Source organism: Notothenia rossii (genome assembly GCF_949606895.1).
Source record: "Notothenia rossii genome assembly, chromosome: 11".
Taxonomy (NCBI): domain Eukaryota; kingdom Metazoa; phylum Chordata; class Actinopteri; order Perciformes; family Nototheniidae; genus Notothenia; species Notothenia rossii.
This window is the reverse complement of record NC_136910.1, coordinates 31,808,039-31,952,217: the sequence shown is the minus strand read 5'-3', so window position 1 is coordinate 31,952,217 and position 144,179 is coordinate 31,808,039. Positions and strand designations below refer to the sequence as shown.

General features: G+C 42.1%; 4 protein-coding genes and 1 long non-coding RNA gene across 9 annotated transcripts in view; 2 read left to right on the top strand and 3 right to left on the bottom strand.

The window, feature by feature from the left end:
• Window positions 1–4,146: 4,146 nt before the first annotated feature.
• LOC307025770 (serine/threonine-protein phosphatase 6 catalytic subunit-like) lies at window positions 4,147–23,021 on the bottom strand. 2 transcript variants are annotated; one of them, XM_079660632.1, is made up of 8 exons: window positions 22,874–23,021; window positions 22,340–22,562; window positions 11,495–11,590; window positions 11,055–11,120; window positions 7,425–7,566; window positions 7,258–7,337; window positions 4,831–5,040; window positions 4,147–4,738 (listed from the first exon to the last, which is right to left on the bottom strand). In XM_079660632.1, the coding sequence occupies exons 2-8, from the start codon at window positions 22,412–22,414 to the stop codon at window positions 4,490–4,492; spliced, it is 918 nt and encodes a 305-aa protein (XP_079516758.1). In that variant the 5' UTR covers window positions 22,415–22,562; window positions 22,874–23,021; the 3' UTR covers window positions 4,147–4,489. The 2 variants fall into 2 exon arrangements, with proteins under 2 accessions (XP_079516758.1, XP_079516759.1); XM_079660633.1 differs by having other exon boundaries at window positions 22,340–22,552; window positions 22,874–23,004.
• On the top strand, window positions 11,599–17,402 carry LOC307025769 (E3 SUMO-protein ligase ZBED1-like). Its single transcript, XM_079660631.1, has 2 exons — window positions 11,599–15,853; window positions 16,023–17,402. Exons 1-2 carry the CDS (start codon window positions 14,621–14,623, stop codon window positions 16,566–16,568), a joined length of 1,779 nt encoding a protein of 592 aa, XP_079516757.1. The 5' UTR covers window positions 11,599–14,620; the 3' UTR covers window positions 16,569–17,402.
• A 7,653-nt stretch (window positions 23,022–30,674) lies between the features above and the next one.
• On the top strand, window positions 30,675–101,960 carry LOC307024896 (stromelysin-3-like). Of its 3 annotated transcripts, XM_079659361.1 has the most exons (11): window positions 30,675–30,857; window positions 32,097–32,172; window positions 32,860–33,388; window positions 56,041–56,119; window positions 68,521–68,801; window positions 70,512–70,655; window positions 83,144–83,277; window positions 85,624–85,838; window positions 85,941–86,145; window positions 96,307–96,567; window positions 97,131–101,960. In XM_079659361.1, the coding sequence occupies exons 3-11, from the start codon at window positions 33,327–33,329 to the stop codon at window positions 97,256–97,258; spliced, it is 1,509 nt and encodes a 502-aa protein (XP_079515487.1). In that variant the 5' UTR covers window positions 30,675–30,857; window positions 32,097–32,172; window positions 32,860–33,326; the 3' UTR covers window positions 97,259–101,960. The 3 variants fall into 3 exon arrangements, with proteins under 3 accessions (XP_079515487.1, XP_079515489.1, XP_079515488.1); XM_079659363.1 differs by lacking the exons at window positions 96,307–96,567; window positions 97,131–101,960 and having other exon boundaries at window positions 85,941–87,222; XM_079659362.1 differs by lacking the exons at window positions 30,675–30,857; window positions 32,097–32,172 and having other exon boundaries at window positions 32,633–33,388.
• On the bottom strand, window positions 81,221–82,227 carry LOC307024897. The gene is made up of 2 exons (XR_013804023.1): window positions 81,990–82,227; window positions 81,221–81,529 (listed from the first exon to the last, which is right to left on the bottom strand). It is a non-coding gene; the product is annotated as an uncharacterized lncRNA (long non-coding RNA).
• Window positions 101,961–133,844: 31,884 nt separating the features above from the next.
• LOC307025626 (SWI/SNF-related matrix-associated actin-dependent regulator of chromatin subfamily B member 1-like) overlaps window positions 133,845–144,179 on the bottom strand; it is a 17,457-nt gene continuing 7,122 nt past the window's right edge. Inside the window, exons 5-10 of one of the 2 annotated variants that reach the window (XM_079660439.1) lie at window positions 140,668–140,795; window positions 140,388–140,554; window positions 138,396–138,586; window positions 138,116–138,247; window positions 135,871–135,956; window positions 133,845–135,838 (exon numbers count right to left, since the gene is read on the bottom strand). In XM_079660439.1, coding sequence (XP_079516565.1) covers window positions 135,917–135,956; window positions 138,116–138,247; window positions 138,396–138,586; window positions 140,388–140,554; window positions 140,668–140,795 — 658 coding nt within the window. In that variant the 3' untranslated portion in view covers window positions 133,845–135,838; window positions 135,871–135,916. Of the gene's footprint in view, window positions 135,957–138,115; window positions 138,248–138,395; window positions 138,587–140,387; window positions 140,555–140,667; window positions 140,796–144,179 lie in introns of both variants that reach the window. The other variant, XM_079660438.1, reaches the window with a different exon arrangement.

The window sequence follows — 144,179 nt, the reverse complement described above, 5'->3', positions numbered from 1 at the left end:
CATTTCATATACATGTCAATAAAATCTAAATACAGAAAAAGGTTTTACATATGTATTTTTGATCCTCCACGGTCAGCCGATTCGTACTTGTAATTTCTCTCATCTATAGCCAATCAGATGTCTCCTCCAGTCTAAGCCAATCACATGAGCGCGCCCCCACGAGGACGGCTGCAGTCGAATAGTCCATTTAGCGTAAGAACCTTCCTAACGGAGTGAAAATTACCCGGAAGTACGTCAGTGGCAGCCATGATAAGTGCAGTTCGAATTCTCTAGAATGATAGGAAAGGAGGTTTCAAACTTCCTTTATAACCTCCTTTAGCTTAGGAACCACTGGACCTCCCTAACCGAAAGGAGAGGAGAAAATGCTGCCCAACAATGCCTTGCAGCCGCAGCATTTGACGTCACACAACAGTCGGCCGTTCACGGACACAAACGATTATGACGGAGAAATTATATCATGAAAGTTACGGTGCTTATTAAGCATTTTAAAAAGTATGTGGTAAGTTGCCAAAGTGCTTTGTTTTGAACGTTCATCAGTATTATAATCAAAAAGAGAAATATGAACGTTAGTTTTTACTGAAATGATCAAATAAAGTCAACATTTCACTGAGCTGTGTGGGGTTTGTTCAACTTTTAAAAGATGTTTGAATGGTGATATACGTATATATTATATATGTTAAAGACTAACGTTTATAATAAATACATTTGTATTGATTTTAAGATATTTTCATAGTTCATACAATCATACTGGGATCATTTGTATTAATGTGGACCGGAGGGAGAGGGTGACGAGCATAAGTATCACTTTCATTTTTAATTTCAATTCCAATTTTGGTCATGAAGAATATGTTTCTCTGTTGTCCCCGTTCATAAAGCATAACACAACAGCATTAGAGCACGGTGCAGAGTCTCTAGATGAGTTTACAGTAGTCCCTCGTTCTTATTAAACATCCATGTTGTAGTCCGCTGTATAGAAAACTGTAGTTTCCATAGTTTCCCCACAGCAGAAGACGCACAAAATGACGTCCGCTGGCGCATCATAAACACGTCGGATAGTGAAAGTGCAGTCGGATTCTCTAAAGCACCGCAGTCTCTTCTCCTAAATCCTTTTGAATTCTCCTATCCACTATCCCTTAACCCCGAGACGTTTCACTCAGAGGTCAAGGAATAGGAGATAGGGTTAGAATTTAGGAGCTGATTTTTAAACTATCCGAACGCAACCCAGGATTTCTTGCAACACTTCATATACGCATTTTGCGCATTCCGGTCAGCTCGCTAAACAGAGGGCGGAGCTTCAGGTGATCATGTAGAGCTGCGTGTCTCCGTCAGACTCAGCAGCTGATCTGATCTCTCTCTCGCGTCCGGTTATACTTCACTCGCGTGTATGTCCATATCGATCAAATCCAGCTTTCCTGATCGGCCTTTATAGAGAGCACCAATCAAACTATTAAGAGTGAATATCGGCCGATAATGACCGGTGGGGCTCCCCCCGTTGACAGTTCACTGTCTAGAGCCGCATTCACACCGCAGGACTTTCCCTGGTACTTTGGTTCTTTAGTTCCGTTAGTACCAATAATGTCGCGTTCACACCGCCGGGACTACTCAGTGCCGGGAACTCTTTTGGCCATTTTCAGTCCCTGCTAGAGAGGTGGTACGGACCTGGTGATAAAAGAGTGCCAATTTCTATTATATTTCTATTGGCTGGGCGAATTGCAAACCACGCCCCGTTAGACTGAATTTTTTTTGTTAGGCAAAACCACATCCACATGTTAGGCAAAACCACATCCACACCTGAGCGAGTAGTTTTTTTGTACTTTAAAGCAGTTATGACCACACGTACTACAACACCGGAGCGGAACTCCATCATGTCTAAGGTCGGAAAGTAAACAAACGCCTCATGTACAGCGGGTGGGCTTTATACCCCCTCCCTCGTGTAGTTCTTCTTCTCTCGTTTTTTTTTGTACTTGCCGTGAAGTGGTTTTGCGGCCTGCCAGTAAACCCAGAGAAGAAGAAGACGAAGTGACGTCAGCGTAATCTTGCCTCAGGGAAAGTACTGCGGTGTGAATGCGATTGGCACTAGCCCCCTGGTGGATTCAGTGCCATGGTACTTTAGTACCGGCAAAGTCCTGCGATGTGAAAGCGGCTTAGCACTGGCTTCGTAGTGCACTGATCGATTAGGCTAAGCTAACCTGTAGCTGCTCCCTCCACACTCACAACAACTTCATACAGACATAAATAAAGCAGCTGTATTGGCTATACAGGAAACACACATTTAAAACGGTTTTGTCTGCCATTTTTGCGTACACACAAGCATTCATCAATGGTTTGGAAAGTGGCGCTGTACCTTAATAATATAAGGGCTTGTATTTGCGTGCATTTCCTGTTCGGAAAGTGGCAATGTACTGAGAGTGGAGGTGTCCTGAGATTAGCGCCTGCAGGCTCCATGAACCTGTCAGCTCCGGACTGCGCAAAATGCGTACATGAAGCGCTACGTCATGAACGCAAGAAATCTACCCTTGTGGGGGCGCGCTCATGTGATTGGCTTAGAATTGAGAAGACATCTGATTGGCTATAGATAGAAAAATTACAAGTAGCGTCAGGGGAGTCTAAAAAAAAACACACACGAATGCACAGCGATCCGTGCTCAGAAAGCGGTTTGTGTTTGTAGGTTCAGGTGATTTAAACGGAAAACAAATATGTAAAACTTTTTTCTGTATTTTGATTTTATTTACATGTATATGAAACGGAACACATTTGTGTGTGCATTGAAAAACACAGGTGTGGATCCGGAAATACAAGTGTGAATCCTTTTGTGTGCATGTGTGTATTATGAGACTGTTCTGAGCCCATAGGTACTTGCTTTCAAGCAGAACAGGGCAAACAAGGAGTGTTTACGTGTTCGGCGTAATGACGTACCACGGCCTCAACAACTTCTGTAGTCCTATTCAGCCACTTGTTAACAACCATCGTTTTTTCAGACACGTAAACTCTTCAAAAATCACCAGTGGGGTCACTGCTGATGTATGTAACGTCGTAGAAAAAAACGTGATCCGTCTCTTAAATGTGTGTCAACCACAGACCTTATTTCGAGCTATTTTCCAAAATCCTATTGAGAAATTGCATTGCTTTTATCGAAGGAACTGGAAGTGGTAAAAATGCTAACTTACTTCCGGGTTTCAGGACGCGTCACTGTGGCACTCTATTCTCTATCCTTTTTGCTATACAAGTGTATCTCTGAAAGAATTTCTTAATTTCCGTACTTTAGTATTGAATACCTCTTATTTAATATATAAATGACATTGTGTTAACCCTACTGTCCTCTCCCCTGCTTACTGCATTTCTTACTCTACTTTGTAAAGAATAAATATCACTAGACCCCTCTGTATAAGTATAACGATCCTCGATGCTCTTATTTTCTATGACAATAATATTAATTCACTTGTGAAACTTTGTATTTTTCACTGTGCCACCTGCTTTGTTTGAGTTTCTTCAACCTGTGTTCTCTGTATATTTTTCTATTCAACCCTTTCTTTAATTGAGCACACTCGCCAGGATGGTCTTTCTCACCATTATGCTTCACAGCTAAATTGGGTATTTTTCTTTCTGTGGCTGATGCCTTTATTAACACCTGTTTTAATCACAATTGATTATTGTTATGTAAGGATCACAATGACCATGACCTTTCCTCTGATGCATCCAGTTTAAAGCGAGTACTTTTCACAAGGATTAATGAATAATGCTTTATTGAAATTACAAAATGTGAGCGAGTAGAACTCTTCTGCTACAAAAACAAGTACTGAGCTGAATCTTGAAGATAATGTCTGTTAATTCTAAATATTGCTTATAAAAGAAACAACTCATCATACTATCATCAAATAATAGTATTATAACTATAAAGAAAAGAACATCTTAAAGGTCCCATCTCATGGCCATTTCTACTGATCATAATTCCATTGTTAAGGTCTACTAGAATAGATTTACATTGTGCAATTTTCCAAACTCACATTGTATTCTCATACAGCATCTCTGTATAGTATGTGTATTCACTCTCGGTCCTAAACGGCTTGTTGGAGCTCCTTATTCCAGGAATGCTCATCCTAGTCCAGTCTTTAAAAAGGCATGAGATCAAACTGCTACAATGACTAATAAAATATATATCACTTTATTTGAACATGTATTATTGGCATTTATCACCAGTTTAAATGTTTTATTTGCTTCAGTGGTATACATAATAGAAGAATTAAAGCATTCAACATTTTTTATCATTAAAATATCAAGACATTTAAAAAGGTATCATTTTCTCATTGGGTGTAGAGGAGGGTGTTTTTTCTTTTACGACAGAACATCATGAGTGGTGCAGACTGGGAAGAAGCCATGTGTTACTCAAGATGTGGTAGACCTGACGTTACCTCCAAGAACTTCTTAAAATCAGCTACTAAGTTTGAGAGATCTCCAGAGGGGGGAGAGCAGAGAGGGCTGGCTCCAGTCCTTAGAGGAAGTAGGGGGTGGTTGTTCGGGGGGGTATGACGCGCTCCGAGTCAGGCACAGCGCGGAACAGCTTGGGCTCTCGTCTGTTGACGTCCTTGAAGACCATGATGGACGCGATGTTCCCGCAGCGGTAGCAGTAGTTTGGCGCCGACCACACGGTCACCAGCTTCTCGTCAAACATGAACTTGTAGCCTTCATGCACCAGCTGATGTGCACGGCAGATGAGCTTCAGATTGTTGATGTGCACAAACTATAAAAAAACATGAGCATTACTTTCCATCAACTGCTGTTCCAGGAGTTTGCGTTTTCCATTGATTAGTTTGAAATGTTGACGACACATACCTCATTGGTAACCTTGGAGCCAAACAGCCAGCCGGCCCCTCGAGGACTGATGGCCCAGGTGTCCACGTCCTCTGGGTCCGACCACACCAGGTCACAGAAGGCGCCCTTGTGGGGGATCTCCTGGTTGCGTTCAATGGTGCGGATCTGGTCCAGTGTCTTGATGTCAGGTGAAAGACCACCGTGGACACACAGTACCTGCTCATCTATCAACTGGGATAACACATTAAAAGATGTCATTAAGAACATTTGAAAATAGAATCATGTCGATTTAGCCTCTGAAAACCTGAGTCAATACATTGTGTAAATCAGTTCATGCCAAAGTGTATGTATTCAAACAAGGATTTACAGATCTTCTTCTCTACAGAGTAGTGGAGAAGGCGACAAGATACTAAACCAAAATCTAATTTGAGTGACTTTAAAATGCAAATGAAGCCTTTTTAGTTCTCTGTTGGATTGGGTAGCAGCACAGATGTCCTGTCTACACGTCCTTCAGGTTGGACAGACTGTTTTTAGCGTTGTTCTGATGATGTACCCTTTTCCTGCACCATCTCCTCCAGCATACTCTGTCTCCATCTGATACGCTACTTAATGTACCACCAAGAAAAACAAATCACAAGTTTAACACTGTAAAAACTCAATGAAATAAGTTCAACACAAATGTTTTCAGATGTTAGCTTAATTAATACACATTAACTATATATGGTACGTTTCATTCTCTGTGTTGATTTTGATATTATACTTATATTAACCAAAACCAGAAGGGCCACTGGAAGGTAGAAAAATAAACTTTAAAATGACGGAACCACTTGCATGGATTAGGAAATACTAGCAGAGGTGGGAGTAAGTCCTACATGAGCAAGTCTCAAGTCTTGACCTACAAGTATCAAGCAAGTCCCAAGTCACTGTGGTGAGAGTCAAGCAAGTCAAGTCATTGCTCAGGTCAAGCAATTCAAGTCAAGTCATACAAAATTCTGATGAATAAGCCCAGTTTCCACATTTAAAATCAGTTAAAATACAGTGGTTATGAAAATGGATTCAACCCACACTATGATCTTCATTACATACACAGGTAATCATTTGAAATTTAATTTAGACCGATGACAATCATATTAGATCAATATCAACCCTAGAACTGCAGACAATATAGCTAGGACTCAAAAAGTCTGTTCAAAAAGGGAGAATTCCAGGTAAGAAAATCATATATGGCATTTGCCATTACACATATTTAATTTAAATTTCTGTTAAGACTAGAACCGCCAACAGCGTCAGCACCTACATAGATATCATTTTCAAATCATTTAATTTGTTCCTCTTCATAATTTCCTTATAAACGAAGTAGGACGATTTAAAACTCACTTAATTGGGTTAATTTTGAAATTGCTTCAGTTTATCATCATAACAGATCAAAAAGTTCAGATTCATTTTACAATAAACCAAAGAATGATGCACTCCTACAAACAAAAACAACATAATTAAAACATTTAAACAAACTACTAAAAGTAGATGAACTACAATATTCAAAAGTTTACAGTAACTTCTGATAACACGGGAAATAAACGAGGCATCTCTTTTCCTCTCTCTCTCTCCTGACAGCCCGTCAGTATCAGGGTTAGTCAAAATGAATCCCTTGGAGGTTCTAGTGTTCATTTACAGTTTTGTCTTCTCTTTGCAATGCTTAATCGATTTGAAACCATGTCTAACGTAGCTTAAACTTAAACGTTAGCTTTCTAGCTAACACAACACATTCACGCACCTTTCTCTGTGGGTTTTTTTGTAGTGACGAATGAAGTTGGATGTTGTGGTGGTCGTGTCACTGATCTTTATGCTGCAGACCCTGCATACTGCTGTTCTCTTCTTATTACCGTCATCGACAACATAATCCTTGAATCCAAACTTTACAATTTTTGGAGTAAAGCTAGCCGCTGCCATGTTAACTGACAATCCTGCCTTTTAGTGGACTGCCAGGTTTGCGCGCACGTTTTTCGAAAAAACTAAACGTAATATCTCACTACAAAAAGGCAAATATTTAATTTTAAACAGTCAAGTCCTTTCAAGTCATCTGTCTCAAGCTTAAGTCAAGTCTCAAGACATGAATACCAAGTCAAAGTCAAGTCAAGTCTTTTATCAATGTTAGTCAAGCAAGTCTCAAGTCAAAAAACATGCGACTCGAGTCTGACTCGAGTCAAGTCATGTGACTCGAGTCCCCACCTCTGGGAAATAGTAATGACAGATGTAAGCACATGGGATTTACTAAAGCACTAGTGGGGCCCCTAAAGATCTGTTTCATTTCCTCTTAGAGAGAGATGATCTGTGTTTACACATCCTACAAAGACCAATCAAAGAATCAAATGTCATAATGTCCCCCTTAACAGACAAAGGTTGTTCACGTTGTACGTCACCAATGTGAACGAGCCATGAAGAACTTACAGCTGCCACAGTCAGCATGTCAAACACTTTGGTGCAATACCTCCAGGCATTTGCGTTTCCATATTTTGTTTGGCACTCATCTGAAAATAAGCAGAAAATACATGTATGATTATTAAACAGAAAACAATTGAATACATAAACAGTGAGAGTGAAGCATGTGAACCTACCATAAAAGCCGTACACTTGAGTTATTTGTCTGCTTTCGTGGTTTCCACGTAGAAGTGTGATGCGATCCGGCCACTTGGCTTTTAAAGCTAGCAGATGTGTAAATGTCTCCAAGCTATAATATCCTCTGTCTACAAAGTCTCCCTAGAGGAGGAAAAGAAGACACCATCAATGTAGCAAACATAAAGAGCCTCCTTATATTCATTCAAAACACAACTCAGTTTCTCCAAGATGCAGTGCATCTTCATATCTGACACCCTGGGGAAACTTATGGGATCAGCTACTTGACAGGAAAGAACTACAGAGACATTTATTTGGACCTTGCTTTCTTTTAAAAAAAGCCACACTTGATATAGTAATTGCAGGGATGCAAACTCATCAGGTATGAAAAAGGTGACAAGGATCCGAGCCCCCGGCTCCCCCACCCCACAGAATAAGAGGATTTTAGCAGTCAGAACAACTAAAGCAGCAGTGTTAATAATAACAGAAACGCCAAAGAGTCACATCTAATAGAAATATATAAAAGCATTTATTTTAATTTTGTAGCAGTCAGTTTATAATTTTGGCAGCACTGTTGAACATTTTGAAAATGTATTTTCATGCCTCTGTGCAAGGCTTAGTCTTTCTATCTTTATAGCCACATGGTGTTACATTACATTACATTTAGCTGACGCTTTTATCCAAAGCGACTTACAATAAGTGCATTCGACCAGGAAGATACAACCTTTAAGAAAACAGAATCATATAAGTACATCAGGTTTCATAGAGCCAAACATTTCAAGTGCTACTCAACTGGCATTTAGAAAGCCAGCCCTTTATTAGTATATAAGTGCTTTGTTAGTAATTCTATCGCTCGAAGTGGAGTCTAAAGAGATGAGTTTTCAGTTTGCGTCGGAAGATGTGTAAGCTATCTGCTGTCCTGATTTCAATGGGGAGCTCATTCCACCATTTTGGAGCCAGGATAGCAAACCCACGTGTTTTTGCTGACGGGAACTTGGGTCCCTCTCGCAGTGCGGGTGCAGCAAGCTGTTTGGCTGATGCAGAGCGGAGTGCACGTGCTGGGGTGTACGGTTTAACCATGTCCTGGATGTAGGAAGGGCCAGATCCATTCGCAGCATGGTACGCAAGTACCAGTGTCTTGAAGTGGATTCTAGCAGTTACTGGAAGCCAGTGAAGGGAGCGGAGGAGCGGTGTGGTGTGGGAGAATTTGGGAAGGTTGAAGACCAGACGAGCCGCTGCATTCTGGATGAGCTGCAGAGGTCGGATGGCACATGCAGGTAGACCAGCCAGGAGGGAGTTGCAGTAGTCTAGGCGTGAGATGACGAGAGCCTGGACCAGAATCTGCGCTGATGTCTGGGTCAGCTGGGGACGTATCCTCCTGATGTTGTAAAGCGTGTATCTGCAGCAGCGGGTTGTAGCAGCGATGTTTGCAGTGAAGGACAGTTTGTTATCTAGGACCACACCCAGATTCCTTGCAGTCTGAGTCGGGGAAACAACAGAGGTGCCGATGTTGGTTGTTAGGTCAAGAGTGGGACAATCTTTTCCCGGAAGGAAGAGCAGTTCAGTCTTGTCAAGGTTGAGCTTGAGGTGATGAGCAGACATCCACCGAGAGATGTCTGCTAGGCAAGCAGAGATGCATGCGTGAGATGGTGTAAAATAACTAAGTTCATATACTCAACAAGTACTATACTTGGGCACAATCTTTAGATACTTGTACTTTATTTAAGTATTTCAATGTTTTGCTAGTTTGTTCTTCTACTCTACTACAGTTCAGAGGTACATGGTGTACTTCTACTCCCCTACATGTATTTAATACCTTTAGTTACTTTACAGATGTGGATGAATGATGTGAAATATAATAAAAAGTGTTAAAATCAGACTTTAGTTCCACCTGGAGTAAATCCACAAGCTACCTTGCAGTATACAAAGTCATTCAAACTAGCTGCACCTTTACCAGCTTCGAGAACACTTTCATGATCAATCATTATAAAACATATCATATTTTATTCTGAAATGGACCAATCTGCACAATGACTACTTTTACTGTTGTTACTTTCACTATATTTTGATGAGAATACTTTTCTACTTTCACTTGAGGAACATTTTGAATGCAGGACTTTTACTGTAACAGAGTATTCCTACACTCTGCGACTATTACTTTTACTCAAGTACAAGATCTGAGTACCGTAATTTTCGGACTATAAGCCGCGCCTTTTCCCCTATTTTTCGACGCTGCGGCTTGTATAACGGTGCGGCTAATCTATGGATTTTTACAGCTAACGGCCAACAACTTTAACTCTATGGGCTCTATGGCCGGTCCGCGGACCCCCACCTTTAAGCGGCGGGTTCCAGCAGGAAAAGCTGGAGGTCGGAAAAGAGTGAGACAGGTAGCGCGCAAAAGTAAAAGTGGAACCGAGAGTGATATGCCGCTGCTGCGGCTTATATTCAGGTGCGGCTTATAGTCCGAAAATTACGGTACTTCTACTTTTACTCAAATACAAGATCTGAGTACTTCTACTTTTACTCTACAAGATCTGTGTGCTTCTACTTTTACTCAAGTACAAGACCTGAGTACTTCTGCTTTTACTCAAGTACAATATATATACTTATACCACCTCTGTTTATAGCCTATGAAAAAAACTATTAGAAACAGAAGGCTAAAGCTAACGTTAGCAGATAGTGACAATGTATGCTAGCTAGCTAGCTCAACGATTCCTTAAATAATATTGCCACAGAAAAACTTTTCAGTTCAGATCACGCTCTGCTGCTCCGACAGGGAGCTCTGCTCTGAACACCTGAACGGCCCGTTCTAACAGCTGTTCACCAGCGGTCCAGTCTGTGCCACAGTGACTACGGACGCAGAGTTAATATTAACGAACGCACCCGTAGGTAATGTAGCGGCTGAAGCTAGACCATCATCTCGGAGCAGCAGAGCCTTATTATACATCCATGAGCAGAGCCGACATGCAGGAAGACTCGAGCACACAGCTCGCACTTCATTATAATATATAAAAAAAGAACACCATGCGTGTCATGATGGCACATAACAGCTCACGGCCGCAGATTAATCCGGGTCCCAGACCCCCCCATACCCCAAAATAATTTTTATTGCAGATCTACATGAATCACACAAACGACCTATTTTGGATTCAAAACGGCGAATTTCGCCGAAATGTGACAAGTTTGCATCACTGAGTTGGTGAGTATTTGTAGCCAGGGCAGCAGCTCTTGGAACAGTTGGTCTCCCACTTTTGTCCAGACTCAAATATCACAACAACTAATGTTGTACCATAACATTAGGGTGTTAACTTCACCATCATGCAAGGGATTTTTGGAATTTGAAATGTACATTATGTTGAACAGTAATCATGACATATTCTATATACTTTTATTATAAACAATCAGGATACATGACATTAACAATATAAATGGGTGCCTGTGGTTGCTTCCAAAAAGGGTGACAAGCCCCCGGAGAAAAATGTGTACTCTAGATATTGGGCTTTATTAATATTAATGTCATCTTGTGAAAATAAGCAAAACATCAGTCGTAACTTTTCTGCATGGAGGTTAACTGACTTAGTCAGAAATAAGGCATGAATTATTGTGGAATATTTAATACTGCTGTTACTTACCATGAAAATGTAATTTGTGTCGGGAACTTGGCCTCCAGTTCTGAAGAGCTCACAAAGATCATAAAACTAGGAACATTAAAGAGAACTTATTAGCCTTGGTTTAGAAAAGAAAACAGAAATGTGAGAGTCAAAAAATGCTAAAGTATTAGCAATATAATAAAATTCACATTTCAAAGTTTGGGATAAAACCAATTGTCTATCAAAGTAAAGTAGGACACAAGTTAAAAAATGATGCTGTGAAATTGAAAAGACATGTATACCCCTACTTATACATTTAGAATGTTGATGTCACTTATGACATATTTTAATAAATTGCCACTAATATAATACATGTTCTATCTATCAGTGAACTCAGTTTGGATGAACAAACATTTGGTAACAAGCAACGTTAATTTATCATCTTTAAAAAAGGTGTTAAAGCAAGCAAAAGTCCAGCCTACCTGACCATGAATATCTCCACAAACAGTAACTGGAGTCGAGACGGGCTGAACATTTGATTCTTCCAGCAGTAAGTCGCATACATAGTCACATAACCTCTGTGGAAGTGAAACAGGACATTGTTAGCAGTCTGACACACTCCAGCTTCATCACAGCAGCACACTCCAGGCTTACTGCTCAACCTTCTTTATCTCAAATAAGACCCAAGGAGCTCCTGGAAGGATATGCATTTGGCTTTATAGTCTTAAACTGAGATTTGGCACAATCCTTTGCATTGTATTAAAAATATTTTTTCGATCAGTCTATCAAGTATGAGCTCAAAACTTCTCCTAAAGACACAGTGCTACAATGACCATTAACCAATATTCCCAATATAGTTCTTTACAAATTCACTGTATAATGCCTGGTTTTCATATTCACATCAGTGTTATTTTATTTACATTGTAGGTATAGCACAGGGCCGGTCCTTAGCATTGGCGTTCTAGATGTTCGCCCTAGGGCGCCAGATCTGGGCGGCGCTGCGCTGGCAGCTTTGGGAGGGGGAAAAGCATTTTTGACTGTTGGTGCTCATCCTAATTTTCGGCCGTGATGTAACAACATTCATAATTAAGTAAAGGTAACACCCTTTTCATCCCGGTTACACTTTTCATTTGCCCTGTACGATGGGCGCTGTAAGTAGCAGCGACGTGCGGTCAGGGGAGGCAGAGCCTCACCTGTCATACTCCAATGTAACGGAAAAACAACTAAAGAAAAACTAAATAGTAATAATAATAAAATGTCTCCACTGATCTGTGTTGTAAATGTGATTTATGTATGATTCCAATTGCTTTTTAAAGCGATGAGAAGTGAGGCAGGGACGAGCTCTGCCTCTCGTAAGCCCACTGTAACTTGCTGGAGCACGGGCACTAATTTAACGCGGGCACTTATTTGTGAGCGCGCTCAAGCCAGTTACTGTGGGGTGAGGTGAGGCACAGATGAGCTCTGCCTCACCTCAGAATGCGTCACCCCACAGAAACTGGCTGGAGCGCGGGCACTAAGCGCATGCCTGTTACCATCTCACTGTAGGTCACCAATGTAATGTTTGTAGATCCCTTTATTACATGTATCCTCGCCATCCATAGTCTCTAAATAACTTATTTAACGTATATATGATATTTAGGCTTGCTGGTCTCATCATACAACGGCAATGAAAAAAGCACCAGGGGAGGCAGCCATAACCTCTGCCGCACTGAAGGGGGCGCACGTGAGCCCACAGGTTCTTGTTGCTACTGTTATTCTACGCAGAGACGGTAGACACAAACAACAAGCTAGACTTTTCAAATTACAAGAAGATAAGGAGGAATTTTACAAAAAAAGTAATAGAGATTGTTGTCCAGAAGGATAGCATGGACTTCATCTTCAAGTCAAGGTAAGACCACAATTGTAATGAAAATGGGATCTTACTAAGAAAGAACAATCCAATATTTAGATGTTGGGTATCCTTTTGTTGAACGGTCCGTTTAAAATGAATCTAAGCATCAGACTAAAAAAGCTTTTGAAAATAGCCGAATATTTCGATTAAGGTCAAAATATAATATTTGTAAATCTGACTGAAAGAGTCAGTGCCTCACCAGCCATGAACCTCACCGCACGTCACTGGTAAGTAAGGATGGGTACCGAGCCCCGGTATTAAAGGGGACCTGGGGCTGAATTATTAAAGACCGTGGTACCTTTAAGCTCCAACGTTATCGGTCTTTTCATCGGTACTGGAGACATGTAAAAAATATATGTCATGTGTATTATTGCTACACAAGCATTATATTGCAGTTTTAGTTTCGCCAATTCCGTTTCTAATATGCAAAAAGCGTTATTTTTTTGTATTTTTGATCTTTCCAATCCAGACGAGAGATCTCTCTCTCCCGTCTGTGTGCGAGGGGGCGGGGCAGTTTACACACACGCAGCTGCTACATGCAACACACACGGCGGGGATGGCGAAGAGAACGCGTTCCGAGGTGTGGTTAAACTTTACCCGTCTTGATACTCTTAGTGCACTTTTGGCTCTCACACACACACACACACAGTTCAGAGGTTGTGGTGTTTAATATTCATGAGAATATTTGTCATTGTTCAAATGATAATAAACATTAGCATAAAGCATAATTGTCCACTCATATGTTGATAAGAGTATTAAAAACTTGAAATTTAATTCCTCTAAGGTACATTTAGAACAGATCAAAAATGTGCAATTCATTTGCGATTAACTATGGACAATCGTGTGATTAATCGCGATTAAATATTTTAATCGACTGACAGCCCTAATAAAAAGCAATGTTAGTTTTGTTGTTCACAATTTGTTTAGTTAGTTTACCTTATTTTTTCTCTCCAAAAGAACCGATAAAATTACCGTTAAAGGACCGGATCGATAAGCGGTATCGATAAAAGTAGTAGTACCGTTAAAACATTAACGATACCCATCCCTAGCTGTAAGTGATGAAAGTGGGGGATGTTGGCTTATCTGGCGCCCGCAGCTCACAGCCAAAGTGCGAGTGAGCGTGGGAGCGAGGTACCGGTGTCACAGTATAACTAGAGTCATGACAACTGGCGGCATTCTATTATTTTCGTCACATGAATCCGGGGCGTGTACATTGAGGACCCATTGTTGAACAGGAAATAAACATTTTGATCGCCTCGTTTGTCGTTTACATTAATCTTTTGCTATATCTGCCTACATAGGATCACTTTGATGCACATTCAGTACTCTTATGTGAGGTTGTGTGTGTGAAAGGTTGTTATCGTGAAGCTTACAGGGAGGTAGCGAAAATTACAAAGTAGGTGACTGTGTGGATGCCTGTTCAAAACATTGCAAACTTGAATAAATCATTTAAATTATATATTTGTGTCCGACTTTCATTTGTACATCGTTCTTAATGTGATGTATAGTAGCTTTGATAGCTGTCCACACCTTCAGACTAGGGATGGGCATGATTAATCGATGATCGATAATTGATCGTTAAGGATTTTGTCGATTTCGTATTTTTCTTATCGATGATCGGTAATAAAACATCCTACCAGCAGGGGGCGATATAGCGTAAGGAGTCGCGACAGCAGAGAAAACTTCCTGCGAGCTGCTCACTCACAAAGATAACAACATGAAGCGCGCGAAACGAAGTCCGGTGTGGGACCATTTTGAGATAAAAAACGAGTCCGCTCACTGTATACACTGCGACACGGTTTACAAGTACAACACGACAACAACTCCGATGATGTACCACTTAAAGAGCCTTCATCCCAGCGTGTTAAGAGGCACTGAATCCTCCGTTCAGCCCACCATCACCTCAGTTTTAAACCGGAGGAGCTGTGATGCGAAGCGGGCGGAGAAAATCACAGAAAGTATCGCCAAAATGATTGAAGTGGACATCTTCCCCACAAGTGTCGTCGAGGGGAAAGGATTTAGAGATGTGGTTAGTTTACTTGAACCAGCGTATCAGATTCCCTCACGGCGCACTATCACCAGGGTCATAGAAACCCACTACAAGGAGCGAAAACAGGAGCTCCTAAACAAGTTAGCCACAGCAGCTAGTGTTGCTATAACAACAGACTGTTGGACCGCTTTAACAGCGGAGAGCTACATCACTATCACATGCCACTACATTTGCGACAACTGGCAAATGAATTCAGCGGTCCTGCTCACTGAAAGCCTTCCAGGCCGGCATACTGCCGACCTTCTCGCTGAGAAGATGAATGAAGCTGTAGAGCAGTGGGGATTTGAAGCCAGAGTTATCGCCTGCGTCCACGACAACGCGGCCAACATTACGGCTGCCAACAATCCCACCAGAGTCAGCTGGGTGTCTGTTGCTTGCTTTGCACATACTCTCCAATTAGCCATAAATGACGGGTTTGCTCTATACCTGCATCGGGTCATCTCTGCAGCTGGTAAACTCGTTAGCCACTTTAATCACAGCACTGTGGCAACCAATGCGCTTAAGGAGAAGCAGGAGCAAATGGGCCTCGCCACCCACCGGCTTATTCAATCGTGCAAAACACGGTGGAACTCAGTCTGTGAGATGTTTGAGCGACTTGTGGAGCAGCGCTGGGCTGTTGTTGCTGTCCTCTCGGACAGAACCCTGACCAAGCTTCAAGATGCCAGGGTCCTGGAGCTGAAGGATGAGCACTGGCGGCTCATGGAGGACGCACAGCCTGTGTTAGCAGCACTTAAGTGTGTCACAACTGCCATGTCTGCCGAGAAGGACGTCTCCATCTCAAACATTTATCCAGTAAGCTTCAGCCTCATCAACACCCATCTCATGCGGAGAGAAGGAGACGAGACCAGAGTAACCGAATTCAAGACCAAAGTGAAGTCCTCCCTCAGCAACAGAATGAAGGTAAACTAACTAATTAGTTGACATGACACTCATAATAAATAGCCGCTGATGACGAGACTGACATAGGCATAGCTAAATGTCGCTTATGTGCTTTGCTTATTTAGATATGGCATATTTTCAAACGTTTTTTATCGATCATCCGACATTTTTCTATAATTTATTTATACAGGTTTGGTCTGACGAGTTTGTGACATCCGCCCCAATGATTGCATCCATGCTGGATCCCCGTCACAAGCATTTGAGCTTTCTTTCGCCACCACAGAGACTAATTGCTAATGCTAAACTGGTTGAACTGGGAAAGGCAATTGATGCAGGTGAGGCGGCTATCCCACAGACTGGGAGAGAGGAGGCGGTGTTGTCATGCCGAGGAAGTCCCACAACTGTCACTGCCACTACGCACGTTTCTGCGATGGCACTTCTCCTGGGGGAGCAATACTCATCTACCCCACAGGACACTGGCATTGAAACAGAGACTCAGAACTTTCTGAGGGACATACCCCCACCTCTGGAGTGCAGCCCGACTGATTGGTGGAAAGTGAACGGTGGAAAGTTTCCCAGGCTGGCTAAATTAGCTAGACGCTATCTCTGCATCCCCGCCACCTCGGTCCCGTCAGAGTGGGTCTTTTCAGCCGCTGGACTGACCGTCACTCGGCTCCGTTCACGTCTCACCCCTGAGCATGTTAACATGCTAATTTTCCTCAACAAAAACCAGTAGGTTAAGTAAGCTATAGCCTCCTAACCACCGTAGCCTTTAGTCAGACCGAGGCCTATAACGTGTTATTGTTTTGTGTTTACTATTGTTAGTTAAAGTTTTATATCTAAAATAGGCGGAATTGTATTTATTTTGTTTGAGAACACTGGCTCTTATTTTGTTAATATCCCCGACGCCTCCGACATTTGTTTTGTTTATTGTTTGCACATTTAAACACAGAAGTGAGTTTCTGATACTATTGTTAGTTAATGTTTTATGTCTAAAATAGGCGGAATTGTATTTATTTTGTTTGAGAACACTGGCTCTTATTTTGTTAATATCCCCGACGCCTCCGCGACATTTCTTTTGTTTATTGTTTGCACATTTAAACACAGGAGTTTCTCATTATACTATTGTTAGTTAATGTTTTATGTCTAAAAGAGGCGGAATTGTATTTATTTTGTTTTTGTTTGTTTTAAGAACACTGGCTCTTATTTTTTTAATGTCGCGGAGGCGTCGGGGATATTTCTTTTGTTTAACATTTGCACATTTAAATAAACATAAAAGTGAGTTTCTCACTTCTGTTATTCTGTATCGACCTGCATTAATGTTCATGTGTTCTGTTAACGGTTGTTTTATGGTCAGGCTTCTGTGAGGAGAGCAGTTAGGGGCGGGGTGGAGAGCAGAGGGCTTTTTGAGTGCGTGTCTGTGTGGGCGCGTGCGTGTGGGTGAGAAAGGCTGCATGTTAGGGAGAGGAAGAGCAGCACGTTGTTGAGCGGTTTGTTGTTTTTGGTTGTTTTGGCGTGGTCCCGGCCCACAGTGACCCTTCCTGTAACCGCAATAAAGCTGTTAAGATTGTATACGCTTCGCTCGTCATTCCGACCTGTCCGGGTGGACGTTACAATACGTCATACAGTTTTTTTGACGGGTATAAATGTTAACGATTAATCGATAATTGATCGTTAACGTCTCACGATGATCGATTAAAGAGATTTCTTAAAATGCCCATCCCTACTTCAGACAGCCTAAAAGTAAAACACAAGTTGTTTATTCACAGCCCGAACACAGCTCTGATTAAATTGTGATATAAGTTCTGTAGCTATTCTCCAGCGAGAAAGTTTTTTTATGAAATACCTGTATCCCTCTCATCACAACAAGACTCTAAACTGTGCGTTTACACAGGGAAAAAAATTACATACATGAAAATAACCTTGATGCATAGCTTGGAATGAAACAAACAAACTATCTTCCATGGCTATACTGATATGTCACAGTAACGGTAAACCACAGAAAAGTAAGTCCAGCGGGGCACAAGTTGAATCAATATAGTACGGTAGCATTTGTACATCGTTCTTAATGTGATGTATAGTAGCTATGATAGCTGCCCATATCTTCAGAAAGCCTAAAAGTAAAACACAATAATAAAAACGCTTACATGACATGTCCTTTGTTAAACACTAAGCTGTCTTTGGCTCTTTTCTGCTGTAATCAATGTAAATGTCCCCTCTGTGGAACCAATAAAGGTCTTTTATATTTTATATTCTGATTACATTTAACTAGGGGTGTAACGGTTCACAAACATTTCGGTTCGGTAGGTACCTCGGTTTTTAGGTCACGGTTCGGTACGTTTTCGGTACAGCAGAAAATATTATCACAAAACATAATTTTTTTTTTAAAGTTTTTAAATTATTATTAAACTGTGAATAATGTATTCACTCAAATAAATACAAAATATAATAAAAATAAACATTAAGGTGCAGCATTTCGATGAACTGAAATAATCTGTATTTGAACTTTACTGTACTAGTTACTAGTACTCACAAAACATAAACTATTAGTTTTGGGTTTTTAATTATTATTACATTTTGAATATTCACTCAAATAAATACAAAATATAATAAAATAAACATTAAGGTGCAGCATTTAGATGAAATGAAATAATCTGTATTTGAACTGTAGCCTACTGTACTAGTACCTAAGCAGCCAGTTTGACATTAGGACTTGCTTGTCATTGTATTTTCATGTTTTTTTCAAGAAAATGTACTTGTCCACATTGCTTGCCGAAAAGGCAGATCTGCTGGCACTAACAATGTCTCTATGGAGCTATTTCAGAGTCATAAGTTTTGATCATTCAAAAAAATGCAATTTATTTGAAAGTTCAAGTTTTTATCCTGAACTTTGAAAAATACTATGATGTATTCAAAATAAAAATAAGTATTTGAAATCATTTTTCAGGTTGAATATTATTTTTGATTCAGTTCAGCAATTTTTTTTGAATAAAACATTTATTTTCAGATTTCACTTTTATACATATTTTGATATTTGAATCCTTATTTTTTTCAGTTGCAGATTTTTTGTTTTCAGATTCAAAACAATTATTTTTTCAGTTTCAAATCTTGTTTTTTCAGGTTTCACATTGCTTTTCACCTTCAGATCGTTTTTCACTTTCAGACCTTTTTTTTCGCTTTCAGACTTTTGGCCCTGATGTTGCATGGGGGGCGGGGCTTAGCAAAGAGTAGTTTGGCATCCTGAGTGGCAGGCCTCCCTCTGTCATGTTGCCTTCAAGGATGTTAGGTAGCGCGAGAAATATAACTCAATACTTTCTATACACAATACTCCCGTGATTGGTGGTAAACTGATACCAGCATCAAAGTTCCGTTAAGGGAGCTGTTGAGCATCGTAGTTGGCAACAATCAAGGTATAAGAGCAATAAACTGTGCTAGAATGTGAAATTACGTATCCGTAATCAAGCATTGTCTTTCCCCACTTTCACATAGCTCCATGAACGCAGCATAGTATTGGCTTGGTTTTTGCGATCAGAATCAGATTACCTTTATTAGTCCCACAGGGGATACATTTATATTGTTAGAGAAGAGCCAAAGACAGCTTAATGCTACCTAAAGCATGCATGAAAAAAGTATTAAAGATTAAAAAAAGAAATTATATATTTTAAAGTTACACATTTTACATAATACACACCCTGTAACAGTTCTGCGGATTTAGCAGCACAGTTTTTAACAGCATATATATATATATATATTGCAAATATTGCACATAGTTGCTATTTATCAACAAGACGTGTTATAGTCCGAGTTGTTTTGTGCGGGGTCTTGAGGCTGTGCTGGTTGTATAGTCTGACCGCTGCAGGAAGGAAGGACCTGCGGTATCTCTCCGTGAGACAGTGGGGGATGGCGTCAGGTCCACCAGAACAACTTGCTGGCTCGTTGCGGATACGTAATTTCACATTCTAGCACAGTTTATTGCGCTTATACCTTGATTGTTGCCAAATACGAGGCTCAACAGCTCGCTTAACGGAACTTTGACACTGGTATCAGTTTTATTTCGCACCTATCACGGGAGTATCGTGTATAGAAAGTATTGAGTTATATTTCTCACGCTACCTAACATCTATGAAGGCAACATGACAGAGGGAGGCCTGTCACTCAGGATGCCAAACTACTCTTTGCTAAGCACCCCCCCCAAGCAACATCAGGGTCAAAAGTTTGAAAGCGGAAAAAAACGATCTGAAAGCGAAAAAAAACGATCTGAAAGCGAAAAACGATCTGAAGGTGAAAAGCAATGTGAACCCTGAAAAAACAAGATTTTAAACTGAAAAAATAATCGTTTTGAATCTGAAAACGATAAAAATTTATAAAATATCAAAATATGTATAAAAGTGAAATCTGAAAATAAATATTTTGTTAAAAAAAATTGCTGAACTGAATCAAAATAATATTCAACTTTCAAATAAAACTTATGACCCTGAAATAGCTCCATATGTCTCCTGCTGTGGAGAACACCCTCTCTAGGGACAGAGGTAGCAGATACAGCCAGGTAGCGCTTTCCTAACATGGCAACATGAGGATATTTGGCGTTTGTAATAGCTTTGGCTCGGTCTGAACTTTTTGCGAGTGGTGGAGGCTTAAATGCTAGTTGGAGTTGGGTTTGCACTTCAGTCTTTTTTCTTTTGGTACCGGTGATATTCACGTTCGGGTGATGCTTTTTCAAATGAGTGTGCAAGTTTGATGTATTGCCAGCCGCGTAACCAATTTTAGTTGAACAATGAACAAACAGCTTTGGTTCGGTCCACCTGTCTTTGTCCGTCATCCTTGTACGTAACTGCGAAACCAAAATGTTCCCAAACCGGAGACTTCAATGATGCTGGAGGATTTTCGAGCTCAACTTTATCTGCGTTCGCCATTTCGACAGTTCCTCAAATTACTGACTACATTTGAACGCATCCCTGTGACCAGCTCTCATAGTATGCCTCTCGTCCAATGAAATGACTTGCTCGCTCTATGACACGTTGAACCCAATGTGAGCAAATTACTCTGAATGCTGCGACGCAGCACCGGAGATTACTTCCAAAAAGTTGTTCACGTTCTCAATTTTTTACGTTAAAACGTTACATTCGTTCTGTACACACGTGTACCGAACCAAAGGGCCCGTACCGAAATTATTCGGTACAGGTACGTTTACCGTTACACCGCTACATTTAATCCGTTGTGGAAACATTTCTTGACCAAATTGACAAATTAGATAAATATTGCTGTGACACTGATGTCGCATCGGGACATTAACGCTAAACATTCACCGTAAACCCAGAGTGACATATGCACAATTAGAAATATGATTATGATCTGCTCAGTTAATTTAGCTGATTAAATTATATTTAGTTAATATATTCTTTATTCTTCAATTCAAAGTATGTTCAAACAAATGTAAACCAAAAAATTATCCTCATTATTAAGTTAAAAATAAGAGTTACTTTACCATTAAAGCTCAATGTGACATATATGCCACATTTCAGATATGTGACACTAGGGGGGGTTACTTGTCAGAAATGCGTTCTAGGTGGTCTATTTAGTCTAAATGACATTCCCCTTTATTTTCCCAAAAGTAGAAATGGGTCCAGGTTCTTATAGGTTAAATGTATAGGCTTAAAGGCATACCGTATTATATGGATTCAACTTGTGCCCCGTTTATTTGTTATTGGCTATGGTAGGTTATTGGTTATGTTCACATACTTATTTGATTATTAAAATGTAAACTGATCTTTAGAGTTGTAGTCCCCTAGGTCTAGTCTCTAGTAATTGTGTGCTCAAAGTGCACCAGATTGAAGCCTTTTACTTTAAAATGCTCAAACATTTCTTCCCAGGGGGGCATGTCCACCCCCCAATTCAAACTTGTCAATACAACACTGAATACATTTGAAGCCTTTTTGATGTATATTACCTATATCAATACGTTTCGTTTTTTTTAGTGTATGTCTTTTGTAGAGATTTTTTATTTATTCTTTATATATTCTATGGGGGGGGGGCGCCAGCTAAAATCTTGCCTAGGGCATCAAATTGGCTAGAGCCGGCCCTGGTATAGCATATGTTGTTCTTAAAGTTTGCAAGAGAGTTATTGAATTTAAGCAATTGTTTGTATATTGATCTTGTCTGCCGTGGTTCCCATGTTTTGCCCCAACATACACACCAGAATCGCAACATTTAACTTTTAGCCAGTAGCTAGCATAAGGCATTGACAGCTAACAGGTTACAGCTTCCTCTTTCACTTTCCTGATGCCCATTCAAGTTTGTGGCCCAACGATCACCCTTATCGGTGACGCCGGTATAATGTGCATAACATAACAATCCATGCTAACGTTAACCGTTAACTGCCCCCAGTAACACCTAACGTTAGCAGTTACATTAGCCGCTCATGTTCAACTAGCATGTTTTAGTCACCCGTTACTTCCACTGTTATGAAAAAAACCGTAGCCTATTCTAATACAAGTCACATTTACTCACCTTTAAATCGTTTTCCGGGAGGTATTTGCAGTGCCTCGCTATGTCAACGTACTTATCAAGGTCTAAAGGCGCCATTATCAGAACGCTAAAACCAGAAGAACGCTAAAGTAGTTAGCAGCTAGCAAGTTCCTTCTCTTCTTCCTCTTCACCGCTCCTTCATTTTCAACTTAGTGTCTCTGGTGTCAATTCAACACAAGCTCAGATGACCACATCCTGTAAGAAACTTCAAAATAAAACATAATAACATACAAAACAGTCTTTTAATAATAAATAACACCATAATTACATCAATTATGCTATGTTATGTCAATAGTGAATATAATAAGCATACATTTTTGTTTTGGAAACATTTGAAAAAAATGACAGGAAATATTTTAAACCTTTATTTCGAAAATGTCATTACAGTGGCATTATCTCGATTTAACTTGACTCTCCATTTTATGGTGTTTGGTGAACAAAGATACGCGACAGCGCCCCATGCGGATATAAAGGTAACTGACACTTACACAACAACAGCTCCTTTGTTTTTTTTACCTTTTCTATATGGTTTCGTCCTTTGGTACCCTTTCGTATAGCCTTTTTAGAATGAGCACTTGCTCCTGCAATATACTGCACATCCATGAGGCCTGGGGTTGGTTGTGGGCTCCGACCATCCTGCTGGTCTTTATCCTCCACCGCTGGGTGTTGAGGTCCTCCATGTGTGGCAGCACCGTCCATGGAGATGCCTGAGCAGTTTGCACCACCCTCTGTAGAGCTATTATTATTATTATTATTATTATTATTATTATTATTATTATTATTATTATTATTATTATTATTATTATTATTATTATTATTAATGTATTAATACTGAGTTGAATAGTTATATTACAGTCACCAACACTGAATTTGATCAACCTATTTAATTTAATTTGTGCAGTGGGAATAATATTAATGCACATATTGTAGAGGTGTATATCTAAAACCGGAAACTTAGTCAAATATGTTAGACTTGTTCAACTTTGTTTTGTTTCCCCATGGCGATTAATAAAGGTCAATCTTATCTTATCTTATATGCAATGTTTTGAATGACTTACAGCTTAACCTATAATATTATAATATAATGTATATTTTGTATTGGTAACCTAAATCTGTATTTAACGAGTGACTAAATATGTCTTAGGGAAGATGTGGATAGTTATTGTAAATTGTAATCCCTGTAATGATGCTGTATGATGTCCTTTTTGTTGTTCTGTTGTTTTATGTTTTTATGTTTAACCTACTTGAGCAGGTCTTCCTTGAAAAAGAGATCAATGATCTCAAGGGATACACTTGGATAAATAAAGGTTTTAAATTAAATTAAATTATGTAAAAATAAATGTAGTACAACATTTAGCCACAAAATATAGTGGAGTAAAAGTATAAAGCTGCATAATGTGCAAATACTCAAGTTAAGTACAAGTAACGCAATTGTTTTACTCTAGTACAGTACTTGAGTAAATGTACTAAGTGACATCACACCACTGACCATCCACCATCTCAGTTTTCTAAGGCTCAACTTTTACGAATAAGAAAAGACAAAAACAACTCTTATCACTTTGAAATTAATTAAAAACTCAGTATTCATTGCTGGGAAATTCAAGTGCAGTAGTCAAGTTCCTTGTCATGGACCAGAAGCCTTCGGCTGATCTCTGGATTCCCTGTGCTGTGGCTCTGATCTCAGGTTAACCACAGTGTGTGGAACAATTGATTCTCTGTCTACTCTTGTAATAACAAAAAAAGGTGCTCATCTGTCTTTAGAGTTTGTGCAGGGGGTAAAACCAAGCAGCTGTTCACTGTCTGGGAGGAAACACAGGGCAGGTCCTTTGTTTCAGAAAGCTCAGAGAGACAGGACAGGGAACGTCTGTCTGGTGGAGGAAGATAGATTATGGCTTACAGAAACAATTCATCATCCATTGATTCACCCACTGACAGCGGGGGTTTGAAATTCCTCTGACAGATTGAGATGATGAGTGGTGTTGGTGCTTGATCACAGGTTCAGTTGGCATCAAGCTACATCTGAGCTTAAGTGATTTACATGAAGAGAGAAGTACTAGGATCGTGTACCTAATTAACAGTAGAAGTACCAGAGTGTAGGAATACTCTGTAAAAAGAAGAAAAGCAACTTGATTGCAAAGTCCTGCAATCAAGTTGTTACTCAATTAAAAGTAGAAATGTATTAGCATCAAAATATCCTTAAAGTATCAATAGTAAAAGTAGTCATTGTGCAGATCGGTCCATATGTATTCATCATAATAGTGGGGTCAGAGGTTGCGCTAGACTTTTTCGCTGCCCGTCATTTTGACGGACAGGATCGTAACCTTTCCATCAAAATCCAGTATTACCCGTCGGCCTTTAAACAACTTTGACGAGGGGGGGGAAGAGCACGCTCATGAACTCAATGATTTGTACGGCAAAGTTAGGTTTTGGAAACGTCATAGACGGAAAATATTCGGTTAACGCGACCTCTGAGTGGGGTAGAAGTTCATTGTAACAAAACATTTAAATACTCTTAATACTAAGTAAAGAACAAGTCTCTCTACTAAAGTACAGTACTATAGAGGGTGGTGAAAACTGCACAGCACATCACCAGGACGGAGCTGCCATCCATGGAGGATCTTTACTCCCAGCGGCTCAGGAAGAAAGCCCTCAGGATTATCAAAGACCCCCATTACCCCAGCCACAAACTGTTCTGTCTGCTGCCGTCTGGCAGGAGGTACTGTGGTGTTTTAAAACATTTAATATAATTTGTAAGGCTAAAATACTGCTTTGCTGCACCTACAGGAGCAGAGATAAAAGGTGGGTGGCCCCCCTCCCATTCAGGGAATCCCGTCAGCGCCTTCCCAACAATAGAGAGCAGGCCGTCAGCAGGTTCACTTCTCTGCAGAGAGTACTGAAAAGGAAACCACACATGCAGGAACAATACTTTGCGTTCATGGGCAAGCTCACCCAAAATGGACACGCTGAAGTGGCACCACTGCTGAAGAATGCTGGTATCTTCCTACGTTAGGAGTATATCATCCTCGGAAACCCACCCAGATCAGGTTAGTCTTCGATTCGGGCGCTGAACATCGTGGTGTCTATCTCAATGATGTGTTGCTAACCGGCCCGTATTTGAATAACACCTTAATTGGGGTTCTTCTCCATTTTCCGGACATCCAACAAATGTTTTACTGTTTCGAAGTGAGCGAAGAACACCGCAACTATCTTCACTTCTTATGGCACCAAGACAACGTTGTTACTATTAAGGCCATAGAATATCGAATGAAAGTCCATGTTTTTGGTAACAGCCCCTAGCCTGCCGTGGCAATCTACGGAATGAGAAGAGCCATCAAATGGAAAGGCACTTCTACTGTATGTTGATGACGGCTTGGTATTAGGGATGCCAGAAACTAACCATGATCAAAATCGAAAATCGGACAGCCCTGGCGAATAATAATAGATTATTCTACGCCCGCCGATTTTCGATTATGTAGACTGTAACGAATATTCGAATAATCGAATAATCGCTGGCATCCCTACTTGGTATCCATACCTACTGACCTTGAGGCAATCGACTTAATAAGAACGCAAGCTTCTCTAGGGGAATCAAACCTCCGCCTTCACAAGTTCGCCTCAAACAGTCAAACATTTTTGAAGGCTTTTCCTCCTGAGGATTGTGCAACTAACGTAAAGGACTTGGACCTGGTCGGAGAGACTCTGCTCACTCAGCGCAGCTTGGGTCTTCTCTGGGAGATATCCACAGATACCTTCACTTACCTTGTATCCACAGAAACCAAGCCATTCACTCGTCGCGGTGTCCTATCTGTGGTCAACAACATCTTTGATCCTTTGGGTCTGTTGGCACCTGTAACCATCGAAGGAAGGGCTCTCCTAAGAGAACTCAGCTCCCAAACCTTAGATTGGGACACTCCTCTCCCAGAAGGAAAACGACACAAGTGGGTCACTTGGCGAGAATCGCTTCAAGACCCCACTAAGCTCCATGTACCACATACTTACTCCAACATGTCGCTTTTTGCGGCAGAGCACACTGAGCTATGTGTGTTCTCAGACGCTTCGACGAAAGCAATCGGAGCTGTCGCTTACCTGAAGACGGTTCAACAGGACGGACAAACTGAGGTTGGATTCGTCATGGGTAATTCTAGACTTGCACCCCAGTCCAAACCTACCATCCCACGATTGGAACTGTGCACGGCTGTCCTAGCTGTTGAAATGGCAGATCTTATCCAAGACGAGTTAGACGTCAGGCTTGATGCTACATACTTCTATAGTGACAGCAAGGTAATCCTTGGTTACATCCACAATACAACCAAGCAATTCTATGTCTACATTCACAACAGAGTGCAACGCATATGCCAGTCGCCAATACCAGAGCAATGGCGCTACTTCCCGTCAAAGGAAAATCCTTTCGACCATGCGTCGAGGGCCTTATCTGCTTCCTGCCTTGAGCAAACCAACTGGTTCACCGGACCGCCTTTCCTGAGATCGCTACCGGTCGAGAAAGCTCCAACATGTGAAAAATGCAATCTGATAGAACCGGAAGATGACACTGAAATCAGACCAGAGGTACAAACCTACAATACTCACCTGAACGAAGATCTACTTACCCCAGGCCGCTTCCAGCGCTTTTCCAGCCTCCACCCACTCCTAAGAGACGTTGCTTTCCTCATCGACATCGCCAGATCTTGCATACAGACGAACACAAACAGTAAGTGCAAAGGTTGGCACTCGTGTACACATCCTCGTACCCCAGAGGAACTGGACCAAGCAATGCATGTTGTCCTCCAAGCGACACAAAGGTCAGTCTTCGCAAGGGAACTTGCAGCTCTCCAAGTGCAAAAACGAATACCCAAAAACAGCTGTCTCCAACAGCTCAGCCCGATCATTGAAGACAAGTTAATCCGTGTCGAAGGCCGGCTACGACATTGAAGACAAGTTAATCCGTGTCGGAGGCCGGCTACGACACACCAACCTGGATACCAATTAAAGGCATCCCATCATTTTACCTAAAGACAGCCATGTATCACTACTGTTGACATGGCACTATCACAAACAAGTGAAGCACCAGGGTCGCCACATCATGGAGGGAGCCATAAGGGCTGCTGGGTTGTGGGTCTCGGCTGGCAGGAGACTCGTAAACTCAGTACTCTACAACTGCGGACTTACAGGTTAGTCCTCCATTTACATACGTGGGTCTGGATGTCTTTGGCCCTTGGTCAGTTGCGGCAAGGCGGACCCGAGGGCTTTTTTCAGGCTGAAAGTCGAGTTGCATAAATGCACTCAGACGTTTCCTCACTGTAAGAGGACCAGCTACCCAGCTAGCGGGGAACGTTCTCACAACTTTGGCTAACGTTACCTATTGGTTCTAACAAAGTTTTAAAGAAACGTTTTAATCTGATGTTCAAAGAACCTTTTTAGGATGTTTATTTGTTCAAATAATGGTCCTATAAGGTTTAAGGTTAACTAAGACATAACGTTTTAACTGCAACATTCAGAAGATGTTTTGAGGATGTTATTGAGGCCTTTCATGTGATATGTTAACAAAGGTGGAAGGTTTTGCCTGCAACATTCTAAGGACGTGTTTTGGACGTTGTTGGGTAACACATTAAAGATGTTCTATATAAAACGTTCCCTCAATGTTACATGATAACAAATAAAGAACATTCTCCAAGCAAAATTCTGAAAATGTTTTCAGGATGTTATTGAGGCCTGAGATGACAGAAAGTGTTTTATAAAATGTTCCTTTAATGTGATAAGTTAACAAAGGTGGAATGTTTTGCCTCCAACATTCTAAGGATGTGTTTTGGACGTTGTTGGGGTCACACATTAAAGATGTTCTTTTATAGAACATTCCCTCAATGTTACATGATAACCAAAGAAGAACATTTTGGAAGCAACATTTGGATAATGTTTTCAGGAGGTTATTATTTTTTTATAAAATGTTCCTGTGATGCGAAATATTAACAGGGTCATGGTCAACGTCAGATTTATTTGTAGTGCGCTTTAAAAAACAAAGTTTTGCATTTGTTTGAAAAGGTTGTTTAAAAGAAATCTGATGTCACCACATTTTCCTTTTTAGAAAAAAACAAGCACGTAATTCATGATATTGCATGTTTGCGTAGCCATGTCTGAATTCCCAGCTAGACATTGTTGGTTCTAAAAACATTCTGAGAATGTTACCATTCATTGTTCTAGGAATGGTTTCATCGAGAAGCTTTATTTTGGTTCCTAGAATGTACTTCTGAAAGGTAGGATAACGTTCTCTAAAAACATTCTTAAAATGTTTGGTGATAACATTGTTCGAACATTGTGTTTTTGTTGTTTATGCACATACGTATCTCTATTGTCATAAGGATCGAATAACACTTAGAAAACCAAAGACAGACATATAGAAGAACGGACCGACTATCACTGCCCGTCCCTGAAACCCCTGTTAGTGTTTGTATGTGTTTCTTTCTACTGTGTGTCTCTCTCTCTGCCTGCTGGTATGCTCTACACGGCTGGGAGCAATCTCCAATCAACCACACCTGCAACCTGCTCGTCAGCCACACTATGAAAGCCTGCAGCCTGCACTCATTCCCTGCCGGATTGTTGCCGTGAACGGTTTGTTGCGTGCCGCTCTAGCTTTTTACCAGCATATTCTTTGACAACTTTGCCTGCTTTTGCCTCACGCTGATTTTTGTGTCTCTCCGAGGAGGAATCCAAGGCCTTCCACACTCCCAAGACCAGCCAGGCCTCTCTACCCACCCTGGAACAACTGTTTCCTACTGCCGCCATAACCAACCTCCACTCCCAGCTCCCCTTTTCTAATAAACAAATGTTAGTTTCACCAGCTGATTCCGTGTCATCCTTTTACATGTGTTAATAGTCAAATTCCAATAGTTAAGTAAACTATCATAATCATCCTAATGACCACAGTGGTCAGTCCACTTACCCAGGAATTTTGAGTTGAACAATTTTAGGAATATTATGTCTTTATGTTCAAATAATGTAAACATATTGTAGTAAATGGTTACCATAGAACATTTGCATAATTTCTTTAACATAAACCATGTTATCCTTCTCTAAAATAACATTCTGGCAACATAAAAAATCTAACTTGCAGCTGAAAATGTTTTAAGAACAGTAGGGCATAATGTTCTAACAATGTTATCAAAAACATTTTAAGAATGCTTTTAGAGAACGTTATCCTACCTTTCAGAAGAACATTCTGGGAACCAAAATAAAAGCTTCTGCTGAAAACGTTTTAAGAATAGTAGGGCATAATGTTCTAACAATGTTTTCAAAAACATTTTAAGAAGGTTATCACCAAACATTTTAAGAAGGTTTTTAGAGAGCGTTATCCTACCTTTCAGAAGAACATTCTGGGAAGCAAACAAAAACTTCCCGTTGAAAACGTTTTAAGAATAGGAGGGCATAATGTTCTAACAATGTTATCACCAAACATTTTAAGAATGTTTTTAGAGAACGTTATCCTACCTTTCAGAAGAACGTTTTCCTACCTTTCAGAAGAACGTTCTGGGAACCAAACAAAAACTTCCCACTGAAAACCTTCCTAGAACAATGACTGTAACATTCTCAGAATGTTTTTAGAACCAAACATTTCTAGCTGGGTAAGCAGTTGAGGTCCGACTGTGGGACTAACTTCATCGGCGCAAGCAAGGAACGAGGGATGGATACAGGTCAGCTGGACGGAAATATTCAAAGGTATTTATGTGAGCAAGAATGCGTCTGGGAGTTAAACCCTCCTCACGCCTCCCATATGGGGGGCTGTTGGGAAAGGATGATAGGCATATGAATCTTGGATTCTATGTTGCTCCAGCTAAACATTCACCTTACTCATGAAGTGCTCTCTACATTAATGGCGGAAGTGACTGCCATCATGAATGCGCGACCACTTGGTACCAGTATACACTGACCCCGACAACCATGGGCGCGGGAAGGGGGGTGCTGAGGGCGCTGCAGCACCCCCTAGCGGCAGGCAGGGGGTGCGGAGCTCCCCTGTCTGAATTATTATTTGACGGTTATTGCTGCTCCCGCTGTGCATAATCTGTGTAATATGTAGCCAATAAATTCCACATTGTTGGTAAAATAATATTTTGGCCTGCCCCGAATGTTTTTTCTGTAGCCCCGGATAATTCTACCTCAATAATATAATACATTAACCTTGCTTTACGTGAACCTCATCAAGACACTAGAAAGGACGGCAGAACTGTAATTTCCCGTGTTCAGTGAATGCAACAGAGGCAAGACACCACACCAATCAGAGAGTTGCATGGAAATAAAAGGGTGCTTGTGTCATTCAAGCTCGCGGCTCTGTGTGTGTGCGGAAATAGCGCATTTAGTGTGTGTGAGAGAGGGGGAGAGAGAGAGGGACCGGTGCCAGCAGCAGGGACCGTGTTGTTAGCATCTGGTTAGCTAGCTGCACTAACGGACATACGGAGCTGTTTGTTCCACAACAAGCTGGAGGAGAGCTCTCCTCTCAGACTGAGAGGCTCAGGTGAGCTAAAGGACTCTCTGAGTGTTTAAATAGTTAACTTTAGTCTAAGTTATCTCAGTGGGTCTCAAACGGTTTGGTCAAAAATTATTCAAAAGATTATTTCCGCGGCACACCTTCATATGATCATTATAGTTATAAAAAACATAAGAGAATAAAGGAAAAACAGTTATGAAATACTATATGGAAGTAAAACAAGAATACAGTTGGAAAGGGGAGTGATTTGTAAAATATCCATAAAGAAAAAGAACATCTGCTTATAGTTGTGTTTCATCTGGGTGTTGAGAGATGTATCCATAGATCTCTTAATGTTGCTCTCAAAGTGCACCAGATTGATGCTTTTAACTTCAATATTTAAAAAAAATCTTCCCGGGGGAGCATCCCCCCGGACCCCCCTAGAGGAGGTGAGGTCCGCTCCCCACTCGTAAAAAATAGCACTTTACCCCTACCTATATGCCGTGAGCTGATTATCGAGCCTTCATTGTAACAGTCGCGGGTTTACTGTGTGTTTGCGTGTGGGGAGTTTTTTGTGTGCGTGCTCTATAGTGCCCGTAATAGTGTTCACTGGAGTCCAGCACCTCAGCACCCCCACTCAAAATACCTTCCCGCGCCTCTGCCGACAACCCCAACATCCTCTCTCCATTGATGCTTCTCACACAAAAGACCGGTGTTCCACCACCTCTTGGCGACTTCACAGAGAGAGATCTGTACACAAAACAGTGGAGACAAGTCCAAGTTCTGGTAAACCAATTTTGGACCTGTTGGAAACGAGAGTACTTACCTGGTTTGCAACGCAGACAGAAATGGACATCACTTCGCAGAAACCTACCTGTTGGGGATGTGGTCCTGTGCAGAGACAAGCAGGATGTACGCAACTCTTGGCCTATGGCTAGAGTCTCCGCAATGTTCCCTGGAAAAGACGGAAACGTCAGGAAGGTCAAGGTCAAAACAGCCGACCAAGATGCTGTGAAGACATTCCTCAGACCAATTTCCGAAATTGTCTTACTTCTCTCAGAGGACAAGCAAGGCCTGATTGGCTTGTATATTGTATTAAGTGACCTCACTGAGGTCAGACGGGAGTGTGATGTTTTAAAAAATATTTAATATAATTTGGAAGGTTAAAATATTGCTTTGCAGCACCTTCAGGTGACTTGTAACGTTTGTTTATTTGACACTGTTCATACAGCTATTTGAATGTAACACTTCCTTTCAATCTTGCATCACTTCCTGTCATGCTGCCAGAAAATGGTGGAAACTCAAGGAAGCCACATATTAGGACCCATTTTCATCTGCATGAAAAGACCAATCAATCAATGTCGTAAGTGATTACATTTCATTGTTAACATGCTGTAGTTCATATATCAAGGCTTATTTGATGGAAAGATGTTTAAGAAATTAAGAAAAATGTAATGTTATATTTTATACATTTACAATGTAACTAATGGTGTTTGAATAGACAACACAAGACTAAAATCGTTTTGCATTCTGTATTTATTGTTACAGTTTTCACTCCATGTCATGGTCAAGGAGTTACCAGTAAAGTTTCTTAAAAACCCTGTAAAGCCCAAAAATAGAAAAACATTAGAATTTACTTTTTTGACCCTTCAGATGTTGTTGTAGCTCTGGAGCAGAAATGGAAGAGTTTTCAAAATGTTTACGTTTTGGTAAGTTTTTAGCAAAATGTTGTAATATTGCAACGTTGGGCTTAGGTGGGAGCAGAATTCCTGTATTTCTACTCAGATTGTCTGAATAAATATATTGAACAACTAAGGGTTGATTTGCAGGATTGATTGCTTACTTAGCGCTATATCAGTATATAGTATGAATAATAATCACACATCAGTCGTATTTTTTATGAATAGTCATTTATTGAATATGAATATGGTAGTCCAAAAAAATGTTTCTGTCGTCAGAAAAGCACAGACGGATGTCACACTTGGTGCATTGGGTGTTTGTGTACCCTTTACCGTCCTCTCTTGGTCTTCCCTGGAAAATGTGCCACTAGGTCCTTCAGTACATCCAGTGGAGGTTGTGATCTCTTGGAAGGCGCCCCGTTTGGTGGACTCCCATCACCTGAGGATGGTCTCTTCTGAGCAATCAACGGGCTCCTTGATGTCACTGTCGCTGCTGGGCTCCCGTTGCCTGAAGATGGTCGTCCTCTCTTTGGTGTTTTCAGAGGAGTTGTGTTCACCTGATTAGAACAGAATCAATCAAGATACATGTCAAAAATACAATAGGATAAAAAAACATTACAGTGAAATATAAAAAAATATTACCAACGGCAAATAGCAGAAATGCATTCTTACCAGGATGAAAGAGGATGCTAGATCTGCCTGAAACTGTCTCCTGGTCAGGATCTCCTGCTTTTCCATCTTTAGAGCTCTGCAGTCCCGCTTGTAGAGGAGCCAGGCGTTGATCACAGCAAGGATGATGGTGTGCCAGAAGATGTACACGTAACAGCGTCGGGACTTCATGGGGAACTTATATTTGGCCGTAAACGAGTCCAACAAATCCACACCTCCCATGTACTCGTTGTAAGTACCCACAAAGTAAGGCCTCTCAACTTCTACGTAGGTTTTGTTGGCTTTGTCCCAGCGTTGAATGTTCTGCACAGGCTTTGGTCCAGCAAAGGATGAGACAAAGTGTGACCGCTCTGCTGTCATCAATCAATGTTTATTCAATCAATCAATGTTTATTTATATAGCCCAATATCACAAATGTTACATTTGTCTCAGTGGACTTCACAGTTTGTACAGAATATCAGTATGACAATACGACACCCTCTGTCCTTAGACCCTCACATCGTACAAGGAAAAACTTCCGGAGAAAAGCCCACAGTTTAAAGGGAAAAATGGGAGAAACCTCAGGGAGAGCAACAGAGGAGGGATCCCTCTCCCAGGACGGACAGACGTGCAATAGATGCCGTGTGTAAATTGAAAAGATAATACATTTGCAAAATAGGTAGTCCAAATGTTTGGAAATGCATGTGTGTATAATAGGAAGATGAATCCACGAGGATATCCATCCAGAACTTATGATCCAGGACCACAGCCACGACTCAAGATCCAGGACTCGCGATCCATGACACAGGACCGCAGGATCATCCATGACTCTGGATCCTGGCGTATATAGACACCAAAAAGAAAGACATTTGGGGAAGCTGGGTTAATCGGAACATGAGAGTACACAGGTATAGACAGAGAGAAGGAAGAAGTAAGATGTCCCCCGACAAACTAAGCCTATATCAGCAAAACTAGGGGCTGAATCTAATCAGCCCTAACTATAAACTTTATCAAAAAGGAAGGTCTTAAGCGCACTCTTAAAAATGGATAGGGTGTCTGCCGTCCGAACACAAACTGGAAGCTGATTCCACAAAAGTGGAGCTTGATAAGAAAAGGCTCTGGCTCCCATTGTACTTTTAGAGACTCTAGGAACAATCAACAACCCTGCATTCTTGGGACGCAATGCCCTAGTAGGACAGGAGGGTATAATGAGTTCTTTAAGGTAAGATGGCGCCTGCCCATTAAGGGCTTTGTAGGCGAGAAGAAGAATTTTAAATTCTATCCTGTGTTCTATAGGGGGCCAGTGTAAGGCAGCCAGAACAGGAGTAATGTGGTCCCTTTTCCTAACTCTGGTTAGTACACGAGCTGCAGCATTTTGAATCAGCTGAAGCGACTTGACTGACTTCTTGGTACACCCTGATAATAAGGAGTTACAATAATCCAGCCTTGAAGTAACAAATGCATGGACTAGTTTCTCTGCATCGTTTTAAGGCAAGATATGCCTGATTTTTGCAATGTTACGTAGATGGAAGTAGGCGGTCCTTGAAATTGATTTTATGTGGGCGTTAAAGGATAAATCCTGATCAAATATAACACCAAGATTCCTTACAGTCTCACTGGAGGCCAAATTAATGCCATCCATAGTTAGTATATCTTTAGATAATTTGTTTCGTAGATTCTTTGGAAAAGTACAATAACTTCAGTTTTGGTCGTGTTTAACATTTTTTTAAGGTCATCCACGTTTTTAAGTCCTTGAGGCAGTCTTGAATTTTATTTAGATGATTAATATCATCAGGCTTGATTGATAAATATAGTTGAGAATCATCCGCATAACAATGAAAGTTTACAGAATGATTCCTTATAAAAAAATAGGTCCGAGCACTGAGCCCTGTGGCACTCCATGGCTAACTTTGGTTTGCGTGGAAGATTCATCGTTGACACGTAAAAACTGAGAGCGTTCAGATAGATAGGACCTAAACCAGCCTAAAGCAGTTCCCTGTATGCCAACTAAGTACTCTAGTCTTTGCAATAGGATATCATGGTCGATAGTATCAAATGCAGCACTGAGATCGAGCAAAACAAGAATAGAGACAAGTCCCTTGTCTGAGGCTATTAGAATGTCATTTGTGACTTTAACCAGAGCTGTCTCTGTGCTATGTTGTGTTCTAAAGCCAGACTGAAAATCTTCAAATAAATCATATTTTTTTAAGTAATCACACAGCTGTTTTGCGACTGCTTTCTCAAGAATTTTGAGAGGAACGGAAGATTAGAAATAGATCTATAGTTGGCTAAAACCTCTGGATCGAGGTTGTGCTTTTTAAGAAGCGGTTTTATCACTGCTACTTTGAATGATTGTGGAACATAGCCTGATAATAAAGACATATTCATAATATTTAATAAAGAAGTGCTAATTAATGGAAAAACTTATTTTAACAGCATAGTTGGAATCGGGTCCAAGATACACGTTGATGGTTTAGAAGAGAGAATCATTTAATTTAATTGTTCAAGGTTTATGGCGGAAAAGCATTCTAGTTTACTATCTAGTGTAATATTAGAACTTACGTTTCCGGGAGCTGTTGATAACACTATACTGGTCAAAGGCAAGAGGTCATTAATTTTGTTTCTAACAGTAACAATGTTATCGTTAAAGAAGCACATCAAATCATTACTACTGAGTGCTATGGGAATAGAAGGCTCAATCGAGCTGTGGCTCTCTGTCAGCCTGGCTACAGTGCTGAAAAGAAATCTTGCATTATTCTTATTCTCATCTATTAATGAAGAGTAGTAGGCTGCTCTCGCTTTACGCAGTGCTTTCTTATATTCATTGAGAGAAATATGCCAAATTAAACGAGATTCCTCAAGCTTAGTGGAACGCCATATCCTTTCAAGTTGTCTCGACTTTTGCTTTATTTTGCGGGATTCGGCATTATGCCATGGAGCTAATCTATGTTGTTTTATTTTCTTCTTTTTCAAAGGAGCAACAGAGTCTAATTTTATTCGCAGCACATCTGTAGCACTATCAACAACATGATCAATTTGGGGTGGTGTACATTTTGTATAAGTTTCCTCCCTTACATGCAGACATGCTATCGAGTTAAGTATTGGTGGAATCTCTTCCTTAAATTTGGCTATAGCACTAACAGATAGGTTTCTGCTGCAAGAGCTTTTGACTAATGCTTTGTACTCTAGTAACAGTACTTCAAAAGTTACTAAGAAATGGTCGGATAAAGCAGGATTATGCGGTTCGACTAATAGTTGCTCAATTTCAATACCGTAAGTCAGAACAAGGTCGAGAGTGTGATTATAGCAGAGGGTTGGTTTATTTACACTCTGACAAAAACCAACAGAATCTAATATAGAGTTAAATGCAACAGTAAGGCTATTTGTATCATCGTCAACATGAATATTAAAGTCACCTACGATAATTGCTTTATCTGTTTTAAGTACCAAAGCTGATAAAAACTCAGAGAATTCTGATAAGAATCCTGAATAAGGACCTGGTGCACGGTACAATGTAACAAATAAGATTGGCTGCAAAGTTTTCCAGGTCCGATGCGTAAGACTAAAAACGAGGCTTTCAAAGGAGGTATAATTAAATTTTTGTTTAGTATTGATAAGTAAACTTGAGTCAAAGATTGCTGCAACTCCACCTCCTCGGCCCGTGCCTCGGGCAATATGAGTATTGATATGGCTGGGTGGAGTGGCCTCATTTATGCTGACATATTCTTCATGTCTCAACCAAGTTTCAGTGAGACAGCATATATCAATATTATAATCTGATATTAAATCATTGACCAATATTGCTTTAGATGCTAGAGATCTTATGTTTAAGAGACCACATTTAATCTTCCTGTTTTGTTACACTGTAGTAGTTGTTACATTTATTTTTATTAGGTTATTATGTATGACACCTCTATTAGGTTTTACCTTAAATTGTCCTCGGGCAGACACACACACCGTTAATATTGGGTATTTTATTGGGTTCGGGATTCCTATGGATGACTGCCTAGGAGAGAGCGCAGAGAAGCGTGTAAGACTGCGACTCCGCCTCCTGGTCTCAACTCCAGTTTGTCATGGATTAAGTCCACAAAGTCCTGAAATGTTTGCCGAAATGTAGGATGTAGGATGAATGCCGTCTCTCTTAATCAGACCAGGTTTTCCCCAGAAGGCTGTCCAATTACTTACGAAGCCCACATTGTTTGCTGGGCACCACCAAGACAACCAGCACTGAAATGATGTCATGCTGCTATACATGTCATCATTGATCAGATTGGGGAGGGGACCAGAGAAGATTACGGTGTCTGACATTGTTTTAGCTTAACTACACACCGACGCCACATTAAGTTTGGTGCATTCTGATTGGCGTAAACGAACATCATTACCACCGACGTGAATAACAATCCTACTGTATTTACGTTTATTTTTAGCCAGCAGTTTAAGATGCGCCTCAACGTCGCCCGCTCTGGCCCCCGCAATGCATGTGACTGTGGAGGCTTCGGTCTCTAAATTCACGTGTCTCATAATAGAGCTACCAATAACCAGAGTTGGCTTCTCAGCGGGAGTCTAGCTGAGTGGGGAATATCTGTTAGATACGTGAACGGGTTGGTGGGGACCTGCGGGTTTCGCGTTATGCCCCTTCTGAACAGTCACCCAGTCTCCCTGCTGCTCGGGAGTTGCCGGGGGACGGCTAAGAGGAGCTACCTTTTGCCGGTCCGCACCGGCTAACATGGGCTTTACTTTAGCTGAGTTACTTTCTAAGATGCAGAGCCGGGCTTCTATGGCCATGATTCCCGCCTCCAACCTAACACCTATACTACATACCATTTGACAGCACAGATGTTGTGGTTGGCCTTCACTCAGATGTCAAAGCTTCCTCTCCCTTTTTTCTTCAAGCTCTTCTCCTCTTCAAGGTTGCAGTTGGGTAAGCGCACCTGCCTGGCTGTTCCCACATAATGAATCCCGTGATCAAGGAGCTTCACTACCAATGGGACACAGGTGAAGTAGTTGTCTGCGTAGATCTTGTAGTTCTGACCTTCTGGAAGCGTGGAGGCAAGCTTCATCACAACATCACCTGACAATCCAAGTTCAGACTTGACTCGTATCCCATTGACACTGCCTTGGTACCTGCTTGGTACACACCAAAGTCACAGATCATGCCAGAGATTCCAGTTCACACCCACTTTCTCCGTTTTGGATGGCAGCAATCACATCCTGCACACTGAATTGAGGACCTCTCTTTGCTGTTGGCATTCTGAAATGGAAAAAGTAATTAATAAATATGTATCAATAATACATAAAATTATGCTTATTATAGTGTGTAATAGATTACCTGAAGGAATAGATAGTGTGGTGGGACAAGTGTTCATTCTGTCCGGCTTAGCCTATTATCATACTAAAAGGTATGCATGCACCACCCCCTTCCAGGTGTCCCGATGAAACAAGTATCTGAATCCTATTTACATCGTACACTTGAGTCACACAATACTACCTGGCTTAGCCTATTATCATAATAAAAGCAATACCTACACCCATACATGCAGGTGAACCAGTTCAACAAGTCACACAATGCTGTCTGGTTAATGCTAACAGGCTAATTATCCAATACACTCTCACTCCCTAAGCGTCCAGGAGCTACGCTTGGCCAGGGTGACCATGGCGTGCAGTTGGGACGCGCCGAGGCTCCTTCATCTTCATAAACGGACGTAAAGAGCTTTCAACTGATTGCAATGTATTCCCATCGGCAGCGGTATTTGACGCTCATGGAAGCACCGCACCCGTTTATGTCGGCAGCCCTTAAAGGCAATGTGAGCGTCCATTCCCATTGGATAACGGAGAATTGTACACCCGAAAGTAAGTATTCTCCTTACTGTCGATTGATTTGACAGTGATATCTCCACTACTCATCAACTTAAAAACACCAGATTACTTTTGTTAATTAAACGACATTGATAGGTTTAAATTGTGTACAATGCTTTTGTGTTTTTCCCCTTCAATTCTGAGAAACAACTTGTTTTCTCTGAAATGTGGAGCGCCAAAGAGACTACACTACCCACAATCCCCAGCTATTGTTGTGACGACGCCTGTCGGCTTTGACAAACCTTGTGATAAGTCAACAAGCTCTGTGATTGGATGAAACATAAAGTCATACAAAAAAAGTACAACCCTGTCTCCTAAAAATTACGTTCCCACAGAACTGCATTCTCAATTACTTTTATATTGAAACATATTTTCTCCCACGTTACGTTTGTTATGAACGTATCTTAAATACGTTTATTCTCTACATATATTTGCCATTTATTGTCTTGCTTATAATAATGATAATAGTCATTTATAAATATCATTTTTGAGCACACATTTGAAATCGAGAATCGGGCTCGATATACGGTTACATTAAAATCAGTAGGCGAGGCTGTAATTTCGCCAGCTGTTACTCTCATGAGCGAGGCAGAAAATAATAGTTTTAACATGGCAAAAAGCTGCTGTGTCGTTTATTGCACCTCAAACATTAAAACAAATCCAGAGTTACGTGTTTCTGTACTTCCTCTAAGAAGAAAAGACAGTAACAAAAGATCTCTGGCTTCAGGCTTGATCGCCGTTCCAATAGACAGCGTTGGTTTCCCCAAAAGTGGGCGGGGCTGTGAAGTGACGGGGCTGTGAAGTGACGTTGATTTTACTCTCATCGATTGTTCAAAACCATTCTATTTATTCTAACGTAAATTACATTCCAGGGTTTTATCTTTTCATTACTTATATTTTTATACTTTATTTGCTATGAGTTATATCTGAAGCAAATTATGTTTCTGAAGATGTGTAGTCAATTCCACCCTTCAATGTAGCATAAATGTGAACTCTCATTACAGGAACAATACCGGAAACAGACGCAAGAAAGATCCTCAGCTCGTTGATCGGATGTTTTAGCCGCAATGCACGTTTTTAAAGATATTACTGATTTTCTTTGAATATAAGAATGTAAATACTGAGTTGAGACAATAGTCAGGGGATTTGGGTGATGGGAGACACATCTATGGAATCACAATTTCAATAGCTTACCATTAAATGACGGATATACCTTTCTGTCTGTGATGTTTTACAAATCAGATATTAATGTGTAGAAGTAAAACATGAGAAATAGTATAGCAATATCCTGTAAAATTATGAAAAAACATGAATAAAACCACATATCTTCAGATGTTATACATACATACATAAGTGTCCTACACTAACAGTACAAAGTTATTATTAGTATGCTGTGTGTGTACCTTGTGTGCACCGCCTAGTGCAGTGGTTCCCAACCTGGGGGTCGCGACCCCCTCAGGGGGTCGCCAAAGATCGCAGGGGGGGGCGCCAGACCTCAGATGATTTGAGGCCTAATATCATATTTAGAATAAAAAAAATAAAAAAAATGTACATATAATTTTTTTTTTTACATATCTTTTTTTTTACATAATGTAACGCAATACATGATTGGCGCTAAAAGCCTTGTCTACATTACAATAAAATATAGAAATTAATTGATTAACTAAAATTAAAATTCAAAAAATTCATCTGATACTCCTCCGATTGGCGCCAACATTGACGTTACTGTGTCAGCTTTCATAATAATAACAGTTTGCTGCGCTTGCTAGCTAGCGACCGACTTCATAAGGTGAATATTTTTGTCTAAACATTTCTGAAAAATGTAAAGGAGATGACAGCTCATCTGCAATCAAAAAGAAAATGAGGACCTACCTAGAGAGCTATCTTAACTTCAGTTTCATGGAGGGAACGGACAAAACCCGCCCAGAGTGTGTGGTATACAGAGAGAAGCTAGCCAACGAAAGCATGAAACCCAGCAAAATGAAGAGACACCAACAGACCATGCACCCAGAAACAGTCGGGCGTGATCGGGACTTTTTCATAAAGAAACAACACCTTGCAAAGGCAAACAAGCCAATGGATATTAGAACAGCGTTTGTTAGGGCTGGCAGCGAGGCCTCTTTTGAATGTGCACTTTTAATAGCAAAGGCAAAGAAACCGCATAACATTGGCGAGCAGTTCATTAAGCCAGCTTGCATTAAGATGGCTGAGAAACTGTGCGGCCCGCAGGTCGCGGAGAAGCTAAAAACTGTACCACTGTCAAACAATACGGTGAAAGACAGAATTGAGAAGATGGCAAGTAACTGCGAGCTGCAGCTGCTCGAAAAACTTTGAAAGGGGCCATTTGCCATACAACTTGATGAAACCACAACTGTAGCAGACGAGGCTGTGCTGATCGTTTATGTCCAATATATCGATGGGGTAGATTTGAAGCAGGACATTCTTATGTCAGTCAACCTTACCAATACCACCCGGGGTGAGGACATTTTTACTGCAGTGGATTCTTACCTCTCATCCCACAAGCTTTCCTATGAGAATTTAGTTGCATGTTGCACAGACGGAGCTCTCTTTATGATGGGGGAAAACAAGGGATTTAACAGTCGCTTGAAAGAAAAGGCCCCACACTGCACAATATTTCACTGTGTGATACATCGCCAGGCCCTGAAACTGTCAGAAGACCTCAGCGAAACACTCTCAACTGTTATTAAAATAGTCAATTTCATCAAAGGTTGCCACCCCAACAAGCGTCTATTCGTAGACTTGTGCGAGGATGAAGCGCACCAAACCCTCCTCCTGCACACCGAGGTGCACTGGCTCTCACGCGGCCGAGTGCTGGCACGCTTTGTAGAACTGAAGGAAAAAATTGAAGAGTTTCTACAAACTCGTAACCGCGCACTGTCAGAGCAAGTGACTGAGTCATTCTGGATTAAAACAGCATACCTGGCCGACATCTTCAGTCTCTACAATGTAACAAACAAGCGTCTGCAAGGCGTGGAGTCCAACATTCTCCAATGATGCATTTGTGCGCAAACTGGAGTACAGGGTCGGGAAAATGGAGAGGGGGGAGCTGCAACAGTTTCCACTACTGCTGAAACAATCCCAAAACAATCCTGAAACGGTGCCTGTGTCTGTACGTCGCGAGTTCATCCGCCATATGAACGCACTGCAAACGGAAATGCAATCACGGTTCGCTGACATAGACGAGTATGTCTCCAAGGAATTGTGGGTTTTAGATCCCTTTATTGCCAAAGTTGAGGATGTGGAATACCTGGATTGCGAAGATGAGCTCAACGACATCCAAGCTGACTCGCTGTCAAAGAAATACTTCCAGGAAAAAGGAATTAAAAAGTTTTGGATTCTCAAAGGACCAAGCCTCGCTCCAAAGATCACATGCATGCCACGACCAGGATTATACTCCCATTCAGTACGACATATCTATCAGAAACAGCCTTCAGCGCACTTGTTGCCATCAAAACAAAAGCACGCAACACACTGGACGTTCACAACGACTTTAGACTGGCTGTCACTCACATTACACCGGACATTCCATCCCTGGCAGCGGGCGTGCAAGCCCAAGGTTCACATTAATGAACCTACTTGAACCTCGTCTTCTCTTTGCTACCTGTTCCATGGCACACAAGCATTTGATTTACCTGCTTAATATGCCAGTTTTTCATTTTTGTTTTATACAGGCCTATGCAACCATATTACCGTTTATTTATTAGACATAGTATATTCTTTTGAAGTGTCCTGTTCTTCGACATTTGAAATAAATATTACTATAAGTTAGTAGCTAATAAAAGCATACAAAGACAGAAATGTATCATTTTTTCTTTAATATAAATGTTTCTTCTGCGCGTAAAGTGTCGGTTTCAGTTGGATTATTTCTCACAGTAGCTCCGATCAGATCGGTCTCCTCCATTTTGTTGATTATTTACGATTTTTTAATCCACATAAACACATCGCCAAAATCCGGCTTACTTTGAGCATGTGTTTTAACAGTTGAATCCCTTTGTGAATTGTTTCCACTTGCGCCGTCCTTTAATTTCTTGATACAGCGGGCATCCAAATTCATTAATCCTGAGTCCAATAACCAACAAAGTCACTCCAATAGTGCTCCTTAATTACGCTTTCATCCTCCTTTAATGAAATACTTCACATTCATCCAGTTTGTGACAGTAGTTGTAGCATTTTTGAGACTTTAAACTTTAATTATCGCTGTTGCCGTGTGTGTGTGTGTGTGGGGGGGGGGGGGTGTAACCGCTGTTACCAGGTACGGCTGTCACTACCCGATCTGCCCCCCTGCCCGATCTGTACTGCGCATGTGCGAGATGGTCCGTCATACTGGACAACTACATACGGCAACTGTAATAGGACCCTTCACACAGTGGCGTTTGGCAAAGCAGAAAAAGAACACAAAAAACCCGGGAGAGATGAGTTATTGTTATGACAACGTGACTTCACTATTATTTAACAACTCTTTTTATTGGGTTCTTTTATTTGGGGTTAAGTACATTGTCAGAATAAGTGAGACATAGATTTAACTTCTGTTAGACAGCTATATGCCATACATTTTTGCATACATTCACAGTAAATATTTATTCAGTATGATAACTGCCAAACAGAAGTTAAATCCATTTTCTTTCTGTGCTTTGCCAAACGCAACTGTGTCAAGTGTCTTAGTTGGGTTGCCGTACGGAGTTGTCCAGTATGGCAGACCATCTCGCACATGCACAATACAGATCGGGCAGGGGGGCAGATCGGCAACAGCGATAATTAAAGTTTCAAAGTTTTGGGGGGTCGCAAATTCCAACAGGAGTCATTTGAGGGGGCCCTGGGTGAAAAAGGTTGGGAACCTAGTGGTTAAAGCACGTTATTGAATTGTTTTTGTTGAATAATGTTATTTGAAGAAAAAAATATTAAGAGTACATACTTTCATAGGGGGAAAATAGAAGGTCAATGATAGAAATATAGAATATAAAAAATCAAGAAGATACTGTAAGTGATCTCTACAATAAAACAGTTTAGTGCTAGATGTACAAAGATATCAATAGGAGGATGTGCAAAACAGACAAACTAATTAACCGTAATACTTTAGGTTAAGGTCTTCTTTCAAATAGGTACAAAGCTTTGGGGGTATCTATCTACAGATAAATATTAAGCCTGACAAAGTAATTAACGTCTTTGCTTTCCTGCAATGTTAACTATGTTGAAGCACTTATTTTAACCGATATTATACACATTAATTATACTCTTATGTATGTAGATATGAATATATATATATAATATATATATAAGCATAAGAAATGTGCAGAATTTGACAGTTTAATGGTGGAGGTATACACACATATTGATAGATGTCTTGTAATGCACTGTTGAGGAACCTGTGACCCAGGTTTTTCATTCATTGCATAACTACACCGTAGTTGTGTATATGATATGTCAATAAACCTTTGAAAATCTTGAAATCTTGAAAGCGATTTGCAAAATAGCAATTATTTACAGTCTTTAATTAACTAGTAGTAGAGAATAACGAATAATGATCCCTTTCATGCATAGAGGTCACTACAGTGGACAGCTATTCAAAGTATGTTTTCTTGTATATGCATTGTTTTTTTTTGCATAGTTGCACAATCAGCCACTACATAGGACCCTATTGCATCATCCCATACACTGCTACTCAGTCCCAAGTCAGTGTAAGTGCATGATACATGTCTCTAAACCAAGATGGACGACAGAAAGCCACATGGACTAAGTCACCCATCTATATCTTGCCAATCCTTTAATGGAAAGTGTCAACTGCAGGTATAAAAAATGTGGTGACATCAAGTAACAACTAAGGAATTATATAATTCATACATGATCAAAGTATTGATTTTATGTTTGCAGGAAATCATGGTTAACCACCTGTCCACTATAGTGGACGTCATGCATCACTGGCTATATTTCAGCTATAATTCGTACTGGTACTGCTGCTGTTGTTCCCAGGGCCGTCCCTCCCTACAGGCAGATCATGCAGACTGTGTGGGGCCTCACCTTGCGGAGGGGGGCCTCATCTGAGGCGCACCTATGTGCTTATGTGGCGCAATTAGGGTGGCGCGGCACGCTTTCACCGCTGCGAGGCTCCACTAGCACTCATCTAATAACTGTGCCTGGAGCCTCAAATTGGCCCCTGGCCCTGGTAATTCTAGAAAATACTTCATCTGCAATATCTTTTTTGGGCCGTAAATCAACATACTTATGTTATTATAATGTAATTTTAAGTTTGCACATCTTTATTTATCATTTTTTCAAAATGTACATCCCTTTAGTTCAAACCCTGAACGCATACTGTCCACCTGAGTGGGAATATCAAAATCTATTTGAAAAAACTAGAATAAAAAAAACTAAAGTTAAAATCTTGTTTTTCATGCCCCAAGAGCAATAAAAACACTTGGTAAAAAAAATCCTGACTGAGGTTTTCATAATTCATGCATGAAAGGGATGACTTTATAGAGATCTGCAGATAAATGTGTAGTCTTCTCAAGCACCAACAATCAAATATCTCTCCTGATTGTTGGCACTTGACAATCACCTTTCCCTGAATTTTACTCAGGTGTAACTAAAGTCTGCTTTAAGGGTTGTTTATATTTCACATCATTAATCAGAATCTGCAAAGTAACTAAAATAAATGTAGTGGAGTAAAAATACCAGGTTAACCTCTGAATTGTGGTGGAGCAGAATTACAAAGTAACAATGAGCTGTCATGTGGGTATATATTAATGCTGCGCATTATGGATACAAGCGATTTTCACCCATTTAGTAATTACATGTTTTAAATTTGTACACACCAATTTGTTTCCTATCGCCTAAACCTCCAGGGCTGTACACAGTTTAATACTGTCAACTTCTAATTTTGGGAAAAACGAAAAAAACGTCTTTTAAAACTACAATTCCCAGTAGAGACGTCCCATAGAGCAGTGTTTCCCAACCGGGGGTACGCGTACCCCTAGTGGTACGCGAGGGAACTGCAGGGGGTACGTGGAATTCCAAGGTGACAAGTAAAAAAAAAAATAATCCCGTCAAAAATGATAGTGCGCGATTAGTTTCCCTAGGGAGACAATAGTCTGTGGCACAACCGCGCCAAAATCCCACAATGAAAACAGCTGCTTACGTGCAGCCAGAAAAATACTGGTAGGTCTGCGCTATGGATAAATGGCTAAAACTTCCGCTTGCTCTGAATTCAGGCCAGGAGGAGCCCGCAGAGAAACGTAAGAAAGAGGCCAAACTGAAACCAAGGCAGTACACTGAAACATATATATTATTTGGATTCATTTCTACTTCTGCGGACCCACCGCAGCCTCAGTGCTTCTTTTGCGGTGAAGTCCTGGCTAATAGTGCGATGAAGCCAGCGCATTTACAGAGACACCAGAGCACCAAACACTCGGGAAGTGTCGATAAAAGTGAAGAATTTTACAGACGAAATCTGTCGGATTTTAAGTCGAGCCAGACAGTAATGATGAAAGCCACGAATGTGTCAATGAAAGCACTCGAGGCATCTTACGCCGTGTCCCTGCTTGTGGCTAAATAAAAAAAACCTCACTCTATTGTTGAGGAGCTCATTCTCCCTGCAGCGACTGCGTTGGCCGAAATTATGATAGACAAGAAAGCAGCCGAAGCACTCAAGAAAGTTCCCCTGTCGAATAACACCGTATCCCGTCGGATCAATGATATGTCTGTTAATATAATTGGACAAGTGGTGGACAAAATAAAACTAGCCGGTCAGTTCGCTTTGCAGCTGGATGAAATGACAGACGTGAGTGGGGAAGCGCAGCTCCTGTCCTTCGTGCGTTACAAAGATGCGTCAGACATAAACGAGCATATTTTATTTTGCAAAACGCTGCCAGGAAAGACAACTGGGGAAGAATTGTTCCAGGTTATCGACAGCTTCTTCAGAGAACATGATCTGCAGTGGAAAACCTGCAGCCACATCTGTACTGATGGAGCAGCTGCGATGACGGGGCGTGTAAAGGGACTTTTTGGGCACGTAAGAAAGGTAAATCCCGACATTAAATGGATGCATTGTATTATTCATCGTGAAGCACTAGCTAGCAAGAGGATGAGCCCTGATTTAAGTGCTGTTATGGATGATGCTGTGAAGATGATAAACTTCATCCAATCTCGGCCATTGATTCACAGGCTGTTTGAAACTCTTTGTCATGAGAATGGCACAGAGCACGATCAGCTATTGCTTCACACAGACGTGCGCTGGCTGTCTCGTGGGAAAATGCTACTGAGACTTTATGAACTTCGCAATGAAGTTTTTGTGTTCTTGACGGAGCATATGCATCCTCTTGCTGTGCAGCTTGAGGATGACAAGTGGGTGGCGCGCCTGGCATATCTTGCTGATGTGTTTACCAAACTTAACAAGCTCAACCTATCACTTCAGGGCAAGGAGTCACATATCCTGAAATTGTATGACAAAGTTCAAGGATTCACAAAAAAGCTCAAACTATGGGAGAGGAAATGTGATGAGGTAGACGTGAGCTGTTTCCCACTACTCAATGCCCATCTTGCCACAACTGCTGTTGCCAGGGGTCCAGTGGTCAAACTGGTGCAAGCACACCTGTCCAAACTCTGCACTGATTTCAGCCATTATTTTCAGGACATTGAAAATAAGTCAGATAGACTGGATTGGGTGAGGAACCCATTCATTGTGAGTGAGAGCAGCAACAGCCTTCCAGCAATGCTGCAGGAGCCTCTGATGGAATTATCATCTGACCGTGGTCTGAAGATGGCATATGCTGAGGAGTCATTGACTGAGTTTTGGTGTGATGTGGAGAAGGAATATCCTGAACTGGGAAAACATGCACTGATTGAACTTTTGCCATTTGGTTCTACTTATTTGTGTGAGGTGACCTTCTCAGCTTTAACACACATCAAAACCAAGCAGAGGAACAGACTGGATGTGGAGACCAGCCTGGTCACAGCTGTTTCCACACTGCCTCCAGAACTATCAAAGCTTATGAAAGACAAGCAAGCTCAACTGTCTCATTAAAGCTCACATGACTGGTGAAAATAAACTGCTAGGCCTATACTGATTCTGGATATTATTTTGCTAAGTGTTTTGTTCCCGAATTAAAGTTTAAATGCCTGTTTAAAGGGGACTTATTCAAAGGGGCTCCAGGTTTAAGCCTAAATGTTACAAGATATATATATATAGCAAAGATAAGTTGATTATTTTGATTTCATATGTATTTATTTGATTATATTATTTATTTTCAAGGCAACATATTCATTTTTATTGAGTGATTTAAGTTAAAATTAAGAAAATGCCTGAGAATTAAATGTTCAAATTAAGGAGATGAAATAAAGTTATTTTCATTCAATAATCAGTTACGTTCTACTTGTGAAGGATCATCAGCACGTATGAGTGAGGGGGTACTCATGGTATGACAAAAGGCTCAGGGGGTACACAAGACAAAAAAGGTTGGGAACCACTGCCATAGAGAACATGTTGCGAAACACAATAGCCAGCATGTGTAGTTCTGGGGGGCGTTCGAGTCCAGTTTTGAATAGTCTGCCGTGGTTTCGTTCCATTTCAAAGAGCTTGACGCTCGGCGTAACTTGGCGCACTGCCACTCCAACATCCAATCCCAGAGCTTGAAGATTAATTACGGGGTTTGTCGCAAAGCGGACAGGCGTCGTCACAACAATAGCTGGGGATTGTGGGTAGTGTAGTCTCTTTGGCGCTCCACATTTCAGAGAAAACAAGTTGTTTCTCAGAATTGAAGGGGAAAAACACAAAAGCATTGTACACAATTGAAACCTATCAATGTTGTTTAATTAACAAAGGTAATCTGGTGTTTTTGAGTTGATGGAGTAGTGGAGATATCACTGTCAAATCAATCGACAGTAAGGAGAATACTTACTTCCGGGTGTACAATTCTCCGTTATCCAATGGGAATGGACGCTCACATTGCCTTTAAGAGCTGCCGACATAAACGGGTGCGGTGCTTCCATGAGCGTCAAATACTGCTGTCGATGGGAATACATTGCAATCAGTTGAAAGCTCTTTGCGTCCGTTTATGAAGCTGAAGGAGCCTCGGCGCGTCCCAACTGCACGCCACGTTCACCCTGATCAAGCGTCGCTCCTGGACGTTTAGGGAGTGAGAGTGTGTTGAATTATCATACTCAAAGGGATCCCTCCAAGTGGCCCAACACATTTCAGAAAGAACTGTTTCTGCCAGAACCAGAGTTAAAAAAAATTTTTTTTTAAATTAATTAACTGATAAGATACAAGTAGAGTTCACAATATTACTACTGCTATAATTTCACATAATTTTATCAGAAATAATGTATTAATTTCTTCAATTCTGGTCTTAATTCAAAAATCTTAACAGAGGACACGTTTAGAACTTAGTTATAGTGAATTATCAAAGACATTATATTTCTATTAGTGTTTTATTTCCATATAAGAAGGGCGAGGTCCATGACAGGTGCCCATGCTATTTTGACTACCACACTGACCCAGTGTTGTAATATTACAACATAGACATAAGCTGCTCAAAATTCAAATTTGATGAATGTATTCCACAAAAACTAAATATGTACATGTTCTAGACATTGTAATAATAACAAAAATATTTGAGGCATTTTACTTACTTGAATCTGACAAATCCAGTCCAATAAAACAAAGAGATGTTGCTCGTTTGAAGATTCTGAAGTTTTGTGAGTGTATGGCCATAGGGCAGGACCTATACACACATTTACTACCCAATAGCATTGTGAGGCTGAACAAAAGGACCTTTTCACTAAGTCAAAAGGTCATTAAATGTTTTAAAAAACAAAACATTTAATGACTTTTTTAGGATAGCTTAAAGTAATGTTGTAAAATTACAACAGTGGGCCTTACAGGGTTTTAACTACATTGACAAGTCTTTTTCTTCATTTTGAGTGGAATTTAGCTTTGTGTTGAGGCTGCGGCTCTTACGTCCAAATAAGAACACTAAAGGTACCGCAGCATCAGGACTAAAACCACCAGACTTAAGGCAAGGCAAGGCAAGGCAAGGCAAGGCAAGTTTATTTATATAGCACCTTTCAACACAAGGCAATTCAAAGTGCTTTAAAAAAAATGAAAGACATTAAGAAAATGGCATTTAAAATCAGTCATTAAAAAGAAAAGATAATAAAATAAACATTAAAAGAAAAAATACATGGATAAAAGTTACAGTGCAGTTTAAGATGTGAATAGTTCAATTAAAAGCAGCGACAAAAAGAAAAGTCTTCAGCCTGGATTTAAAAGTAGTAAGAGTTGCAGCGGACCTGCAGGTTTCTGGGAGTTTGTTCCAGATATTTGGAGCATAACAACTGAACGCTGCTTCTCCATGTTTAGTTCTGACTCGGGACAGAAAGCTGACCCGTCCCTGAAGACCTGAGAGATCTGGATGGTTCATAATTTAGCAGGAGGTCAGAAATGTATTTTGGGCCTAAACCATTCAAAGCTTTATAAACCAGCAGCAGTATTTTGAAATCTATTCTTTGACATACAGGAAGCCAGTGTAAAGACTTCAGAACAGGAGTGATGTGATCCACTTTCTTAGTGTTAGTGAGGACTCGAGCAGCGGCGTTCTGAATTAGCTGCAGCTTTCTAATAGATTTTTTAGTGAGACCTGTGAAGACATCATTACAGTAGTCAAGTCTACTGAAGATAAAAGCATGGACAAGTTTTTCCAAATCCTGCTGTGACATCAGTCTTTTAATCCTAGATATATTCTGTAGGTGATAGTGGGCTTATTTAGTAACTTTTTTGATTTGACTGTTGAAACTCAGGTCAGAGTCCATGACTACACCTACATTTCTGGCTTTATCTGTTGTTTTGAACATTGCAGACTGAAGCTCAGCGCTAACTTTTAAACGTTCTGCCTTGGCTCCAAAAACCATTACCTCAGTTTTATCTTTGTTTAATTGGAGAAAGTTCTGACACATCCAGTCATTGATTTGTTCAATGCACTTACTCAGTGTTTGAATTGGAGCATAGTCTCCTGGTGAAATTGTTACATACATTTGTGTGTCATCCGCATAGCTATGGTAACTTATTTTGTTGTTTTTCATTATCTGAGCCATTATCTGAGCATGTAGATGTTAAAGAGAAGAGGCCCCAAGATGGAGCCTTGAGGTACCCCACATGTCATATTTGTCAACTCAGATGTTTATTTACCTATAGAAACAACGTTTTTTCTGTCCTTTAAGTAGGATTCAAACCAATTTAGAACTGTTTCCGAAAGTCCCACCCAGTTTTCTAGTCGGTCGAGTAATATGTTGTGGTCAACAGTGTCAAACGCAGCACTGAGATCTAATAATAATAACACTGAAGTTCTGCCACTGTCTGTGTTTAAGTGGATGTCATTGAAGACCTTTACAAGAGCAGTCTCAGTGCTGTGGTTTGGACGAAAGCCTGACTGGAACACATCGAAACAGTTATTTAAATGCAAGAAATTACTCAACTGTTGAAAAACAACTTTTTCAATGATTTTACCTAGAAACGGCAGGTTTGATATGGGCATGTAATTGTTCATTACTGAAGCGTCTAGATTATTCTTTTTTAAGAGCGGTTTAATGACTGCAGTTTTCAGGTCCTGTGGAAAAATACCTGAGTGAAGAGATTTGTTTACTATATGAAGTAGATCTGAGGCCATGCAACGAAAAACATCTTTGAAAAATCCTGTTGGAATAATATCAAGGCAGCAGGAGGAGGATTTCAGAAGTTGAATAATGTCCTCTATGTTTTTATCATTAATCTGATGGAATTGTGTCATGGTGTTTGAATTGATATTAGGTGGACATAGGGACAACACATTTGCTGTACCTGATGCAGAGACACTGACTGCTTGTCTGATTTTCTGAATTTTGTCAGTGAAGAAGGAGGCAAAATCATTGCAAGCCCTGGTGGATAGAAATTCGGAGGCTACTGACACTGGGGGGTTAGTTAGTCTGTCGACATTAGCAAACAAGGCACGTGCGTTGTTTTTGTTTTTGGTAATGATGGCAGAGAAGAAAGACTGTCGTGCGTTTTTCAAATCCAAATTATAAAGGCCAAGTCTCTCTTTATAGATTTCAAAGTGAAACTGGAGATTTGTTTTTCGCCACCTACGTTCAGCTTTTCGACACTCTCTTTTTTCTGCTCTCATGGTCATGTCCTTTCTCCATAGAGATATTTTCTTCCCAGTCACTTCCTTTACCTTAGTTGGAGCAATGGCATCTATAACATTTTTTAATGTTTGAATTAAAATGATCTACTAGCTCATTTACTGAGATGCTAGCAGGGGCAAGTGTGGAAGAAAAATTCTGAGTAAACATTTCCCTAGTATTTTCTAGGAACAGAGCTCGAGAGGAGCATTTCAGCTGAAGGGCCACATATTCAAAAGAAGCAAAGTTCCCATAAGATGTCTTCCTGCATTGAAGGGAATCATTGTACAAAATAGCAACTCCACCTCCCTTCTTATGCATTCTTTCCTGACTCATAAAACTAAAGTCGGGAGGTGTTGATTCGATAAGAACAGCTGCACTGTTATTTTGTTCAATCCAAGTTTCTGTTAAAAACATAAAATCGAGATTGTGCTCAGTGATAAAATCATTGATTAAAAATGTTTTACCTGCCAAAGACCTAACATTTAATAAAGCTAGTTTAAGTTTGTTGGATACACTATCAGTAAGATTTTTTGTGACAAGCTGTGGCTGACATGGAATCACAGCTAAATTTGATAAACTCACACAAACGTTTGAGCACTTCCTCTTTCTAAGCTGATTCACCGCACTTAATCTATTACCTATCAACACAGATATCGGCAAAGCTACAGGCAGGCAGGGCCCCGGCATGTCCTGGAAAGAGTTGAGAGTGCCATACGCCCTTGAGCCTGGACCCAGCACATATCAGTAAGAGATTGTTGCGTTTTGTACACACATCCTTATCAGGCTTCGGAGACTGCAGATGCTTTCTTGAAGGGAGGGGAGGTGGTTGACGTAGGCACGGTGATGGAGACGGGGGTGATGGTGCGCGTCTCTGCTTCTGTGATTTCGGTGGGCGTTGTTGAAGGGCGGGGGTAAAGGACATGCCAGAGGGAGGAGGTGGCTGACGTAGGCACGGTGATGAAGACGGGGCTGATGGTGCTCGTCTCTGCGGTGATTTTGGTGGGCGTCGTTGAGGAGCGGGGGTAAAGGACATGCTGCCAACCCTGCGTATAGCCTTAGTTTGGTCTTCGAACTCCAGGAAGGAATCAGTGCCAACCCTCTGTATCTCCTTCGTGTGTTCAGTGATCTCCAGGAGGGTGGGCGAGGGTGAAAGGGTGAACGGAGAGTAGAGAGAGCTGTGGGGTGAAGGAAGAGTATCCTCAGAGGTGTTTTCTGAGCGATGTGTTATGTCTTTCTCTTATTTTGATTCCTCTTGTTGCTTGTCCTTGGCAGAGGGAACAGATTGATGACGTAGGCAGTTGAATATGTTAGAGATAAACAATTTCACTCCTGACTTGTTCAGGCAAACTCCATTTGCCTTAAAAAGATGTCTGCGGTCCCAGAAAAAGTTAAAGTTGTCAATAAAATTGACAGAATGGTCAGTACATGCAGTTGAAAGCCAGGTGTTCAGTACAAACAATCTGCTGAATCTCTCCACTCCTCTTCTGACTGGCGGTAGAGGGCCACTGATGAACACCTCTGCATTTAGAGAGCTGACAGTTTCCAACAAACATTTAAAGTCTTTTTTCAGCACTTCTGACTGTTGTTTCACAACATAATTTGTTCCAATATGCAATACCACATTCTTCACAGTCGGATGTTCAGCCCCAATATGCAGGATCTTCTCAGCCAAGTCAGAGACCATATCCTTGGGAAAACAGAGTACTTTGGTGTTGTTCTTACTACATAGACTTTTTACATCTCTTACAGCAGAGTCACCCACAATCAGAGTTTCAGGCCCAGTCGTTAGCTTTCCCTCTAGCCTTTCACTTTTGGAGTAGCTATTACCCTGCTGTGTGAGGAGGACAGGTTATCCAGGTCATCAGAAAGAGATCTCCGGTTCTCGGTTCTGGATTGGCACACTGTGGTTTAGGAGAATTGTTTGTAGTTCTCCCTGTAGCAGCTGTCCACGGCTGTTTCCTAGTAGGAACAGGGGTTGAAGAGGCGCTCTTCCTGGGTGATAACAATGCAGGCCAGCCGGTTGCATCACAGATTTCAGATCGCTGGGCTCTGCCTGTTGTTCGTCATCCCAAATCCCATGGAAATGATTTACTCTTCGGCCTTGCACCCAGAGAGTTCGAGGGAGGACTACCACTTGTAGATTTATTACCCGGTACACAGCCCTCCTGTTCCTTGGAATCCTTGTAGCTGCTAACTAGCTTTGAGTTAGCATGCCTTTGTCCATTCTTTTGCAACACTGGTAAAGTGGTGTCATTCCAACCTAGTCCATTCACTTCCACGTTAACTTCCAACCGTTGCATTTTCATTTCCAACACGGCCATCTTCTGTAGAAGTTTGTGGAAGTCATCTGTAGAGAACGGAGGCATTTTGCTGCTAACTAGCTTAAGCTAAATAGCATGCAGTACCAGGCTTTAGCTGTTGCTAGGCCACGCTACTGTAAGACTGAGGTCGTCGTAAAAATATTGAAATATGGCTGAAACCCTCCGTCTATTTACGAAGAATAACTGTCCCAGTGATAGGTTCATGTCCAGGAGCCGCTGCTCGAAGTTTTCAGATTTTTTTTTTTAAAACAGCATACAAAAGTAAGCAGAGGCAAGAAAAGCGTCTGCACTGTAAGAAGGCTGCGTCAAGTAGGGACAGTTTCATCCCACAGCCCATAAGACTATTAAACATGTTATTCATGTTCCGAATAACCCAGCTTCCCCCAAATTTCTTTTTGGTGTCTATCTACACCGGGATCCTGAGTTGTGGCTGTGCCTGTTGCTGTGGTCCTGGATCCTTAGTCCTGGATCCTGAGTCCTGGATTTTGAGTCGTGGCTGAACCAGTCTCTGCGGTCCTGCCTGACTCTCATAATAGTACTTCCCTGATGGCTCCCACAGGATTGCTGACCTCCTCGTGGATTCATCTTCTTATTATAGACACATGCATTTCCAAACATTTGGTCTACCTATGTTGTAAATGTATTATCTCTTCGATTTACACACGGCATCTATTGCACGTCTGTCCGTCCTGGGAGAGGGATCCCCTCCTCTGTTGCTCTCCCTGAGGTTTCTCCCATGTTACCCTTGAAACTGTTGGTTTTCTCTGGAAGTTTTTCCTTGTACGATGTGAGGGTCTAAGGACAGAGGGTGTCGTATTGTCATACTGATATTCTGTACAAACTGTGAAGTCCACTGAGACAAATGTAACAATTGTGATATTGGGCTATATACATAAACTGATTGATTGATAACCACCTGAACTCTGTGAAGTGCCTCCATAACCCAAAGCACTCATCTGGTTGCATCTTAAAATGTATTTAATGAATTATTAATAGTTATCACGAGATCAAACTGTATTTAATTGTATTTCACTGTACGATATGCAATACATTTTGTTCTTGTATATCTTATTCTATAATCCTGCATTTACTTATTTAGCTTATGGTATTTATCTATTTTTCTGACATGTATAGTTAACTTCATCTGTCTGGTGTTGCAACACTTTACACCACTGATCATAACCATATTAAATGCACAGCTATTTTCACAAAAAACAGGGAATGCCACATGAAGTTAGTAAACCCTCAAAAGCACCTTGACAGCTCATCTCTTGTGGTGCGTTCAGGTTCCTCTCCCCAGGCTGTTTCTGTCTGTCTGCTTTTGAGGAGGATACACCAACTTTTCTTTGGCTCCCTGTTTGTCGTGTGTTGGAGGGAAAGGGTTAAATCACGTGTGTAGCGCAGTTGAGCTCTGGAGCTCATAAGAAGTGTCATCTGAAGAGGACAAAGACATCTCTGCCGTCATTCATTCCTCCTCAACTCCTCTGAGCCCTCTCTGATACTGCCATTGTTTCTGCTGCGGGATAACACGATGCACACTCTCCTGTTCTGCGGCAGCATCTTCACTCTGCACCTTTTCCTCTGGGCCAAATCTGTGCCGGTCCAGGAGCGGAGCAGCAGATCCAAGCCGCTGCAGGTGAGCCCCACACAGGAGCAGTAGAACAAGGAGAGACACACTGAGCTGGGGGGGACTGAAGAGGATGCAGTTCAGAGGGGGAGAAGTACTCAGTTCTGGCACTTAGGTAAAACTTAGTAGAAGTACTCAGATGGTGTACTTAAGTAAAAGTAGTAGAAATACTAATGTCCTGCATTCAAAATGTTACTCAAGTTAAAGTAGAAAAGTGTTATCATCAAAGTATAATTAAAGTACCAAAAGTAAAAGTAGTCATTGTATTTCAGAATAATATATATGATGTGTTTTATAATGATTGATCATGAAAGTGTTCTCAAAGCTGGCAAAGGTGCAGCTATTTTGAATGACTTTGTATACTGCAGGGTAGCTTGTGGATTTACTCCAGGTGGAACTAAAGTCTGATTTAACACTTGATTATATTTCACATCATTCATCCACATCTGTAAAGTAACTAAAGGGATTAAATACACGGAGTGGAGTAAAAGTACACCATTTACCTCTGAATTGCAGTGGGGTAGAAGTACTAATACTAACTAGCTGTGTAAGTTTGACAGAGTGTACAAATATTGCATATGAGGGAATCATGTTATTTGGCAACACACTTTACCTCACATTTAAAATAAAGCCTAGCTGCATTTCCTGACAAATGTATCACAAAACTCAATAAATGTTGAGTGCACAGTGCTGCCAGCAGACTGTCAGAGTGTGCAGGCAGAGGCAAGTCTGTGCTGACTCAGGAACAGCAGAAAGTAGCAGATACGAGAGAAATACATCAGGCCACAGACTCCCGAGGCTGTTTGTACATCGTGCATCAAGCGTCTTTGAGCACTGGGAAAGCTAAATATCTAAATATGATGTATTGTCATGCTGAGTATCTGCAGCAAACTACCTGCCCTGCCAATGCTAATCATGATGTTCATTTTAGAAGCAAGATCAGGTTCATATTCCTAACAACATGCATTGTGTGTGGGCCCCTCCAAAAGACACTTCTTTAATAACCGTGAATGATTCCTGTTCACTTCTCTAGTTTGCCGTTTTTACATTTCATCAATAAATTCAATTTTTGGCAGTCAGACGCAGTGGCAAGCCGTCAGGGCCCTCCCGCTCTGAGGGCCTAAGATATTCTACTAAATAATATTTAAAAACATTAAAAAATATGTATATATTTTTTAATATATATATTTTTTATATTTTTCATTATTTTTACCAAAATAACTTGATTTAATTGTATTTAAAATAACATTTCCAAAGAAATAAATTCTTCGAATATGCCTGTTCAGTTTCTGTTTGAATGTGAAGGGTTAAATGTTACACTTACTGTGAAGACAGGAGCTGATTGGTGGTCCTGCTGTAAATTCACAGAGGGCCAGCTATAGTAACTGAACGAGAGAGTAATGTCAAATGACAGTACAATTGACCAATCCTTCCCTCTAAATGGGTGGGTTTTATTATCGCGGACTTTATGACAAGTTCCGCCCGCTGTGAAGCTTTTCTTGTTTCTATAGCAACAACAACTTCCTGTCATTAACGTAAACTCGCCATCAGAATAAAAGCATGCCAAATTACACTTAAGACATACAACCAGTGCTTAATTTGTAAATCATAAGGTGGCGGAACGCAAAGTACATATGACAGCTCAGGGATGACGAGACGCGTACAGGTCCCGGAACGTATACAGAAAAGGTGCTGAAAACAACATGAAAATGTCCACTTGCAACGCTGTGGGACTTACAAGCCTCAATTTCAAATAGTATCCATGGTATAAATGTTATGACGATAATTTATAATTTTTTAGGCTAGTAGGCCTACGCACAACATAGGCAAATGCCCACATCACCACAGGTGGGACTTCAGTATACAGCCAGCAATTAATTTCTCAACAGGTTTAAAGTGTAAAAAAATTATTTATTAGGCCTATTCAAAGATTGGCACGGCGGCCTATTAATAGACAGTATGTTTGCTCACCATATTTAGTTGTTTAAAACACCCCACATCACGAGCATGTCCGGATTGTCCTCTATCTCTTTTTTTCTGCTTTTACTGCGTGTGTCTGTGGCAGTTCTTTGTCCTTTGGCCACCCAGGACCTCACGTACGGGACTGGATTGAATTTAGCCAGGGGGGGTCCAACAAGATTTAGGAAGAGTAAAGATGACATGGTGGATGTGAGCAAAGAGCTACGGTTGGGAGTGCAAATCAAGTTCATTTGAGAAAATCCGCGCTCACATTCAGCACTTGCAATGGGAATGCTGTTGACAGCAACAAGTAACTCCATCAGCTCATCGGTGGTGTCTTTACCATCTGAGTCTCTGTACGTTCTGTAGGCCCGTATGACTGCGCGCGGGTTGGCAATGTTGAAGCGCTGACACAGTGACTCGACCTCAGTCTCTCCATACAGCGCACCTGCGTCCTCGGGCCAGTATTGTGCGTAAAGCACCTTCAACTCCTCAATGAACTTGTTATATCCAGTTTTATCTGGCATCCGGCCTCCTTGAGATAACATACGGTCCTCCAAGTTCTTGGCCACAGTTAGAAAAAACTGCTTGGGGTCGAGTGATCTGTCGCTTGATTTTCCTCCATTCAGCGTGATGCCATGGAAAGAGTTTTCCTCAATTCCCCTTTGGCTCAGTTCAGTGTAGCGACCTGGCCGATCCGACATGGCCTCAAGTACCCTGATTTCCCGACAAATTGACTTGTGTGCTGAAATGATGGTAATGTCTCGTTTTTGAAGCTCGACTGAGAGCTCAGATAATTCTTGCAATGCATCGCACATTATGCCTAAATTGTTCACAAACGCATGCGAAGATAAGCGCATAGCAAGCCCACTGTATGTTTGCTTTGTGACACTGTTACGGGAGGGATCTTCTGATGCAGTTTTGAAATGCTTGTAAAGTGCTGGGTAGTTCTTCCACACTGCTTCAACGGTTCTAAAACTTGATGCCACCCATCTAGTGTCTAAAATACGACCTATTTTGCATAGCTGGACATCCAAGCTCTCAGCTGACTCTCTCAGCTCCATTCGATTTTTGTTAGATGTGCTATACAGTGTCTATATCTTGTCCATCAATATTTTAAAGTGATTTATAGCACCCATCTCTTTCACTACGTCTGCGACTGCAAGCTCAAGCCTGTGGGCTGAACAGTGCCACACAGTAATGTTGGGGAACATGGCCTGGAGCCGACTCGCCACTCCGCTTTTACGCCCTAACATAACCGAAGCACCATCACAAGTTACTCCAATGAGGGTCTTAGAGAGAAAATCCTGTGTCAAATGCAGGCGCTCCAGAGCAGACAACAGTTTGTGGACAATACCTTGAGCAGTTAGATCATCTAGCTCTACGAGTTCAGTAAAAATGTTTGTAGGCTTGTCCATATCGGGCAACTGAGCCCTAAGGTATATTATCAAGCAGCTCTTTTTGCTTAAACTGGTTGACTCATCCAGCATTACACTGATTTTGGGAGTGCACTGTACTATTTTTTCAAACAGTTTTCTTTTCATTTCTTCAGAAATATGTTTCTGTATGTTTACACATGCAACATTGGAATGTAAAATTCTCCCCATATCGAGTCCATTTAATTCTTGGCAATCAATCTCCTGTTCGAAGGCATATGCGGGACGGTGGCGTTTAGCCTCCTTGTACGCCGTGCGAAATACGCGAGCTGTAGTGGCCATCTGTTCAGACTGACTATTAATTATAGACTGTCCTAAAGTGTCCACTTTTGCCTTTTCAAGAATGCTTGCTGCTGCTAGGTGAGCCTTGGTACGGGCATGTTCAAATACTTTTTTTCTGAGTGCGCGTTGCTGTTTTATAATATCTGAAGCAGATGAGGTTACTGTGCATAAAACCCACTCTTTTGCAAGTTTCATCCCCGACGTCTTCTCTGCCCCCAAAGTCCCCACCGCCTTACACGTTGTGCAACCCAAACCTGATTTTCCCCTAAAAAGCCAGGGATAGTAAGTCTGCTTCACTTTTAGCTGAGCTTCTGTCCAAACAGTTGTGCATCCCATCCCTGACCTGTCGCTGGACGTCCCACACTCTTCTACGCTCAATGCGCTCTCCTCTCCTACTGAATCTTCCTGCTGTAAGCCAGCTGATGTCGCGGTTCCGCTCGCCTCTTGCTCCGGCTGTTGTACCGGGCTAGTTGATGCCAGGGTACCCACCCGTTGCTGTTGGTGGTCCACCTGGCTGACGGTAGCTGGCTCCTGTTCCGGCTGGCGGTGAACCTGACCTGCTGCTGCCACGGTGCCAGCCTCCTGCCCAGGCTTGGCTAGCTGTCGGTTTGCTAGCTGGCTAGCTGTTGCGGCGCTAACCTCCTCCTGGTTTTGACCATCAACATGACCGCTGCAGCTGCCCTCGTCGCTGCTTGTGGAGGCTTTTCTGACTCGTTTTGAAGTGTCTATTACCTCTTCCTTCTTTTTGAAGAAAGACAGGATATTTAACTATCTTTTTGACATGCTTTCATTGAATCACCGTTTCTTCCTCTCTGCGACGTGCTCCTCATGTGGCGAATTTCAAAAGTGAAAGACGTTTGTCCGTTGGTCCAGCTTTTCAGTGCGTCAACACAGATCTCCGACTCTTTCAAATCTTAATCTTAATAAACGACATGAAATTCTTGGGATTTTTTCTGTAAATTAATATCTGCATATTTTATTTCATTTTAACCATTTTTTTTTTTTATTTTTTGTGAGAGGTACCGGATCTGCCCAAATAGGTGCCGGAACACAGGGTGGCCAAAATGAAGAGGTGCCGGATCCTGTTCCGGCAGGATCCGGCTCAAATTAACCACTGCATACAACTGCAACGAAAGTAACATACACAATACAATATCCTTTTCAATTTCAAAGAACACAAAGTGGGTTATTTACAGGTGTTGTTTTGTGTGGTAGTCGCTTTCATTGATGCGTTTTGCACCCCGGGCCGTTGTTTTGATATTTTTTTCGAGTGAAGGGGTGGGGGTCAGAGGGCCTAGGTAGAAAAGTCATGGCTCGCCACTGGTCAGACGGTGAACGCTATATGTTTATCAAGCGAAAATGTATAATAATAACTGTATTTATGAGTAAGAGATTAAAAAGAATGATATTTCTCCCTGATAGGCCTATTTGCAAGAGTAGGGTCAGCAGATACAGTATCTTAACAGATTGGAGTAACAGTTTAAATTCAATATGTTGTACTTCAAATCTGCATTAAATCAGTGTTTGAGTCTAACTCAGCATATTAGTTCCAGTGTCATTTAGTGTTCTATCATTGTTTTGATCAAATATTTATGAAATGCAACCTGTGTTTTGTTCAATAATGATAACAACACACAATGCAATATATTTGATTAATTTAAATGATTTAACAGCACTAAAACACTTTCTTGTCAACACAAAAGGTCTTTCTACATGTCTCAGGTCAGGCATGTTTTATATTTTACATTTTGCTTGTCAGCTCCCCCAGGTTCAGTTTGTGATCTCTAGCACAGCATGTGCAGGAAGTTTAGCTTCAAACAGGCAAATGGATTCACTAGAACGGGGGTGGCCAACCAGTCAGAGGTTAAGAGCCACATTTTTTCTATGTTACTGCAAAGAGCCACATCAAACACACAGTCACTGATACCGCTTGTTTCAGTTTTTTGTTTTCTGGAGACAAGATTTCAACCACGTCACTGATGCATTTTTGTGGCATTGGGATATTTATTTTTTAAATCCTCTGGAGCAGAGAGAGGAGCTGTGGATTATTGTTATTGATTAATGCATCAGTGTTTCTTAGGGTCAAAAACACTAAACTCACAACTTAAAATGAAAGCGTTTAGTTTATTTAATAAAAGAGCACATGTTCAATTTGAAAAGTGACAGTAGTTATAGATGATTTGCAATTTGGTGCTATATATATATATTTTTAAACACCTTGAATTTCAGGGGGGGCGCGGGGCTCTGTTGGCGGGGCGCAGCGCCCCTCCAAGAATATGGTAGAGGAAACACTGGATAGTGTTTAATCAACGATAGGTTTCCCCCCCCTCAAAGGTGATTGGTTCACTGCATCGCAGGTATTATTGTGATTGGCTCTTGGGCCACATCAAAATTAGACACGCTGTCATCCTCTCATACTGACACCTGACAACAAACATACACACGTAGGGAGAGCCGGGACGAAAGTAACACGGGACGAAAGTAACACGGGACGAAAGTAACGGAGCGATTTTATCCGAGCCCAAACAACTTTGACCGGCCAAATTACGTCAGAATGATCAGCATTCGATACTTAACAGACCTAGTAAATATCAGGTTTAACTGTCAGGAGTAGTGTTGTCACGATACCAACATTTTGGTTTCGATACCAAGTCAAGAATTGCGATTCCGATTCTTTTGCGATACTTTTCTTAAAAAAAGGGAAACAGTCTTAAATGTAATTAGTGTGCTTTATTTCACACCATAACCATAACACCAACTTTTAAACAATGTGAACAATAAATAAAATAAATGACAAGAATTCGTATTAAATACAATTAATACATTTCTTACAGACAGGCCTCGTGGTGTCCGTAGGCTTGGCCTCACTGTCAGAGATATAGCTAAAATACATCAACATTTAGCTTCTGGCGTCTTTTTTGTCAACAAGCCGAGGCGCAGCGGCAGTTGCACTCCCACTTGCAGCCATGCTTCTCGTTTTCTCACATGCTCTGGCAGCTAGCGCGTGCAAGAGAGAGTGGAGGCACTTGAGCGTGCTTGAGAGGGGAGGGACTGTAGGCACGGCTGCAGTGCAGGGATTGGAAGCAGAGCGCTGAACACACACGGCTCTTAATAAAACGGCGCTTTCTCACCTGAGTACTTTCCCCCGTCATTCTTAAAGTACCGATACCAATGAAACGGAGGAATCGTAACGTTTTTAACGGCAGAGTATCGTGGTATACCTTTCAAGTATCGGTACACCGTGCAACACTAGTCAGGAGTCAGTGTCTCTGCCCCAAACTCACACATATAAAATTCGATATGAACTGAAGAGCCGCATGAAACTAGGCAAAGAGCCGCATGCGGCTCGAGAGCCGCGGGTTGGCCGCCCACCCCTGCACTAGAACAAACCCCTTTATTAGCACTGAAGCATTTGCAAGCTATACTCACTTGAATTTCTAAGTATGTTTACAATATGAAGTAGGATGTAAGTACTTGGTTTACCACTGTCATTTATCTCCAGTCTGGACGACTCTTTATCTGCCGAGGTGTGTGTGAGAGCCTGACTGTATGAGTAGAACCAAAAGTAAAAATATTCATGATAGAAAATGGCCATCTTAAGCACCAGGTATTTTTAAATGATTGTATTAATGTTGGGAAAATACTGAATGTACTCTTCTAATATAATAATGGGTTTAATTTAAAACGCACTTCATATTTGAGTTCAAATCCCGAAGTGCTACAAGCAGTGAGCATGGAACAATATAAAACACTACACAACACGGTAGAATTTAATAAAAAGCAGTAAAATCAAACAATACAAAAATAAATAAAAGGGTAATATATAAATAAAAGGTCTAGGGAAAGGCTCTATTGAACAGATGGGCTTTGAGGTCTTTTTTAAAGGCCTCCACGGTCTGTGGAGCTCTCATGTGGTCGGGGAGAGCGTTCCACAGTCTGGGAGCAGCCGAGCAGAAGGCCCGGTCTCCCATAGTAGTAGTAGTACGGAGCTTGGTCCTGGGGGGTTTGAGGAGGTTGGCTTTGCTTGAGCAAATAATTGGTTCATTAATGTGTTCAATCAATCAATCAATCAATCAATCAATCAATGTTTATTTATATAGCCCAATATCACAAATGTTACATTTGTCTCAGTGGACTTCACAGTTTGTACAGAATATCAGTATGACAATACGACACCCTCTGTCCTTAGACCCTCACATCGTACAAGGAAAAACTTCCAGAGAAAACCCACAGTTTAAAGGGAAAAATGGGAGAAACCTCAGGGAGAGCAACAGAGGAGGTATCCCTCTCCCAGGACGGACAGACGTGCAATAGATGCCGTGTGTAAATAAATAAATAAATTGTTCATCACTTCAATGTTGCACTTGGTATAGCAGGTATAGGTGGGGTTTATTTAAATTACTTTATAAACTACTTAGTAGCTTAACCTGTAATAATATATGATAATGTATGGGTTCATTTATATTTTGTATTAATAATCTAAATCTGCAAAGTAACTAGTAACTAAGTATGTAAAATAGATGTAGTGGAGTCAAAAGTACAACATTTGCCTATAAACTGTAGTGGAGAAAAGTAAAATGTCAAAACGTTGCATTGTGGTGAATAAATCACTTCACTCAGTGTTTTTGGTAATGGCAAGTCGTAAACCGAGTCAACCCAAGTTGTGTCGGATCAGCATCCTTGGAAAAGCTTTTATAACACACACGTGTAGTGCAGACAACCTGATGTCATGACTGAACCGGGGATTTCCAGACATCTGCTCACTAGGATGCAGCTTTGTGGAGCTCTTAAGAATAGATCTGCGTCTGTGTTGGTGTGTGTTGCACATTTTTTCAGTGCTGTACATGTTCATACCTGCATGCACACACCGTATATGTTCTTAGATAGATTCAACTTGTAGTATTAGGAAAACAACAATGGCCCTCTGTAGATGGGATCAGCATGTAATTAGGGTTGAAGCTCGGGCACATCAGTTTTGCGAGATGGATTAACCTGTGCTGTGGTGACATGCCCGCTCCAGGATTTCCCCAGCGTTCACAGAGCTTTGTTTTGATGGCATGTGACTGTGTTTATGCTCCTGAAATGAAACCTTGTTTCTTGCCCACACACTTGCCTTAGTTCTGTCACTCACCGTAAACTGAGCTTCCTGTCAGCTACACTTGGCCCGCAGGCTTTAATTTTGATGAAGAGGTTAAAACCTCTTCAACACTATGATGTCCATTGTTATGTATGCTATGCATGTTGAGCGGAGTTCTCCATTGTTTCAGTCATTTGGAAAGCAACATCCCCATATTCCCAATCTTGCTTCTTCTCTTTGTCATTAAAAGGGCTAACTGAATATCTTCGGACAAGAAAAAAAAGTTGAAAATGTTACCTTGGGCTTTTGGAAGTTATAATGTGTTTTATTTTTAAATTGATTTTAAAAACACAATTATTGAGACAAGACTAATCAAACTAAACATCTCAAATATTTAGTTTTAGTTTAACGTGATAACATCTGACATCATCAGGGTTACTTCAGAAACTTTGGAAAACAAAAAGGTATTTTTTAAGAGGTTGGTCAATTTGCATCAGAGCCATACATTTATATCCATCCATCCATCCATCCATCCATCCATCTTCTCCCGCTTATCTGTGGTCGAGGGTAGCAGTTCCAGCAGAGAGCCCCAAACTTTCTTTTCCCTGGCCACATCAACCAGCTCTGACTGGGGAATCCCAAGGCGCTCCCAGGCCAGCGAAGAGATATAATCCCTCCACCTGGTCCTAGGTCTACCCCTTGGTGTCTTCCCAGCTGGACGTGCCTGGAACACCTCCCTAGGGAGGCGCCCAGGTGGCATCCTAACTAGGTGCCCGAACCACCTCAACTGGCTCCTTTCGACACGAAGGAGGAGCGGTTCAACTCCGAGTCCCTCCCGGATGACCGAACTTCTCACCTTATCCCTAAGGGAGACACCAGCCACGCTGCGGAGAAAACCCATCTCGGCCGCTTGTATCCGCGATCTCGTTCTTTCGGTCATGACCCATCCTTCATGACCATAAGTGAGGGTAGGAGCGAAAATGGCCCGGTAGACAGAGAGCTTTGCCTTCTGGCTCAGCTCCCTTTTCGTCACAACGGTGCGTTAAAGAGACTGCAGTACCGCTCCCGCTGCTCCGATTCTCCGGCCCATCTCACGCTCCATTGTTCCCTCACTCCAGAACAAGACCCCGAGATACTTGAACTCCTTCACTTGGGGTAAGGACTCATTCCCTACTTGGAGTGGACAGTCCATCGGTTTCCTGCTGAGAACCATGGCCTCAGATTTGGAGGTGCTGATCCTCATCCCAGCCGCTTCACACTCGGTTGCGAACCGATCCAGTGAGTGCTGAAGGTCGCAGACCGATGAAGCCATTAGAACCACATCATCTGCAAAAAGCAGTGGTGTAATCCTTAGTCCACCGAACTGCAGACCCCCCCCCCCACGACTACGTCTCGAAATCCGATCCATGTATATTACAAACAGGATTGGTGACAAAGCGCAGCCTTGGCGGAGGCCAACCCTCACCGGAAATGGGTCCGACTGACTGCCGAGGACCCGGACACAACTCAAAATGCTTTGGGAGTACAGAGATTGGATGGCCCTGAGTAGAGACCCCCTCACCCCATACTCCCGCAGCACCTCCCACAGTAACTCCCTGGGAACCCGGTCATACGCCTTCTCCAAGTCTACAAAACACATGTAAGCGTACTCCCAAGCCCCCTCCAGGATCCTTGCGAGAGTAAAAAGCTGATCCGTCGTTCCAAGACCAGGACGGAATCCGCATTGTTCCTCCTCAATCTGAGGTTCGACAATCGGCCTGACCCTCCTTTCGAGTACCTTAGAGTAAACTTTCCCGGGGAGGCTGAGTAGTGTGATGCCTCTGTAATTGGCACACACCCTCTGATCCCCCTTTTTGAAAAGGGGAACCACCACCCCACATTTATATATGATGGATAAATATGTTTGGAAGACATATAGACCGCTGTGAGGATTGAACTTGTACTTTGAATATGACCTATCAGTGACCTTTATTAAAGCAGTAAACCTCCTGTCTCTCTTCCCGACAGAATAACACCTGATTCCCTTCCAGAGACTCTGGTGTTTTGGCGGCTTTTCATTGTTCAGTATTCAAACAAACATCGAGTCATAATCCTTTTGGAAACTTTAAAGCTTTGATTAAGCATTTCACTCGTCTCACTGATTAATTGTCTTATTTGCTTTACAATCATGAAGGACAATCAACCAGTCAATAAGACTTTAAAGGAGTCAAAATAATCCTGTTAGTTTTAACGTTAGCTTCACAGCACAAAGAGATAAGGTTGTTGGGACTTTTCCCAGTTGCAGCTTAAACCCATGAATAATGTGAAAATATGTACAGGTCATTAATAAGCCTCATGAGATTACAGAAATATGCAGCATAAACACATGGGGGGGTGACGCCTCTACAGGAGACCAGATGAAACGCCACGTTTCTTTTATTAAAATGATATACTTCTCTTGGAGTGAAAATAGTAGGAAACATTGGGATAGTGTAAGAACTCAACAATATAATACATGACATATCGTGACTTTTTGTAGATATTGTAGCAGTACACATAATACATCTTGAACTTTTTATTTAAGTTCTGAATTTTGTACAGACTTACAAATTAAATAAGACATTTGATGATGAGTGATAAATACAACTATTAATAAATACAATACATACAGAAAATGCATGAATGGAGGATATATTCGGAAGATTTAAAGCTTCAATAACTCTGGCGTAGATTAATCAAATTGAATTTTAAAAAGCAGAAAACAATCAATTTGTGTGTGTGTGTGTGTGTGTGTGCCTTCAGAGATCAGTGTTCTTGTGTGAATGTAAAATTGAAGTTACCATTGCTACACAACGTAGATTCATATATGATCCAGTGCATTGTGATGAGCACTATATTAAAGGCCCAAAGCACTAAACTGTGGGTGGTCTGATATCAGATATAGAGAGTACAAACATGTGTTTCACAATGACTTGCAATTACATGATAGATGTATACACAATCTCTATGTTTGACATATGAAGTTTGTTTCTGGTCAACCTCAGGACAAATAAGCCTTATTCATCTGAAGGATATGAAAACTGTTAATAGAAGGATGCAACAGTTGTCCCCTCTGACATCCTGTCAGCCACAGCAGAGTGTGTCCCGCTCCAGCTTGTTTAGTTCTTAAAATGGCTTACTCAGCGACTCTGAACCTGAGGTGTACTAACAATCATAGGCTAATGGGACAGCTGACCATGCAGACTGCAAACTGTCTAATCAGCAAAACAGAAGACAAACAGTGAGTGACGTCACAGCGAGGAGGGAGTGTGACACACACTCAGGGGCTGTCATCACATGCATCTGAGAGAAGAAGACCGTTAATCATAAAAACAAGCAACATTATAATGTGTATACTTCACTGCATGACACTGATTCTCAACTATTTGATGTAAGGTTACATGAGGCCATGTTATAGTTTCCTCTTCTTAGGCTTCTTAGGATTTTCTTAGCTGCTGCTCAGTGGCTGTGGTTCTGCCCCCTTTGTTTTAGCAAGGGGCTTGAAGGTAACTATTTTGGACAAAGTAATGTTTAACCAATTAAAGATTATTTCATCAGCATACAAATGCACAGTTGGAAAATAATAATATTATTTATTGTCATGGCAACAAATAAGATGATGGTGCCTTTGTTTGTAGGTAAAGCTGCACAGCAACGGAAACGTTGGTCTGAAGAAGAGAGGAAGACACCAACAGGAAACACTAAACAAAGATCACCATTTGAAGACTGTACTGGCATCCAAAAATGACACAGAGTTCTGGAAGCGTCCTCGCTGTGGGGTCCCCGACTATCCCAGCTTAACACAGGTCGGCCCCTCTTATTATGATCGGAAGAAGAAGGGAGGCCTGAAGAGGGAGCAGCGCAGGAAGAGATACGCTCTGTTTGGAGGCCGCTGGGAGAAGACTGACCTCACATACAAGTAGGAAACACAAATATGGTCTGTTTGTACACTGCTACATCCAGCTGGAATGCAGGCGGATCAACATGAAGGTTGAGTTAATAAAGGGATGAAGGAAAGAAGCGGTGAAGGAAAGAAGGGGTGAAGGAAAGAAGGGGCGAAGGAAAGAAGGGGTGAAGGAAAGAAGGGGTGAAGGAAAGAAGTGGTGAAGGAAAGAAGGGGCAAAAGAAAGAAGGGGTGAAGGAAAGAAGGGGCGAAGGGGTGAAGGAAAGAAGGGGCGAAGGAAAGAAGGGGTGAAGGAAAGAAGGGGTGAAGGAAAAAAGGAAAGAAGTGGTGAAGGAAAGAAGGGGCGAAGGGATGTTGGTGAGGAGATTGGAAACAAACGAGGCGGTTGTGTTAGCAGATGTGGCCTTGCTCCCCAACCTTAACTAACTAAGTTATTAACTAATTAGCAGAAAGATATGAAAGATGCAAAAATAGTTTTCTTTGCCTTGCACAGACGTCTTCTCTGGTTGTTTTCATTTTGTTCTGGCAGCTACACCAGAAGAGATCTGCTGCCACACTGCAGACTGACTCAGCGCCCATACATCCTCACACAGGGGTCTGATCTACCAGGCAATGGGTACCTGGAATAAATTGTTCGATTTACAGTTTGGTTTATTATGGTTCAACTCAACAGGGACACAAGCTGCAACACAGCAGCACCCACACAGTGTATCACTCTGGTGTGGGAGGGTTGGCTCACGGTGGCAGAGGAGCTTGCCGGAGTTGCTGAGGTTTATATCCCATCCTGCCGGTTCATTCATGTCTGAGCTTGTCCACACAGCTGAACAACAAGAAAGAGCCCATTCTCCTATACCACGATTAACTCGTGAAATGACTACCATATACGCACACATACTCTCATGTTCTATTGATTTTTAGTATTTGTCTTGAAGTCTGTGCACCTGCAACGCGCTGGTGTTAAGAAAGGTTTCTTCAGATGACCTGAAGTGACCGTGTGAAGAAAATCAATACTGAGAAGTCTCCAGCTGTTTCAGAGCTACTGGTTCCCTGCTGGCATGCAGATTTGGACACAGGCAATTTAGAGGCTAGCTTTTTGCCACAAATGGTTTAATTGACACTAAACCCAAACGTGAATCCTTTCTTTTCTGAGGAAAAACTAAAGCCAAGGTATCCAGTGAGGCCGCATTATCAACCCATTAATAATACATCTTCATCTTTGAACATATGAATGAAACCCCACTATTCTCTAGACATACATTGAATGGAATATCAATATGAAGAGGAAGGCATTGGATTAAGCAACACGTCAACAATATTTTACTGTCCGTTTTTAAATAAAAAATACAGATCTTTGGTGTGCATCAAGATTTGTATTTGATTTGTTATTTATTTGACAATGGCAATACCGATACACAAACATTATTACACTGCAACAGTAATACAACAAACATACAGTATTTATACAGTATATATATATATACATATACGGTATATATATCTATAAAAACATATATTGTATGTTTTACAATACAATATATGTAATCAGATGTATACTGGGCACGTATATATACTGGGATATGGACACATGCACAGTGTGAATGGTTAAATACAGTAGATGTAATTAAATCAATAAATATTTGATCACAAAAGAAAAGTAAAAAGCATGCACTAAGGCTCACACTTTCTATAAACAATCATAAACAATCTTTATGTTTTTCACAACAGGATTGAGCATTTCCCCTGGCAGATGAGTGAGGGCAGGGTGCGGCAGGTCCTCCAGGAGGCCTTCAGTGTGTGGAGCGCTGTCACCCCTCTGACCCTCACAGAGGTCACCTCTGGAGAGGCCGACATCATCATAGACTTCAACAGGTAGGAGAGCCAGCAGCAGCACAGCTAAACACATTACATCTACACACATCACGGCTACACACAACACGGCTACACACAACACGGCTACACACCTCATGGCTACACACCTCATGGCTACACACCTCACGGCTACACACAACACGGCTACACACAACACGGCCACACACCTCACGGCTACACACAACACGGCCACACACCTTACGGCTACACACAACGCGGCTACACACATCACGGCTACACACAACACGGCCACACACCTCACTGCTACACACAACGCGGCTACACATCACGGCCACACACAACACGGCCACACACAACACGGCCACACACCTCAGGGCCACACACCTCAGGGCCACACACCTCACGCCCACACACAACACGGCCACACACAACACGGCCACACACAACACGGCCACACACAACACGGCCACACACCTCACGGCTACACACAACGCAGCTACACACATCACAGCTACACACCTCACAGCCACACACAACACGGCCACACACAACACGGCCACACACCTCACGGCCACACACAACGCAGCTACACACATCACAGCTACACACCTCACAGCTAAACACAACACGGCCACACACCCCACGGCCACACACAACACAGCTACACACCTCACAGCTACACACCTCACAGCTACACACCTCACAGCTACACACCTCACAGCTATACACATCACAGCTACACACAACACAGCTACACCCAACACAGCTACACACCTCACAGCTACACACAACACAGCTACAGAGAAAACAGCTACACACATCAAAACTCCACACAGCTCAACACAACACTGCTAAATACCTCAAAGTTAGACACATCACAGCTACACACAACACTGCTGAACACCTCACAGCTACACACAACACAGCTACACACCTCACAGCTACACACCTCACAGCTACATCTATATGTATCTACAGTATATGTATGTATATATAAATACAAAGGCTGTTTGAAGAGAAACCGTAGCATACAGGGAATTTAGGACAATAAATGTTTTGTTCTTTTTTTAAATATGTATTTGGTTTTTACAAGGACAATGCAAATACATCATCATCACTGAGACAAGTGATTTTATTAATTTAAACACAAGCATGAATCTTTCTCTCAGGAAAACCTAAAGCAGATGTATCCAGTGAGGCAGATTACGATCATGAATGAATGCAGCGACAGTGCCTGTTTGGCAGCGTTATTGAGAAGCCGCCTGCAGCTACACCTTTTATAAGCGCAGATGAGTCATTTTGGCATTTGGTTTACGATACTTTCACGTGATATCATATTTTTGTTTCTTTGTGCTCCCACATTACAGTTTCATAACTACTGGCAAGCCCTTCTTTTTCTCTGAGGCACAGCAGTGCTTTAAGATAAATGCTAAGGTTGAGGAGGGGAGGATAAAGAATACATCTGTTACCAAGCCTTCTGCCTGTCTGCCCTCCCTTTAGCAAAAAGACAAAATATACAAAGAAGGTCCCTTACCTGGCAACAATACTTTTTATATTATGTTATTCCTACAAATACATATTTAACATGGGCCAAAGGCCTGCATGTGTGCGTGTGTGCATGTGTGAGTAGATGCCACCTTGTATGGAAGCCTCTTTGGAGGAATCAGTGCTTGCTTGCATTGAGAGTTGTTTTGAATGGTGGTGATAAGACTAGAAAAGCATTTCGTACATTTAACCAGTCTGTCAGGTGTGTGAAAACTGGACCAGTATTCCAGGTTCTTAAAGGATGGGTAATAAATTAAGTCGAACACCAGAGTGAATGAAGTGAATACTGAGATTTTATAAAGGAAAAAATATATATATTGGCACAGGAATAAACAACATACTTCTAAATAAAGTGCTTGACACTTGGGTGCACCCCAAATCAAAAGAAAATAGTTCTTTGATCAGTTCCTGTAAGGTCCTCTAAAAATTCCTACCACTGGTAGTGGAAAGATGAGGTATTCAGGTCGTCATTGGTAGCTCGCCATCCCCCTCGTCAGGGAGAATAATTTTTTTTTTTTATCTTCAACACATGTGCATCAAATATCATAACTGTGCAGTGCTAATTTATCAATGCAATTATACAACACATTTAGATACCATAATATGGAAAACTGTTGCATTGTAAATAAAAGATTCATTCTACATGCACTACTAAAAACACACTGATGTCAATAACCATGAAATCATGAAATGTAGATCAAGATAAGCATTTAAAGTTTAAACATTAATGCTCAAAACATTGTAGTAAACAAAATAAATGTCTAGTGCTTATTAGCACTGTATAGTAATACAAACTATATAGCTACTGTAACTATCAACCATAACTCATATTAGCAAAATGTAACTGAACTCTCAAAAGAGCTAGGTGGCTAACACACCACGAGGCCCGCAGCATGCATGCAGCAACTAACATGTAGCATGTAGCGTGTTGCTTCAATCACAGAGGAAAATAAAACAATGAAAACTCCCGCTTTCCAAAGCAGCTCCAACCTCCAGCAACAGCCTCAGAGATTGGTCCACCACCGCCCCGGTAACTTTCAATTTGCGCTGTTTTTTGCATATGATGATCAAAAGTGTCTCCGTTCTTCCAGCGTGACGCTGCTCCCTCACACACACGTCCTCAACGTGCCCTCACTAACCTGAGTGAGGAGGCTGGACTTGGCGGATTTTAGTCCAACTGCAATCATGATTGCATTATGAACCAATAAGCTTTGTTAACCTTGTAACCTTGGTTTATCCAGTGAGTTACACCCTCCCCCCTTAAATATATGCACGCCCCTGTGAATGCTAAAAGGGCTGCTGGGTAACTGGTTCTGTAACCGCATTAGGAGTGTCTGTAAACCAATCTGTACTGTTACGATCATTAAGAGAGTTAACAATGGCAGTACTCAATCCTTGAAACAAGGAAGTAACAACAGAAACTAGTGGATTTCCAAGCTCAGGATAATGAAACCGACGTGACGGCTCACGTTGTCTGAGGGATCTCCTCACAGGATTATTTGCTTCTGTCTGTTCCTCTGTCTTTCCTTGACTTGACTCCATCTCCTCATGAACAGTTGCCTCGTCTGGATTTGTTAAGTCTTCCACAGAAGGGAAATCCGCAGCTTCCAGTTCAGCAGGAATTACTTCTACAGGTTCTGAACTGGCTCCAGCTGAAGGAACATCAAGTAGGTCTCGAGGTAAGTTTTGAATTTCCATTTCAGGAATGATTTGTGGATCCAAGTTTTCTGTTTCATTGAGTGTTGGTGTCTTTGGGTGCTCATCTGCTCGTATGACAGATGTTTCATCAAAGATGTTACCCTCTTCATCCTCCCTTTCTGGTGAGTCATGCACACTCAAACAACTTTCTCTTTGAAAGTGATGACCCTCATTTTGTATTAATGCTTCTGGAACTGAACTCGCATCGACACAGAATGGTTGCGAGTTCGTAGGTCTATTCATGTGTTCGCCTGTGACAGGTACTCGGTTGCGTTTTGGTACTTGATACACTTTGACAAACCTCCTGTCAAAAACATCTGGTATAGTGTACCAGCTGTCATCATTGTCGGTGTCTGAAGCAGACGGTTCCTCATCCTGTTGGATGGCACTTTGCTGTCTTGTTCTGGGTTTCTTGGAACTACTTTTGGTCTTTTCTTCCTCTTTTTCAGTTTCAGGAAGAAATCTACAAGGTAGTAGAAGGTCTCTGTGTAAAGTCCGGTTTGCTCCTTCCTCCCTTTCAGGTTTCACAGAGTAAACAGGTAAGTCTCCCATCCGTCTGTTAACTACATAAACTGTAGGTTCCCAACGATCTGCCAATTTATGTTTGTTTCGCAGCCAGAGATTACGAACCAGAACTCTATCTCCAACATCCAGTGTACATTCTCTGACAGCTTTATCAAATCTCTTCTTGTTTTTCTCTGCAACCTTGTGAGAGTTTTCTTTCGCAACTTGATAGCTTTCTTCAAGATTAGATTTAAGGTTCCTCACATATTGAGAGTGTGAGTGGGACTCTTTGTCTTTTACTGCCAATCCAAAAGCTATCTCTATGGGTAGCCTTGGCTGTCTCCCAAACATTAGCTCATATGGGGAAAAACCAGTGACGTCATTTCTGGTACAGTTGTAAGCATGAGTGAGAGGTAGCATGAGTGAGAGGTTTGACATGTTCTCTCCACTGTGCTTTCTCTATGTCCTTCAGAGTACCCAACATGCTGAGTAGTGTTCGATTGTAGCGTTCAACAGGGTTTCCCCTGGGATGGTAAGGACTTGTTCTCACCTTCCGTATGCCTGCTAATGCACATAGCTCTTTAATGGTATGAGACTCAAAGTCTCGACCCTGATCGCTATGTAGGCGTTCAGGAAAACCATAATGGACCAGGAAGTGTTCCCACAAGGTTTTAGCAATGGTGCTTGCTTTCTGGTCTCTGGTAGGAATAGCGACAGCATATTTGGTAAAGTAATCTGTAATGACAAGTATATCTTTTGTGTTTCGACTGTCTGGTTCTAATGATAGAAAATCCATACAAACCAACTCCATTGATCTGGTGGTCTGGATGTTCACTAATGGAGCAGCCTTTTCCGGCTGGGTCTTCCTTCGAAAACATCGCTCACATGTTTTCACTTTTCTCTCAACATCAGCAGCCATCTTCGGCCTGTAGAATCGTGATCGGGTAAGTTCCAGGGTACGTTCGATCCCTAAATGTCCCATTTTGTCATGGAGATTTTTGAGAACCGTAGTTCTTAGAACTTCGGGAAGTACAAGCGGAAATCGTGTTTCTCTCTCAGATTCACATGTCCGATACAAAAGGCCTGATTTCATTTGAAACCTTTTCCACTCTCTGAGAATCAGACGCATTTCAGGGAATTCTGCTGTGTAATTTGCAGGTAAGATGTTGCTGCATTCCATCAAGCTTAAGACCTTACTGATGACAGGGTCTTCTCTTTGAAGTTTTGTAAGGTCAGACTCGCTGTATTTTGGCACTGTAAAGACTCCCTCATTTGACTCATTCTCATCAAAGATAGCAAGACTTTCTTCAGCATTAATGACAAGTGATTCTACATAGCCAAAGGAAGTGGAGTGCTCCTGACTGAGTCCAACAGTGTGTCTTTGGCAAGTAGCTTTAGCAATGTCTGGGATCAAGAGCTCAAATTCTTTCTTGAATGCCAACAGCTTGGAGGTGAACCTGCCAATCCTTTGGCTTTCCTCTTCTGAAATGGCATTATTTTCCAGTGCACCATGGGGTAGTCTAGACAGACCATCCGCATCCATATTCTGCTTACCAGCCAGATATTTGATGTCAAAGGTGAATGTGGATAATGCAGCAAGCCAACGGTAGCTTGCAGCATCAAGCTTGGCTGTGGTAAGTAGGTAAGTCAACGGATTGTTGTCTGTAACAACAGTAAAGGAGTTGCCATACCGATAGTCGTGAAACTTTACTGTAACTGCCCACCTAAGGGCTAAGAACTCGAGCTCGTGCGCTGGATACCTCACCTCGCTGCGAGAGAGTCCTCTACTAGCATAAGCAATCGCACGCATTTCTCCGTTCTGCTCTTGATACAAGGCAGCTCCCAATCCTGTTGTGCTGGCATCAGTGTGGAGCACATAGGGACGTTTTGGGTCTGCATAACCAAGGACAGCGGACGATGTTAGTTTGTGTACTATGTCCTCAAAGGCCTGCTGACACTCTTTATTCCAGCGATCACCAAATGATTCTTTTGGGTTGAGGTATTTACCATCACCAACGCTGACTTTGACCCCTTTTCGTCGAGGTGGGTAACCTGCAGTGAGGTCGGTTAAGGGTTTGCCTATATTTGAATAATCTTCAACAAACTTTCGGTAATAACCGGTAAATCCAAGGAAAGATTGGAGTTCTTTTAAGTTCTGCGGTCTCGGCCAGGTTTTTAAGGCTTCAGCCTTTTCAGGATCAGTTTTAACTCCATCGCTGGAAACAATATGCCCCAGATAATGGACGGAATTCTGGAAGAACTTACATTTATCAGGGGAAAGCTTCAAACCATACTCCCTGAGACGGCTGAGTACATGACTGAGCCTTCTCTCATGCTCTTCCAATGTGTCTGAAAAGACAATTATGTCATCCAGGAAAACCAGAACTTCCTTAAGGTTGATGTCACTCATGCACTTCTCCATTAGCCGTTGGAACGTGCTTGGAGGATTGGTGATCCCTTGGGGCATCCGGTTAAACTCCCAGAAACCAAAGGGACACACAAAGGCAGTTTTTTGCTTGTCACTTTCGTTCATCTCGATCTGATAATATCCAGCCTTCAAGTCCATTACTGAGAACCACTTGGAACCCGTGAGAGCAGAAAATGACTCCTCAAGGTTTGGCAATGCGTATGCGTCTTTGGTCGTCTGCAGGTTCAGTTTCCTATAGTCAATACATAAACGTATATCACCATTTGTCTTTCTTACCACAACTATTGGTGATGAAAATGGGGATTCAGATTCTCGGATTACACCTGCATCAAGGAGAGTTTTGAGATGTTTTTTCACTGCCTCATAATCATGTGGATGAATTGGGCGTGCTCTCTGTTTGAATGTTGTCTCATCCTTCAGTTTGATGTGGTGTTGAACTTTGTTTGTATGGCCAAAGTCAAGATCGTGCTGAGCGAAGACATCAGAAAATGTGCTCAGCTTCTGAGTGACTCTTTCTTTCCACTCCTCAGGAAGAGAAGGGCCAAAGGAAAATGCCTCTTTCGTATTTTTGTTTTGTGTTTGATGACTAGAGCAGTCAACATGAGTCTTCTGTTCTGACCATCTTTTTCAACTGATTGCTGACCCTCCAGGACAGAATCTATAACTGTTAATTCTGCAATAACACAGTTGGTGGGTAGAATTATGTCATGTTCAGTGTCATTTCTCAAGAGAACAGGTAACTTCTTTGCTCCATGCTTTGGTAAAGAAATGAAAGCACATTCCACAAAAATGCCACCTGGCAAGGTTGAGTTGGATGGTTGCTCTACCAGTGCATACTTTTCTGTGCTGATTGAATCGACACACATGTGACTTTCAAGAATAACTTTTTGCTTTGCAGGAAGGACTACTTGCTTTCCTCCCTTGAGTTTCACAAAACCAAGTTCTCCACTTGTTGCTTGGTTTCTCCTCAGTTGCAGTATGTGAAGAACCTGTTGGTAGCCATAGCAAGGTGAGGTAAGTGAATGATCTGTACAATACTTTTCACACAGTGGGTCCAAAATGTTGGTGCCAATTAACAATGGAACACCTTGGTTTGATCGCCTATCAAGGACAACTAAAGCCAAGGTTGACATTTCAGGCTCTGATTCAAGAAAGGCTTTAGGAAACTTCAAGTCGATTTCTACATAGCCCAAGTAAGGAACTTGTTGTCCATTAGCTCCTTCTACCTCAAGTATGTCACTTTTTGGTTTGACAGGATGCTCAGATAAATGAGCTTGATAAAAGGACTTGGTTACAGTGGTGACCTGTGATCCTGTGTCTAGTAAACAACTACAGTCCACCCCACCCACATTAACTTCGCCTGTACATTTGCTTCCGACTAGACGTTTTGGCAATTTACTGTTCGTTGTGACTCCGTGGTTGTGAATCACTATTTTGCCTGTAGATGGGGAACATGTTGTTTTCTTGGCTTCCATTTGCGCCTCAACAGAAGCCTGTTCTAGTTTAAAGGAGTTGTGGCAGGACGGTTTTGGCTGTCTCGGGCACACTGCTTCTCTCGAAGTACTACTGTTTTCTTGGTTTCTACAAGTGTGGGATTTGGCAAGTTACTGCACACGGATAGTATGTGGCCATCCTCACCACATTTGAAGCAATACCATGGCCTCGGCCTAAACCTTGTAGTAACTTGCTGCAATTGATTTTCTGCTTGTTTGTCTTTATTATTGCATTTCTCTTTTGCACTCACCCGTTTTTTTCTTCACAGGCTTCTCGGAACCGCATGCCCTGAGTGTCGCCATCTGAACCTGAAATTCAGCAATTTACTTCTTTAAGTCTGTGGTTATGTCAAAGAATACGTCATCAGTTTCTTTTGACACGCTTTTGACATCATCCGCCCAGGGCAAGTTTACAGCTTGCATGTTTGAGATGGCTTTAGACTTTGTGAAGCCGAAATGTTGTTTCATTCTACTGGCTTTGTTAGCCTGTTTATCTTCCTCAGTACGCAGTATGAGAAAAATCTCTGCAAATGGTGGTGGATTACTCTTGCGCTGTTCAAACTGAAGACTAGTGATCAGTGTGCTGTCCCAACACCCACGGCAGAACTGCTTGAGAAGCTGTTCATCAGAATCGTTTGCAGTGATACCTCCTCTGCTGACCACGTGACTCAATGCTGTATGCAGGCGCTGCAAATAATCCGATGCTTTTCTCCAGAATTCTGATTGTTGTTCAAGAATTTAGCGAAAAGCTGGTCTCCATCCTCTACAGTTGCATAGGCAGAATCAAGTAAATTCAAGTACTCTTTTGGTGAGGCATGTGGGCCTAAACATTTTACTATGTTTGCAGCTGGAGCTGAAAGACTTTCCATGATTTTCCTCACCATCTGGAAGTCAGAGATTGATGGATCGTTCAAGTAAAATTGCACATGGCTACGCCATGTGTCATAGTCGACCTCGAAGTTGGGATATGGAATTCTCCCAGATAATGGTTTCAGTCTGTAAGGAGAATGGACTTGTGATGCAGCTTCACTCTTGACAATGTGCTCAACTACAACACGCTGCACTTCAGGCGTGCTGAGTTGATCTGAAGGTAAGTGAAAAGAGCTGATTCTGCTTCCTATCAGAGGGGAAAAACGTTTGCCCTTTGCTCCATTAAGGGGCTCAGAAGGGGCTTGATTTGCCTCTATGTGTATAGCGTCAGAACTATGCTCCGAGAGGTTGATATCAGTTTGTGCAATGTGTGGCTCAGGATCTCCATGTTCATTGTTCTCAAGTGGAGTTTTGTGTGCAACAGACTCACTGATCCTGGCCAACTCATCACGTAGGATATCTTCAAATTGTCGGCCGCTCAGCTTAGCTAAGTTTTTCAAACCAGAGAGATAGGTCTTTGTTGCAGTGGCACCTGCATCACTTGTGTAAACACTGGAAAGACTCTGAATGAAGTGAGAGACTTGAGAATCGGCAGAACATGGTCTTCTGTAAGGCAAGAAGTTTTCTTCTAGTGCTTTCACAGCAGCACCATACATATATTCTAGGGGTGCACCAAATGGGAAATTCTTGGCCGAAACCGATACCGAAAATAGGAAACAGTTGGCCGAAAACCGAATGCCGAAAATGATTAATAGAAATATATATATATATAATGTATACATTTTTTACCAATGTTGTTCAGCTGCCCGATTATGGAAAAATAAATGATTATGGCAAAACTTAACTTAAATAATAATCACAATTATGGGTCCATAAAACATTTATTCAGCACTTTTGAATGCATACAGTACATTAATTCCAAGTCATGTGCATTGTAAACAACATTATATCATTTCGATAACGAAAGTACAATATATTGAACACTGTGCTGCTGTCATTTCCCCCTAATGATAGCCTGAGATGGTGAATTATAACTCACAATGAAAATTGTTCAGGAAAGTGGGTATAGAGTAGACATGTAGAACTAGATAAGCCAGCCTTGTCTACTTATTAAGGAAAAGTGGGAGGTTCTTTTAATGAACATTAGCTTCTCTGCTTTATCAGCCATAAGTCTGTTCCTCTTCTCATCAAGCACATGAGAGGCAGCGCTGAACATTCTCTCGCTGTCAGTGCTTGTGATTTGATCTTACTCCGCATATTTGTCCAGGTGTTTTGATTTCAAGTGGTGGAGTAATCCCGAAGTGGTGAAAGTCTTTGCAGTTACACCCCCTCGAGAAATGTCAGCTGAACACGTTTTACAAATCGCAATCCGCGCCTCTTTCTCTGATATTTTTAAATATCTCCAAGCGGCAGACATGTTGGCTGTGAGCCAGCCGCGAGCATGGTCGCGCGCCGTGCTTGTCGCCGCGTTTTGATTACGTCATCACAACAACACGTTAGCTTACCAACGTAACCCTGTTCTCTGACATTCGGTGATATTTTTTCGGTGCTAGAACCCTTTCGGCCAAAAGCCGAAAGGGCCTTTTTAACCATTTTCGGCCGATAATTTTCGGCGGCCGAATATTCGGTGCATCCCTAATATATTCTACAATTACCTGGGTTACAGGATCTGTGGTTGGTACTTCAATTACTCTAGAGAAAGACCCATACTGCTTGAGCAAATTAAAAACCTCCTCATCTACTTCAGTGTTGGTAAAGCCACTGACTAACACAGAATTTGAGATTTTCACATTTTCTTTCACAATAATATCCATCTTTGTTGTGCAAACACTGTAAATCCCCTTCTCAATGAAAAAATGCAATACAAATTATCACTGAAATCTCAAAATAACACATACAAATTAAGTCACACTTAAGTCACTCAAGGTGTCCCTTTAACTATGTTTAAAACCCATCCTGGCTAGCTCGCCACTTTGTGTAACCAGTCTGTCAGGTGTGTGAAAACTGGACCAGTATTCCAGGTTCTTAAAGGATGGATAATAAATGAAGTCGAACACCAGAGTGAATGAAGTGAATACTGAGATTTTATAAAGGAAAAAATATATATATTGGCACAGGAATAAACAACATTATTCTAAATAAAAGCGCTTGACACTTGACACCCCAAATAAAATTAAAATAAACCCCCAAAAGAAAATAGTTATTTGATCAGTTCCTGTAAGGTCCTCTCAAAATCCTACCACTGGTAGTGGAAAGATGAGGTATTCATGGTTGTCATTGGTAGCTCGCCATCCCCCTCGTCAGGGAGAAAATCCAGAGTCCACAATCCAGAATCCAGAAAATCCACAATCCAAGGGTATCATAAAAAACCCAGCCTGTGTAATATAACACAGCTTAAAACATTGCAAATGTATCTTCAACACATGTGCATCAAATATCATAACTGTGCAGTCCTAAATTACCAATGCAAATATACAACACATTTAGATACCATAATATGGAAAACTGTTGCATTGTAAATAAAAGATTCATTCTACATGCACTACTAAAAACACACTGACGTCAATAACCATGAAATCATAAAATGTAGATCAAGATAAGCATTTAAAGTTTAAACATTAATGCTCAAAACATTGTAGTAAACAAAATAAATGTCTAGTGCTTATTAGCACTGTATAGTAATACACACTATATAGCTACTGTAACTATCAACCATAACTCATATTAGCAAAATGTAACTGAACTCTCAAAAGAGCTAGGTGGCTAACACACCACGAGGCCCGCAGCATGCAGGCAGCAACTAGCATGTAGCATGTAGCGTGTTGCTTCACTCACCGAGGAAAATAAAACAATGAAAACTCCCGCTTTCCAAAGCAGCTCCAACCTCCAGCAACAGCCTCAGAGATTGGTCCACCGCCGCCCCGGTAACTCTCAATTTGCGCTGTTTTTTGCATATGATGATCAAAAGTGTCTCCGTTGCTCCCTCACACACACGTCTTCAACGTGTCCTCACTAACCTGAGTGAAGAGGCGGGACTTGGCGGATCATGATTGCATTATGAACCAATAAGCTTTGTTAACCTTGTAACCTTGGTTTATCCAGTGGGTTACATACAGTAAATGCAGGCCATTTACCATTCAAATATATTTTTAGAACCCTATTAAAGAATACAATAAAAACTGAGAAATCCTTATAAATGCCTCCTCGAAATAAAACTTCTAGGGAAAAATGTAGAGAGGTTTGCTCTTGTTCATGTTAACTATCAAAGGAGATTTTCTAACCTGTCACATACTGTATGTTCGCATTATGTTAATTAAAAGTCTCAAATCGAATAGTCTGAATTGTAGGCCTTATCTTAAATATTATTTTCACAGGTCTCAAATTATTTAGATCATGAGGTCATTGTTATATATTTAAAGAACTGCATTAGTTCTGATCACGCATTGGAACAAATGACCATTAAATCAAGCTGTGAGCACACAGTGTGATGTGATGGTTTATCCGTTCTTTAAAAAAACTAGTTCCTGTTTATAAAACCTTCGTCTACTACAGGTAAGTGCAAGTAAAACACAATCTGTTTTGAGAACAGTGCATTGAGAATTGGAACTTTAGGTATAAATTATTGTAGAAGCTTCGAAAGTAAAAATCATGAAGTTGCCACAAAACCCCCCAGCTGATGCCTCGCATGGATAGAAAACACAGTCTGGCCCCCGCCGGCCTCTACTGGAAGAATGTCAACACTTCCCAACAGCGTTTGGATCTATGCCAATTCTGGATTTTGCGCAAGGTAGCTAGATCAGTCCAACAGAAGAAATTAAGACATATGTGAGCTTCAACCAGGCTCCCTAGGTCTTACTGTATATTTAACTCAAACCTGCAGAAACGTATTCCACAGTCATATAAAATATGACTGCTCTGCCCCTGGATGGCAGCTGTTTGCACACAGATTTCAGAGTGCACTTGTGTGGAGTAAAATAAGTATTGTGCAGGTACTGGCATGGGGACAGCTTACCGTTCGATGGTCCAGGAGGAATCCTCGCCCACGCCTATTTCCCTCGGACACACCGAGAGGGCGAAGTCCACTTTGACTACGATGAGCAATGGACAGTGGGCAACAATGTGGGTGAGTACATATGAAATACCTTGATGTTTTATGTTGAACCACCTGCTTTTAAAATGTTTTCTTTAAAGATGCCCCTCATTTGTGTTCCTCATTTGAACACTAAAGCAGGGGTATAAAACATATTTAGTTCAGGGGCCACATACAGACACATTTGATCTCAAGTGGGCCAGACCAGTTAAAATAACTCCAAATTGTTCTTTTTTTTAATGCAAGAAAGGTATATTGTGAACAAAGCATTATGAGCATGCTAAATGGACTGTACTTATACAACATTTGATTACGTCTTCGACCCCTCAAAGCTCTTTACATACTACGAATCATTCACACCTCATCCATGCAGAGCAGTACCACCTGCTCTAGGGAAGCTAACACTCACACACTCACACACACACACACACACACACACACACACACACACACACACACACACACACACACACACACACACACACACACACACACACACACACACACACACACACACACACACACACACACACACACACACACACACACACACACACACACACACACACACACCCGGTGGAATTGTATTATCACTGGCCCCACCATTGTAACCACTGGCCCGGAGCATTAGTCCAAAAAAAAATAATTGGACATTTTGTTCCTCAGTTAATCCTTTACACATGTGCATTACGACAGATCACAGTAAATCCACAAAGGCATAACACATTGAGTCCCCGGTATCTGGAACTGAACAATGTTGTATTTTACTTTATGATCAAAACTACTTTTCAAGATCCAGAAATTATTCGACATTCATTTCCACATGTGCACTAATCCTGACCTCCAGCATACAGACTAGAGTGGGATCTATTCACCAGTTAAGCCCAGAGCCTGTTTTTCAGGCCTCAGGCTCGAAAATGACATTCCCAGAACAAATGACTAGAACTGAACTTCTAAAAGGGGTAAATTAATAATCTTTTTTCTCAAAGCAATGATAAACCTGTGAGTTGGATGTATCAATATAGCATTTTTTTATTTTAAAGTAAACTCAGATTGAACACAATTAGCACAGAATTATAGATATAAATACCCTTATTACATATCGGATCTGCACAAACAAGATATCGATTAGCAAGCTGAGACTCCACAGATTCTACGGGTATAAGTATCATCACCTAGCGATCAGAACTCGGGCGAAATGAAAATGAACAACAACAACAAAATTAGCTTTACGGGTACAAATCCGAAAATAAGTCTTACCGTTGCTGTTGTTCTGATCAAAAGTTGTGTTCAATGGCATTAAAACGATAAAAACGCTGCTGAAGGTTAATCCATAGGTTAATCCAATGTGTCTGTGTCACTTTGAAAGGATTACTGATAATCCATCATTCCATTTTTATGTCAATAACGAAGATTTCCTATTAGGATAGCTACAGAGTGTATGACAACTTCCGGTTCCGGGGCATTCTGGCTACGCATCACTGTATTCACCAATGGGTAATGTTTAGATGGATTTGAGGAACTTCCCCTTTATTCTATTGGCTCTAACGGTTAAAAAGAGATTCAAGGGTGGTTTTCACTATAAGTAATGTTTTTTTTTTAGACGGACACTATAATTGACATTTTTTTTACTATGTTCAATCTGAATTTACTTTTAAAAAAGACACATTGGATTAACCTATGGATTAACCTTCAGCAGCGTTTTTATCGTTTTAATGCCATTGAACACAACTTTTGATCAGAACAACAGCAACGGTAAGACTTATTTTCCCATTTGGTCCTGTAAAGCTAATTTTGTTGTTGTTGTTTATTGTCATTTCACCGCAAGTTCTGATCGCTCAGTGATTATACTTATACCCCTAGAATCTGTGGAGTCTCAGCTTGCTAATCGATATCTTGTTTGTGCAGATCCGATATGTCATAGAGTTCTGTGCTAAGTGTGTTAGAATGTTTTCGCTAAGGGCTCATTTAGACGCTTCTTGTGAGACTTTTTTTTGTTTCGGTGAAAATGGTTCGTATCGTCAGTTAGCTGAGTTTCTTCCCGTTAATCGGGTATGACACATTTATAGGTTTTTAAAGCCCTGAGACACAGTTTTCGTGAAAAAAAAACGAATCTCCCGGGGGAGGGGGCCTCCGGGTTGAATTAAGGAAGAAATTCAGTTATCCCCTGCCTTGTAAATGTACAAAATGTATACTTACAAAATACATAAAATGTGTGAAAATTGCAGTTAATGTCTTCTCTGAACATTTTACACTTTGCAAAGTCCTCCCGAAGGCCGGATTGGGCCCTCTGTCGGGCCGTATGTTTGAAACCCCACCAGCACAGAGCCAATAACAATTTTCCGTGTCTCTGCCTCTTCACCCTGCTATCCCGTCCAGGCACAGATCTCCTCCAGGTGGCCGCTCATGAGTTCGGCCACGTCCTGGGCCTGCAGCACTCCCTGGAGCCGGACGCTGTGATGTGTCCTTTCTACAGCGATTTGTACCCCCTGCAGCTCAGCGAGGACGACAAGAGGGGCATCCAGTATCTGTACGGCCCCCCCCGACACAGACAGCCCGACATGACGGAGACCAATGAGATTGACCTTGGAGTGGTGAGACCATCATCCTGGGAATGGACTCAAAGCTGCATGCACTGCGCCTCTGCATGTTGGTCCACAGAATAAATGTCCCCGCTGTTTTCTGTTGTACTGCAGATGGACGCATGCAGGACCAACTTTGATGCCGTGTCCATGATCCGGGGGGAGCTGTTCTTCTTCAGGTCTGCGTATGTGTGGCGTATCCGGGACGGGCAGCTGCAGACGGGGTACCCAGCTCTGGCTTCACGCCACTGGAGGGGGATCCCTGACCACATCGACGCTGCATATGAAGACAAGTCTGGAAACATCTGGTTCTTCCAAGGTCTGCCATTATACAGCAGAACAATTTTATTGTATTATATATGTGACCCGCTCTATCGAAATCAGTCGGAAGTCGCAACGGCTCATTTCAAAATAAACGTGGATTTGCGTATAGTTTTCGGGGTTCGGGTGTTTTGTTTGATTTTAAATAAACAAAGTCTTGGCTTTTAGAATATGAAACTTTTATTTCCAAAATCACACGATAAATACATTTTTGAAGCTTGTAAAGGGAAGATGAAAGGCACCTCTCACTCACACTCTGCTCTTCCGCAGCGCCGCCCCCCCTCCCTCCCGCTGACATTATGAATGTAAGCGTATAGTAATCATAGATAACACGGCAGGGACCACTAAAGTTTGTTTTCATCTGATTTCAAATAAATAAAGTCTTGGCTTTCAGAATATTAAACTTTTTTCGGCAAATTCAGATGATAAATACAACTTTGAAGCTTGTAACGGCATAATTACAAGCGGAGAACGGAGTAATTTAACGTCACAACAGGCATAACAACAGCCGGTGTTTCTCGTGAGTGTTTTCCCCGGGAAACAAACAATACACACAAATGCAAAATTACACACACACACACACACACACACGTATACACACACACACACACTCGCGAGCTTCCCCCAGATCAGTAACCCAAACGAAAATATATTCCCTCCGTACTACTTTGATCATTTGCTCCGCTAATAATCAATCAGATCGATGGATTCCAGAGAAGAGAAAACGTTGAAGGCCTTTTCCTCAAAATTAATAATTAATAATAACAATCCTGATATCATTAGAAAGCTAGCAATCTCCTCTTGCCAACAGTGTATACAACTCAAAATGTGTCGTCGGGTCAATGCGACTGATTTCCATAGAGCAGGTCACATATACTGTATGTAGTGCTCACTGCTAAAAAACGTGCAGTGAAAACTTTTGAAAGCAAGTTGGAGCAGTTTTAATCACATTTCAAATGCCATTTAAGAAATATATATATATCGTAGAAATTGTACATTTGAGTTTTAATTGTAAAGGAAGGATTTTTTTAATGTAAATAAATTCCTGGGAACAATAGCACAGATACACGTTAGTGTGAACCCACATACTGTACACTATTTGTGTGTTATGTGCATGCACAATATATCGATGCACAACCATTTTTTTGTTACCAAGCCAATTTGTTAAGGAAATTGTACAATTGGTGTTGATGAATATTTGCTTGCAATTATTTTCCCTAGACTTCTACTTTCAGAGGTAATTATTAATCATATTATTAGTAAAACCAATAATAATCCAATGCATAGGCTATCATTTAATATATTACATTATTCTATATATATTATATATTTATATATTTCATTTAATTTCAAACCTTTATTTAACCAGATTGGTCCCATTGAGATCATAGATCTCTTTTTCAAGGGAGACCTGCAGCAAATAGGTTCCACATGAAACATAAAACAACATAAAACAATAAAGGACATCATACACTATATATTTACAGGCTATATTTACATAGTTATCGACATTTACATGTGCCCATAGTATCAAAGAGCATTTCACTTAGCCTAGCTTTAAAAACATGCAGAGGAATGAGATTGCTCAGTTTGAATTCTTGCTGAAGATTGTTCCAAGCAAGTGGAGGTGCGCACACAAAAGCTGTCTTACCTAAGACAGTCCTTGCTCTTGGCACATCTAACAATACTACATCATGCGATTGAAGACAATAGCTGCTTGCAACTCTCTGTGTTATCAGAGAAAAGATGTAATACGGGAATTTACCCAACAAAGCTTTATAAATAAACGTGTACCAATGACTGAGCCTCTGTACAGTAAGTGATGGCAAACCTGCCTTCCCAGCTAGAAAATGTTGGTTCTAAAAACGTTCTGAGAATGTTACAGTCATTGTTCTAAGAAGGTTTTCAGCGGGAAGTTTTTGTTTGGTTCCCAGAACGTTCTTCTGAAAGGTAGGATAACGTTCTCTAAAAACATTCTTAAAATGTTTGGTGATAACATTGTTAGAACATTATTGCCTCTTATTCTTAGAACGTTTTCAGCGGGAAGATTTTGTTTGGTTCCCAGAATGTTCTTCTGAAAGGTAGGATAACGTTCTGTAAAAACATTCTTAAAATATTTTGTGCTAACGTTCTTAAAATGTTTTTGAAAACATTGTTAGAACATTATACCCTACTGTTCTTAAAACGTTTTCGCCAGAAGCTTTTATTTTGGTTCCCAGAATATTCTTCTGAAAGGTAGGATAACGTTCTCTAAAAACATTCTTAAAATGTTTTTGATAACGTTGTTAGAACATTATGCCCTACTGTTCTTAAAACATTTCCAGCTGCAAGTTAGATTTTTTATGTTGCCAGAATGTTATTATTTTAGAGAAGGATAACATGGTTTATGTTAAAGAAATTATGCAAATGTTCTATGGTAACAATTTACTAAAATATGTTTACATTATTAGAACATAAAGACATATTCCTGTAATTGTTCAACTCAAAATTCCTGGGTAAGTGGACTGACCACTGTGGTCATTAGGATGATTATGATATTTTACCTAATTATTGGAATTTGACTATTAACACATGTAAAAGGATGACACGGAATCAGCTGGTGAAAGTAACATTTGTTTATTAGAAAAGGGGAGCTGGGTGTGGAGGTTGGTTATGGCGGCAGTGGGAAACAGTTGTTCCAGGGTGGGTAGAGAGGCCTGGCTGGTCCTGGGAGTGTGGAAGGCCTTGGATTCCTCCTGGGAGAGACACAAAAATCAGTGTGAGGCCAAAGCAGGCAAAGTTGTCAAAGAATATGCTGGTAAAAAGCTAGATCGGCACGCAACAAACCGTTCACGGCAACAATCCGGCAGGGAATGAGTGCAGGCTGCAGGTTTTCATAGTGTGGCTGATGAGCAGGCTGCAGGTGTGGTTGATTGGAGATTGCTCCCAGCCGTGTAGAGCAGACCAGCAGGCAGAGAGAGAGACACACAGTAGAAAGAAATACATACAAACACTAACAGGGGTTCCAGGGACGGGCAGTGATAGTGGGTCCGTTCTTCTATATGTCTGTCTTTGGTTTTCTAAGTGTTATTATATGGATCATATGACAATAGAGATATGTGCATAAACAACAAAAACACTTGGGGTATAATGTTCGAACAATGTTATCACCAAAAATTTGAAGAATGTTTTTAGAGAACGTTATCCTATCTTTCAGAAGTACATTCTCGGAACCAAAATAAAACTTCTCGATGAAACCATTCCTAGAACAATGAATGGTAACATTCTCAAAATGTTTTTAGAACCAACAATGTCTAGCTGGGAACTCAGACATGCCTACGCAAACATGCAATATCATGAATTACGTGCTTGTTTTTTTCTAAAAAGGAAAATGTGGTGACATCAGATTTCTTTTAAACATCCTTTTCAAACAAATGCAGCAAGTTTGTTTTTTAAAGTGCACTACAAATAAATCTGACGTTGACCATGACCCTGTTAATATTTCGCATCACAGGAACAATTATAAAAAGATAATAACCTTCTGAAAACATTATCCAAATGTTGCTTTCAAAATGTTCTTCTTTGGTTATCATGTAACATTGAGGGAATGTTCTATAAAAGAACATCTTTAATGTGTTACCCCAACAACGTCCAAAACACATCCTTAGAATGTTGGAGGCAAAAAATGTTCCACCTTTGTTAACTTATGACATTAAAGGTACATTTTATAACACACTTTGTCATCTCAGGCCTCATTAACATCCTGAAAACATTTTCAGAATGTTGCTTGGAGAATGTTCTTTATTTGTTATCATGTAACATTGAGGGAACGTTTTCTAAAGAATATCTTTAATGTGTTACCCCAACAACGTCCAAAGCACATCCTTAGAATGTTTGAGGCAAAACGTTCCACCTTTGTTAACACATCACATTAAAGGAACATTTTATAAAAAAACATTCTGTCATCTCAGGCCTCAATAACATCCTCAAAACATCCTCTGAATGTTGCAGTTAAAACGTTATGTCTTAGTTAACCTTAAACCTTATAGGAACATTATTTGAACAAATAAACATCCTAAAAAGGTTCTTTGAACATCAGATTAAAACGTGTCTTTAAAACCTTATTAGAACCAATAGGTAACGTTAGCCAAAGTTGTGAGAACGTTCCCCGCTAGCTGGGTTGGCATACAGGGTACAGTGATGAGTAAGTGCTTTACAATTAGTGACAAATCTCCTTAAAGACTTAAAGACTATATGAATGCATATATATGCATTCGTATAGTCTTTAAAGAGCAACTTCCAGGTTAAAGACACCTGTGAATAAATGTGTAGGAAAATGATGAATACACTAGATTTTCCCCAAAATATACAGAAATATACACTACAATGACATCTGGCGTCGTTTTTGTAAGACATTTTTACTTCCGCATAAAAAAGCCTCGGCACGTGACCTCCCGCGTGTGACGTAACATTTGAGAAACAAGGGGGAGAGCGGCCGGTGTAATGTATTAATAAACATGGATCCCAATGCTAGTTTCGACACAGAAGACACAGAAGAAGTTGAACATGAATATTCTAATGCATATGACGGACCACAACCTTATAATTATGAGCCTGCTAGGCGTCCAAGAGACCAGGAGCAGCCAAGGATTAGAAGAAATAACGGCCATCGGAGAGAAATTGAGCTGTGGTGTGAGGAGAACCAGTGGAGAACTGGGCAGCTATCTTGGTGATTGACCGGCGTTAGCTACAGAATGTTAGCTAACGTCACATCACAACATTGTGAAGTTAGCTATCATATATCAGGCTATAACTAAAGTAGCATTGATAATATAGTAACGTTACTGGCAGGACTGTTGATACTGATCCATAACAGAAACTAATGCGCAAGTATCAGCCGTATCTTGCGTTACCTAATGGAGATGTTTACCCTTTGTGATGTAATATGACGCGTTTGACCTTTAAAAAAAGCCATTTTTAAGAGCAGAGCTCAAAATTGCTCCTTTCCCTCTGAATTCCTGCCCTTATGTCTCGTAAAACATATCAAATCCTACATTCACTTTTTCAATTGTAATTTTCAAGCAAGTTTAAGCATAAATTTAGAAAAAAAAAAACCTGCAAGATGCTCTTCAAGTCTTTGAGGGCAACCATAATGCTAATATGGCCCGCGATGGAATTTCATTTGACACCCCTGAACTAAATGGATCTACAACGATATAATAAACATAACAAAATGTAAGCATTAAAAGAAAGAAAGGAGCTGTTATAACATCCGTGCCACTTAACAGAGATATAAGAGGAAGAGAGAGTGAAAGACGGGGTGACAGGAAATAGAAGACCAGAGGTAGGAGACTTCTGTGTTGCTCCTAGATGTAAAGATAACTTTTAAAAGGTTAAAGCCAATAAAAATAGGAAGTACTACTTATTCTGAAGCCCACCCCACAGTATTTGTTGTCACACAGCTTCCTCTGAGGCTGAACTGTCCAACCATTATTGAGGGGGTTTCTGTTTCTGCTTAACATAGGCATACCAACACCACAGTCACAAGGAACATTTTGTATATATTGCCAGCAGTCTAGAACAGTTATATCTCACAGGCTCCGCCCTCTACTGGACTCTATGGGTACTACCCCTTGACCTTACTATGCGAGCGTTCACCTACTGAGATATCTTTAAACGTAGCCGACCCCTCGGGGCGGGCCTACCTGAGTGCGCGCGCAAGCCCACCCTATATAAGGCGGCCTCGCCTCCTGACTGTCATCCTTTTCTCTTCAGCGAGCAGGATAAGCAACTGAGAGAAGCGGAAGAAGAGTAAAAGGAAGAATAAAAGAATGGACTCACCAATCCTAGAGCAACGACCCTGTCCTACTTGCACCGGTCTAATTGCAGGTGCCGATCCTCACACGCCGGGAGGGCCTGACCCAGTCTCCCTCCTGTAATGCCTGCCGGATGCTACCACAACTTAGCCGCTTGCACCGCATGGAGCATTTTCAGGCCTACTACGAGGAAACAGAGGACCATGTGGACCTCGAGGTGGTGAAGATGGAGGAACAGGATGCGACTGGGGGGGTGCCTTTCGTTTTCGCCATCGAGGAGGACGACAAGGGTTCCTCGATGTGCTTCCGGTTCGGGCGCTCAGGACGGGCCGCCACACAGGTCCGCACATCAGGACTTCCCATCGGTGATGGCCATCACGGCGGAGCGTGTAGGATTACGCCTTTCCAACGCTGCGCCGAGACGGTGAGGGTGGGACGAGAACATCTGTCAGTCATCCTAGTGGCCCATGACCGCCGCGTGGCGCCGTGGTTCGCGGAGGTGACACAGATGATGGTGGGCCAGCCCTGGGCAGTTCCTCAGGTCTGGGGGGCGATGTCTCAGGGGGCTGGTGCAATAGGGGCGTTACCCTCTCTGGGCCAACCTCTCCAGGCTTGGCTTCTGAGAGGGACAGGCTGAGACAGGGGGGATTGTCTGACGAAGTTATCCAGACTATCCAGGCTGCAAGAGCAGGATTCACCACAGCCTGTTACAGGCCAAAGTGGTTTGCATTCCAGCGATGGTGTGAAGGGGGAATAGTTTGCAAATAAACAAAGGTTCCAGACACAAATAATCATTCACGAAGTGCTTTGTTTTGTAATATGGGAGTTTATCCCATAGCATAGGACAGATAGGGGCCCTGTCTGACCTCCTTCTCCCCTCTCTCTCCAAGTGAGGTTCTTACCCTCGTTACCTCTGCCCGTCCTACCACCTGTTCTCTGGACCCTATCCCCTCAAACCTCCTTCAGACTATCGCTCCTGATATTCTACCATTTCTCACCCATTTCATCAACACTTCTCTAACTTCTGGTCACTTTCCAAACAGTCTCAAGGAGGCAAGAGTAAACCCTCTCCTAAAGAAACCCACTCTCAACCCGTCTGATGTTATTAACTACAGACCCGTCTCTCTCCTCCCGTTCCTGTCTAAAACACTTGAACGCGCTGTCTTTAAACAACTCTCCTCTTATCTCCATCAGAACAACCTTCTGGATCCGCACCAGTCTGGTTTCAAGGCAGGTCACTCAACAGAAACTGCTCTCCTTGCTGTCTCTGACAAACTGCACACTGCTAAAGCAGCCTCCCTCTCCTCTGTCATCATCCTTCTGGACCTGTCTGCTGCATTCGACACGGTGAACCATCGGATCCTCCTTCGCACTGTCCAAGAACTTGGAGTTTCAGGCACTGCACTTTCCCTCCTCACCTCATACCTCAACGACCGCACCTACAGGGTTACTTGGAGAGGGTCCGAGTCCGACCCTTGTCAATTAACTACAGGGGTCCCTCAGGGCTCGGTTCTTGGTCCCCTCCTCTTCTCCCTGTACACAAACTCGCTCGGGTCTGTCATTAGCCCGCATGGTTTTTCATACCACTGCTACGCTGACGACACCCAACTAATTCTGTCCTTTCCCCGCTCAGAGACCCAGGTCGTCGCACGCATCTCTGCTTGCCTAGCAGACATCTCTCGGTGGATGTCTGCTCATCACCTCAAGCTCAACCTTGACAAGACTGAACTGCTCTTCCTTCCGGGAAAAGATTGTCCCACTCTTGACCTAACAATCAACATCGGCACCTCTGTTGTTTCCCCGACTCAGACTGCAAGGAATCTGGGTGTGGTCCTAGATAACAAACTGTCCTTCACTGCAAACATCGCTGCTACAACCCGCTGCTGCAGATACACGCTTTACAACATCAGGAGGATACGTCCCCAGCTGACCCAGACATCAGCGCAGATTCTGGTCCAGGCTCTCGTCATCTCACGCCTAGACTACTGCAACTCCCTCCTGGCTGGTCTACCTGCATGTGCCATCCGACCTCTGCAGCTCATCCAGAATGCAGCGGCTCGTCTGGTCTTCAACCTTCCCAAATTCTCCCACACCACACCGCTCCTCCGCTCCCTTCACTGGCTTCCAGTAACTGCTAGAATCCACTTCAAGACACTGGTACTTGCGTACCATGCTGCGAATGGATCTGGCCCTTCCTACATCCAGGACATGGTTAAACCGTACACCCTAGCACGTGCACTCCGCTCTGCATCAGCCAAACAGCTCGCTGCACCCGCACTGCGAGGGGGACCCAAGTTCCCATCAGCAAAAACACGTGGGTTTGCTATCCTGGCTCCAAAATGGTGGAATGAGCTCCCCATTGAAATCAGGACAGCAGATAGCTTACACATCTTCCGACGCAAACTGAAAACTCATCTCTTTAGACTCCACTTCGAGCGATAGAATTACTAACAAAGCACTTATATACTAATAAAGGGCTGGCTTTCTAAATGCCAGTTGAGTAGCACTTGAAATGTTTGGCTCTATGAAACCTGATGTACTTATATGATTCTGTTTTCTTAAAGGTTGTATCTTCCTGGTCGAATGCACTTATTGTAAGTCGCTTTGGATAAAAGCGTCAGCTAAATGCAATGTAATGTAATGTAATGTAATGTCTGTCCTATAATGCTCGCTGAACAGGGTGTAGGATGACAGTCAGGAGGCGTGGCTGCCTTATATACGGTGGGCTTGCGCGCGCACTCAGGTAGACCCTTCCCGAGGGGCCGGCTACATTTAAGGATATTTCAGTAGGTGAACGCTCGCATAGTAAGGTCAAGGGGTAGTACCAGAGGTGGGAGTAAGTCCTACATGTGCAAGTCATGAGCAAGTCTCAAGTCTTGACCTACAAGTATCAAGCAAGTCCCAAGTCACTGTGGTGAGAGTCAAGCAAGTCAAGTCAAGTCATTGCTCAGGTCAAGCAAGTCAAGTCAAGTCATACGAAATTCTGATGAATAAGCCCAGTTTCCACATTTAAATCAGTTAAAAGACAGTGGTTATGAAAATGGATTCAACCCACACTATGATCTTCATTACATACACAGTTAATCATTTGAAATCTAATTTAGACCGATGACAATCATATTAGATTAATATTAACCCCAGAACTGTAGACAATATAGCTAGGACTCAAAAAGTCTGTTCAAAAAGGCAGAATTCCAGGTAAGAAAATCATATATGGCATTTGCCATTACACACATTTAATTAAAATTTCTGTTAACACTAGAACCACCAACAGTGTCAGCACCTACATAGATATCATTTTCAAACCATTTAATTTGTCCCTCTTCATAATTTCCTTATAAACTAAGCAGGATGATTTAAAACTCACTTAATTGGGTTAATTTAGAAATGGCTTCAGTTTATCATCATAACAGATCAAAAAGTTCAGATTCATTTTACAATAAATCAAGGAATGATGCACTTCTACAAACAAAAACAACATAATTAAAACATTTAAACAAACTAATAAAAGTAGATGAACTACATTATTCAAAAGTTTCCAGTAACTGATAATAAAACAGGGGAAATAAACGAGGCATCTCTTTTCCTCTCTCTCTCTCTCTCCTGACAGCCCGTCAGTATCAGGGTTAGTCCAAATGAATCCCTTGGCAGTTCTAGTGTTCATTTATCCCGTTTTGTCTTCTCTTTGCTTAATCGATTTGAAACCAAGTCTAACGTAGCTTAAACTCAACGTTAGCTTTCTAGCTAACACAACACAGTCACGTAGCCTACCTTTCTCTGTGTTTTTTTTTGTAGTGACGAATGAAGTTGGATGTTTTGGTGGTCCTGTCACTGATCTTTATGCTGCAGACCCTGCATACAGCTGTTCTCTTCTTATTAGCGTCATCGACAAAATAATCCTTGAATCCAAACTTAACTATTTTTGGAGTAAAGCTAGCCGCTGTCATGTTAACTGACACTCCTGCCGTCTAGTGGGTTGCCAGGTTTGCGCGCATTGCGTTATAATCACGCTTTTCGAAAAAACTAAACGTAATATCCCACTACAAAAACAAACGCAAATATTTAATTTTAAACAGTCAAGTCCTTTCAAGTCATCTGTCTCAAGCTTAAGTCAAGTCTCAAGTCATGAATACCAAGTCAAAGTCAAGTCAAGTCTTTTATCAATGTTAGTCAAGCAAGTCTCAAGTAAAAAAATATGCGACTCGAGTCTGACTTGAGTCAAGTCATGTGACTCGAGTCCCCACCTCTGGGTAGTACCCATAGAGTCCAGTAGAGGGCTCCGCCTGTGCTTATATAACTAGGGTTACAATCCGTAACCCATCGATACGGTTTATGGTTTATTTGTATCTTTTTGATGACAACAGGGGAGAGCTACTGGGTGTTTGATGCTGAGAGGAAGATAACAGGCCCGGATTCAGTGCGGCAGCTGGGTCTTCCTGTCTCAGATATCCAAGCAGCTCTGAAGTGGGAGGAGGACCACGTGGAGAAAGTCTACTTCTTCAAGTCCGCTTCTTACTGGCCCTTCAATCCGCAGGAGAACCGAGTGGACGATGTGCATCCGGGCAGCATGCACGCGTGGGGGGGGATCCCCGGAAATATTGATGCAGCTTTTCGGGACAAATATGGTGAGGACTGGATTCGCCTAGCAACCATTTTAACTTGTAACAGTTGTTAAGTAACTAAGTACATTTACTCAAGCACTGTACAATATTGAGGTACTTGTACCGACTTGAGTATTTCCATTTTATGCTACTCCACTACATGTATTTATTACCTTTAGTTACTTTACAGATTTGGATTAATGATGTGAAATCTAATCAAGTGTTAAATCAGACTTTAGTTCCACCTGGAGTAAATTCAAAAGCTACCCTGCAGTATACAAAGTCATTCGAACTAGCTGCACCTTTACCAGCTTTGAGAACACTTTAATGATCAATCATTATAAAACATATCATATATACAGTATTATTCTGAAATGGGCCAATCTGCACAATGACTACTTTTACTTTAGCCACTTTAACTATATTTTGAAGCTAATACTTTTCTACTTTTACTTGAGGAACATTTGTAATGCAGGACTTTTACTTGTAACAGAGTATTCCTACACTCTGGTACTTCTACTTTTACTAAAGTACAAGATCTGAGTACTGTTGCCCCCTTGATGTAACCATTTCTCGCTCTCTCATAGGCTATGCTAACTTCCTGAGTGGGCAGCACTACTGGAAGTTTGACCCCGTGGCGCTGAAGGTTCTGGACGGCTTCCCACGCAGCATCGGAACGGACTTCTTTGGCTGTTCTGCCTTTTTGTATAAATAAGTTCATACAGATACAAATGGTACACTTGTGAAGAGCAATGGCCGTTTTTAAAGCTGCATCCACAAACAGAACATTCTGAATATTTCAGAAATATATGTAAGGCCAATATATTTAATTAAGATGACTCAAAACTTATATCACCTCTAAAAAGTCACTACCCACACGGAAAAAACTGAAATGTTGACTTTAATTAAATGTATAATGTCAACATATTTCACATAACTGTATTACTGCAGGTTAGTTAACTCAATAATATTTGAATAAGACATATTAGGTTTAACTTATTATTATTGCTTTCAACTAACCTAATACAGTTATGGGAAATGTGTTGACATGATATATAATTAGAGTCAACATTTCAGTTTTGTCAGTGCACTGTGACTACATCATTTTTATTTTTATTTTTATTTTAAAATACATGAATAATCTACTGTGAGTTACATGTGCAGTAACAGGCAGTAAGCATCTACTTCTTTTGTCAGTTTGAGATGATGAGAAGCCAGACAAAGCTTCTCCCTCAGGCTAAAGCCTGAAAACCACTCGGCAAGTTTCCTGAGTGTCCTGCGACCCTCCTGCAGATCTCAGAGTGACCTCTGAGGGTTCAAAGGTTGAGATTGGTGGTGACGGCCCATGCTGCGATGTGAAGTGTTGTCAGGGTTGTGTATTTAGTGGAAGCAGGAACCAGTTCTCTATAATGTCTGGAGTAAAAGCATCACAAATCCAGCAGCACCTTGCTAATTAGCGGAGTTGGCACATGTATTGAGGCTAGAGTTCTCTCATACCTCATTCACACCAACGCAACTCTGGTTCAAGCTCCGTGCTAGAGCTTTTCAGGTTCAGAAGCGGTTCTTCGGTTTAGCTCCGGCTCTTTTCACACCGCCCAGAGTCCGACTGGTGCTGGTCATTGCGTCATCGTTTGCGTGCCTGCTTCATAAAGCCAAACCGCGCGGAAACCCCTCACAGCTCACACCGACAACAACAACAATGGCCGATTGTGTTGAAGCGCTACTCGTTTTGGTTTTGCTCTGTCGAAACGGAATGGAAGAAATGGGACGACTTTACGACCAACTTTACAGACATTACATGCTACATTCAAAACTGTTTTACAATCGTAATCATCAAGTTCAACGACGATTCCCCCTGCCCCTGCCTCGACGTAAGCGTGACGTATGCAGTGCTTTTGCTCTAGCCGGGCAATTTTTTGGTGCTTGAAACGAACCGGATTACGGAGCTAAGAGGCTGCTCCGCTGCGGTGTGAACAGGAAAACCCGGTGCTTTTCAAGCTCCGGCTCCGAACCGGTCCTGAAACACCGTTGGTGTGAATGAGGTATCAGAGGATCCAGGCCAGGGGTCTAACCGCGTCTCAATGTAAGCATGTTATATTTGCTCTGAAGGACCCGTCAGAAGGCGGGCCAAACAGCCCTGCATCCTGGCTGCTGTAGGTCTGAACACTGAGAGTGAGATCACTTTATTCTCAGAGATGTTCCTCTCTCCTGGAAACATTTACATTATTCTAACATTAGTTTTTCTCAGCAGAGCACCATCAAATGTGCAACATATCTGAAATGACCAGGGTCTGTGAACACAGCATCATGTGGTTGTAGCACCTGAGGTTTTAAAATCACATGCCACCACCAAGGAAAAAAACCTTTAATCAAAGTCAGCGTTCCTATTGTGTGTTACTGGCAGAGCTGTACACATATTATAATCCTACATACCTCTTCATCTTATTCTTCCTCTTCCACCTTAAAGTTAAGACCGCAACTAGTCCCGGAGCGTTGCTACGACCCACTAGGGTTGGGTACCGAAATCCGTTTCCGGTTCGGACCGTTTCCAACATTTCGATTCCATCGGTATCGTTTAGAAATGTTAGTTTTGGTTCTGCTTATCGATTCCTAAGGAAATGCATCTCACCGCTTTCTGTAACGGGGCAGGGCGGGGCGTGTTGTGAGCACAGTGGCAGGTTTGGGAAGCAAAACTTGGTTCAGAGTAAGAACAAATAACAATTGTCCGGTACCCGGATTTATAAGAGTTGTGAGGACAGGAGGACCCCAGCTCCTTCTCTCTGCTCCGGATCAGCTGATCGCTGCACGGTGCAGCTCAGCGTCTCTCTCCCTCTCCCTTTTTCTACACACAGCGGCTCCGCTGCCCGTTTAACAGCTTCATGTCAACCTTTCTTATGTTCTTTCTCTAACAAGTAATGAAGGTTATTAAGCGTTTTAGCTCTGCTGTAACATTGACCGCCATTTCCTTTATGAAGTGAACCAGCCTCCCTGTCTGTGTCCTCGCGCTGTCCTCACATCCCCAGACTGTGAGACAGACTTGGAGGAGCACAGGGATGTCAGTATTGTTTATGAAGCAGGGTATAGAAAATACATTATTGAAATGAAAATACAATGTACTTCGACAAACAGTGAGCAGCTGGGCAGCTGCAGCATGTGTATTGCAGGATGTGTTGGACACAGACTGTATAGTTGGACTCTGTCTCACAGGCAGGTTGCAGTGTAACATTAGAGGAGACTGGGCCAATTGTACATTCTCAAACTGCACCACTTGGAACTAACTAAACAATGCAGAGATTATTTTTAATATAATTGTATTCAATAACCGCAACAAAATGAAACAGTATTAAGTGATTTGTAAATAGGAATACAGATATGACTTAAAGTGGACCTATCATGCTATATTTGAATAATATAGTGTAGGACCATACCTATATAAGGCATATTTATACTTTTTATTTTTCTAAATACCAAACGGATCATGCATTTTAGCCATTCCTCATTTTGCTCAATTTAACACTGTCTTTGCATGGGCTGATTCTGTGAGAACAGCATCATCTACAGGCCTGGCATATGTACTGCAGCGTCTCCAGCGCTTTCGAACGGCAATGTCCGTGGCTGTCTCCTCCTGATTGGTGGAGTTGGCCCAATAGCCGTAGCGCCACTTCTGTGACGTCATAGAAGTGTTCAAATCTGGATCAGTCTTTATCAGATCCGTTGCAGCCCCTTTTTAAGAGATTTGGAAAATAGAGAGCGGTTGTGTTTTCTGACACTTGGTGAGTTCCCTGGAACATCGGGGACACATATTCATGTATAAAAGACGTACAAAAGTGCACTTTGCATGATAGGTCACCTTTAAAGTTTTCATAAATATATTTTTCTCCCAGTGAAATTGGCATGGAACTTATTTTTACCCTCTCAAAGAACCGGAATCGAGAACCGAAAAGAACCGGAATCGAAAAGCAGAACCGGAATCAGAACCGGAATTGTTAAAATCCAAAAGATACCCAACCCTACGACGCGCACATAAAACACATTAAAACAAAACGTGCGGAACGATCGGGAATGATGTGCTAGGATTTGCCTAGCCAGTTTCACGCAAATCAAAACAAACACCAAACTTTTCCCCATAGGAATGAATGGGCGATCGAGAGCCAAAATTACCCGACTTTGAGGTCATACTGATTCCCCATACGTGACCGGAGAAAAAACATAAAACATTTTAAACGGCTCTCCAGACTCCCAACTTTATTGGACTGAAAAGGTTTTTTTGATAGATGGAAAGGTTTTTCTAAAATCCCAGTTTTGTGAAAAGCTGGCAATATTATCATCAGGACCGACACCAAGTGTAAGTCACACAGTCAGAAGTTCTCAGAGGGGAATGTTTTTGTTTTAAATATTGTGTTGCAGTTATTAAAGAGCAACTTCCAGGTTAAAGAAACCTGTGAATAAATGTGTAGGAAAATGATGAATACACTAGATTTTCAAAAAAATATACAGAAATATACACTACAGTGACATCTGGCGTCGTTTTTGTAAGAAATGTTCACTTCCGCATAAAAAAGCCTTGGCACGTGACCTCCCGCGTGTGACGTAACATGTGAGAAACAAGGGAGAGAGCGGCCGATGTAACGTATTAATAAACATGGATCCCTATGCTATTTTCGACACAGAAGACACAGAAGAAGTTGAACGTGAATATTCGAATGCATATGACGGACCACAACCTTATAATTATGAGCCTGCTAGGCGTCCAAGAGACCAGGAACAGCCAAGGATTAGAAGAAATAATGGCCATCGGAGAGACATTGAGCTGTGGTGTGAGGAGAACCAGTGGAGAACTGAGCACCTATCTTGGTGAGTGACCGGCGTTAGCTACAGAATGTTAGCTAACGTCACATCACAACATTGTGAAGTTAGCTATCATATATCAGTCTATAACTAAAGTAGCATTGATAATATAGTAACGTTACTGGCAGGACTGTTGATACTGATCCATAACAGAAACTAATGCGCAAGTATCAGCCGTATCTCGCGTTACCTAATGCAACTCCACACTACGGTGCTGTGTACCGGAGGAGAGACGCGAGATACGGCTGATACTTGACGATCTGGAGGAGAAAGGTTGTGGAGCCTCCGTTGATATGCCGTTGTAAATGGCTTGATGGAAAGCAGGTGTGTAGTCGGGGAGGGTGCACAGCTGATTGCGGCAGGTGAGTGGAGGTTGAGCCGGGAGCCAGGAGTGACAGCCACCACGCACACACAAACAACACAGACAGGGGGAAACAAACAAACACAAAGGAGACGGCTGGAGCAGTACAGCCACCACAGCGTTACCTAATGCAACTCCACACTACGTCTTACGGTGCCGTGTACCGGAGGGGAGAGAGAGAGAGAGCAGCGAAGGGGGGGGGGGGGGGGGGAGAGAGTGATGTAATACGGTTTCCTGATAAAGCTGTGGAGAGTATGTGCTGCAGGGAGGTGGATGCACAATGCACCCATGAACGAACGCTAGCTCCGGTCCTTTTCCCGTGAGGGAAACTGTGGACTCGATGTCCTGACAGGCTGGTATTTGTGCAACCTGTACAAACACAATACTGCACCATGATTACAAATGGTGAAATACAATGTAAAACTACCGAAAAATACCAGCTCACTAAAACACAACCGCTCAAGTCAACGCAACTACTAACTATGCCCGCGGTCAGAGAGCAGAGATGTTTACCCTTTGTGATGTAATATGACGCGTTTGACGTATGACCTTAAAAAAAAGCCGTTTTTAAGAGCAGAGCTAAAAATTGCTCCTTTCCCTCTGAATTCCTGCCCTTATGTCTCGTAAAACATATCAAATCCTACATTCACATTTTTAATTGTAATTTTCAAGCAAGTTTAAGCATAAATGTAGAAAAAAAACAACCTGCAAGATGCTCTTTAACTGATTGGAGGGGAGGAGGGGGCCTCCTGTCAGACATGGAGGAGCACTCTCCATCCAGACTGGATATAAGTGATGGAGCCCTCATGGTACAATGAACAGTCGTCCTACAGTTCCTCTGAACCCCTGCTCTGTCCACTCTGCTCTGAGACCTCTGACTCAATTTACAATCTTAGGGTTTCAGTCCTTAAAATCACCAAAACAAAAAAGAATAACAAAGGCCTTTTTGGGATATAATAGTAATGAATAATGACGTGAAAAACCGCAGTAATCACCTCAGGTCAGCACTATAAAGTTTTATAAAGTTTTGATACGTAAGTAAAAAAGAAAGCTTGAGAGAGAAGATCTAACCTAGCCTAGCCAACATTTTCCAGTCAAGTGTTTAGCAGGAAGTTCTCTTGGTACTGACTGATGAAGGATTGGATTGCTTTTGCTGTTTTTTTTACTGTAGGTGACCTGAGACATGCAACAGGAGAATAATTTTCTTTGACAGTCAGTTTTAAGAATCAACTTTTGGTTAATGTATTCACACTTACTACTCTAAATTCACTACAGCTCAGGTTCCTTGTGTAATAGGCCTACACAAAATCAGAAAAGTTTTTTTTCACTATATTGTTTTATTCATTCGATAAAGCCATCTAAACGCCTCATTATCTGTTGAACAGCTTTGTTTCAGTTATTGGATTGTTATTGTAAATTAATTATAAAAGCCCTGCCATTGTATCTTTCTAAGAAAATTAAAAACTTACATTTTTACAGACAACATAATGTGGTCTGATACACAGCCTGTGTTTCCATCCTGATCAGAGGAAACTGACAGCCCTTCACTTTGGGATGACTTACTGTATATTTTATGGATAGTGCATAAAGTGAATTTCATTGGCGATGTTATTGTGTGTACTCAGTGCAGGACACTGATTATTGCATGGACTTGTACAATACACTGTGTCCTGAACATGTTTAGGATCTAGTTTGATGTTCTTTCAACATCTACTGATTTCTTTGCCTTCATATGGAATTATTTAGTCAAAGTATTTTTTTTCTTCTCTGATTACATCTGTAAAGGTTTTCATTTGCAATAAAACCAAACATAAAAAAATCAACTTGCTTTTCCAATTTTTGTAATTTTGATTTAGAGCAGGGTTTTTTAAACTGTGAGACGAGGCAGAGATACTACCGGTGAAAGAGAGGTATGGGAAGCCATTAGTGGCATAATTCACATTTCTTGACACATGCTATAGAACTTTTGTTGCTAATTAATCATCGCTGTTGTTATGCTGCAGATCTGTGTTGTCTTTGTGAAGTGTTTTACTGATTTACCTTTAAATATATTCGCATTGCCTTATCCTTTAAAATAATAACTCTGGACTAATGGCTTTCCACATACAGTACTTGGTTCAGTGTGTTTGTGTAATGCAGTGTTAAGCTGTGAATAGCCCTGGTTTAGGTTCCATGTTCCCTGACTGCCCCTGTCAGCCATTAGATGCACAACTGTATCCCCCTGCTGTGGGCTTCTTAATGCACTGTACATTCTGTTAAATGACCGAAACCAGTCTAAAACACTCTCAATTCCTTCAAAGCACTCAGTTATTTACTGCACATTTGTGGTGGCGGCACTAAAAAATAAATGCACTGTCTGCAGAACTCTCCCCGAGGGCCAACAGGCCTGCACATGTTCACGCAGAAAGAATTTCAGTGCATTTATTATTAGTCAACTTTAGCACCTTGGCAGCACATGAATGATCATAGTATCAGTTCAGTTGATAAGATCAAACCAAAATACCCCAGATCAAAGATAGAACAATTATTTCTGTATTCCATCTTTGTATTCCAGAGTTTTGTGATATGAAAACAGGAAGCGGCCTCTCCAGGTTTACTGAGGGACACGTGAAGAACCGGAGAGATAACCTTTGCTGCCTCAACATCCAGACTGCAGGCTGAGTGTCCGCTGACGTTACATTGTCAAAACAAGCAGCATGAGGGGTGTAGTAGGAATCAAAAATACAAATCAGCATGTCCCGGTGGAGGGGCAGCGAGCTGAACGCTGGTGTTGGTGCTGCTTGTTTCTCTGATAACATGAGAACCAATCACTCAAATCTTTCATCTGGTTAAAATGTGTAGTCATGTAGCAGCCAAGATCTAAAAAGTGTATCATGATATACGGCTTATTGCTGGATAAAAAGTACATTTATGACAGCATCTGGCAAAAAACTGCTGCGCAGAGGCGACACGACACCATGACAGGAGAACATCTGGAACCAGACGAGACCAGAACTCAACCTTCATTACGTTTAGAGTCTGAGATGCATTTATATCTACACAGTCATCATGTTCTATTGACTGTGAACTTTTGGACCTCCTACTAATCATATTGTAGCCTACATATGCAGTGGTGGAAAGTAACCAAATACATTTTTACTCATGTACTTTAATTAAATGTTTCCAAATGATTCTACTTTATACTTCTACTCCACTACATTTTGGCAGCAAAAATATATATTTTTCCTCAGTACATTTATTTGACAACATTAGTAACAAGCGGGTTTATATTATTAATACCAAAAAAATAGTTTTTTATGTTATCTCATACTTTACAAGCTACAAAATTAAAATCATAGACACATCAATGCATCACTAATTATAAACATAAACAATTATAAATATTTTCCAAGGCCCATAACTTTGACCCAGTTCATCAGTTCATGCTGTCCTGACTGAGCACACGCACCTGTAACCTTGGCTGCTGTGCTCTCAGTGTTTTATCTCCCTGTTCCTGCCTGTTGGTCTCAGCTGATAGAGGCGTTATCATTAGGGGTGCACCGAATGGGTAATTCTTGGCCGAAACCGATACCGAAAATAGGAAACAGTTGGCCGAAAACCGAATGCCGAAAGGCCGAAAATGATTAATAGAAATATATATATATAATGTATACATTTTTTACCAATGTTGTTCAGCTACCTGATTATGGAAAAAGACATGATTATGGCAACACTTAACTTAAATAATAATCACTATTATGGGTCCATAAAACATTTATTCAGCACTTTTGAATGCATACAGTACATTAATTCCAAGTCAAGTGCATTTTCTCTGTAGGATAACTAGAACAAAGTGCATTGAGAACAAAGCCAAGGTGCTTTAAAACGGCATAAACATCTAGGCCAGTAGGCCTACAACAAAATAGTGTAAATAAAGACTGTAACAGCCAGGCCTTCAACAACAACAAATGCACCTATAAGTGCATGCATACAAATGTGCAAACTTGATAAATCCACATGAATGTAACTATTTACAAATGAAATTACAATTCAATTTCAAGAATCTGTAAATAAGGCTGTCTGTCCTCATAAGCAAAGTAGTAAACATTGTATAAAGATACATAAAGTGAAAACTGGATACAAAATCCACAATCAATTACAAATTAAATCACAATTTCAAGAATCTGCAAATAAGGTGGTCTGTCCTCATGAGCAATGTAAACAACATTGTATCATTTCGATACCGAAAGTACAATATATTGAACACTGTGCTGCTGTCATTTCCCCCTAATGATAACCTGAGATGGTGAATTATAACTCACAATGAAAATTGTTCAGGAAAGTGGGTATAGAGTAGACATGTAGAACTAGATAAGCTTATGATAAGCCAGCCTTGTCTACTTATTAAGGAAAAGTGGGAGGTTCTTTTTAATGAACATTAGCTTCTCTGCTTTATCAGCCATAAGTCTGCTCCTCTTCTCATCAAGCACATGAGAGGCAGCGCTGAACAGTCTCTCGCTATCAGTGCTTGTGATTTGATCTTACTCCGCATATTTGTCCGGGTGTTTTGATTTCAGGTGGTGGAGTAATCCCGAAGTGGTGAAAGTCTTTGCAGTTACACCCCCTCGAGAAATGTCAGCTGAACACGTTTTACAAATCGCAATCCGCGCCTCTTTCTCTGATATTTTTAAATATCTCCAAGCGGCAGACATGTTGGCTGTGAGCGTTTTGATTACGTCATCACAACAACACGTTAGCTTACCAACGTAACCCTGTTCTCTGACATTCGGTGATATTTTTTATAAATTTCGGCTGAAAGCCGAAAGGGCCTTTTTAACCATCTTCGGCCGATAATTTTCGGCGGCCAAATATTCGGTGCATCCCTAGTTATCATTCTATCTTGTTATGCAGCATGTTGATTATTCTCTCTGAACTAGCTAAATAAATGGGTCTGGGGCAGAGTTCTTCAGCATTGATTGTGGCATGTCAACCGTGTGGTCAAACCGTGGCCCGTGACATGTCGTGTGAATTCTCCGGCCGGAGCTCCAAATAAACTATCAGTCTCTGCGTTGTGTTTTGCGTTGTTCATGGATGACCCGAGCTAGCATAGAGTTTTGACGATCTCCGTTTTATTACTGACAATCTGACAACAGATATAACAATCAGTATATTAGCTTTCCCTCACAGTGACTCCTCTCAAGTGGAACATTTACGGAAAGGGAAGAGGAAACGTGAGGGACACAATAGCCTCATCCCAATACCCCTCCTCGAGTCCTCTCTTCCCCTCCTCCGGGACTTGACCCGAAAATCGATCAAGACACGCCATTTTGAAGGACGTCCCAACAATAGAGGCTTCTCAATTCTTAAATTTCCCCTCCTCGACTCCTCGGTCCTCCAGTAGTGACCCGGAAATGAATTTCAGCGCGCCATGTTGAAGGACATCTCATTTCTCTAAATGCACTTCGAGGACCGAGGATCGAGCATCGAGGAGGCTCTCTGGAGGAGATATAACCGAGGATGCACTGATGCATCCTCCACGGCTCCTCCACGGATGCATTTCCGGGAACGTGGAGGCGTTACGCGCGCCCGGACTTGTCTCAGCCAATGACAGCTCTGCATGCATCCCCTGGGTATTATTTTAGTAACTGCTCTCATCTCGATGCGATGTTTACAGTGAGAACAGCTGTGAGAACAGCTGTGAGGTCCGTGCAGAAAGCAGAGCAGTGTGTAAAATATATATCACTCAGTATAACAGGCAGGCGCTCCGGATTCCAAAAAAAGTGCGTGTGTATGGCCCAATCCCAAACCACGCCCTACACCTACACACTCCCCCTCCGTGACGGAGTGAACTCAGTGGAGTGACACATGAGGCTCCCTCCTGTCAAATGGAGGGAGTAAATACAGCGGCAAGCTTTGGGACAAACTCCCCTCTCTCCGGCAGAAACAGGAAAGGCCGTAACGGCCGGTTTCAAATCAGCATCTCTTTGACAAAAAATGCAAATGAATAACTCAAATAAAACTCCAAACATCTTTAATTGTGTTACTTTTTTGTAAAGCTCTTTTAGTTTTAAACCTGATGTTTATAAGCTTCTTAGTGTTTGCAACAGTCTGTAAATATACACAACTTTATAATAAAATGTACACATTTACCTTTTTTTCTAGACTAAACACAGGTATGATCCTAAGTTAAAAAAATATGAGGTTATCATGAGGTTGTTAACATCACAATTCATCGTTTAGTGGTTTTGCAAATAATTAACCACTCTCTGCTTTTGTACCATTCTGCGTTGAAGTACCTTCTCTTTGCCCAAATAATCTACTAGCGGTCTCCTTTTTTCCGACAGTAAGCTGTACAGCTTTACCCGCCTCAATGTCCCGACAACAAACCTCCATGCAGTCGGAACCAGCCGGTTTCGGTTCAACGGTGGGGGCGGCGGCGGTTTTGACAGTTTGTGCGGCCGCAGAGCTGCTGCTTTTGGGTTCATCAGGCTTCGCTGTTTGAAAAAGGTCCAGGCTCCGGAGATGTGGATGTCAGGGATGTGACCTTCCAGTTGTTACATTTAAATTTAGATTGACTGTATTTAGTTTTCTTCTGCGCTGGTTCTTCTGACATGTTTGCAAGTTAACGGCTGACACACAGAACAACGTCACAAATAAAGTAAACAACGTAACAAATAAACAAATCTAAGCTTTTTTATTGGTTGTAATTTACATGGATACATTTGAATGGTGTGACAATGTCCTATTTGATTGGGTTAAAATGTACATATTCTTCCTGTTATGTCTGCCTACTTTATTTTACCTAATGCAAAGTGACCTGCTCCATCGAAATCAGTCGCGTTGTCCCGAAGACACATTTTGATTCCTAGCTTTCAAATGATATCAGGATTGTTTAAGTTGCAGAAACCGGCTCGAGTGCACTAAAATTTGAAAGTACAGAGCCAAAAAGAATCCGCCCCTTCCTTCAGACTTCCTTACAGGGCACCTCCTCCGCGAGAGCAGGCTGCAGAAACGTTACATATCAGGCAAAGCTAAACACATATAGGTTAGTAATACTACACAGCCAAAGCAACTCCGATATTGACTCTGGTTTGACTTCTCCTAGTTTCCACTTCCTTTTCTTTGTGAATTTGCTCCGTTACATTTTTTCTTTTGCGACCAGTAGACGATGTTGAACCTAACTGCCATGGTGAAAGTGGCCGCCTGTTGCGGCGAGTCATTGAAGCAGGGGCGTCAGCTGACCCAATACTATACAGGGGCACAACAGGGGCACAGAAAAAAAAAAATGTTTTGCAGTTATTTCTTTGAAAAAAGCATGGGCACAGATAATTAATGCAAGCACGCGAGCAAACATTTTTTTGCACTTATTTATTATAATAAAGTGTCATAAATAAATAGTACAATCAGATTGTTATTTTCTGCATCATTAAATATCTAGCCTACCTGAACCAAACTGAATTGAATTGGCCTACTTGTGAACTTAACTGTATACAGTATCTCTAAATCACTAACTGATGAAGGCAAAAGAGGCACAATGAATCTTCATGAAATATCTGTCAGCAAACATGGACTTGAAAACTGAAAACTGAAAGAGAACCCCCCATCCTATGATGGTGTGATGGTGACTATCCTATGAGGTGTGTACATGGTCAGAGAGATGGGAGAGGTCTATGTTCATTTTTTTAAAAGTAAACTGTAACGTCTCGGTTTCAGTTTTGCAAAGCTATCAATCAATTGACAGTGGCTTAACTTGGAGAGTGCTCCTCTCTCAACAGACATGATGGCAAGATGGTGGAGTCTGTCTTGCCCCATTGTGCTTCTTAACCACGTGTGGAGGCGTCTCAGCACGCTGAATGTACGTTCACAAGTGCAGCTGGACACTGGAATGGTCAGAGATATCTGAATGACCTGTGTCAATGTTGGGAACATGACATGATCCAGCAAACTGAAAAGACATTGCATGTCAGTGATTGGAAGGCTTTCCTGCTTTCTGGCCAGATAGTTTTTAGCCACCAGCACTTCCTCTTGCTTTAGATCCACATTATAATGATCTGCCAGACCTCTGAGGTCCTCCTCACAGAGAAAGTTGCTAGATCCTGGATTACAGGCCTGAACACCTTTTAGAACTGTGCTGTTGAGAGATGAAAAACGCTGCTCCATCTCAGCAACCATCCTGTCAAGGCAAGGTAGATACACTGCGGTTCTCAACTTCTCGGCATTCCCTAGGTCACTCGCTGCCCCACAACTAGACTCGACTACATACTCCTCCATGCGTCTCTGCTTCTGCCTTTGTCTTGGTACAGCACATGACTCAGGGATTTGGTGTGTTTCGCACAAGGCCTTTGCGCGGTCATAAACCTCAGCTGCTTTGTCATCAGTGCGCATTTCTTGTAGAGTGGCGCACACAGCGCATTTGAACTCCTCAGCTTTTGCCAGGTCCACAGTTTCACTTTGTAGGTATTTGTGTAGACTTTCTGTCACAGACAAAAAAGTCTTGAACATCATCAATAGATAAACTGTGGAGAACCTTGCAAGGTTGGCATGCAGACCCACAGCCGTAGGGTTGCTGATATTGGACAGGCACGTGAGAACTGCTGGGAAATTCTCTATCATAGCGTTGATAGACCTCAGCTGGCAAGACCATCGGGTCTTGGACAGCTGTACAAGCTCAGAAGCTTGTAAGCCAAGCTGTTTCTGAGTCTCCTTAAACTTGTCATGGTTCACAAGGGAGCCAGAAAAGAATGTATAGACATTCTGCAGGAGGTCAAATAACTTCCTGGCCTCTGGTATGGCCAGACATGTGGAACAGAGCACTAAATTCAATTGATGTGCATAGCAGTGCACATAAATGGCCATGGGATGGTTCTCTCTGAACTTTGCTTGGACCCCTCCAACAGCCCCACTCATGACTGAGGCGCCATCATAAGCCTGTGCAACCACCTTCACATGGTCTATGCCATTCAACCTTAGCTGTTGTTCAATGGCAGTTGTAATGGACTCCGCGTCAAAACCCTTCAAATCTACCATAGCTAGTAAATGTTCTTGCACACTCCCCCCAGCAACATATCGGACACACACAGCTAGCTGCTCAGTGCTGCCATCTCTTGCTTCGTCAGCCATCACTGAAAACATTCCAGCCTCCTTAATGTCTTTACTGATAGCTTTTGTTATCTCCTGGGCACAGCACTGAATTACTTCATTTTGTGATGAAGGTGACAAGTATGTAGTGTGTGATGGTGCTGAATATGTCTGAAGGAAAGGGTCGAACTCTTTCAAGAGGTTCATGCATTCCAGAAAGTTCCCCTGGTTGTCGCTGGACATGCCCTCATCATGGCCACGGAATGGGATATTTTGTTTTCCCAAAAACTTGGTAACAGCCACAACCCGGCTGAGGTACTCCCGTCTCTCTTTTATTTCATGCTCACTGGCAGAATCCAAATGGTCGACAACACTGCCATGAGCCTCACTGGCTTTATAACTACACCAAGACTGCATGCTTGCCTTATGTGCTGGTGATTTCTCATGCTCTCTATAGACATCCAGAGCTTTTTTCCAATTTTGAAAGCCAGTGTTTACAAAGGTGTCATTCTTCAAATGTTTCCCAAATATTCTACAGGGAAAACAAAACGCTGCATCTTTAGCCTTGGAATATTCCAGCCATGTAAAGCTTTCAAACCAGTTGGCGTTAAATGATCGATTCTTTGCACCAAAGTTGTGCTGGGGATATTTTGACAACTTAACTTGGTTTGGGCCAGACTCCTTTCCCCCAAGATCACTTGTATGTCCCTCAAGATTGTGGACACTGCTTTTTTCTCTTGCCCCCAGTCTAATGTTCTCTGCCACTGTGGCAACTGTTTTCTCAGTCTCATCTCTGGGGTGTGATCTCTCCGGCCTGTCTGTCTCTTGTTGTCCTTCCTTCTCTCTCTGCCTTTCCCCTGCCTCAACCAGCTCAATCTCTTCTGCCCTCTGACTCTCCTGTCTGGTGCAACGTACAAAAAAATCATATGCTCAATAGTTACCTCAGATAACCATTAAAAGTTCAAATAACATTCATCACATCTATAAGTAGGGACATTTACAGTAGCTAACTACATTGTCAGCTGAGTCTCACTCTCACCTGTCGGTGTCATCTCTCAGTGTCATCCCTTCCTGTGTCCCTTCAATCTCCTCCTCTCCTCCTCTGCACTCTGCTGCACTGAGTCTTGAAACAACATGAACATATTACAGTCTAATGCAGGCATCCTCAAAGTCCGGACTCCGGTCCGGATCCGGACCGAACCACAACTGTCTCTGGACTCTGAGCAAATTATACTTTTCATTTGTGTTATCTGCGAGACATCGCCACAACGCAACGAGTCAAAATGTTCCGCTATGTCCACTACAAACAGCGCTCTGCATGTCCGACTGTTCCACTGTCTGTGTGTGTCTGTCAACGCATTGGTTCAATCACATTCAGCATCCTGTCAGCGTTTTTTTCCCCCACCAACAGTCTGCGAATCAGAGGCACAGTAGGGCGGGTCTTCGCGGAATGCGGGTGGGAAAGATGCGTGTGTTTAAAAAAAGAAAAAGTCCGAGCGAGAGTTAACAGCTCATCTAGTTGCATGCATCTGTACTGTAGCTAGTAGTCTAGTTTCACCTACTGGGGTGGCATGGGGGGGCAACTGCTACCCTCAAAATAGGCCTTGCCACCCCAGCTGCCACCCCAGTGGGCAGCTTTGTTTTGAAAGAAAAGTTGTGGCTCATCGGACATTTATGAGAGAAAGTCTCTAATGTCCGAGTACAAGTGAATGCAGCACAAGACGCACGCCTTGTAACCCCTCCCCCGGACCTGGCGCGAGCGTGGAAATATGATTGGCGGCGATTTCATTTGAACGGTACGGCGCAAAACGAGAAGCATTCGGACCCAAGTACTGAAGGAATTAGGTATTTGCGGTCTACAATGACAGAGAAGAGACTGTCAGGTTGGCTGTACTCATCATTGAATCAAAACGCACTAAAGCTGTTGATCTTAATACGTTTGTGAGGCGTTTTGCTGAACAAGATGGTAATCGCCGCATTCAGCTAATAGACATGTCAACTTGATGCTCTGCTCACGGATGAGCATACCAAACTGTTAAGAGGATGACCTTACGTGTGTAAATATATGTTTTTCTTTGTGGGGGTCTTCCCCCAAAAAACAGTTTTAAGTCCTGAGAAAGTCAAATAAGACGGTGTGTAAAACTACACTGCCCAGCAAAAAGAAAGTAACCACTTTGATTGAACTAGGCCAGTAGGTAAGGGCTTTCCACTGGATAATAACTGAAGTATAAAAGAATGCATGACTGAAGTGATGGAGACCATGTTTGAAGGCAAACTAAAAGAGGAAATAACAGGTCAAATCAAGCAAATCCCCATCTCAGATTCCACAGCAACCAGAAGAACATACTGGCTGGTGATTTGATGAATCAGCTTTGTGATGGAATACAAAATGCATAGTGCATTTCCTTAGCGGTGGATGAGTCCACTGACACCACTGACAATGCTCAGTTGCTGGTGTTTGTGAGTTTTTATGATGAGGCAAAGGGGGAGTTTGTTGAAGATGTGTTGGGCCTGACGAACCTCAGTCGACAGAAAAGGGGGCAACACATTTATAAAGCAATATTGGGAATGCTGAATGAAAGAGGGTGCAGTTGCCTTTATTCATAACTGTGCAGCTCTGAGGGATCGAGCACAGACACAATAACAATGAAAACTGCTGCATACAGATTATTTTAGTTTTTGCAACCTCGTGTTAAGAATCTTGTTGTAATTGTTTAAAAGTTTGAATGACCGTAATAAACGGACCTTTGTCTTATTGAAAAAAAAATATTGGACCTTTAAGATTTGTATTTGAGTACCCCTGGTCTAATGTCTGCATTTTCATTATCTACATTTTTACATATGCAGATGTAAGGTTACTTGTGTATAACCTGTTTGCAGTTATTCCTAATTAATATTAAATTAATAGCCATATCACCTCTGCTCGTGCTCATCAACATCCCTCTCTCCTTCACCTCCTCCGACACTCTGCTGCTCCTCTTTGTCTGGACAGATATGTAACTGTTAGGCTAGTGACCAGTGGTGAACTCAACTTGTGGGTTGTTACCTAAAAGTGGTTTGGGTTGCCTTGTTACCTAGCTTACCTCTCTCATTTCTCCTTGCTGCTTTATCCCTGCTCCGAGCGAATAACTTTCTGATGTCCATTTACAAGATACTAAATACTAAAATACAGAATACTATCAAATCAATCAAATCGTGAAGTGATAAATAATGGGAAACCAACGCCGGAGCTAAAAGGTATGTTTCAAAAGACGGTTAGGATAACTCCATCGACTACTCACGTTCAAAGCCACATTTCTTTGAAAATGTTTCACCTCAATAATAGATTTCGTGATTTAAGATACTTGGGTTTATATATTTCTAAATCTGACACTGAAACTGTCAGTGCCTCACCAGCCACGAACCTCAGCGCATGTCACTGCTATTCACATCTCCATCCATTTAGCCTAGTCTATTATGTTTTATAAATTATTAAAAAGTGCTATTTATACAAATCACATAACATTTAACAGTGTAGCCTATACGATTAGCTTCCAGGCAAACTCATTAAAATATATAGCCTACTCCTGTGTGATCTTCACTTCTAAAACTAAGATTATGTTCATCGTAAAATTACGTTACTTACCAGATTGACCGCAAGCTTTATTTCATGGTATCCTGAACTACCAAGGCAAAACACGCATCAACACTACGGGTTATCAGAAGGGACAAAAAACATTCGAATAAACAAATGAAAGCAGCGTGTGCTGAATAGGACTAGTCTTATGCTGTGCAAGAGAGGTTTACAGTAGCAAAATTGAGTTCGCATTGACGGCCACAATGCTTGTAAAAGACGCTCCGTGCAAAGGGGTTATAAAGTTACCAGACACACGGGAAGGCAAGTGCATAGAGTTACTAGTCCGATAGGAAAGTTACTAGACCCGGGCGTGCGGGCGTGTCGCCATTTCGAACCCTGAATAAATTAATAAATTAATAAAAAAATCAGTGACCCAGGCATACCGGGGCACCTCAGATCTACAGGGGGGCACGTGCCCCCGTGAAAAGGGTCTCGCGACGCCGATGCATTGAAGTACTGCTGCAATGCACGCCCAATGACGGCACGCCCAATGAGGGCACTAGATACATTTGTGAGTGCACGAGATCATGGAAGGTTGACAGACAGGGCGCCCGGCTAAACGGATTGGTTGTAGTTTTTACAGTATTACGGGTTCCACAGATGACATTTTTTTATGGATTTTTTGTCAAAGCACTTAAGATATTCATTGCTATCGGGATGTTAAGAGCATTCCATGGAATATAACAAAAAGTGTATCTCGAGCCGGTTTCTGAAACTTACCTACCCCACCTTTAAAGAGCATCTTGCAGGTTTTTATTTATTCTACATTTATGCTTAAACTCAGTGTGCGAAATACCCGTCAATAATCGGGGGGTCCCCATCTCCCGTTTATTGCGCAATATACCGGTCGAAGATTTCTCAATATGCAGTAGGCCTATACAATATTTCATGGATGCAATCCAAGACAATCAGTAGTAGCAGCGTTTCTCAACCGGGGCGGTCAAATAATTATATATTCTAACGTTCATATGAATGAATACGCGACCGTTAAAGAACCATCTGTTTTCGATTCTATGCGAGGAAATGGGAGCAGAGCTGGTCTCAGACGCACGCACGCACGCACGCACGCACGCACGCACGCACGCACGCACGCACGCGCGCACGCACACACACACACACACACACACACACACACACACACACACACAGTCTGCGTGATCTGCGTGTAGGGAGGGGCAGGCCTGCACACACACACCCACCCACCCACCCACCCACCCACACACACACACACACACACACACACACACACACACACACACACACACACACACACACACACACACACACACACACACACACACACACACACACACACACACACACACACACACACACACACACACACACACACACACACACACACACACACACACACACACACACACACACACACACACACACACACACACACACCAACTTGAAGGCCAAGGCTAATTATGCTTTTCTTCTTAACCCCGGAATCCACACAGGACATACGCACACGCTCATCTTATGCACAGCAAAGATCGAAAAAATTGTCTTTTACCTTAAGTGAGAATAGACCAAAGATGCCTTGGCTCGACTTCTTCTCGTTGCCGTCCTGGTTTCCAAGAAGAAGAGAGACGATGTCCTGCTTTAATCCAGCTTTTCACGAACGGCACTGGGTCGAATTTGTCCAAAGGGGGTCCGTTTAGGTCCACAAACAGAAGCGAAGACAGGCTCTCCTCGCGCAACCTGTTGCGGCTCTGGTTGTCGGTGTTATTCACGGCGGAAAAGCCTCTCTCGCACTCAGCAGACGTGGGGAGGTAAGTGCGACTTGCTATGCATAGCCGTTCCAGTGTTTTGCCCGGTGGAGTGCCCTGCAATTTCCAGTCTCTAAACTGCCCCACGGCGTCCCCGGCTGGTTCTCCGAGCGATTTAGCCAGACGGTGTACTTCTTGTTCGCCATACAAAGTCAAGTCTTCCCGCTCTCCTGGCCAAAAGCGCTTATCAAGAGCTTTGAGCGTCTGGACAAAGCTTGACTCCGGTAAGCGCTTGGTTAGAGTAGCAACCACCGATTCATAAAAATGAGGCTTGTTTATTTTCCCCTTGCCTTCTGTCAGCTCTACGTCCTTAAAAAAGCCCGATGAGACGCCCTGTTCAGCCTTCTTCGTTGATCTCCCCCCGGTCGTCTTCATGGCGGTCAAAACATTGATGGTTTGTTTGATGTGGACACTTGAGTCCACAAGTGTCATTTCTCTTCTCTGCAGCTTGAGAGACAGGCTCTGGAGTTCACGCAGGATGTCTTTCATGACAGCCAAATCTTCCACGAATCCTGAGTTGGTTAGGTGCTTGAGAAGTCCCTTGTATTTTTGCCTCTCAAGATCATTACGTGATGCGTTCTCACTGGATGTTTTAAAATGGAGTGCTAGTGCGGGAAAATCTTTCCATACAGCTTTTACTGTTTTAAAGCTGCTGGCAACCCATCTGATGGTGAAAATTTGACCTATTTTCAGTATTTCCATGTTGAGCTCGGCCGCTGCTTCTTTCAGCAATCTGGAATTCCTGGTTGACTGATTGTAGAGTGAGTATAAATGTGAAATAAATATCTCAAAGTGATTAGTGCCACCCACATCTTTAAGAGCATCTTTGACTGACAGTTCTAGTCTGTGCGCCAGGCAGTGTACAGACTGCACGTTCGGAAAATTGTTTTTGAGTCTGACGACAAGCCCACTGGCTTTTCCCGTGAGCACTGCAGCCCCATCGGTGGCTATGCTTATTAGGTGCGTCTTCAAAAAGTCATCATCCATTCCAGCTTTATATAGACTCGCCATCATCGAGTTATAAATTGATTCAGCATCGACCCCATCTGTGAGTTCCACTATATCCAGGAAAACATTATCTACATCCCCCTTACCACTGACATCACATCTTACGTAAATGATTAGATAGGGACGACCGTGAACGGTACTTTCATCAATTGTGATTGATATCTTTGAATCCATTTCTTTCACATTAGAGACGAACTTGCGGCGCATTTCCTTTGCAATGTGACTTATTATTTCTGCGCATGCATGGTCAGATTTGTGGATATTCCCAACTTCGGCTCCATTCAGCTCCTGCATTGTCATGAGGGGGTTGAGCTTTTTATAAGATAACCTTTCCTTTGCTACAGTGTAAGCTGTTCTAAACGAGACTGTTGTTTTCTTGAGTAAATCGGACTGTACATCAATGAAACAGTTTGGGAGGGTTTCTTTGTCTTTCATCTGTACTATTTCCACTGACCTTGTGTGGGCCTGGCTGTCCCTGTGTTTGTATATCTTCTTTCGTAGCTGTTTTGCATCAGGGCTAGTAACATCACCATTGATCCATTCTTCCGAGAGGTGTAAACCCGGTCCCTTTTCTGAGAGTAGCAACGTTTTTGCTTTCCTACACACTAAGCATCCTAACTTTCCAGCCTTAATGTCAAGCCAAGGGTTGCGGTCTTTCCATTCGCCCACCTGCTTCGTTGTCCAACCACCCGGCGGAAAGTCACTAGCAGCAGTGGCAGCTACCTCCGCAACTGCTGCGTCTTCTGAGCGCTCTGCCTCAACTTCACCTCCTTCTGGGGAGTGACTGGGCGGGACAGGAGCCCCCGACTCGCTAACGGTTCTGGTAGCGAGTGCTGTGCTAGCTGCTGCGTCATCAGCATCATCTCTGGGTGTCTCATGGTCACCTCGTGGTGTCACTTTTTTGGATGTGAACCCAAAGTGCGCGAGTGAAACACTTTGGTTTAGCTTTCTCTTAGACATTTGAGTCCTCTAATGCAGGGGTTCCCAACCTTTTTCACCCAGGGCCCCCTCAAATGACTCCTGTTGGAATTTGCGACCCCCCAAAACTTTGAAACTTTAATTATCGCTGTTGCCGATCTGCCCCCCTGCCCGATCTGTATTGTGCATGTGCGAGATGGTCTGCCATACTGGACAACTCCGTACGGCAACCCAACTAAGACACTTGACACAGTGGCGTTTGGCAAAGCACAAAAAGAAAATGGATTTAACTTCTGTTTGGCAGTTATCATACTGAATAAATATTTACTGTGAATGTATGCAAAAATGTATGGCATATAGCTGTCTAACAGAAGTTAAATCTATGTCTCACTTATTCTGACAATGTACTTAACCCCAAATAAAAGAACCCAATAAAAAGAGTTGTTAAATAATAGTGAAGTCACGTTGTCATAACAATAACTCATCTCTCCCGGTTTTTTTGTGTTCTTTTTCTGCTTTGCCAAACGCCACTGTGTGCAGGGTCCTATTACAGTTGCCGTATGTAGTTGTCCAGTATGACGGACCATCTCGCACATGCGCAGTACAGATCGGGCAGGGGGGCAGATCGGGTAGTGACAGCCGTACCTGGTAACAGCGGTTACACACCCCCCTCCCCCCCCCCACACACACACACACACACAAACACACACACACACACACACACACACACACACACACACACACACACACACACACACACACGGCAACAGCGATAATTAAAGTTTAAAGTCTCAAAAATGCTACAACTACTGTCACAAACTGGATGAATGTGAAGTATTTCATTAAAGGAGGATGAAAGCGTAATTAAGGAGCACTATTGGAGTGACTTTGTTGGTTATTGGACTCAGCATTAATGAATTTGGATGCCCGCTGTATCAAGAAATTAAAGGACGGCGCAAGTGGAAACAATTCACAAAGGGATTCAACTGTTAAAACACATGCTCAAAGTAAGCCGGATTTTGGCGATGTGTTTATGTGGATTAAAAAATCGTAAATAATCTACAAAATGGAGGAGACCGATCTGATCGGAGCAACTGTGACAAATAATCCAACTGAAACCGACACTTTACGCGCAGAAGAAACATTTATATTAAAGAAAAAATGATACATTTCTGTCTTTGTATGCTTTTATTAGCTACTAACTTGCAAATGTATGCGTAATATTTATTTCAAATGTCGAAGAACAGGACACTTCAAAAGAATATACTATGTCTAATAAATAAACGGTAATATGGTTGCATAGGCCTGTATAAAACAAAAATGAAAAACTGGCAGATTAAGCAGGTAAATCAAATGCTTGTCTGCCATGGAACAGGTAGCAAAGAGAAGACGAGGTTCAAGTAGGTTCATTAATGTGAACCTTGGGCTTGCACGCCCGCTGCCAGGGATGGAATGTCCGGTGTAATGTGAGTGACAGCCAGTCTAAAGTCGTTGTGAACGTCCAGTGTGTTGCGTGCTTTTGTTTTGATGGCAACAAGTGCGCTGAAGGCTGTTTCTGATAGATATGTCGTACTGAATGGGAGTATAATCCTGGTCGTGGCATGCATGTGATCTTTGGAGCGAGGCTTGGTCCTTTGAGAATCCAAAACTTTTTAAATCCTTTTTCCTGGAAGCATTTCTTTGACAGCGAGTCAGCTTGGATGTCGGTGAGCTCATCTTCGCAATCCAGGTATTCCACATCCTCAACTTTGGCAATAAAGGGATCTAAAACCCACAATTCCTTGGAGACATACTCGTCTATGTCAGCGAACCGTGATTGCATTTCCGTTTGCAGTGCGTTCATATGGCGGATGAACTCGCGACGTACAGACACAGGCACCGTTTCAGGATTGTTTTGGGATTGTTTCAGCAGTAGTGGAAACTGTTGCAGCTCCCCCCTCTCCATTTTCCCGACCCTGTACTCCAGTTTGCGCACAAATGCATCATTGGAGAATGTTGGACTCCACGCCTTGCAGACGCTTGTTTGTTACATTGTAGAGACTGAAGATGTCGGCGAGGTATGCTGTTTTAATCCAGAATGACTCAGTCACTTGCTCTGACAGTGCGCGGTTACGAGTTTGTAGAAACTCTTCAATTTTTTCCTTCAGTTCTACAAAGCGTGCCAGCACTCGGCCGCGTGAGAGCCAGTGCACCTCGGTGTGCAGGAGGAGGGTTTGGTGCGCTTCATCCTCGCACAAGTCTGCGAATAGACGCTTGTTGGGGTGGCAACCTTTGATGAAATTGACTATTTTAATAACAGTTGAGAGTGTTTCGCTGAGGTCTTCTGACAGTTTCAGGGCCTGGCGATGTATCACACAGTGAAATATTGTGCAGTGTGGGGCCTTTTCTTTCAAGCGACTGTTAAATCCCTTGTTTTCCCCCATCATAAAGACAGCTCCGTCTGTGCAACATGCAACTAAATTCTCATAGGAAAGCTTGTGGGATGAGAGGTAAGAATCCACTGCGGTAAAAATGTCCTCACCCCGGGTGGTATTGGTAAGGTTGACTGACATAAGAATGTCCTGCTTCAAATCTACCCCATCGATATATTGGACATAAACGATCAGCACAGCCTCGTCTGCTACAGTTGTGGTTTCATCAAGTTGTATGGCAAATGGCCCCTTTCAAAGTTTTTCAAGCAGCTGCAGCTCGCAGTTATTTGCCATCTTCTCAATTCTGTCTTTCACCGTATTGTTTGACAGTGGTACAGTTTTTAGCTTCTCCGCGACCTGCGGGCCGCACAGTTTCTCAGCCATCTTAATGCAAGCTGGCTTAATGAACTGCTCGCCAATGTTGTGCGGTTTCTTTGCCTTTGCTATTAAAAGTGCACATTCAAAAGAGGCCTCGCTGCCAGCCCTAACAAACGCTGTTCTAATATCCATTGGCTTGTTTGCCTTTGCAAGGTGTTGTTTCTTTATGAAAAAGTCCCGATCACGCCCGACTGTTTCTGGGTGCATGGTCTGTTGGTGTCTCTTCATTTTGCTGGGTTTCATGCTTTCGTTGGCTAGCTTCTCTCTGTATACCACACACTCTGGGCGGGTTTTGTCCGTTCCCTCCATGAAACTGAAGTTAAGATAGCTCTCTAGGTAGGTCCTCATTTTCTTTTTGATTGCAGATGAGCTGTCATCTCCTTTACATTTTTCAGAAATGTTTAGACAAAAATATTCACCTTATGAAGTCGGTCGCTAGCTAGCAAGCGCAGCAAACTGTTATTATTATGAAAGCTGACACAGTAACGTCAATGTTGGCGCCAATCGGAGGAGTATCAGATGAATTTTTTGAATTTTAATTTTAGTTAATCAATTAATTTCTATATTTTATTGTAATGTAGACAAGGCTTTTAGCGCCAATCATGTATTGCGTTACATTATGTAAAAAAAAAGATATGTAAAAAAAAAATGATATGTACATTTTTTAAAATTTTTTCATTCTAAATATGATATTAGGCCTCAAATCATCTGAGGTCTGGCGCCCCCCCTGCGATCTTTGGCGACCCCCTGAGGGGGTCGCGACCCCCAGGTTGGGAACCATGTAACGTCTTTCTCTCCTCTTTGCCGCGCATGGCTAATTTGCATAATTTGTGTCCGCGTCACGCAGCGTACCCGTGTCACGCGGCTGGCTCTGCTTTTGACAGCCAAAATAGAAGTTATTTGTGAATAAATGTTTTGAATTATGAATACTGGACATAGTAGGCTTAAAAACATTTTAGTGACCATTGCAAGTGACAAATACATATTATAATTTCAGACCCCCCCTAAATGTTGCTTTTGAGACTTTCAGGGGGGCTCAGGTGTTAAACGGGGGGGTCGAGCTCCCCCGGACCCCCCCGTATTTCGCACAACTTGCTTGAAAATTACAATTAAAAAAGTGAATACAGGATCTGATATGTTTTACGAGACATAAGGGCAGGAATTCAGAGGGAAAGGAGCAATTTTGAGCTCTGCTCTTAAAAATTGCTTTTTTTTAAGGTCATACGTCAAACGCGTCATATTACATCACACAGTGGACACATCTCCGCTTTCTGACCGCGGGTATAGTAGAGTTGCGTTAAGTAGAGCGGTTGTGTTTTAAGGAGCTGGTATTTTTCGGTAGTTTTACATTGTATTTCACCATTTGTAATCATGGTGCAGTATTGTGTTTGTGCAGGTTGCACAAATACCAGCCTGTCAGGACATCGAGTCCACAGTAAAAAGGACCGGAGCTAGCGTTCGTTCCTGGGTGCATTGTGCATCCACCTCCCTGCAGCACATACTCTCCACAGCTTTATCAGGAAACCGTATTACATCACTCTCCCCCCCCCCCCCCCCCCCTTCGCTGCTCTCTCTCTCTCTCCCCTCCGGTACACGGCACCGTAAGACGTAGTGTGGAGTTGCATTAGGTAACGCTGTGGTGGCTGTACTGCTCCAGCCGTCTCCTTTGTGTTTGTTTGTTTCCCCCTGTCTGTGTTGTTTGTGTGTGCGTGGTGGCTGTCACTCCTGGCTCCCGGCTCAACCTCCACTCACCTGCCGCAATCAGCTGTGCACCCTCCCCGACTACACACCTGCTTTCCATCAAGCCATTTACAACGGCATATCAACGGAGGCTCCACAACCTTTCTCCTCCAGATCGTCAAGTATCAGCCTTATCTCGCGTCTCTCCTCCGGTACACAGCACCGTAGTGTGGAGTTGCATTAGGTAACGCGAGATACGGCTGATACTTGCGCATTAGTTTCTGTTATGGATCAGTATCAACAGTCCTGCCAGTAACGTTACTATATTATCAATGCTACTTTAGTTATAGACTGATATATGATAGCTAACTTCACAATGTTGTGATGTGACGTTAGCTAACATTCTGTAGCTAACGCCGGTCACTCACCAAGATAGGTGCTCAGTTCTCCACTGGTTCTCCTCACACCACAGCTCAATGTCTCTCCGATGGCCATTATTTCTTCTAATCCTTGGCTGCTCCTGGTCTCTTGGACGCCTAGCAGGCTCATAATTATAAGGTTGTGGTCCGTCATATGCATTCGAATATTCACGTTCAACTTCTTCTGTGTCTTCTGTGTCGAAAATAGCATTGGGATCCATGTTTATTAATACGTTACATCGGCCGCTCTCTCCCTTGTTTCTCACATGTTACGTCACACGCGGGAGGTCACGTGCCAAGGCTTTTTTATGCGGAAGTGAACATTCCTTACAAAAACGACGCCAGATGTCATTACACAGATTATGCACAGCGGGAGCAGCAATAACCTTCAAATAATAGTTCAGACAGGGGAGCTCCGCACCCCCTGCCTGCCGCTAGGGGGTGCTGCAGCGCCCTCAGCACCCCCCTTCCCGCGCCCATGCTGTAGTGCAGGGGTACTCAAATACAAATCTTAAAGGTCCAATATTTTTTTTTCAATAAGACAAAGGTCCGTTTATTACGGTCATTCAAACTTTTAAACAATTACAACAAGATTCTTAACACGAGGTTGCAAAAACTAAAATAATCTGTATGCAGCAGTTTTCATTGTTATTGTGTCTGTGCTCGATCCCTCAGAGCTGCACAGTTATGAATAAAGGCAACTGCACCCTCTTTCATTCAGCATTCCCAATATTGCTTTATAAATGTGTTGCCCCCTTTTCTGTCGACTGAGGTTCGTCAGGCCCAACACATCTTCAACAAACTCCCCCTTTGCCTCATCATAAAAACTCACAAACACCAGCAACTGAGCATTGTCAGTGGTGTCAGTGGACTCATCCACCGCTAAGGAAATGCACTATGCATTTTGTATTCCATCACAAAGCTGATTCATCAAATCACCAGCCAGTATGTTCTTCTGGTTGCTGTGGAATCTGAGATGGGGATTTGCTTGATTTGACCTGTTATTTCCTCTTTTAGTTTGCCTTCAAACATGGTCTCCATCACTTCAGTCATGCATTCTTTTATACTTCAGTTATTATCCAGTGGAAAGCCCTTACCTACTGGCCTAGTTCAATCAAAGTGGTTACTTTCTTTTTGCTGGGCAGTGTAGTTTTACACACCGTCTTATTTGACTTTCTCAGGACTTAAAACTGTTTTTTGGGGGAAGACCCCCACAAAGAAAAACATATATTTACACACGTAAGGTCATCCTCTTAACAGTTTGGTATGCTCATCCGTGAGCAGAGCATCAAGTTGACATGTCTATTAGCTGAATGCGGCGATTACCATCTTGTTCAGCAAAACGCCTCACAAACGTATTAAGATCAACAGCTTTAGTGCGTTTTGATTCAATGATGAGTACAGCCAACCTGACAGTCTCTTCTCTGTCATTGTAGACCGCAAATACCTAATTCCTTCAGTACTTGGGTCCGAATGCTTCTCGTTTTGCGCCGTACCGTTCAAATGAAATCGCCGCCAATCATATTTCCACGCTCGCGCCAGGTCCGGGGGAGGGGTTACAAGGCGTGCGTCTTGTGCTGCATTCACTTGTACTCGGACATTAGAGACTTTCTCTCATAAATGTCCGATGAGCCACAACTTTTCTTTCAAAACAAAGCTGCCCACTGGGGTGGCAGCTGGGGTGGCAAGGCCTATTTTGAGGGTAGCAGTTGCCCCCCCATGCCACCCCAGTAGGTGAAACTAGACTACTAGCTACAGTACAGATGCATGCAACTAGATGAGCTGTTAACTCTCGCTCGGACTTTTTCTTTTTTTAAACACACGCATCTTTCCCACCCGCATTCCGCGAAGACCCGCCCTACTGTGCCTCTGATTCGCAGACTGTTGGTGGGGGAAAAAAACGCTGACAGGATGCTGAATGTGATTGAACCAATGCGTTGACAGACACACACAGACAGTGGAACAGTCGGACATGCAGAGCGCTGTTTGTAGTGGACATAGCGGAACATTTTGACTCGTTGCGTTGTGGCGATGTCTCGCAGATAACACAAATGAAAAGTATAATTTGCTCAGAGTCCAGAGACAGTTGTGGTTCGGTCCGGATCCGGACCGGAGTCCGGACTTTGAGGATGCCTGCTGTAGTGTATATTTCTGTATATTTTTTTGAAAATCTAGTGTATTCATCATTTTCCTCCACATTTATTCACAGGTGTCTTTAACCTGGAAGTTGCTCTTTAAGCAAAATATGTCACATTATATAATGACTGTTACAGAGTCATCATTTTGAGAAAAAGGCCTTTAAAGCTTTCTCTTCTCTGGAATCCATCGATGTGATTGATTATTAGCGGAGCAAATGATCAAAATACTACGGAGGGAAGATATTTTCGTTTGGATTACTGCACTCACGGGAAACACCGGCTGTTGTTATGCCTCCGTTCTCCGCTTGTAATTATGCCGTTACAAGCTTCAAACCTGTATTTATCATCTGAATTTGCCGAAACAAGTTTAATATTCTGAAAGCCAAGACTTTGTTTATTTGAAATCAGATGAAAACAAACTGTAATGGACCCTGCCGTGTTATCTATGATTACCATGCCTTACATTCATAATTTCAGCGGGAGGGAGGGGGAGCGGCGCTGCGGAAGAGCAGAGTGGCCAGTGAGAGGCGAGCTGTGGTCTTCCCTTTACAAGCTTAAAAAAATGCGTGTATAATGAGATTGAATATATACTGTATAACAATACAAAATAACAAAATATACACAGCTAGATCAGATCGCGTTTTAGATGCGACTTTAGAGTAGAGGGGAATTATTGAAACGGGATTTGTAGTTTTCCGCGCCGCGTGTATACGTGGGTGTTTGTGTATTTTTGCGTTTGTGTGTTTTGTGTTTGTTTCCCGGGGAAAACACTCACGAGAAACACCGGCTGTTGTTATGCCTGCAGTGACGTTAAATTACTCCATTCTCCGCTTGTAATTATGCCGTTACAAGCTTCAAAGTTGTAGGCCTATTTATCTTCTGAATTTGCCGAAACAACTTTAATATTCTGAAAGCCAAGACTTTGCTTATTTGAAATCAGATAAAAACAAACTGTAACGGACCCTGTCGTGTTATCTATGATTACTATACACCTTACATTCATAATTTCAGCGGGTGGGAGGGGGAGCGGCGCTGGAACAGCAGAGTGGCGAGTGAGAGCTGTCATCTTCCCTTTACAAGCTTCAAACATGCCTGTAGCTAGTGAAATTGAATATAACAATCAAAAATAACAAAATATACACAGCTACATCAGATCGCGTTTTATATGCGACTTTAGAGTAGAGGGGAATTATTGAAACGGGATTTGTATAGTTTTCCGCGGCATCTGCTGCTGCGAAAATGTGGGGCAGGGCTGAAAAGTGGGGGGGGCAATGGCCCCCCCGCTTCCGGCGCCCTTGATAACAGGCCTACATTACTCTCGTATTTGTATGCTGCAGTTTCGTAAATATTGTAGTGCCGATGAAAGGGAGTCTGAGGCGGTGTATTCAGAATGGACTTCCACACTTTATTAATCTCTAAGAGGTTAGTACATGAACTGCTCTGCATGACAAGCTAGCAGAAATTACATCAAACCCCGGTACCCGCACTAACGGGTCCGGGGTGCAACACAATAATATCCATGTTGAATTATGTATAACAACGTGTCACCACACGAGCCCCCTCAGAATTCACCCATAAACAAAATCAGCGTGGCGGGGCGGCACGACAGGTCGACCCCCACGACTCCTGAGCACAGGAGTCGGGAAAATGACCTCTGCACGTGCGGCCTCCGGAAGAGGCGAGACCGGAACAACGGATCTAAAGTCAGTGACAGGGATCAAGGCTGGGGGCGGCCCCGTCACGGAGGTCGTGCCAGCACCTCCGGCTGGCCCAAATCCAAATGGGCAGCCTTCACCCGGTCCACAGACACTCGCTCGGCCTTACCACCCAGGTCGACCACAAGGTTTTTGTCCCCGTAAGGAGGCCGCAGAGGACCCCTGTGTGCATCATGCCGTATAAAAACGTGCTCGGCCGAGCGGAGATCCGCAGGGACCCGGGACACTTGAGTACCATGTTGGGCAGTGGGAATCGGAGCAAACGTCTCGGCAGTGTGCTGCAGGCAAACCCGCTGTGCTGACGTTTACACGTCAGGTGTTATGTATAATAGCAGCAACACACAGAGTTAACTCAATTATACAAACATGGGTTAATGATTAGAGGTAACTGAGTTACTTATTTTGTTTAAGTTTCAGCTATTCTGTTTACAGTTCTGTCATCAGATTATTTAATACGATTTGTTAAAACACTGTTGTTTCTTTTGATGTGAAATATTATTTATTTAATTTAAATAAAAAGCAATGTTAATTTTGTTCAAAATGTGTTTAGTTAATTTAATAATATATGTATTTTTGAATCAAGTACTCATCTTTATTGTCTTCATTGTTAGTTTCCACATGCCTAAAACAACCTCAGGCTAAATCTAAAGGTTGATGGCTAAATAAGAGCGTTTGAGAAATTGTACAAGGCATACAGTAATAGTCAGAATAGTCGATTAATCGTTTCATTAATCGATAGATTAATCGATTATCAAATTAGTCATTTGTTGCAGCCCTACAATGGACCCACGAGGTCAATGTTGACGTGGTCAAACCTCCTCTCCGGCACCATGAAACGTTCCAAAGGAGCTTTCGTGTGGCGATGCACCTTATCGCGCTGACAAGCCACGCACTCACCAGCCCAAGTCCTCACGTCCTTTTTCAGTCCCCGCCAGATGAACTTATCGCGGCCATTAAGCGCACCGAAGGTTTAACGCCGGGGTGAGACAGGTCGTGCACCGCCTCGAAAACGACTGGCGGGAACGACGGCCTTGGCAGGCCTGTGGAGACGTCGCACAGGAGAGTAACGCCTGCGTCACCAAAAACCACGTCCTCCAAGCGCAGCCCCAAGCCGTCCTCCTTCAGGACCTGCACGCCGGGGTCCGTGACCTGGTCCGTCGCCATGCGGGTATAATCCAACTGGACGGCCCCGATGACGACCCTGGAGAGGCAATCTGCGACCAGGTTCGATTTGCCAGCCACGTGCTTAATGTCTGTGGTGAACTCTGAGATGTAAGACAGCTGCCGCTGCTGACGTGCAGACCAAGGCTCAGCCGCTTTTGACATGGCGAACGTGAGCGGTTTGTGGTCGACAAACGCCGTAAACTCACGACCTATCAGCAAAAACCGGAAGTGCCGCACGGCCAGCCAGAGTCCAAGGAGCTTTCGGTCAAAAGCGCTGTACCTGCGTTCCCTGGGCGTCAGCTGACAGCTGAAAAAGGCGTGCGGCTGCCAAGCGCCCTCCACCCGCTGCTCGTGCACCGCACCAACGACGTAGTCCAGACTCGAGTCACATGACTTGACTCGAGTCGCATATTTTTTGACTTGAGACTTGCTTGACTGACATTGATAAAAGACTTGACTTGGGCTTGGTATTCATGACTTGAGACTTGACTTAAGCTTGAGATAGATGACTTGAAAGGGCTTGACTGTTTGAAATTAAATATTTGCGTTTTTTTTTATTAGTGAGATATTACGTTTAGTTTTTTCGAAAAACGTGATTATAGCGCCATGCGCGCAAACCTGGCAACCCACTAGTAGGCACTAGGCAGGAGTCTCAGTTAACATGGCAGCGGCTAGCTTTACTCCAAAAATAGTGAAGTTTGGATTCAAGGATTATTTTGTCGATGACGGTAATAAGAAGAGAACAGCAGTATGCAGGGTCTGCAGCATAAAGATCAGTGACACAACCACCACAACATCCAACTTCATTCGTCACTACAAAAAAAAACACAGAGAAAGGCGCGTGCATGTGTTGTGTTAGCTAGAAAGCTAACGTTAAGTTTAAGCTACGTTAGACATGGTTTCAAATCGATTAAGCATTGTAAAGAGAAGACAAAACGGTAAATGAACACTAGAACCGCCAAGGGATTCATTTTGACTAACCCTGATACTGACGGGCTGTCAGGAGAAGGAGGGAGAGAGAGAGAGAGAGAGAGAGGAAAAGAGATGCCTCGTTTATTTCCCCTGTGTTATTATCAGAAGTTACTGTAAACTTTTGAATAATGTAGTTAATCTACTTTTAGTAGTTTGTTTAAATGTTTTAATTATGTTGTTTTTGTTTGTAGGAGTGCATAATTCTTTGATTTATTGGAAAATGAATCTGAACTTTTTTATCTGTTATGATGATAAACTGAAGCCATTTCTAAATTAACCCAATTAAGTGAGTTTTAAATCGTCCTACTTAGTTTATAAGGAAATTATGAAGAGGAACAAATTAAATGATTTGAAAATGATATCTATGTAGGTGCTGCCACTGTTGGTGGCTCTAGTGTTACCAGAAATTTAAATTAAATGTGTGTAATGGCAAATGCCATATATGATTTTCTTACCTGGAATTCTCCCTTTTTGAACAGACTTTTTGAGTCCTAGCTATATTGTCTGCAGTTCTAGGGTTAATATTGATCTAATATGATTGTCATCGGTCTAAATTAGATTTCAAATGAGTAACTGTGTATGTAATGAAGATCATAGTGTGGGTTGAATCCATTTTCATAACCACTGTCTTTTAACTGATTTAAATGCGGAAACTGGGCTTATTCATCAGAATTTCGTATGACTTGACTTGACTTGCTTGACCTGAGCAATGACTTGACTTGACTTGCTTGACTCTCACCACAGTGACTTGGGACTTGATTGATACTTGTAGGTCAAGACTTGAGACTTGCTCATGACTTGCACATGTAGGACCCACCTCTGGTATAGACTGAGGAGTGACTCTCGTGAGTTTCATGTATCTTCTTCACTCCGCTGGGGTACTGCTCTCATGTCAAGAAGTATGAGATCAGTGCACGCGCTGCATCGTCCAATCAGTGAGCGATACACAGTAAGGGGGCGGAAAGAGTATCTGAGGATTTCATCGGAGGATGGTCTGGTGGTTCCTCGGTTATCGCTCCTTCATTATCGCTCCTCGCTCCTCGTTCCTCCATTATCACTCCTCGGGCAGAAATAAGAGCCATGGGACAGTACTCAAGATGGCGCAGACAAATCACCTTCCGGTTATACTGAGGACCGACGACCGAGGAAATGAAAATAGTCTTCCGAGTCACTTGCTTCAGAAGCTAGGCAAGAATCCTTCCTGGCATTCGGAAGACGAAGAGTGGGACAGGCTAGCAACTGTGGCGGCACTCGATGACGTAGTATCCTTGAAATATTGGCTTGGAAGCCAGTTTCCTCGAGATTGAGAAACGGCCAGCCTCTAACCGCCTGCTGCTTCCCCTCCTCTCCCCTCCTCAGTCCTCCGCTCGCATCTCCTGTGTGGGCGGGACTAACTCACGAGGATAGGAATCCAGGAGGGGAAATTTAAGAATTGAGAAGCCTCTAATAGCTGAAATGCACACAGAGGAGTCAAGGAGGGGTGAGGGAGACGAAAGGGAGGATACACGAGAGCAGACTACCCCGCAGTGTTTTCACTACTCGCGTATAAAAGCCCCGCCCCCACCTTCACAGCTGGTCGATTTCAACAGAGGAAAACGGAGAACTGGAAGATGAGTGGAAAAGCGTCACATACATGTATAAGTGCTCACAGCTCCGTGGGAATTATTATGTGCAATTCATTTCTTAAGGTTATACTAACAATTTAAGTCATGTTTAATGATCTTGAACGTCACTAAAACATAGCTATTAAGAAAGCTATTTCATAAATGGCTAGATCTTGATAAATAACAATTATTTGTATTGTTTTGTGTTAAGATATTCAGGAGTTAAATTATTTAAAATTCACAGTCCTGAATGTGGGTTTGTGGTGAATGTGGGGATCTACAGGACACACATTTTCAGTAAAGGCTTTCACATTACTATGATTATATTTGTATTAAATGTAGGTTACATTTTACACAAAAGCAGGACCAACCATCATACATTGAATTCCTTTACCAACAAGAGAAAGATTCATTCATTTAAATAAATAAAAAAGTTTTAACAACATGTTTATTTATTGACTTTTCATTCCTCAGGGTGTCCGCGGGGTCTTAAAAAGTATTAGAAGTTGATAAATCAATTTAGCGAAAATGAGGGTATTAAAAAGTATTAAAAAGTATTAAACGGCATTTTCCAAGGTATTAAGAAGGTCCACAGCAACGACAACATTAAACACCCTTTAATTGACTTCAACGAAATGTCGGGAAACCCCCTCAAGGCGGCCCCATGCATAGCGCGCCGTAAAATGCTGCTTCTAATTTTAAGTTTTGTTGCCTTGATTGGTTCGAGGGGCCCCCACAGACTCTAGAATCGCCATTAGCCGCGTTCACACCGGAGTACTTTTCCCACTTTAGTTCCGATATAGTTCCGAAATGTCGCGGTCACACCAAAAAGAGCCGGAACTAAAATTAGTTCATGAGAACCTGGGAGTCCCAGCAGCTTCTACTGAAGCCAGTCCCCAACAACCGTGGACTTCCAGCCGGGGATTTTGGGCGGCAGTATACGCCGTGAAGTTATTTGCGGCCTGCCAGTAAACCCAAAGCAGAAGAAGAAGAAGTGACGTCAGCGGCTTCATTTGCCTAATCCACCCCCATGGATTTATTCCGGTGTGAACGCGATCTGTACATAGAACTAAAGAGTTCTGATTAACTAAGTTCTCATGAACCTTTGTGGGAAAAGTACTGCGGTGTGAATGCGCCTATTGTCGATGGGGATCAAAGCTCTCCGGCCCCACATGCTAAGTGCTAGCCAGAAAGCCGCAGCGTTTAAGTCCCGACTCTCCCGATAGCCAATCCGTGCCTCCCCTGACTGCACGTCGCTGACACGCACCGCTGCAGACTCTCTGCACGCAGGAGCAGCGGAGTCCGGCCGATGCTGCTCCTCCAAGGAAGAGACACACGTTCACTAAGCCAAACTATATCCTGTCACAGTGATCTGCTATTTTAAAGTAAAGTCAACACATATCGACCCTAAATATAGTCTACATTAAGAACGAGAAAAGTGTTAACATAGGCTATGTGGGTCATTCCTAGCATTCAGTGCCATTTAGGTTCCCCACCACATTATATCATATATTTTGTATTTAAAAGGTCTAATGCTTATTTTTTAAAAGCTTGGTTTTAAATGTTTATACCCTCTACCATAAAACAACAATGTTATTTAGCCAGGATATAAAAAATTCTAAATAATTACTCAGATTTTAGCACAAGTAGGCCAAATTGCTGTGTCCCCAATCATGTTTGCTCAACTTCTGTAACAGATATACAAAAATAAATCAAAGAAATAAAAACAAATTCTACATTTTTGTGAGTGTTGTATGACCCTTTTGCTAATATTCCTCACCAAATTGAAATTGTTGTTATTAATTCATTTGTATTGAAAATAAAGTGTGTGTCCCCTGTTTGAATGTACCCCGTTACTCTGATTTGAATCCCTCTGGACACGCCCCTTTACTATTCTACTATTTGTATGACTCAAGAAGAAGAAGGATACATTTTGAGTGGGAAATAATCTTCAAGAAGCAGTGAATGCGTTCTTCCTTCAACGTTTTTCTAATGTTTTAAAGAACTTAACTATTGCAGTAAAGCATAAAATGTCCACCCATGGCCATGCTCGTTTTCAGTGGAACTGATCATTTGTTTTACATTTAGAAAATATGGTGAATATATCTATCAAATATATGTTTCTGTTGTCACCAAGTCCTAGCTTGATTATCATCACACATGTAGCAATAGCTAAGTTTTAGCATAAAATGTCCACCCTGTTATTATTTTTCACAGTAACAGGGTGCACACACAGTAACTGGAGATGGTAAAAAAAAATATTTTTAAGATCAATATCCTGAGCTTGACCAAAATATTTTTCTTATGCTTTAACAAGCCATCATGTTTTTTATTTTTGAATACCCTAGCTGAAATGGCACCGAATGCTCGGAATGACCCATATATCGTTTTTGGTTTTATCTCTTGGGAACAATGCCTAAATCAAACTACTTTCTAATGGTTTATTTTTCTAATAAACCTTGCATTGGGTTAGTCACACAATTCATAATCTTGTGCTTTGTTCTATCTGAATTATGATAAGGAGTTATCACAAGCTGTTTAGTTGTGCTATCTTACAATCAACACTGTAGTAAATGTGAGGTAAAGTGTGTCACCAATGTAACCGGTTAAAACTCAAAGTGGCGAGGAGGTCTTAAAATGTATGGAAAGGGTCTTAAAGGTATTAAATTTGACTTCAGGATTCCTGCATATACCCTGTTCCTGTATAATCATTTTGCGCAAAGATGGCACTGTTTGTCAGAGCACTTCATCCTTCTGGGTTTCATGAGAACAGCTCCAACGCCTGTGAGTAAGGGAACGCCTCTGGTGCTGGTCCATTAACTGCATATTTACAACTGTTACACTGAAGTTGTATTCCTGTTGAGTGAAGACCTGCTGCAACAAACCTCACCCTGATTACATGTGGATGTGAGGCTGTGAGATCTGTGCTCCCTCCCAGGGGCAAAGCAGTGCTCACACTGAGCCTGATGAATTTATGGATAAGTTCTCACACCGTTAAAATATATTTAAAACCTGAACTGTCAACTCCACATTAACCTAGCACTGCTGCAGGGTCATTCTCACCGTCAGCTCTCAGAGATGACATTTCTTTAAAAACAGTTCAGTTATTAACTTTCATCTGTTGTTTTAAAAAGTAAGACTAACACATAAGCATAACCAAATTGATGCAAAGTTATTAATTTCATGGTTCAGAGAAATTAGTACAATATCAAAATGTAAAACACAACTGAATAACATTTGTTATTTTTTTATTGTCATTTTCATATAAAAAAAGAAGTACACTATAAAGGTAAAGCAATTTTACAAAAAACAAGTGACAGTAGATATTTTAACATCATTCTCTGGAATATGTTCAAGTTGGAAATCATCACTTTAAAAGACACCATTGGTTCTTGTCAGCTACAACAGGCAGCAGTCTGAGACACTGTGAGGACCTCATGCTCAGGGTTACAGTATCATCTACCTATATTTAGATTTATGCATGCAAATAAACCCTGGTGCACCCTGATCACAATCTGGAAGTAAGATCAGGAGTCTGCATGCAGAAATCAAATCAGCCCTCTGATTGGCTGCAGGCACCTAACAGCTCTCAGCTACTGCCGCTAACATCACCTGTGAGTGTTTGAGTTACATTTGACACACACACACACACACACACACACACACACACACACACACACACACACACACACACACACACACACACACACACACACACACACACACACACACACACACACACACACACACACACACACACACACACACACACACACACACACACACACACACACACACACACACACACACACACACACACAGGTTATTTCTGTCAGGTATGAACATAACACCTGCCACAGTACAGAAGTTCTTAACATCACTGTGAAGTGGCTCACTAACATTCATTGGAGTGTGTGGGATTTACTTACATAGATTACTGCACTTTTCAAATGGTTCTAATAGTCTACACAGAGGGTCATCATGTAGCCATTTTGGGTATCCAGCACAAAGCATCGATGTGCACGGGTCAGATAATATTGTATAGTCTTTAAAGAAATAGTAAAAAAAGGCTCCCTACAACCTCCTCGGAGCCCATGGTAACATCTTCACATTTCGGTCCGACAGCCGACCAAAGCCCAAAGACATTCAGTTTACAATTATATATGACAAAGAAGACTAAATCCTCATTGGAGAATCTAAAGTTATTGAGTGACCCTTTATGTTTTTTATCGAAAATGACTAAGTCTACTGGCCAGCACTGTGAACCCGGAAATGTTGAGTACCCCAACGTTTTATAATAGAAATGTATAGTACAGGTCCCCAGCACATAGAAACTGCCGGATGTCAAATCATTCTTTGACTTCAAAATTGACCCCAAGTTAATCAAAATTCCCAGGGGCAGAAATATGGCCACTTTCTGGATAAAACTGCCACTTTGGATCCTGAACATTTCAGAATTTGATTCAATGTTCTCATAACCTCAAAAGCCACTCCAAAGTTGTCCAAATCGGCAAAGCCATTTGTATTAATTTTGTCTGCATAATGCCAGCTAACGCAACTTATGCTAATTGTGCAAATGACCCAACATATGCAGGTTAGCATCTGGCAGTTTCTATGTGCTGGAGATCGCTACTATACATTTCTAACATAAAACTTTGGGATACTCAACATTTCCAGGTTCACAACAGGACTCTGACTATGAGCTGGCAGCTAGACTATACAGATGTATTGATCTCAAAATGATCCCTTTGATTACCCAGCCTTAGTAATTCCAGCTGCTGGTCATATGGAACATCAACATGTATAGGTCTTATTCCAAACAGATACTCTTAACCCATTTACACTTATTTTCCTTTTCATCTGTTCAGGATGCTAGCTGTGAAAACATCTGTAATGCATTTCCACTGAGATATTACCACGGCAGAGCTCTGTTCCACATGCCGTCCAGGTCTGAAGAATTTACAATTACTTTTGTAAGAGCCACCCTCATGTTACACAAACACTCTTCATATCTATCATATATATTGTTTCCACGAGACATGTGCAGTGAGTGTTTCATGGTGTGTGTGTAACAGTCAGATACACCTCCTGCGACACCAGCTGACAGGTGTTAAAGTGTTCTGATGACTGTGTGTAGAGGAATGCTTTAATGTGTGTGTTTTAGTCAGTGAGATGTGTGTGTGTGTGTGTGTGTGTGTGTGTGTGTGTGTGTGTGTGTGTGTGTGTGTGTGTGTGTGTGTGTGTGTGTGTGTGTGTGCATGCGTGTATGTGTTGCTTCTTCAGTAACAGTAGTCCTTGGGCCTCTACCAGGACGGAGCGGTGTTGGCCAGTCTTCTCATACGCCTGGAAAACATTTCATTCACATTACTTCAAGGATTCTCCAAACTGTTGGAATGATCTGATGGATGGATCATGATTTTCTGGCTTGACGAGACTTTTAACTATACGGTGAACGATTTGGAGTATTCGAATTGTGGTCTGTTCTAAAGAATATTTGTAATTAATACAAATGTTTTTTCACTCTGAGTTAGATGCTAGTGTGGTTCATGAAAAAAGCCATTATCATGGAGCTCTGACCACTATTCACCATGGCAACGATAAATAATGCAATGGATATAAAGAATTATTAACGTGTCTGAAACCTGAATATTAGGACATTTATCTTTAAAACAGCAGCAGCAATGAAAGAGTTGGAGTGGAGAAACAAGTTCAATGAACACTACTAGTTTATCTCAGAGTGGTCACAATGCCTGATTACCAACTATCGGCTAGGTTTATTATATAATGAAAGTCTGCTGATCACCAGTTAATGAAGTTTTACTATTACAATCAGTGTTTCCGCCGGCTGAGAGGGCGTTAGGGGTGTAACGGTATATGTACCCGTACCGAAATTGTTCGGTACGGGCCCTTCGGTTCTGTACACGTGTGTACCGAAGTTTACCGAACGAATATAACGTTAAACGTAAAAAATTGAGAACGTTAACCATTTTTTTACAAGCAATCTCAGGTGCTGCGTCGCAGCATTCAGAGTAATTTGCTCACATTGGGTTCAACGCGTCATAGAGCGACCAAGTTATTTCATTGGACGAGAGGCATACTATGAGAGTTGGTCACAGGGATGCATTCAAATGTAGTCAGTAATTTGAGGAACTGTCGAAATGGCGAACGCAGATAAAGTTGAGCTCAAAAATCCTCGAGCATCATTGAAGTCTCCGGTTTGGGAACATTTTGATTTCGCAGTTACGTACAAGGATGACGGACAAAGACAGGTGGACCGAACCAAAGCTGTTAGTCGGCATTGTCCAACTAAAATTGGTTACGCGGCTGGCAATACATCAAACTTGCACACTCATTTGAAAAGGCATCACCCGAACGTGAATATCACCGGTTCCAAAAGAAAAAAGACTGAAGTGCAAACCCAACTCACACTAGCATTTAAGCCTCCTCCACTCGCAAAAAGTTCAGACCGAGTCAAAGCTATTACAAACGCCAAATATCCTTATGTTGCCATGTTAGCAAAGCGCTACCTGGCTGTATAGGCTACCTCTGTCCCTAGCAAGAGGGTGTTCTCCACAGCAGGAGACATTGTTAGTGCCAGCAGATCTGCCCTTTCGGCAAGCAATGTGGACAGTTCATCTTTATTTAAAAAAACATGAAAATACAATGACAAGCAAGTCATAATGTCAAACTGGCTGCTCAGTACTAGTACAGTATAGTTCAAATACAGATTATTTCAATTCATCGAAATGCTGCACCTTAATGTTTATTTTATTATATTTTGTATTTATTTGAGTGAATATTCACAGTTTAATAATAATTAAAAACCCAAAACTAATAGTTTATGTTTTGTGAGTACTAGTACAGTAAAGTTCAAATACAGATTATTTCAGTTCATCGAAATGCTGCACCTTAATGTTTATTTTATTATATTTTGTATTTATTTGAGTGAATACATTATTCACAGTTTAATAATAATTTAAAAAACCCAAGAAATATTTAATGTTTTGTGATAAAAATTTTTTTCCTGCTGTACCGAAATTGTACCGAACCGTGACCTAAAAACCGAGGTACGTACCGAACCGAAATGTTTGTGAACCGTTACACCCCTAGAGGGCGTCCACCTCGAGAGCGCGGGGGGGGGGTGGGGTGACAAATGAATTGCGCTGTCCCTTATACTATCTCTTAACGTGTCAGGGACACAGCTCCTGGCATGGTCCTTGAAAGATGCGGCGGTGTTTTGTTTTTTTCCGTCACAGGAACACGCATTGCTGGCGTCGAAAATAATCCCACCAGACTACTTTGCCCCTCCAACAGAGGGATGTCCTTGTCCTTTTTGCCATTTCAAGCGATAAAAACTCTCGATCTTTTCTCAAATTATGTATTTTTTTGTCAAATGACGCCAAGACGCCTGGCGAAAACGCTGATTACATGTTTACTTTATGATTATAATGATTGTTTCACAGTAGTTCCGTTGTCTTTAATTCTCTCTGTTTCTGTCTCACCTGGTGTTCCTGTCCTGGTCTCGGATCTTCTTCTCCATCTCAGCGTCTGTGAGGGTCTCCAGCAGGGGGCACCACTGGTCTGCATCTCCTGTGTTGCGGATGGCTATCTCTACTGTCGGGAGGGGGTTCTCACTGCGAGCAAACATAAGCATGGCAGCAATGAATCAGTAAAGGGTAAATATAGAAAGACGGGAATGAGAACCCTTGCTCAGATAAACTGGGCCTCCAAATGCAGTGACAGCTGCATTTATTGCTAATGAAACATATTTCATACTGATACCTGAAGGCATAGGTCCTCTGGTGCCAGCTTATCTGACCGCGGATGCTGTAGGCGATGGTGGTAACAAATTCCCCCCCCAGACCCAGCTCAGAGCACAGCTTCAGGGCAAAGGACTCGGGGGAGTTCTCTCTCTCAGACATGTCCCACTCAAACTGGTCCACCAGAGAAATGTTCCCCACGTGGATGTTCAGCTGAGGAAAACAGACACACATTATGAACACTCCCATAGGCGCTTTCACACCGGAGTACTTTTCCCCGTACTTTTCCCATTTAGTTCCGATAGTTCCTGGGATTTTGCGTTCACACCAAAAAGAGAAATTAGTTAATGAGAACTGTTCCCCCCTTTTTAGTCCCTGCTAGAGAGCAGGGACTTTCCTGGGGAGAAAAAAGCAACAATTTCTGATTGGCTGGGCGAATTGCAAACCACGCCCCGTAAAACTCGGAAAAGTTGTGTGAAGCCGCCATTGTATTTGCTGGCATTAGCAGACTAACTTATGGCAACACAAAAGAAAACATGGGAGCGGTGGAGATGAGGAGGTGTCAGCGTTCTGGCTGCTGGGAGTTATCCCTACTGAAGCCAGTCCCCAACTCCGGGAATTCCGGCCGGGGACTTCGGGTGGCAGTATACGCCGTGAAGTTGTTTGCGGCCTGCCAGTAAACCAAAAGCAGAAGAAGAAGAAGTGACGTCAGCGGCTTCATTTGCCTAATCTTCCCTCAGGGAACTTATTCCGGTGGGAACTTATTCCGGTGTGAACGCGATCGGCTCTTAGTTCCATGGGGGTACTAAGTGCTGGGAACTAAGGCCCCGGCCACACGAGGACGATAACGGTAAAACGTATACGCAAAAAAAGGCTTCCGTCCACACGCAATAGACGCCGGAAAGTGTCTGAGACAGCTCCGTTTAGCTCCAACCGCTGGAAAAGCTGCAGTACATATGCCGAGCCTGTACGTGGCGCTGGCAGAGTTTTTCACCAGTCAACGTGTGTTAAAGTTTAAATCTTAGGGACAAAATGATAAAAGTGCTGGTCAAAGGTCTTCTTTGTTATTTATTGAGCTTTAAAACAAATGAATAACGACTCTATATAATATAATAATAAAATACACGGAGCCTCTCTTTTTCCTCCCTCTCTTCTGACAGCGTCAGTGTCTGTCTCATGCAGCAGCTGATCCAGTAATGAGTGACCCGGCCGACAGTAAAAATAAACATATTTATAACTAGTTTAGGTAGTTTGAGAGGTAATTAAAATAGCTAAGGGTGATGATCTGACTTGAAGTGTGTGTTTTGCTCCGTTCACCGCTGCATCACAGCAGGAGGAGCTGCAGGTGAGCAGAGCTGCGTGTCTCCGTCCTGTCAGATTAGACTTCACTCGCGTGTATGTCCATATCGAGAGAAAGATAAATAATCTGAATTCAGTGTACAGTTTACTTTGACATGGGGGTGAGCAGCAGAGGTGGGGAGAGGCGGGGCTATTGCGTCATCATTATCAGAAAATGATCGATAGGGCAAACACACGGAGCAGTTGGACCCCCCAGAGCGTTGCGTATGCCATTCTATCCACCTTGGGACCCGTTATTGTTACCGTAATCATTTAGTGCCATATTCTGTCGTCCTGGTGTGGCCGAACGGTCTATATGACACAAAACGGTAACTGAAACGACCGTTATCGTCCTCGTGTGGCCGGGGCCTAAGTGCTGGGAACTAAGTACGGCAACGTACTTGGTGTGAAAGCGGCTCATGTCTTACCAACTTAATCCTGCAGCAGCAGTGTTTGTCTTTGTTTCCTCTCTCTTTAACAACTTAACTTACGATATAAAGATATTGTTGTCATAGAAACAATTAAAAAGCACTGGGAGCATTTTCTTGATGAAACTCTGGAAGCGGCCGCTGCTATGTGGACACGGGCCCTTAATCTCTATGTCAATGGGAGTCTTTGAGATGTGATTTTAGGTTGGTTTATTCCCCTTAGCTGGGTTGTTTGGCCCAGCACCCACCTTGATGATGACCCTCTGGTCCTGCTGCTCCTCCAGGATGCCGTCGTTGGGGTACGACTCGATCTGCTGACGGATGGCGGAGGCGATGGCGGGGACGAAGGCCAGAGGATTCAGGTCCAGGTCATCACACAAGATCTCTGCAAACATCTCCGGGGTCATCAGCTTCTCTGAGGGGGGCAGAGAGAGGAGGTGAGACAAAGCTCTAAAATCAAATAACAAATATTACTAACTTCCTTATCGGGATTGTTTTGCATGTTGTCAAGCTAGTTGACACTTATACCATTCATGTTCCAAGTGAAGGCATCTCTCAGTTTCTGTCCATCGATTTCCATGTCCAGCCGGATGGGAACCAGCGCCTCCACCTGCGCTGCGTTCTCATGGATCACTGCGGGGTCGTGGTCATCAAAGCTGAGCAGACAAAGACAACATCAGTGTTGTAAGGGAAACTGCACAAATGGAGAGTCAGGACTCAGAGAGACACGAGGAGAGTTGGAGCTTTGATGTCAAACAATGATGTTTATTACAAGTCAACGGCCGGAGAATTAATATCACAAGTCACAGCAGCAAAAGGTTCTGACTGCACGGGTGGGTTGTCATGTCAATTCTGACCAGCCTATCTCTCGATAGACCTTTTAACTAGTTTACAGAGTAAACAACATATTGGGGCATTAACACCTGGAGACACTGAATCACTTATCTGACTCTTAGGCTCTGTCACTGAACTATTATTTGAATTATTTGAAGTATTAAAGTAACGTATTATAGCAGAAAGTTTTATATAGTGTATTTCTGGTATATTCATTTTAATGTCACCTTATATAGAATTTTGGTTAAACTTGTGATTTTTGCATTGAGTGACTTCTGCCTAGCAGATACCAAGAAGAGGCCCCTAGGGTCTCTCTGTTAATTATCAATAGTCCTTGCACTTAACAGGGGAATTCCCAGAGACATTTTCCTTAGATATAATGCAGTTCAATTCTTGTTAGGTAATGATGCACATCCTGCAGGCCTTGAGAATTGAGTCACACAGTTAAAACGAGACCATAGTCCTTTGTTCTCATTTTTAAATGTATTGATTCCAGATAGCTGACTTTTAGGTGAGAAGAAGGTCAGGGAAGACCTTAGGGCATGGGAACAGTTAACTTCTGTCGGTTGACTGATTCAGTGGCCGTCATGGGACGATGGCGTTTGGATATTTACAAGTATGGCTTTCATAAAGAAAAACAGGTGACTGTTGTTTGATAAGATACATGATAGGATGTGTGTGTGTGTTGAAGATGTTTAGGGGGAATGAGTATGTGTCCTGTCAAAGAGTCCTCTGTCATGACTCCAAATCATTGATTTGGGGACTGCCACACCCACACACCCACACCCACCCACACCCACACCCACACCCACACCCACACCCCCACACACACACACACACACACACACACACACACACACACACACACACACACACACACACACACACACACACACACACACACACACACACACACACACACACACACACACACACACACACACACACACACACACACACACACACACACACACACACACACACACACACACACACACACACACACACACACACACACACACACACACACACACACACACACACACACACACACACACACACACACACACACACACACACACACACACACACACACACACACACCTCACTGCCTGGGGTCCCGCCCAGAAGTGAAACCGACCAATGGAACACTGCCAACTCACTGGCTAGCTCGCTCAGAAGTGAACTCTCCAATAACAAATAGCTAAGGAAGAGCAAGCGACAAAACTCCTCCCCACCTGTGTATAAATGTTGTGATCATGTTGAAGATCGGCGCTCTTGTTTCTGACTGGCTGTCGTGGTACGTATATCACACGGTGGTAGAACCTGAGCCCGGAGTACTCTGCAGAGTGCTTCGTGATTAGGTGAATAGGAGATTGGGTGATGTGTTGTATGTTTTACCATTAAAACAGATTATTGTTTAACCCTTATCCTGGCTGCTTTGAATTTTTCCTTCTTTTGAGAACCCGCTCATATAGGAACGGCGTGGTCATAAAGCTGGTAATGTCAACAATAGCTGAGACTTCCCATTCCTTTAAGCCCCTGTCACATTGTCCCGAAATTGACACCCGATGGACACCCGATTAAGGAAATGTTCAAATTCGGCTCTGATTGTAACAACATCGGGCCATTCGTGAGGGTATCTTAAGCCATCGTATGACCGCCGGTGGAGTTTCTCAGGCTCCGGCAGCAACTTCGTGAGCGGCAACTTCGTAAGGCACTCGTGAGGGCATCTTGTCAAATCGTGTCATCTTCGTGTTATCATCGGTGCCATCGTTCATTCGCCCTCACTCTGATCGGGGCGAATGCCCGATGGCACCGATGATAACAAGATGCTCTCACGATGGCCTTACGAAGGGCAAAATTGACACACGAATTCAACACGAAAATGAACCTTCGCAAGGTCCTTCTGCAATTTTTTGGCATGCCAAAGATTTTGCCACCGCTCACGAAGTTGCTGCCGGAGCCTAAAAAACTCCACCGGCGGTCATACGATGGCTTAAGATGCCCTCACGAATGTCCCGATGTTGTTACGATCAGAGCTGAATTTGAACTTTTCCTTTATCGTGTGTCCATCGGGTTGTTTTATTGCACAACAAAATCATGTAAACATATTATGTAAATAACCCAATTTGTGTTCTGTGAAACTGAAAAGGATATAATATATTATTTTGAAGGCGAGTTGACAGGAAGTTGTTGTTGCTATGGAAACAACATTACGGAGAAAACGTAATATCTTCTACATATAAATACGCATAAAGTAAAGAACAAAGTCTGAAAATATCAGTACAGTATCATAGTACTTTAACATAATCGTTTTTGTTACTTTCGTTGCAGTTGTATGTCTTAAATGTAATGTAAATGTTGCCTTCGTGTGTGGTTCGGGGCCATCTTTGTGCAAAATTCACAATTCCATATTCGTGTGTCCATCGGGTGTCAATTTCGGGACAGTGTGACAGGGGCTCAAGACAGATAACAGACTTAGGGTTGGTCGTAAACGTCAACACACAGAAAGGTTAAATATTTAGGAGTAAGGAAGAATTATTCTTTGACACTTAGGAGTAAGAGACAGAAATATTCCCTTACAAGTGTCTAAAGATGGTTCCACACGTCTCTCTATAATACAACACTCACATGTTTCTGACAGTTAAAACTACTTTCAGGACAACTTGTGAACATGGCCTTTATTCACCAGCTTCACCGCTTCCTCTACCTTTAATATGCTGCAGTTTCCCTGATAGAATCCTCCACACACTAGTATTTAGAATGGTGAAAGGTCAAAATAAATACCGTTTTCATATAAAGTATAAGATTCATAAGAGACACCCTGTTGTTCCAGGTCTTAATGTCACTAAGGTATGTCCAAAGTCTGGCCCGCAGTCAGATTTAATACGGCCTGCAGCTTCGGTCTTATAATGGACTCTTTGCTAAAGCGGATTGAACAGTATATACTGACTCTTTTCACCACACACTGCACACACACTGCACACACACCGATCTTAAATGTCTGGACGAAAATAGAAATTGATGTGTGATTTATTTTGTATTGCATTTCGGTGATGGACGAGATATTTCCCTGAAACATTTCTGTTGAATATTTTAGATTATTATTTTTCAGGCCTGATTCTGACTGGCACCCCACTTCACTAAAAACAGGTCAAACCCGCTACAAAGTTAAGGTATTTCCTATAGTCTGTTCAATGTTA

Bases quoted from the DNA above. Each gene is read 5' to 3' on its own strand.
- LOC307025769 (XM_079660631.1), top strand. From the start codon at position 14,621: ATGAAGCGCGCGAAACGAAGTCCGGTGTGGGACCATTTTGAGATAAAA. The intron at 15,854-16,022 runs GTAAACTAACTA...TTATTTATACAG, and splicing joins CCCTCAGCAACAGAATGAAG to GTTTGGTCTGACGAGTTTGT.
- LOC307025770 (XM_079660632.1), bottom strand. From the start codon at position 22,414: ATGGCGCCTTTAGACCTTGATAAGTACGTTGACATAGCGAGGCACTGC. The intron at 7,567-11,054 runs GTAAGTAACAGC...TTCCTCCTCTAG, and splicing joins ACACAAATTACATTTTCATG to GGAGACTTTGTAGACAGAGG. The intron at 5,041-7,257 runs GTAAGTTCTTCA...GTGTTATCCCAG, and splicing joins ACATGCTGACTGTGGCAGCT to TTGATAGATGAGCAGGTACT.
- LOC307024896 (XM_079659361.1), top strand. From the start codon at position 33,327: ATGGGGAACTTATATTTGGCCGTAAACGAGTCCAACAAATCCACACCT. The intron at 83,278-85,623 runs GTGAGTACATAT...TATCCCGTCCAG, and splicing joins GACAGTGGGCAACAATGTGG to GCACAGATCTCCTCCAGGTG. The intron at 85,839-85,940 runs GTGAGACCATCA...GTTGTACTGCAG, and splicing joins ATGAGATTGACCTTGGAGTG to ATGGACGCATGCAGGACCAA.